This window comes from Desmodus rotundus, chromosome 7, assembly GCF_022682495.2.
Source record: "Desmodus rotundus isolate HL8 chromosome 7, HLdesRot8A.1, whole genome shotgun sequence".
Lineage (NCBI taxonomy): Eukaryota > Metazoa > Chordata > Mammalia > Chiroptera > Phyllostomidae > Desmodus > Desmodus rotundus.
In genome coordinates this window covers 26,295,307-26,439,485 of record NC_071393.1, presented here as the reverse complement: position 1 = coordinate 26,439,485, position 144,179 = coordinate 26,295,307, and positions in this window count along the sequence as shown.

Sequence of the window (144,179 nt, the reverse complement as noted above, 5' to 3'; positions counted from 1 at the left end):
GACATGAGTGGGAAAAAGAGAGGAGATGGACACAGAGCCACTTCGCTGAGCTTTTGCAAAATCAGAAAAGCTGGTGGAGAAACATGGAGTAGTACAAAAAGCAAAATCCGGCTATAGTACTTGGCTCTAATAGAAGATGTGATACAAAGATGAGAAACTGTCAGGGAGAATCTGAGAGGGTACCATTTAAGCACTAGGGAGATATTTTAGCCCTGGCATCATGAATCAGAATAATAACAGGCATACAATTGAGAGGCAAAAAGGAGACACCTGAAGGAGATTGGGCCCTTGGAGCAATGCCTGGGACTAGCTCTGCACGTGGAGCATCCCAGATGAATCATCTCCAAAGCTGGAGCCCAGCTGGATCATTGTATCTCGGGATTTATTCAAAGTTGCTGAATAAGGCGTTTCTCATGCCTGAGAAACATCCTGATTGTATTCTTGGCTGCAGTGAAAAAGTACCAGTCTTCTCCAGCCCTTCTATGCTATTCAGTAAATTGTTCTTTCTCCAGCAAAATGCGGGAGACTGGGAAAAAACATATTTTTATATGGGCCACCTATTTACAACTCTAAGTTCCAGGGGCCATAAAATTACTTGAGTTGCCTAAAAGCATTCTCAGATATAAAGGTAGACAGCATCTACCATAAATGCTTTCTTCTGCCAGCACCCAGTTTAGAGTTTAAGCTTCTTGGAGACAGGACTATTAGGCACTTCTTGTTGTGCTCCAGTTGCTAACATGGGACCTGGAATGCAGTCAGTGATTTTGGAACTGATCTGAACCACCTCTGCTTCTTTATTTATTTGGGTCCCCCAGCTTAGAATGGCCTCCTCCACAAAGTTATCACTGACACCAGTCAGCTGGCATGGGGCGTTTCACACCAATTTCTTCTCTTGTGGATTCTCTACGAACATGGTTGCCTGCATCAAACGTGTGGGAATGTGTTATATCAGTCCTTTGCTATTTCATGTGAAGTCTTGTGTTCCTTGCTAACTATGTGACCTGTATGGAGTCAATTATCCTTCCTGAGCCTATTTCCTCACCTGGAAAATGAAAAACAAAATACACATTTCGCAGGATTTTTGCTGAGAGTGAAGGAGATAACACACACACAAAAAAAATAGCCCAACAGAGTGCGTGGCCAAGAGTAGGAACTTGGAAGTATCAGCTGTTTTCCTTTGTGTGGACTAAGTCCCCAGTTCCAGAAACACATCTTAAAGCTGTCTGTAGCCCACAGTGCCACGCACAGTGCCGCACAGAGAGGAGAAGAATCATAGCATTGTGGAATTTTGGCTTTCCTGCTTTTATTGTAATCCACATTTTGAACTGGGATACATTTTATATGTGTGTGTATGGATGTATCCTGGAAATTTTATTCTAGTCTACACCATTCTTTGAAAAACTGCTGACCATGGCCCAATAAATTGATTTTTTGACCCATAATGTGGCAAAACTTGCAGTTAGAAAATAGTTATGTAGATGCTAGGTCAACCACTCAGGAGATGTATATATCCCCTTGGCATCATCCATTTTACAGTGACTATCCAGCATCCTCCTGCTGAGATAAATATTCTGTACTGGATAGTGTGTCAATTTTGAGGCTCTAAATATAAGATAATGTTGAGGACACAGGAGATGATGTCAGTGTGCCCACCGTGCCTTGCTTGTGGCTGAGGCAAACAGCATGTAGGCAGGGCCCCTCCTCTCTCAGACGAGGAGCTGGTTTACGTCTTTCAATTACGCATGCCTGTTGTGTGAGGGTTCAGGCTAAATGAAGTGGCTGCAGCAGAAATACTCATGAATTCTTCATAGGTGCAAGCAAGGAACTGCCTGGAGTCTTCACTCCATGATCCCTCCTAGGTGCATTCTTCATCATTCCCCTCGAGTTCATGCTCTCAAACTCATCTGAGATGTTTGTGGTAATTGGGGCATAATCATCACTGGTGAAGCTGCCTACAAAAAAGTGGGAGCTGCCTCATGCCAGACGACTGGGTGGAAAAGGTGGGCTTTAGTTTATCTACAGAAAAAGAACTCCCAGATGTTTTGGAGACATAGGTACCCATTTGCCCCAAGACCAGAAAGAAGATATATTTCCAGCAAGGATATTTAGCTTTCACAAAATGTAGTCTGGACTAATCTCCAAACACACCTGAGACCTTGCCTAAGGTGTAGAAGTTCACCGCCCTCCTGCTATGGTCACTTATGTATAAATATTATTCCTAAGAGTCCCTCCCACCTCTCATCCTATTAAAGATAGAGAGGAACCCACCTAAGGATGCAGAAGTCTGAGTGGGACAAAGTCACTGCCTTTCTCCTAGCAGAAGGCTTGTTCTCTAGCTGATTTAGGTGCAGGAACAAGTCCTTCCTCCCCTTCCTCATTCAGGGAAGAGTCTACGGTTGCAGCAACTGGAGAAGAGATTTATCCAAGGGAAGAAATGAACATCTTCTAAAGGGCATGAATAAGTTTTCTTGGGCTTCCATAACAAAATGCCATAGGCTAGATGGCTTAAAGAACAGAAATCTATTTCCTCACAGTTCTGGAGGCTGGAAGTCCAAGATCAAGTTGCTGGCATTCAATTTCTGATGAGAGTTGGCTTCCTGGCCTCTTGTTCACTGTGTTCTCACAAGGCCTTTCCTCTGCATGTTCACAGGTTGGAGCTTTGGGGTGAGGGGAGAGATCTGACATCTCCTCCTCTTCTAAAAGACACCAGTCTTTTTGGATTAGGGCCCCACTCTTATGACTGCATTTAATGTTAATTAACTCTTTTAAGGCCCTATCTATAGATACTATCATATGGAGAGTTAGGGATTCAGTTATATATTTTGGGAGACACAGTTCAGTCCATAACAGGGAGATTTACTTCTTCTTCTTCTTCTTTTTTTTTTTTTTTTTTTGGTGCCAGGGCCAAGAAATGCATTTCAGGTGGTTCTCTCATAATTACATGTGGATGTTGCTAATAATGTACCTGGGACAGAAGAGACCTATAAGTTTAAACCTTGACTGGCCAGGATGTGGTTTCAGGAGGAGAAGCTCATTGAATGTATGTACTGGCAGGTGTTAATGTAAACATTAAATAGGATTTTGATTGGACTTAATCATGATGACCTCTGATTTAATGAATTTTAGTCAATGTTCATGGAAAATAATGGGAAGAACTTCTAACGTTATAATTCCCTGAACCCTGGAACAGCTTAGCACAGGCTCATTAGAAAGAGACATGCAGCCAACATCATATGCTTCTGGAGGAGAAGGATGAGTTAATAAACACTTCACTCGCATTTTGAGAGCTCACATTTTCTAGTGTTTACATGCTTCCAGGATGGGCAGGTGGAGGACTGGGAATTAGGGCTCCTGGACCACTCTGGACTCATGTGTGAACGCTTCTGATTGACTTCATCTACCTGCTCTCCAGAATGTTGAGCATTAATTAAAGATGAAGACTTCAGCCCTGAGTGGTGTGGCTCTGTTGGTTGGGCATTGTCCCACAAAGAAAAAGGTTGCTGGTTTGGTCACTGGTCAGAACACATATCTAGGTTGTGGGTTCCATCCCTGGTTGGGGCATGTATGGGAGGAAGTCAATTGATCTTTCTCTCTCACATTGATATTTCTCTCCCTCTCTTTCTCCTTCCTTTCCCCTCTCCATAAATAAATAAATAAATAAATAAATAAATAAATAAATAAATGTTTTTTTAAAAAAGATGAAGACATCAAAAGGAGCAACCCCACTTTCCAGAAACAGATTAGGATCCACACACAAATCTAACAACCAGCTCACTCCAGTCTGGGAGGAAGTGATGAAGGAGAGAGTTGAAAGAGTAAGGAGATTTTTAAAAGGGAAAGGGTGTCATTCAACCAACTTCTTTCCTTTTTAAGTCCCAACTCCAAAGTACACCTTCACCCTAATCTATATCCCACCCACTTAGGTGCCCTCTTTGCTTCAGGGAGGAGCTCCTTCCTTCTTCTTCTGGGCCAACCACCTCCTCCCCTCCGCCTCTGTTCAACTTTTCCCCCACAATTAATCTGCCTGAGGAAGTAATTCCTGTCTTTGACGCAGGGTCCCAGAATTATTATTTCCAGACACTTGCCCCACTGTCCTCTGGCATGGAGTAGACGGTATATCACCCTTGTGTTTCTGCATATCCTGGGCTCCTTTTCATTGCAGCCCTTACCACTCACCACATTTTATTTCAACCGTCCGCTTACTGATCTCTCCAAATCAACTGTGAACATTTTGAAATCGGAGTTCATGTCTCATTTGTTCTTGTACAATGCGTGCCTAACATAGTACTTGGTGTATGATTAGTACATAATAAGTCCTGAATAAATGAATAAATTATATTTTTACTTGATCCCTATCATGCAATAAGAGACCAACCATATTATTTTGACCTAACAGAGAAGCTCTGGTATGTGTGTGTGTGCAGGGACACACATGCATGCACAAGCACACGTTGCTATTGTAGGAACAAGAGAAAGGTCGTTCTGCTTGGCAGTGAGAAGCATCACTGGAAATAAATTTTCCCGGTGAAATCTGGAGATATGCTCACCAGCCATTCTGGTTTCCCTGGGACTGAGTGGTTTTCTGGAATGTCGATATTTCACTGCAAAAATCAAGGTGATTCTGGCCAATCTGGGTTGATGTTCCTACCTGAATAGCACCCAATTATTTAACTATGATGTTTCTATGGTAATTACCCTGTTGTCTTTCTATCTTAGCTACATGGAACAGGCCACATCTGATTCAGCTTCAGCAGATGAGGGGCTAACCAGGCTTTGCTAAGAATTTTCCAAGTCATCTAGAAGCCTAAAATGGATGCCTTTGACATTTTTCCCACTCAAGTTTCCTTATCCAGGATCACCCTGTTCTTTCTTTTCTAGCCATTATCCATTCTCCTCTTCTAGCACTATAACTCCCATGAACTTTAGAGACTAGAGAACTAGAGCAGCTGCCTTGGATTCAGAGGCAGATCCACATGTCAGGGATGGCAGAGCTGCTCTGCAGACTAAAGTAACTCCAGTTACCCCTGGACCCATTAGGTGAGGAAAGACTAAACTTCTCTTTTCTTTAAAGCATGTAAATTGGAGTCATGTTATTATAGAAATTGCCACATACCCTAACTATTATATTAGCCAAACACTATTTTTTATCTACAGAGCTCATGATAATCTACCTCTTATTACAACTCAGAGATTTCTCCACCCCAGAACCCATGGAAACCAACAATAAGCACTATTGCCATTGAGTGAGCACTTACTTGGTGCCAGATGGGACTTCCATGATAGGCCTCCAGGATACATGGGCTAATTTTATCCTCACAATAGCCCTCTGTGGTAAGTTTTATTTTTTTCTCTTTTGCATATGAGAAAAATGAAGCTGAGAGATGACATAATTAGTCCAAGCCATACATCCAATAATGGAAGAGTCAGAATTTGAGTCTTGACCAGCCTTTCAAATACAAACTATAAAGAGTCGAAATCATTTTTCCTAATATCTAATTCCTTAGACTCATTAAAACTAATCCAAAATTAAATGACTCTTTCTATTCTCCCAGCCTTCTGCCAAAACAAGTGACTTGACCTCTATGTTACCCACCCTCTCTGCAAGGCCCTCAGTCCTTTCTACTCTCTATCTGTTCCTACACTACCAAAGAGCTGTGTGTACAAGTTGTGACCTATTATCTGTCCTCATAAAAACTTTTTGCACCACCTTATTGCCTCCTGTAGTTAGCAGGGTGGCAGTCTAGTTGAAGCGAATATTGAAATCATGCCTTATATCTCCTATTTCTTCTATACTCTGCCCACACCTACATTATTCTATACAAAAACCTCAAGCCTAAAAAAATAAGCAAACAAACAATGACAAAAAAACAGCAATATTAATTTGACACATTCTATACAGGCAATATGCAGTATCATATGTCATCTGATTTATTCTCTTAAATATACTAGTTGCATTTGCATATCTTATCTCATTCAATCCTCATAAATGTTCCATGAGAAAGATATTATTATTACCTCTAGTTTAAATGATAAAACAGACACCTAGAGAAAATAATTCACCAAATATCATATAGTAGTGAGTTTTAGAGTCCAAATTTAGCATAGGCCTTGATTCCAAATTCAGAGTTTTTCTCCAAAACAACTATCTCTAAATGGGGTATGTAAGACCCTTTTGCCATCTGGGATTAACCACATCTCTTGTTTAATCACCTCACTTACCTCCTTCTCACATAGGGCACGTATTGCATAACTCCATTCATTAGGATGCACGACTCACTGTGCCTGGAGTTTTCAACTTCATTATAATAGGTGCTGTTTCCTCCTCCTTGCCAACCCATCAGTTCCCTTTTGTTCTCATCCTTATCTCCATTCAGTCAAGACCCTGTGGCCTAACACTTCACTATACTCTTCAATTCCTCAAATGTTTTTGCTCCTTTCTTTCCATTTTATTGTCCTGGTAAAGCTTCAAACCTGTATCTACCCAATCAAATCCCTTCCTACATGAGAGCTACTAAGAACCTTTGGAGGAAATCATAATTGTCTCTCACTGCCACTGGGCCCTTAACATTGCACAGTGATCTTCCCAAACAACCATCTTTCCCACTGTCACACTCAGCAGATGGCCTGGCCTTCTATTTCACTGGAAAGCAAGTAAAAGTCATCATTTCTTCACCCATTCATTCAATAAGTATTTGGTGAGTCCCTTCTATGAGCCAAAGACACTTCTGGGTTCTAGGCATATAGTAGTAAACACAAAAGACAAAATCCCTGACCTTGTGGAGCTAACATTCTAGTGGGAAGTGACAGTAAACAAATGAACAATTTCACTAGTATAGAGTATATCTGGTAATGAAGTTGTCAAGGAGAAAAATAAAGAGATTAAAGGGAAGGGGCAAAGTGATATCTGAATAGAGACTCCAAAGGAACATCAACCAGAAAATTGCTCAAATTCTTATCCTTTGCCTACTGACATCCTTGTATCCACACCCACCTGTGCTGCCACAGTAGAAGCCATGGTTTCCTTCTGCTGTCATTCCTCTAGGATTGGGATTACGTCTTCTTCCCTCTTCTTCCTCAGAGGCTTCCTTCCATCAATTATGCCTCCTCTTTCCTTGATTTCCAACCTCTCTTTCCTTTGCTAGGCTTTTCTTACTGCCATTTAAACATGTCATGATGTCAGGTTTTTACAAATCACAAAGCAAAACCCCATCCTCATCCTTTGTATTAGTCTTCTAGGACAGCCACAACAAAGTAATTCAGATTGTGTGTGATAAACTACAGAATTTTATGGTCTCACAGTCTGAAGACCAGAAGTCCAAATTCAAGGCGAGCAGGGCCATGCTCCCTCATTAGGCCCTTTTCCTGGCTTCTGGAAGTTCTTGGGCTTGTGGTAGCACGACTCCAATCTTCACATGGTGTTCTGTGTGCATGTCTCTGTGTCCAAATTTCCCTTTTTCTAACAACACCAGTCCTATTGGATTAAGGTCCATCCAACTTCAGAATAACCTCATGTTGACTAATTACATTTGCAGTGACTCTACCTCCAAATAAGGATCCATGTAAATGGGGTACAGATTAGAACTTCAATATATGAATTTGGGGGTGACACAATTGAAACCAAAGCACTCTTATATCCTTCCAGGGACACACCTCTCTGTCTTGTGTACTGCTTCACTGCCATGCTCCCTGAAAGAAATAGTTTCTGCATTATTTCTACTTCATTTTTAACACTGTTTTCTTCTCTTTTGGTATACATTCACTCTAATGTGATCCCTAAGCTTCACCTACCATCTCTATCCTAATGATTTCCAAATCTCTCTCTAGCCAGATCTCTCTTCTTAGCTTAAAGCATTGTATCTTCATTTAGATACTTCAGAGGCATCTAATATCCTGTATGCCCCAAATTAAGCTCATCCTCTTCTCCCTATCACCCACCCCTAAGCCTAATTCTTGTACTGTTTCCCTGGTTGAGAAAATGGCATCACCATTCTTTATCCATTGCTCTTCCAGAGACCTTGAAACACTTGGATTTTCTATCTCCACTTTGCCCCTCATCAATTTCCGAGTCTTCTTGATGCCAGCCCCTGGCTATCTCCAGACTGCATCCTTTTTTCTGTGCTTACCTTATCTTCTGCACCTGTAAGGCCAAAGCTTCTCAACTGCCTCTTTTGTTTCAGGTTTTCTCTCTACTCAGTCAGTCCCCTAAATGAAATAATAATCACTTTCAAATTCCAACTTACTTTCCCTACCCCTCTTCTAATCCCTCAATGACTATAGTCCAAACTGCTGACATGCAGTCCTTCATGTCCTTCATGAGATGGTTTTTCTTACCTCTCCAGTCTTATATCCCACTAATCTTTCTCAACCTGCCCTCTACACTCTCCTTTATAGAGGCATAAGCTCATAATTAAGCTTCAACTATACTAATTTATTGCCAGATCCCCTTGAATATATCACACTAGCTCTTATATTTGAACTTTTATGTGAATGTTCCCACTTCCTGGGTTTTTCTTCTCCTTCCAACTTTTCTCCACCCAGGAGTCACCTTGGATGCACCTATTCTCCAGCCAGTCTTTGGTGACCATTGCTAGAAGCTGCATTTGAGCTTTTCAAATATTTCCTCACCCTGATCTCTGCTTACCTTTATTGCACCACTATAGCCATTAGACGTACTAGGTTACAGGGCACAGCAAGCATCCCCAGAGTCTCAATAACTTACAGCAACACTGAAAGGTATCTTTGTGGCTCATGTTGCATGTTGGCAGATGAGTCACTACTTCAGGCCTTGGGTCAGGTTCAGATCTGCTCCGGGGCCCATGAATGCTTAAGGACAGCCCCCTTCTAGAACATGCTATTCTCATGGTGTATGGCACAGGAACACCAAATGCTGAGTGGACCGATCCAATAGAATGTGGAGTTTCTGATAGGACAAGGTGTGTAGGCCACATACACTCACATTCAACCGGCCAGAGCAAGTGACATAGCCAAGCCCAATATCAACAAGGCAGGCAAGTATACTCCTCTTTCAGGGAGGCAGGGCAAGATGGGAATGTGTAATCCTCCTACAGAGGTGGAAACTGATCATTGTAAACAACATTACAGTCTAACATGAGCCCTTACACTCAAATGTCTTTTCATTTGTCTGTTTCTTCCAGGAAAGTGTAAGCTCTTTTAGGACTCAAATGATTTTGCATCATTTTATTTCCAATGTTTATACAACACATGGTACCTCACAGGGGCTCAGTAGATGTGGATTAAGTAAATACACATTCACACATCACATCTTATATGTTGTCCTGATGTTGTAGGCTAAGAGAGTCTATTCTTTCTTTGCAATTCCATAGAACAATAACATAAATCTATTCTAGCTTTAATGGCATCAAACTTCTTTTTATTAAGTGTGAGTTCCCCCTTCCAGACTAGAACATAATGGCAGAGGCATCTCTCATCTCTAGTGCCTAGCACAATATGTGGGAGAGAGGCATTCAATAAATGTTTGAGTAATTGAATCAAATCAATTCTCAGTTGAAATCAGCATATGTTTATTGATTACCTACAAGGTGTCAGGTATTTTCACTCTAACAGTTGGGGTTAGAAGCTAGGAAGTCTGAAAGGTCAGCGAGATTAAGAGAGAGGGAGAGGCAAGGGGTGAGAACATTCCTGTGGTCCTATCTGGAAGAGTTACACTTGCTTCCCAGCAGGCAGACTCAGTGCCACTTCACTAGTCTATACTCATTCGCACCCACCCCACCTTGAGCCTCTCACCCCAATAGCATGGCTGTGAGCTAATCTTCCCATCCAGTTTATTGCTTTGCACTGCTCAGCTCACCAAGCACATTTGTGTTTATTGCACGATTACTGCTGAGTACACGGAACAAAGTAATGACATGCAGCAAAGGCCAAGAGATGACGCCCTGGCTCTATGCATTGCTTAATACCCTAGTAGAAGGAGGTACGCTGCTCCCCCTGAAGCCCAGCTGTATGAAATTCACAAGACTGAACCAGAGGCTCCCAAGAAGGAGCCCAGTGGAATGCAGCCTAAGGAGTACTTCAGAGGCAAACCTGACGATTAGCAGCACTGATGATTTGGGGCAAAGAGCAGTGATTTCCATGGGAATGTAGCCATCACAAATTTAGCATTTGTGAAAAATCTGACATTATCTTCCAGATACTGAGTAGAGGTTAGACAGAGGGATGGATCCTGAGCGTGTCGGTCTTGAATTTAAAGAAAAGTGAGAATTTGGTACAATGTAAATGGGAAGGAGGGCCTGGAAAATCATGAGCAATGCTGAGTCATGCTTTCCCACTATGGATCAGGGTAAGACAACTTCTACCAAGTAGAAGAAAAGGTCTTCCTGTCATGAGACCATTAGGCAGGATTTTTGAGGACCCAGGTCACTACTGTCCTTTGCCTACCTAGATAAAGGGCAGTGTACAACCTCCATTTCCACCAGACGATAAACACCACTTACTCCCAAAATGGCCAGTCATGCTATCATCTTGTATATATCTGTATCAAGGAGGTAGGTTCAAACATCTCTCTCTCCCTACTCTTCCCCTAGCCAGTCCATCTACTTAGCTAATGCAAATTTCACTGCAGGAAACAAAAGGAACACCAATAAGCACTTATTCATGTATTAATTTCACAAATAACTCAGACGCATACTACCTACCAGCACTGAGTGTATACCTTTAAATAAAATAAACTGCCTGTGCTATTATAAAACTAACAATCTAGTGGGAAAGAGAAACATTAAATATATATAAGTAAACAAATAAATACATATATATGGATTGCATATGTATTAAGAACACTTCTTTCCTCTTTTAGAATGGGAGTTTTTTGACCTGAAGTCTTCAGGGGAATTATACATGGGCTTCAGAGGGGTCCATCAATACCTTAATGTTACATGCAAACTTTCCTACATATTGATGAAGAGGGGTTTTATTCTCTAAAAAATATCCATGGCTTTTGCCAAAAATCTCAAAGAGGTCTGTGATTTCATAAAAGTTGAGAACTGATGCTTTACAACCCATATCGTTTACAATAAACATATATTGCTTCTATCATCAGGAAAACTAACACATTTTAACTTCTTATTTTGGGGAAAAAATTATATATTTTACTCATTGTGCACATTTTTGTTGCCTAATAGATATAAATGTATTACCCAAAAAATGATATGCTGGCAGTGTGATTATAGAAAATATTTCTGTTACTAAAGTTAGCCTAGGTGAGCAGACAGATTGAAACAAGCCTGGCTGTATATCCATGGGCTGCAGTGATGGCAACCTGCTGCCCGTTGGGGACCTGGGGTCTTGGGCGTGGACAGCTCTATCACCTTTGACCTGAGTCTCTCCCATGTGTGATTTGCAAGTCACCTAGCAGGAGCGCATTTGGGAATAAGGCAGGAGTATTCAAAACAACTTTTCCATGGTCAGCAGTCATGACTGTGAATACAGTTCAGGATTTAGTCGAATGATGAGTTTAAGACAAGGCTCTTCAAATATCTAGGTATCTGATCTTAGTCAAGCCCTTTCTCTGGTCTGTCCCTAACCTACCTACAAAAAGTGGATGAACAATATCTCACAGTGCAATTGTGAGGCATAAATAAGCTAATGAGCACCAAGATCTCATAAAGATTAGAGAAAGTGGGATATGCTACATAAAATCATCTATCAACCAGAGACATTATTTTGTATCAAATATCACAATGTCTCAGAATAAAGTACATTCCTGAAATATATGATCTTCATAGGTAAAAATAACAATAAAGGTAGAGATATCACTTCAGAGGTAGCCCTTATACACTATTCTTTAATAAACCTGGAAACCCTGGGGGAGAAAATAGTATAATACGCTTCCAGGAGCTATGTTTTCCAACCGTATAAGTACAATCCCTGGCCCCATCCCATCCATCTTATCTGAAGACTCTTATCCCCAGAAAATGTTCGCCTGTCACATCCTATTGCACAGAATAGGAGAAAATGATAAAGAATGCATGTGCATGTGGTAGGTCACTGGTGGTGCGGGGGGGCTTTCTGGGCAGAAAGGAGGTCTAGGAAATGGCAGATCATTTGTCTGCAACCTTTGGACTGTGAGCTGTCCCACAAGGTAGAGCCAGGGGGTGATTATTGCTATTATTTATAGAGCAATTTTCCCCTCATTTAGACACAGTCTAGTAAGACGCCTAGACACAGATAAATAATAGCTAACAGTTCTGCCTAGACATTGTTCTCCAACTTTTATTTATTTATTTATTTATTTATTTATTTATTTACACCCTGAAACGAAGTGGATGGAGATGCTCAGAGGTAAAGGAAGATGATCCATTTCTGCAAGAACAAGGTGAATTATAACTAACAGTGAAAGCCCCACGTTCTGAACCATGGTATGAAGGGTGAGTCTCATTAACATCAGTAAACAGGGAGAGAGCATCTTTCCTTTCTCATGTTTGGCAACTTTGTTTATTATGAAGTGTGAAATGAGGACCTAACCCTGAACTGCTCCCACATCAGGGTCCAATCTCACCCTGCCTCTGGGTCACAATGGGCTGAAGGCTTAGCGGCTGGTCTATGGCTTAGTCTTCAAATAAGTGTGAGATTTAGACTAAATCAGCACTCCTCAGGTTGTGTTCAACAGAACATTAGTTCTACACAATGTTAATAGGCTTTAATGTGAAGTAAAAAAAAAACATAGCATTCTACGGTCAGTTAAATCTGGGGAATGCTGGGTTAAACAAAGTTGACATAGGTTTCTTCACTGTAAGGGTTCTCAGTGCTTTTAATATGCTAATGTGAGGTCTGAAAATGCAAAAAGTGACCATGAATAGGAGAAACTTTTCCCCAAAACTTATTTAATCACAGAATGTTGAGATTTTTATGTTGCTTTGTCATGTTTTGGTTAGCGTTGACAAAGATCTGGAGATATATCTGGAGACTACATACTTTTTAACGAAAAAACTTATAAGATTCTGAAAATGACCATTGAATTGCCTTTGTGCTCTTTTGTGCTTGGGGATGGGTGAGAGTGGCCAGCCTCGTGGTGACAGTCCGGGGTATGGCACCATGCGTATGTTTTCCCATTCAGCCTTCATAATAACCCAGCAGGGGTGTACCATCGTCCCAAACTTACAAGGAAATATATCGAAGCTTTGAGAAATTAAGCAAATTTCTTAAGATAACACAGGAAGCTATGAATCCCCTACTCAAATATAGGGACATATGGATGCAATTTTACATCAGATGACATTTGAGCAAAAACTTGAAGGAGGTGAGATAAAAACTTGAAGGTGACCATGCGTATATCTGGGGAAGAGTCTTCTAGGCAGAGGGATTCAGTCAGGTGTGTCCAACCTGCGGCCCGCGGGCCACATGCCACCCAGGATGGCTGTGAGTGTGGCCCAACACAAAATCATAAGTGTACTTAAAACATTATAAGATTTTTTTGTGATTACGTGTCACAATGTATTTCATGTGTAGCCCAAGACAACTCTTCTTCTTCCAGTGTGGCGCAGAGACACCAAAGGTTTGGACACCAAAAGTTTGGATCATGTAAAAAGCCCAAAGATGGGAGTGTGTCTGGCTTTTCTGAGAAAGAGGAAGGAGGTCACCGGCACTGGGATTGAGTGAACAAGGAGATGGGAAGTAGGACGACACATGAGGCCAGAGAAGTAATGAGCTTGAGATAATGTAGCACCTTGCAGTAATTATAGCAACTCTGTCTTTGACTCAAAGGGAAATGGAAAGCAAAAAAGTGACACCATATGGCTTATGTTTTTAAAAGCTCACTTAGCCTATTGGGTTGAGAACAGATCCTGGAGGGTGGCACGGTAGTCATTAGCGTTGTCTATGGATTATTTCTGCTTCTCCTGAGACACGGGTGGACTGTACACTCCCGACCCCTTGAAATTAAGAATGGCCGCATCACTGGCTTAGCCAATAAGATACAACCAGAAGTCATATGTTTCACTTCCAAGTGGAAGCCTTAAAGGTCTATAGGCAATTTTCTCTCTTCCACGTGGCTGTCAATTGTGGCTCTTTTGTCAGCATGGGTTTGGCAGAGACTATGATTAACAGAGTCCCTCTGCTAATTAACCTATATTGAATGTGAGAGGAAGTGAGAAGTACCTTTGTTGGTGAAGTCACTAAAAGACTGATGATATTCATTTCTGCACGACAGCCTACTTTTACTGATACAGAGGGCAAGGGCAGAGCAGCAGAACTGCTGGGCGGCCACTGCAATCATTCGGGTGAGAGATGATGTTGGTTGAACGTGGGTATTAGCAATGGAGGTGGTAGAAGTGCTTGGATGGTGAATGTGTTTGGAAGGTAGAGCCAACAGCATTCCTGATGGATTTGGTATAGGGAATGAGAGGGGAGTCAGCACGGACCCCAGGTGTTTTCACCCTGCACAATTAGAAAGATAGAATTGCCATTTATTGGGATAAGGAAGAATGGGTAAGAGACTTAGGGGAAAAACAGTTTATTGACTTTTTATATTTCAATTTCTATTTTATCCTTCTGATTTTTTTATAGTTTCTGTTTATCTGCTGAAATGTTTGAGTTTGGCTTTTATCTCCTCTAGTAGGGGAACTCATAAAAGGTTCTAAGAGGAGAGCGACAGGATACAATTTATGAATTCTTCACAAAACTCAGTGAAAGGGCATAGTGTTTTGTTTTGTTTTCTTCTGCTTTGGGGGGAAGTGAGCAAACTAAAGTGCCTGGGGAAGATATTAGCAACATTTTATGTGACTCCTTTTTGGAGCCAGGGTTCAAAACAAACCGTTTGGAACTCATTGATTTTAGTTTTCTCTTTATTGTTTTCCACCTTGATTGAGTACTTTGACTGTAAAGAGTGGATTGACTCAGACGCTTTTAATTTTCTGCCTGCTTGACGATTCTCACCTATCACGTTTGCTTCCTGTCTTCAGAGAAGCATCAGTCTCCTTCTTCCAGACCCCACTAACATAACACTACCTATCCAGGATGTCTTTCCCCTCCTGCCTCCAAATCCCTCTGCCCTTGGGTGGTTTGTTTTGTGAGGCTCCTCAGTTCTAACAACAAAGCCACCATCACTGAAACCCTTTCCGGGGCTGAGGTTGCAAACTGGCAGCCTCAAGGTCAAATCTCTCTCCCAGATTCCTGGTGTTTTGTCTAAGCCACACAGTCATTTTAAAAATGGGCCAACATTTTAAAATCACAAGGTGCTTTTTTAAATGACTAGAAATATTGGCAATGCTGGACACCTACTTTCTGAGTCTTTTGCAACAACAATCTGTGAGAACCGAGTAGCTCCTGCCTCTTTAAATGGGGCAGGTACTCCTTCATATGCCCCTGTCTCCACCTGGATAGCTAAACTTCTTTATGTTACCTGCCTGGCTCCTGGAAGCATTTGCACTTCTGCTCGCTGCTTTCAAGATTCCAGAGGTCTTCCATTTACATTATCGTATCTAACCCTCACGACCTTAAGACAGCAATAGTTTATAGACTGAAATTATTCCTTCCCAGAGCCGTATTAATTGCACTTTTTATTTAAGTGCTTTTATCAGCATTTAAGTGTTTCTATTTGGAGTCTCTTAAGGCCAAGATTAAAAATTCTTTTTCCCCTCTCTAAACAAAAAGAAAAAAATAGACTCCTCTCGGAAATAGCCATCCGGGGAGGTGTCCAGCAGGTGTCCTCTGGGCTGGCGCTGCCTCAGCGGTCTGCCAGTCTCCTCGAGCATGTCATGTAGCCATGCCATGGTTTGGTTGTCGCATATGTAAAACAAATACAGAAAAATAATATTCATTATGTTTCAGTGTGTTGTTTTCCTGTGAAATATAAACTGGAATGAGATTGGGAATGCCAAGTCTTGGAGAGCTTTCACCACATGGCAGAATCTTGTTACTCTACAAGCCAGTGATTTTCAAAGCCTAAGTCTTGGAGCCCTAAGGGATTGTCAGGGGGCAAGGGAGTGAGGGGTCTGAAGCCTCATATTCCCAACTATACTCATGTTGAAGGATATAAGGAAGTGCTGGAGGGTTTTAAGGGGAAATTGAGCTGGCCAGACTCAGAATTTACAGAGATTGCTCTGTATAGAGGGTGGATTTGAGGAGACAAACCTGATGACAGACAAGATATAACTAAGAGATGACACATTTAGTAGGACGGAGAGGAAAGGAAAGTTTATGACTGTTCGACATGTAAAAAATGACAGCTAATGAGTTGGATGACCACAGCATCAAGAGGAGAAGAGAATCAAGACCAACTTCTATATATTTTGGGCTTCACTGATATTTATGAGGAATTGAGGATGTGTTATTAAAGGAGGATAAGCAGTGTTACAAAAATGGTAATAAGCATGAGGATTATGATATATTTATGGCACATTTCAGTTATGGTGTTGATCTAGAAATTAAAGGATATATTAGGCAGTCAATATAAGAGGATTCCCCACATTAGCTATTTAAGAGCGTGGCTGGGCTTTGGAACTTTCACTGCATCTCTGGGCCCATTTCTTCATCCACCAAGTGAGCACATGAGGGTACAAAGAGAATCAACAGATCAATAGACATACAAGGATTTTAAAATTCCAATAAGTTACATGTAAATGTCACGTTTTACTTTCTAATTCCCTCCGTTCATAAAAGTCAGAGGCATGAGCAAAAGATTATGGTATGTTAAAGTTCAAAGTTTTCCAGAGATGGGACTAATCTGACTGGGACTTCCTGCAGGACCCACCCTAAAGTCTTCAGGGAAGCCTCTTCACAATTTCTCAGCACATCTTGCCAGGAGAAAATTTGGTCCCACTGTCTAACTTTACTTCCTGGTGGGAAAATTCCTAGAGGACCCTTGTTGTAAGGACTATGGGTAGAAATGATGCCCAGTGGTTGACTCCTGGGCTTCTGTACTGTCTAGGTAGGACTTACTTCTTCTTGGAAGTCTTCCTTTTGTCAATTGATCTTTCCTTGGGCAGCATCCTATTTTATCAAGTAAATATTATTTGGTTAATTTGAGCCTAACTGAGATCTCCGTTTAGGTATTCTCAAGAAGAGTAAGTAGGTAGAATATGTAACATGAAAGCGGGGACTCTTCAATTACTGAAAACAATAGTTCACCTTTTTTGTAACTTCTCCCCCAACTTCTTGATCTCTGCCTCATAGCTAGAGATTAGGTAGCATGATTGCAAAATAAGTCCTTTTTTGTTTTTGTTTCTGTTCTGGGCAAGTGATTGATTAAGGAAGTGCTCCCAGGCAGACCTGTCAGGGTTGATGGAGCAGGACAGAGGAGGGAGAGAGAAGCAAGAAAGTGATCCAAGACCAACTCTGTAGAAACCAGCTTCAGCCTGGTGCCTGGTGCCACCCCAGACACTCCTCAGAGCAGTGCCAACAGAAAAGTGGCTGCCCCACCCTCCCACAGTCAGTCATTCTCAAGTGGGTGAATGTATCTGAAATGGTGTCACTAGATGAATGGGAAGAGGAAGAGATGCGCTATCACCCTCCTCTTCAGTAAGACATTAGAACACCTGCCAGAGAACATCTGACTCATCTAAGCCAAGCAAGTGCCACTCTGGGGGCTGCGGGTGGCCACAGTGAGGCTGGGTCCTTCTTCCTTCTTCCAAGCACTAGCAGTAGGCATTAGTCATGATTGTATGAGAAGGTCAGTTTGCAAACAGCCAAGGGAGGTGACATGATTCCTGTGCACCACACTGCTCCCAAAGTCTGCCTTCCAGTCATCAGAAATTACCAGAGCATCTGGGGCATTTGCTCTACAACCTGCCACAAGAACCAGAAGATCGGATGCAGCCAGGAAGGAACCCAGAAGAACAAGGAGAGGGTTGGGATGGGATTTCCTTCTTCCTTTTTCTTCGTTGGTTGTTTCTGTTTGCACAATGTACGTTTCCTCCCTCCACCTCCTGCAGCTGTATTCTCAGGAAACTAAAAAAAAAAAAAAGAGAGGGGAGAAGCTATTTAAATTTATACTATTGAATTTTTGTAGGATGCCGAAATATTTTTGAAGTTAATGGGGAGCTCTAAATAGTCTGTTTCAAATAATTACAGGAAGAAAATACATTGAAATAATTAGTAGTTGCTACTAGAACATTCAGCAAAATGAAATGACATTTTTGCATGCCTATTAACCAGCACTTTATTTTCAGTTTAGGGTGTTTTGGATGAAATTAGATGGCAAACATACTGCATCATTGAGTGATTAGAAGAACTAGTATCATTTAGAGTTAGACTACTACTATCATTAGCTTTTTTCTCTTTCCTCTTTAAAAAAAAAAATACTGTGTGCTCCCGTCAGGGAGATTTTAATGGAAATGGGACTGACTGCAGCCCTGGAGACTTCAGTTGAGGGGCTTAGGTGTAATCCCTATGGATGTGAGGAGAAGCGCTAAACAGAGTCTGATTATTCCACATTTTCTAATTCTGGGATTCTCCTTCTTTCCACGCTGCTTAGAGAATATATAAAACCTCCCACTCCACCACCCTCTTTACTCTCAAAGCAGAATCTCATTTGCCAAAAACAGAAAACAGTCTTCATCTAATGAGAAAAACCAAATTTGTCTTTAGCTCCACCTTTGCTGGATTTCTCCTTTCTGCGTAAAAGGAAAAAAAATCACAGAAATATTGACAAGGAGTCTGATTTTCAACATTTTAGTTTATATTCAAAGGAGTTTCCAGAATCCTGCCCACAGCCTGATGCCCCTCCCATAGCTCCTCCCCTCTTTCTTCTTCTCTCTTCCTCTTCTCCCTCCTTTACCCCATTTCCATCCTTCCGTCTCTCTTTACCCCTTCTTCTTCCAATTCTTTCTCCTTCTCCTCCTCTTTTTCTCTTCCAGTATGAGAAGAGGCAACAGAAAGAATGAAGAGAGAAATGAGGAACACTTGTGACACCCAGTATCACAAATACTCAGGTGACAGTTGTATAATACAATACTGTTTATTTTTTAGTTTTACAATACACAACTTTGGAGGAATATTTTTGAGGCGAGAAAAAAATCTGTATGAGGCTGTTGGTTGTACTTCTGTCTGCTATTTTATTATTGTGGTCTAAGAAACTTATCAGAACAATGAATTACTTCCTCTTTGAAAAAAAAATGTTTAGGAGTTCTGAGATTCCATTCCAAGCAGAAGGAAAGAAGAGATGGGATCTAAATGGCCTTTGAGAGAGGTGGGGCCTCCAGAGCCATGAGTAGAGCTGACTCTGACCCACAGCCTGACTTGGGGCCGCCATGTTTAATGCCTGAGGTCCTGCCATATTTTCTTGTATTGCTGGGTCTCTCTACCAGCTCATGCCTAACACTTCCCTCACCCAGCACACCCATACTCTCTCCCTAGGCTGCATGTGTTCCAGGGTTCCCACTATATGCCTTGCCCCCCATCTCCAGGTTGTGTTTTGGAGAAGGGGACGTTATTAGACCCCCTGGCCTGGAAACTGCATGTAGCCTCCAATGAGTACCCCAAAAAGTGGGGTTATGATGCACTTGTAAGAGAAGACAACTAGGCTCACCAACTTTCATTTAGCTGTTCAGATAGCTTCGCCACAGCAATTCATGTGTGGTTTACCTCACAAGAGTGATGCCAGATTTGAATAGTTGAGTGAAAAACACAGGGACAAATGGAGAAGGCTATGGAGCTTATATGGGGGCAGGGAGGGGCTCCTCATGACTCCTAAACATGGTCATGCCTTCTGTGCCCCTTTGCTCAGAGGCGCCCTAGCTGGCACGCTGTTTGCCTTGCTCCTGACACACGAAGGCAGCCATCAGAGAGCTGAGGCTTTTGTCTGGACCAAGGCCTCCAGAGAGGAAAGCCTTTTTTGCAATATCACTCATTTCCATCAGTTCAGTGAGGCCACTTCTCCCTCCCCCATCCCTCCTGAGTCCCCTCGGTTCTCTCTGGCCAACCCTCTTTACCCCTGTCTGTCTGTCTCTCTCTCATCTCAGCACCTATTATTTTGGTTGTTTGTGTCTTCTCTTTCTTTCTATTAACAGAACCCCATCAAATTGCATACTTCTCTTTCTTCCCATGCTACATGAATGGACTCTCTCCTTCATATCTCCCCCATCCCTGGTCCCACCTGTGGTGACTTTCCCAGCCACGCCATTTGAACAGCATCTCTCTTGCTGAGGTGGATGTGGGCAAAGTGCAGAGCTTCAGTGGCAGCCTGCCCCCATGTCAAGGGCTCTCCTGCCACTTATTTCCCAGTGTTCTCCTGCTTCAAGCTTTGGACCCTGGGGCTGCAGATCCAGGGCTCTGTTTCCTCAACTGCAGCAGTGTCCCTTAACAGTGACACCCTGCCTCTACTGGGACAAAGGGGATATCAGTCCATGAAACAAAAAGAAGCCCAATCTGCCCTGACTGGTGTGGCAGTTGGTTGGGTGTTGTCCTGCAAAGCGAAAGGTCTCTAGTTCGATTCCCCATTACGGCACATGCTTGGGTTGTGGGTTTAGTCCTGGTTGGGGCACATACAAGAGGAAACTGATTAATGTTACTCTCTCACTTCAATGTTCTCTTCCTCTCTTTCTCCCTCCCTTCCCCCCACCCTAAAAATAAATAAATAAAACCATCTTAAAAAAAAAAGAAAGAAAGCAACCAAACCCTCCCAGTGAGTGCTGTTTAGGGATATCCCTGGAACGGTGGCTGCCACTCAACACTGACTGCCCAGCCCACCTGCTGACTGCCTCCCACTTCTGTCTTCACTTTGGAACATTCTTCTTGACTCTCAGATCTTAAGATGGTGTCCACACTGTGGCTGTCCTAGCCGCCTCCCCATCCTGTCATCCTGGGCTCTAAGGGAAGCCAGTGGGGCTCCACCAGGCTGCAGTCCCTGCAGAAAGGATCAGGAAGAAATTTTGTTTTATAGGGCAGCAGCTTTTATACTGAAAGCCCTCAGGGAAAAGCCACAACTTCAGTTCCTAAACCAGGTCGGGTTGGAACTTGATGTTCTGGATTTAGAGTGTCTGTACTGAGCCAATTTAAACAATTTCAATCAACAGGGGCTCGATGTGCTAAATTCCACATAACGCATTATTATAAAGTAGAGAATAGGTGTGGATTGAATTTGAACTCTGGTGGGGATGGTGATCCATGGAGTCTCAAAATTTCCCCTTAGTCATTAAAGTGAACAGCTTGGTAAGAACCCAGTCTGTAAGCTAAAGATAATACCTGCACATTGGAAACATGACTGAGCAGGTCAGCAGCTCCATAATGGGTGCCTTACAGTGGGTGCCAGGGTGGTTCTCTAGATTTGCACCTTTTGAGCAAGCTGGCTTCAGGAGAGTTAAGTAACATCTCCAAGCTTGATCAGAATAATCATATCTGCCTCACTGTGTGGTTTGTATATTAAAGGGGGTAAAATAAAGTAACTAATATTTATTATGCACTTAATATGTGCCAAGTACTATTCTAAGCACTTTACATACATTAGCCCACTCAGTGCAAGTTGAACAGTCAGCGCGGTTTCCAGCATATACTAAGTGCTTAATAATTGTTGGGTGTCATTGTTAATAACAACAGACATAACGAACACTTTTAAAGCACACATCAGGTGCCAAGCTCGGTTTAAATATCTTATATATTAGCATACTTAGTATTCATAACAACTTCATGAGTAGGTACTATTACCATCATTCCTATTTTACAGATGAAGAGACCAAGGCACAGAGAAGCTAAGTGAAGCATTGCCCAAGGTCAAGAGCTAGTGAGCAGTAGAGCTCAGGTCTGTGCTTTGGTGTTTCCTATAAAAACCAGGTTCTTAGCCATGGCCTCTCCTCCCACAGATGTTGACTAAGCTCTACTTCCGATGATAGGCACTGCTCCAGAAGCCTGGAATGCATCAGAGCCCCAAGTAGAAAAAAATCTCTGTGTTTCCCCCCTCCTTGAGAGGGCTACAGATGATCAACAAGTTAAATCAGTTAAATATCTGCGTCTTAGAAAGTACTCAGTGGTAAGTAGTACAAATGAAACAGAGAGTGGGATAAAATACTCAGCATCAGGGAAACGTTGAAATTTTGGACCAGGGAAAGCCTCACTGAGAAAGTGATGTTTGAATAAAGACCTATCGTTGCTGAGGGAGGTTGGTCAGGAAGATACAGGGTAAGAGTATTTCAAGCAGAGGAAACACCTGAGAAGACCCCAAGGCCCCTAATTATTGGAAATGTGCTAATTAGATTCATACTTCTTTCTTACCCCAAATTATTAAGGTTAGCAAACAATTCCATCACCAGGGATAAAGGAGCAAAGGTTTAGAAGTAGAAACCACTCCTACTTTTTTTTTTTTTTAACTCAGCTGTTAACCAGCACTGGAAATGGGCAAGACCATGACTGCCTTGGTCTAACGTACACAGGTGTCTGCATGACACCTGTCTCCCTCCTGAAGAACTAGTTCTCATCCTTCACTTGTGATTAGAGAGTGTGAGAGAGGGGCTTAAGCTGAAGACAACCTTATTTAAAATGACTTTGATCTGAGGATTGTAACCATTTAGCGTTTATTGATTTTTCTTTTCTATTTTTAGAAAGGAGGGGGCATGTTAATTAAACAGTTTTGAGTGAAGCTGGTGTCCAAGGAGAATGGCGTAAGAGTCCCTAGAATGAAATTCTTTGTTTACTTTTCAATAGAGGCTCCCAGGAAAGGAGGAGCAGGTGGGCATATTGGTTCCCTGTCTCCCCATCAGCCAGGCTATGGAGCCCAGCAGAGGACATCTGATTTCCTTGCCCTGCCTTCTATCCTTGGCCTCCTCTGTAGAGAGTCATCAAAGGATGGGGGAAGAGTCCATATTTTTAACAAAAAATAAGAACAAACCTGCTGAATTTCCTGGAACTCATAATTGTTATTATTATTATTATTAATCCTCACCCAAGGACATTTTTTTCATTGCTTTTGAGGAGAGAGAGAGAAACATTGACGTGAGAGAGAAACAATTGGTTGACTCTCATGAGCACTCCGACCAGGGATGGAACCCACAACCTAGGTATGTGTCCTGAGCAGGAATTGAACCCCAACATTTTGGTGTACGGGGCAATGCTCCAACCAACCAAGCCACACTATTGGGGCTCTATTGAATGTGAGACTGTCAAGACGAAACTGCTCTGGGATCTCGGTTGACTCCATATAACTCGAGTAGTGGCACCAGAGGATGGCCAATGTTGCCACCACCGGCTCTCAGAGAGGAGTGGGGGCTGGCTGCCAGTGCTCCACTTGCCGGGCTATCCCTCAAGTCTTAACAGCCAAGGCAAAGGGGAGAGGCAGAGGGGCCCTCAATGGAGGACTTGCAAACACACAGCAAACTGACTTACCTCTTTCCATATGTTTCCTTCTTTTCCAATTTTACATTTATCTTTTATTCAGTGTTAAGAGTCCAGTGTTATTTTATGATACTTTTAACAATAATAACTCACATTTGGCCCTACATTATTCTAATTATTCTGAATTATTTTCAAAACCTTCAGATTATATACTTTTCTTCCAATTTTCAGATGAGAAGGCCATTAAAGAGACATCATGTGCTTTACTGAAGATCGAAAGTTAGGAAATGGCAGAGTAGGGTTTGGCCCATATCTGAAGACTCTGTGACACATGCTCTTTGTCATCACATTACACTACTTTCCTTGTGCAACTATCTCCTCTCTGAAAACATGTACCTGCTCACACACATACATGCATACACACTGCATGCATATGAACATATCACCCAAACAACATATCTACTTACACGTACAGGCATGTGCACACATACACATTGTATATTCAGCTGCGGGAACAATTGGACAGAAGGAGGAAGACGGTGCCGTGCACTGTTGCATGAAGCGGGATGTAGAACGGGAAGATGAGGTGTGAAGTACACTTCGTAGGGGTGGGGAACAGTAGCCCTCAGCATTCCAGATCCCTCACAGGGTCCCTGGTGAGAGAGCGTGGGCTGTCTGTTCATGTGTTGTGGTCTTTTTCAGTGCATGCTGCCTAGAAATAAAGTATAAACTTTATAAGTTTGCACAGTATAAACTCACATAAAAATGCAGAGCACGTGCTGCCTGTATGTGCATCTGTGTGGGTGTTTGCACAACAGATTCATACCAGAAGCTTAAATAAAACCGAAAGTTTGTCCTCATGGTGAGCGGACGTCTGGCGAGTCTTGGGAAACAAGGATGCTGTGCCCACGACGGCCTGGTGGGCAGCGAGTCTGGGCTTTGAGAACTCCGTTTGCGCCGGCCTGGTCTGGGCACTGCAGCTTCATTCGTGACAGGAAAGTAAACCGCTCTTGGACAGAACACCAAAGAGTGGACATTCTGTTTTAAAAAGAAAAATGAACAATTCACTACTCTTGCTATTTGTCCCTGGTCCCCCTCATGCCTGGACATTCTTTCCCATGAATCCATATGCGTCCTTTCCTCTTACCTGGTTTCAAATCCAATCATTGCCCTAGCATGAGTACAATGATGGCCCAGTGTGGAGTGTTTTTGTTTCTCAATTTGTCATTGTGTTTAGTTAACTCTTCTTTTATAGATGTGTTGTACTCTGGAATCATCTACGGAAAGTCTGTGACTTAATGGGTTTTGACGGAACAATATCTACATCCCACTTCAGACCTCATGGCCACCCATTTCCCTCCTCTCCCATGCTCTTGGTCGCAACACCCTCCACACAGACACTTGTCTTTCTCCGTCCCCTTTCTTTCACCTGCCCATAGAATCAAAGCATTGCTTTACTTATTTATTCAACAGTAAGATTCATTGAATAGCCACTATATGCCAGGTACCATTCTAGGATTTAAGGATAGAGCTCATAAAAAACCCACCAACAGTGCCGTAGAATTTTCTGTAATTCCCACCACTATATCCCTAATTTATCCACCTATTACTTCTCATCCAGATTAGCGAAACAGACCTCTCCCTGATCCCTCTGTCTGTTTTACCCTGTTTTACATAGTGAGCTATGTGAAATAACTATCTGACATTAATCCCAGACTAAAATTACCATTCACTCTCTTCTCCACTCTGCCTACAGGGAAAATCCAAGATTTTTCATTTGGCTTACACAAACTTCATAATCAGGCCCCTCCTTATCGATTTACTCTCATTTCCCAGCATGCCCTTTAGAATTTCTGTGGCAGAAGCACCAAACAACAAGATCACCCTCCATTGAAACACAAACACAGCCGTCCCCGCCAAGTTTCCTCTCTGGGCCTCACTTCTCTGTGGCTTTAGCTGCAATGCCTGCAAAACCTGCTCTTCACCCAGCTACTCCTTCTGGCCTTTAAAAACACTTCTGAAGGCCCTGGCTGGTGTAGCTCAGTGAACTGAGCGTGGGCTGTGAACTAAAGGGTCGCTGATTCGATTCCCAGTCAGGGCACATGCCTGGGTTGCGGGCCAGGTTCCCAGCGGGGGTCACGTAAGAGGCAACCACACACTGATGTTTCCCTCCCTCTCTTTCTCCCTCCCTTCCCCTCTCTCTAAAAATAAAATAAATGAAACCTTTAAATAGTAAATAAATAACAAAAATAAAAACACATCCGAGGCATTGCTTTCTTCAAGAATTCTCTTTAAGCACCTATTCGCCCAAGACACTGGGTCGGTGTTCTGTGCTGTTGTAGTTCACTGCACAGCCCCTTTGTCAGCTCACCTTGTGCTTGGCAAGGAGCTCCCACAGATGACAACGGGGATCTTGAGGGTAGTGTCATGCCATAGCCATCTCTTAACCCAGAGCTCCCAGCCCAAGCCCAGTACTTTGTATAAAGTCAGGGATCCACAAATTATTGAGAAGTGAAGGAATCAAAAAAAAAATTGTCTGGACTGCAGTTTTTTGAGTTTTGAGAGGAAACTTACATATTTGATTCTTATCATTTTGCATTTTGCAATGATAAAATCAACATATAATTCAAGTTGAGAAAACCAAATGTCTATAAGAAATATATTTTAAGAATATCTTCTTGCTCACCTCCTTATCCAAGAAATTTCAATGAATATCCCAGTATACTTCAAAAGTGCACATTTATTTGAATTCTATTTTTATAGCTGCTTACATATAGGTCCCTACATGTTTCTGTGTTGTATGAAGGTGTATGCACTTGGGTGAGAGACAAAGAGAAAGAGGAAGAAGGTGAGGGGGAAGGACAGAGAAAGAGGGAGGGGAGATGAGAGTGAGAGAGAGACTAAGAGACAGGCAAACTTTCTTCCTAAAGTTCAAGTTCCTTAGGACAGGGACATTCAAATATTATCCTTACTGTATGCAGGCTAACTTAGAATCTACAAAGGGGAAACTTTCAACAAATATTGTAAACTGTTAGAGGAATATCTTTCTCCTGTAGAGGGGAATTTTAATGAAGCCATTGCTAAGTGAATTAAAGTAACTCAGGTGAAAGCCAGTTATCTCCAGAGAGCAAAAATCCTTGCCATCCAGGTCGGAAATTTCCTTAAAAATTATCTGCCCATTTAGTCAAAATGTACAAATATGCTTCCAGCCCAGGAGGGTGGTAGCCTCTTAAAACCAGATCACCACCTGTAAGTGTCTCCCTGGGTCAAAACCCTGTAGCAAACTCAATTTCTGACTTCATATAAAAGAACCAGGTAAACCTCTGTAACAGAAAAAGAAATCAAGAAAGTATTGGTAGACATACACACACTCACATGTCTTAGAAGAATTCTTCTTGATGGGTCAGTTCTATGCTTACCTTAGTTACACAAATCTGGGTAATGAGAGAAGCAAAAAAAAAAAAAGAAGAAAAAGCCAGAACGGTCTAGCCCAGGAATCATAAAAACCGAGGGTAATAGGCAATGAGAAAGAAAGAGAAATCATAGATCACAATGAAACACTACCCCTCTTAAGGGACTGAATAAAGATTTTAGAACTTCCAATTTTTTAATACTGAACTTTTTCTTGGAAAATAATAGAGGACTAAGACTGAACCATGAGGAGTTTAAGAATATAATCAGTTTATGCTCTACGATTAAGATGGCATAATAAGCAAAAGCTTCAAAGTTAGCATTCTTAAGGCTTTGTGCCATTTTCCCTCAGCTCCTCTCTTTTGTGTTTAAAAGACAACTTTTCTCTTTATCCCAAACAAGATTATAAGGCACGGAATTCTATGGGGTCATTCAGAAAGCTCCCTTTAGTGATGTTTAAGTGGAGATGCCCTTTACTGATGGCAAAGCAGGGGTACAAACCAGAAACAAACGTATCAGTAAGTAGTGAACGGCTCTTGTTCCCTGCAGTGGAGGCAGCCAGGTGAAAAATGGTGAATTCTGGGAGCCTTCTTCTTTGAGGCCCTAGTAGTTTTGTCACTGAAGTTAAACTCACAAGAGAGAGTTGGAACATGTCTAGGATTCCAGCCCACTTGGCAGAAAGAGTTAGAAGATGGTGTCTGACAATATGAAGATGAACTGTCTCCCTACCAGAAGGAACAAAAACCAGGACGCATGAATGGAGGTATGACCATGGATGAGGACACACTAGGGGAGGTGAAGATCCTGACTAAGAAAAAGAAGACATGATGAAACAAATAGACTGCAGAAGCAGTAGTTTATTCAGTAGCCTTAATAAAGGCTATCTGAAGCCTAGTAAAAGGGAGAGAGAGAAAGAGAGAGAGAGAGAGAGAGAGAGAGAGAAAGAGAGAGAGACCCTTGAGATTAAAAACAGTTTCTTAGAGACAGCTACTCAGGCAGGGCCTCAGATGAATGATTGAAGTGGATGTGACTACAGAATCCAGGGAGGGGAGCCACAGACTCAGGGTGTTAAGAAGTTCCCATTTCAAAGCAGGCTTGTACTTAAATTACAGATATAAGGCTTAGTCATAGACTCTGCTAGGTGTGGCTCAACTGCATATCCTGGCTCTTTTCATTTCCAAATTTTGGAGGTTTGGGGACATGGAAGTGTGATCTCCAGCTATGAGTAAAAATCCTAGTGGGGTGATGATGGTTTGACCTCAAGAACACAAGCTGTGCTCTTGAGGGGAGTCTGACCATTCAGCCATAGGCATGAACTCTATGGAAGAGGGTCAGCAAATCTCCATGGTGCCAACCACAAGACACCAATTGTGGGGTAAGTACAAAGAACCTATTGTTCCCCAGGTCTCTGTGAGGAGACTCAATCATTACTCACATTGTTCTGACTCAGGCAAAACACTTTCACTGCATTGGGACATCCAGTGAGCCTAGTTCTTGCTTCTGCCTACTGTTGGCTTTATCTGGAATAATGTTCTTGCTGCCTTCCCGCATTTTATTTTCTTCAATAAGCAGGGTGAGCACTATCCTTCCTTGAGTGAACAATTCAACCCCTAATTATAGTGTCTAAATCACATCCCACAGAGCCTGGTTATAGATCCCCCTTGTTCAAGTCTCTCACAAACAATAGATGATGCTTTGAGAAAGTTATACATAACCTCTCTCAAGCCCAATTGCTCATCTGCACAAAAGGGTATCAACAACGTGACACTTAATTAACATGCATTAGGCTGGCCATTCAGTTTAGAATGATTTTCTCAGTGGTCATGCCGGTCCTTTTCACGTATTCATTTAAGAAAACCCTCATTGCCCACACTTCCCAGTCTAATGTGTAATCTGAATGGGAAAACCCAATTTTAAATGATCTTTCTTTGCTAGTCATGGTGTTTAGTCTAAGAGTAGGCAGTTGATAGGAGTCAAGCCAATTATTTTTATTAAGAGATTTCTTAGAGCTGGGGGAGGAAATTTTTACTCTGATGATAAAGGGGTAAGGGTATAAGTCAAATGTTGCCAGGTTTCTTCCCCATTACCATGTGAACAAAGCTGGTGATAGTAGGTAAGAATGAGGCTGACTTGGAGACTAGAGTAGAGAAAAGGAGAGAAAGAGCAGAGAGGAGAGAGGGGTGGGGAAGAGGAGGGAGGTAGGGTGAAGGAGACAAGGGAGAGAGAAAGAGTCCTGACAATGTTTCTGTCTCTGGTTCTAGTCATCGTGGTCCTAGAACCTGCCCTGATTTGTTTGATGTTATGAGCTACTTGTGTTGAATTTTCTTTTTACTTAAGTCTTTCTCTTACAACCAAGAGTCCTGACTACCTGGCTGGGTAGTTCTAAGTATTAATTCCATAGCATGTGTTAAACGCTTGTCCCGTTGGTGAGCCTAGAGATCAAGCATGCCAGAATGGTAGTTATTTATCCTGTCGCCCATCTTTGTGGGAAGCTGTAGAGCATAGTGATTAGGTTCATGGAGTCTGGACACCAACTTCGTGGGTTCCAATCCCAGATCTACCACTTACTGTCTTTGTGTCCTGGGACAAGTTATTTCTCTGTGTCTTAGCATTCTTCTCTAGAAAAAAGATGTTGTGGTGAGGCTTGAGTAGCTCAATAGTCACCAAGACCTTAGAATGCTAGTTATTGTCTTCCTTATCTAAACTATTGGTGTGCATGGCCACCTCCCCTAGTAATTGGCAACAGAATTGTCTTATATGCAGGGTTTTTGTCTTTAAGCTGACACATTAGATATCATCTATAAAATACATAGCAGGTATTCATAAATGTTGAATAAATGACTAAGAGAGTATGTGCTATCCAATGTTCTCTAGCTGTTTAATATTGGTGACTTTTACCTGCCAGGTTGGATCCCTCACAAGCCCAGGGTGATAGACCCAGTAGTAAGAGGTGATAGCAACTGTATAAATATATTTTGCCTGATCCCTGGGCCATGTATGAAGAGCAAAAGGGATGCACCCAAGGCATTTCTGAGCCATTGCCCCTTTGTGTACCTAAAGTTTCTATAGCCATTTCTCAGGAGTACATGGGAAAAGCTGTGTGGCAATGACAGTTCCTTCATCCCATTTCCCAAAGCACCGGCCTTTGAATGCTAAGTGGAGCCGTTTTAGATTTGTCTCCAGCAAGCACTTTGTGAAATACTCAGGGATCCTTTGAGGTGACAGTCATGGGAGAACCCTAGGGTGATCTTACTCTGTAGGGTGTTATGAGATTATCTTCTCGTCCAACTGGGACTGGCGGTAATGGCAACGTAGAGCAGCTGCGGCATCTGAAGAAAGATGAGAAAGAAAAAAAAAAACAACTCTCACCAATGCACAGCGCCGTGATGCCCTCAGTGAATGCAGCATCTATCTCCAGCTGATTTCATCTAATGTGATAACACTCATGATAATAAATATTGTTCAAAATAAAAGTCACTCTGGGGATTGAGAATCACTGGGACAGGTGTTCAGAATTAAAAGAGTGCAATAATTGGGTGACTTATTCATTATTGGAAATGCCATTTAAAATCTATTGCATTTAAAAAAACAATACCTCAGCTGCTCTCTGGCCTTCCAAAGTCATTAGCTGGTGTTCTTTATCTGTTTGTTTTCTTCACCGAAGTGAGGCTTTTAATGTCACATAAGAACTAACTTGACTCTGTGCCAATGTTTCAGAGTGAAGGATGAAGCCTTCTGAGGCCCACACATCACTCCACACGATGCCTCTCCTCTTTTGAGCTCATTGTCTCTGCAGTCAGGGGACTAGGATGGCAGGGAGGGTGGGAACTATGACAATTCTTGCTTGACAGCAAAGCCCGTGGAGTCGTGGATCAGGCCAGGATGTTCTGTCCACGCTGTCAGGTCGTTAAAGAGCTTTGAGGAAGGGCCATGTGCCCCAACTCTGTTTACTCTCTGCCAGATGCAAGTAATAATAATACTGTTTCAAACAGTCCCCTCCTCAAGCACCTTTGAAGTCCCTCACCCATTTTTATCACAATCATGAAATGATTATCATGATGGCAGTTGTCCCACACTATGAACTGGGACAACCAAGTCCCCAACAGAAGAAATACGCCCCTGATGCCATACAGCAAGTTTCGATTTCTACTTGAAGTTGGTTTTATAACATGCATTCACATTCTTTTTGTAAACATTACTTCCAAATGCTACATGGAATTTTCACGATTTGCATCCCTAAGGCTCTGGTCCATTGGAAGGGTCCTCATGAGGTCATGATGCGTGTGGGAAATTTTGTCTGAGATCCTGCCTTGGCCTAGAAGCTGTGCCTGCTTATCTTCTGTAGGAGAGCCTATGGTGTTCCTTTAAATTTTACCTCTGAGGTGACCTCTTCAGGGTTTTTCTGAATGTCAAGGGAAGAATCAGTCCATGAGTTGGGAACCGTAAGGTATTTTACCCCTATTTTGACCCTGCATAAAGCTGTCTGAAGAAATCTTGTACCAAAGCTTCATTTTTCAACTTGTAAACATAAAGCTTTGGAAGTGAGGAGCAAAAAGAATAGGGGCTAAATGTCCCCCTAATCTTTCTGGAGATTGGAGAGTGGGTAGAGCAATTCACAACCACATACTGAGGATAGGCACCCAGGAAATGTTGAAAATAAAGTAAGCCCGATTCTATTGAGCTCTTGGAACAAGGCATCTTGCCGAAGGCTGGGGACCAAAAGATCAAAGAGGCAGTTTCTGCCCTCAGGGAACTCCTGAGCATTTGCCATTAGGCAGCTTAGGTCCTGGAGGTGCAGCAAAGTGGACCAACCCCAACATGATCGGATACCTGTCAGGAATGAGTTGTGGGGTGGAAGCCAGGGGGCGTTGGTTCCTCTCTCACCACAACCCTGAAATATTTGATTCCTTTTGGTTCCTAGTCATTCTTCAAAATACAATAAAAACCATGTCTCCTCAGGAAAAGTTTTCTTGAAGTTCCCCAGTCTGGATCAGTCTGCTCTGTGTTTCTCCTGTGACATTTACCAAAACTGTGTTTAGATCTCAGTGCAAGTGTTTGTGTACGATTGATCTCTCCTAACAGGCTAAGGTACTGGGGGTGCAGGGGTCATGTGTCTCTTGCATGGCGTGTGCCCCGAGACCTAGCATGGTGCCTAGCATAAAACTGATAGCATTGAGGAAAAAAAATTAAAAACAGAAGTTTTGCCTCTATTAGTCCTGAGCAATGTCAAAGCTGATACATAACATTAAAAGGCCCCAAATCATTCAAGCTCTAAAAAAACTACTGAGTCCCTTTAATTCATCCCACAGATGGAGAACTTCTCCTTTGTAGGAAGTGACTTCTTTACTGAGGAGAATGCTGTGAGAGGAGACGGTATGGGATGCTTAGAAAAGTGGGACAGACAGGGTTTTGTGTGTATGCTTGTTTCACCCTGTCCTTCAAGTCTTAAATTTTTTCTCAGCTATGACCACCTACAGAGAACAGGGTAGGGGTTTGAAAATGCAGGCCCACCCTGCTCCTTCCTGGGCTCAGCCAAACCCCTACAGAGCAACCGGCTGTAAACAGTTCATCATGGAGCAGCTCTTAGGGACAGGAGCTCCCAACGGCTGCCGCATAGCATCTCCGATATGCCGAAGAGGTAAATTAAATGCATTAATCTCAGTGAGAGTCACCATTGAGGCATTCGGGGCTGCAAAGAAATTCCCAACAATTGGCCTCATTTGCTTCAATAACAAACAAAAAAGGTGGAGGGAGGGAGCGCCTGGCTGGGCATGGGCGGCTTTCCCTGCTCTCCTTCTCTAGACAAGTAATCAAAATGAAGTTCTGCAGTGAGAACAGGCATTGCATTTCTTCCTCTATTTGAAAGCAAACACGTTTGGCCCTTTCTCCTGTAATAAGGCAAATCTTTTATCTGTTATTCATTTAAGAACATAAAGATGACGCTGGTGACACAAAACCCTGCAAGCTTCATTTCAGCCTCTTCTCCGCATAAAAAGGCAAATTTATTCTGCGTAAGAGTTTTGTTCTGGGAACATGACATCCATTCTTTTAAACCCATGGAGGCTGCAGCTGTATGGATCTATTTATTTTTATATTTATACTTTTAAATCATTTTATTTCTATTCCTAGGCCTGAAGAAAACCCCCTTTCTTAAGTTACGCACCAAGCTTGACTACATGTTTCGTAGGAATTGAGAGAGAATTCAGCACAAACCCAACTCCAAAAATGCCTGATTTGGGATCATTTCTCAGGATTTAACAAGAAACGTGGAATGGTGGGAAAGAAATAAGACTAACAGTGGAAAGAATTGGACACGTGTTTTTGCTGTGTTGGCAATTTTGACTGAGTCAGTCAATAGTAACAACTGGTCTTTACTTCTTTATCCCATGTAAGCCTCAAGACAATCCAATGAATTGTGCTGTTGCAAATTCCACTTTATAATGAGGAAATGGTCTTAGAGAGGTTCAGTAAGTCATCTCTGGGCACATAGCTGATACATGAAATAGCCAAGATTTGGACCAGGTCAACTGATTTAGAAGCCTGAGTTCTTAATAGCTTTTTCACACTGCCTCAGGGTCTAAATTACTCCCTTAGGGATTTGGTTTTCTTCTTGCTAATATCTAATGATGTCTCTCTCCCAGGAGGGCTTGTGTAGAATCAACTCAGAAAATGCAAGTGCATTGGCAGTTATAAAAATAATATAAATGTAAGGTATTATTATTATTATTGTAACAAGATAATAACGTATTGGACTTCCCAACCCAGATATTGCAACACATTCCACAGGCAGACAACTTTTTAATTGCCTTCTCAGGATACAGGGATCAAGTACAGTCCTGTGGCTATAGGTGTGCTCACACCGAAAGGAATGTAAGCAACACCCTGAGCGCCCCTCTGGGAAGAGACTCAATTCTGAGGACTTTGGGAGGAGGGGAAGACAATAAAATAAGGACTGGAGGGTGAAATTTCTCCCTCCAGGGCTAGTAATCCCTTTGTTTGGCAGCCAGAGCACAGACCAGATGGAAGCAATAAAACTGGGTTCACATGAGCTTCTTTAGGTCCTAGGGAGCCGGAAACCAAAAAGAAAGTTGACCTAGCAAAGACTGTTGGGTTACTCTAGCCTATCAGTGTCCGGTTCCTATCTCCTTGGCCTTCAATGTATCTGACCTTCAACATGTATGTCAGTCAGATAATGTGGCTGGTACCTGTGATTCTCCTTGAGGGCTTTCGCTCAGTCCACTCGAGAGGCAGCCTTCCCACAAAGGCCAAGAGGTTAATGACCATAGGATAAGCCTCAAGAAATGATGGATAAATTCACTCCTAGGGATAAAGTCACTTCTGGGTGGGACAATTGAGGATGCTCTAAGTGGTCTCCCAGATACTAACTTTAATCAGGATGGAGGCTCATGGCCCCCAGCCATGTTCTGCTTGACACATGCCCCTTAGCAGGATCCCTCTTCTTCCTGTCTTGCTTTCCTAGTCCTCTTTCAGTGCTTCTTGAGTGCATTTCCTACATAATGTATTTGCATTCAAATTCTTATGCCAGTTGTCCTTCTGGAGAAGCCCAAGCACAGAGTAAGTGAGAGGGCTATTTTCCTACATGTGCCTTAAAGTGGCAAAATGAAGTGTGATGATTTACTCCCCAAATCAGCAGTGAGAAGGACTTTGGGGACAATGAGGGTAGTTGCTTAGAGCAGACTTTTAGGAAGAAGCAATATTGAATCTTTGCTTGTTTCTGCTTGCCGCTGGCAAGATGCAACCTTTTACTGAAGAAAACAGTCTTCAAGGCCAAAGCTCTGGGGACCATAGGTGGTAAGAATGCATCTCCCCTCCTGATTGGAGATCTGATGTAATCAACAGTCATTCCAGGAGGAGGTACCTGGGGGTACAGGAGAAAATTCAAAACCTGGACTTCTTCTAAACTGGGAATGTGTGTTCTAAAAACTATTCTTTTGGGTGACACCAGTGCTATCGGTCAATATTTGCTTCCTAATATTATTCAGCAGGATATAAAGAATTATTAATATTTTTAGTAATGTAGCTATGTTTTCTTAAAAATCTTGTACTTACTCATTCATGAAATTGTTCTCTTGCCAAATGAAAAAGAAGAGAGTAAGTTTTAGGGAGGAAGAGATGGTAGATATGAAAAGTGAGATTTTTCCAATGCTTTGCTTTTCACTAATCCTGATAGTCAGTAGAAGAGCTGTAGCACTTGGATTTTAATTTAGTTTATTAGTTAATAAGTAAATTATAAAATCAGTTGATATACAAATAACTGGATTCATGGCACATGTAGAGCAAACTGGGTCAGGCGGCGCCTCTATGACTGTAATGTGCCTAAACAAATATCCCGTCGAAGAACATGCAGGGGAATGGTGAATCAGATTTCTCTGAGGCAGGGATTCATGCCTGCCAGCTGTCCAAAGTGCTGCAGATAAAGCCTTGGTCTGAGTTGGCAGGAGAAACAAAAGCAGCATAATGCAGGACCCCAAGTGGCACTCTCTCTGTTGTAGCAGCATTGTTCTTCCCAGATGAGCTTGGACAGAGATCAATAAATCCAAAATCCTTCTGAACAGAAAGGATGAACAATTGGATTTGAATTTGGATCTATCAATCAATCACTAGCCAAAAGTAGCTCTGGCAGTACAAGATGAAAACCTCTTAGCACAACACAACCATTCCCTGAGACCGGCAGTTTTGACCGACCCAGATGCAAAGTCAATCAAAATACTCAGTCCTGTGATATCTACTCCAGTTGGAAAATGTAAGCCAATAACATTCAGTTGTGGTTTGTGGCTGTGACTAATCCATCCATGTCCAGGAAGATGTCTTACAGTCAAGGTTTTTGGTGATCAAATTAAGGTTGATATCTGCAAGCTCGCTGAGATCTGGGACTACAGCTGGTGTGTGTGTGTGTGTGCATGTATGTATGTGCGTGCATGCACGTGCATTACTTTGTGGGTGTGTTTCATCTATAGGGAGAGAGAAACATTAAGGAAATGTCAAAATTAATTCTACTTAATTTCGTTTTTGAATTCTTCCAAAATGTTTTGGGATTTGCAAGACTTTCTAAATCAAAATCTGTACTTTCATCAGATCCCTACATGATTCACTTACATGTTCCAGTTCTGTCTGAAAAGCATGACTGTAAAGCACTCTACATTCACAGGAATACTCACTGTAATAAAATAGGACATTCAGAGGTCTTCTTGTGCGTGGAGGTCTTGTAAGAGATGATTGGTGTGAAGGCATTGACATCACCATCCTTAGCACCATCCCTCGACTGAGAACATAATGAGTGTGGCCTCTGGGCTGACATCACCATGGATTTACTGGATAAATCATCTCACTTCTCAGGGTCTTATTTGTACAATAAGAAGATCAGACCAGATTGCTAGGTCCCACCCTGCATTGCCTCCATCTGTAAATATGGTAAAGAAGGGAGGGAGAACAGTATGGTCCATGCTTGTTAAGAAGATGGGATTGCAGTCCAATGGTCCTTGGTTCACACCTAGAGTCAGCCATTTAAGAAGGGTATGGCATTTAGAAAGGTATTTAATCTGTCTAAGCTTCAATTTCTTCAACTGTAAATTGGATCCATATTAAGTGTTTAGTTGCATGGATTTTGACAAATGTATTTCATGTGCTCCAAAGCTCAGTCAAGACATAGAGCATCACCATCAACCGACCACTCACTCCTATCCACAATGCTGCACTGGCCTACCAACCCCATGACACAGTGGGTAAGCATGATAGATGGATGGTGGGAATGCTCTGTGTCTTAAATGAGGGGGTATTCACACAGGAATATATTGCTAAAAATCATACAACTGTATATTTCACAAGTCTGTTATACTGTAGATTAATTATACTTCAGTAAAGTTGAATTTAAAAATAAAACACCTTTGGAAATAAAGGAGTTCTTTAGCTCTCTCTCCATGAGTAGGTTTTTCAGTGTGATTCCCAGAGCACAAACCAAAAAAACAGAGGTGAATTGAACATTTAGCACATAGGATGAGTGTTTATGGCAAAGCCATTGAACCTACCTTTAGTGTTGACCTTCTGGGGCTAGTGAGTGCTTCATGAGTCATTGTGTTTGGCCTAAGGTACAAAGTCTCTTGTGACTCGTGAATGAGAGTCACTGTGACTTCTGTGTGGCAATCCCTCCTGGGATCAGAAGTCTCCATAAGAAATGGGCAAAGGCAGAATCTCAGCCTTCCTCACAGACATGTCCACCATCCTATAGCCATCTTGGAGGTGAAATGAGACAAGAGAGGCAAGAGACAGACTCCTCCATTACAGTCTCCCAGAGCTCAGGGAATTAGCTTTACAAAAAATGCTCATACACAAAAAACAGCTACAGATTTAACCCCAAATGTCAAATGTAAATAAGTGAGCAAATTGCTAAAATGCATTGAAATACAGCCTCAGGACTTCTTACCACAGGCTGTTATTCTCTGACCTGGGTTTATGATCAGATCCAATTAGCAGGTGCTACCTTAAAATTATAGAGTTAGAAGGGCACCTTAGGGATCATCTAGTCAAAGAAGTTTTATTTTTAGCCACCAAATATCCTCTCCAAACCAAATCTCATGCCGAGATATAAACCAATAAAAGAGATAAGTGCTTAGGTAATCTTGTGGAAGCAGAGGTGGGGATTCCAGGGTTCCACCCACCATCATTCCTATGATGACCTCTGAGGAATATTGTTCAACAGGCATGGGATCTGGTTCTAGTTTGGACCAGGCATTCTATCAATTCTGTCAGTTAGGAAACTGAGGTCCTGAGAGCCCACAGCTCTTCAGCTGGGCAGTGACAGAAGCAAGTCTGGAGAGCTCCTGACCACCAGTAAAACTGCTTTTTTCCTTTATGCCCTAGACTAATGGCACAGAAACCCATTACTCTGAGCCAAATGCTTTGTTCCATTCTGAGCCACTCCATGGAGAATCCTGAGAGCTCCATGCAGAAGTCATCCAGCTCAGCTTGGCAACCAGGGCCCATCCTTCACTAAGCATCCCTTCCCCATCAGCTCCCTGGTTCAGCAAATCCTGTATCACCCAAGCTGGAAGGGAAAAGTGACTTTGCAGCTCAGGAGGAAAGGGGCCTGGAACAAGAAAAGAAGGAGAACAAAGACCTCTCCTGGCTGGAAAATTTAACAGACTCAGAATGTGGCAGGAGCGCGGGTAAAAAGAACAGCAGTCAGGGAATGAGAGAAACCCTGCTGTGTCTGGTATGTCCCGGACACACCTGAAGGACTGTCAGCTTCTCACAATCCCTCACCCCATGCTTAATATTCAAATAAACCGCTAACATGTAGAATACAGGGGTCCTCAATGTTGGGTGAAAATGGCAGTTACAACTCCATTTCCCAGCAAGCTTCATTGTAAGGTTGTGCCAAGGGCGAGCTGTCAGTGGGAACTGAGCCAAGAGGAGGTACTTCAAGCAGGTGCCTCCCAGGGCAGCTCAGTCTAACTGGAAAATTCAGTGACTATAACACTTCCAACTAGGGGCTTCCCATCACCCAGGGACCACTGATCCACCAGACTTCCTTCCCTAAACCATGTGGACAGTCAAGAAGCTAAATCTACATTACGTTAGAGTTGGTCTAAGGACTCTGCCCATAGTCTATGCAATGCCAGAGGTCCTGGTACCGGATCTAACTCCTGCCATTCTGGATCCTTGTTCAACTGTAGGAGAGGCCCCAGGTGCTCCAGAGAATGGTTCATTCTAAATGAGTATCAATGAATTTCTATACTCCAGTTCCTGAAATACCTATTGATGTGCCCCCGTGCTTGAACCCTGGAAGATACTAAAGTGCTCCCAAGGAAATGCCTTTGGTCTGGGTGTTCTACTCTCTGTACTCTAATCTCTACCCAAAATCTCTACCAGCCTGCAGATGCCTGAGTTTGATCTGTCTGTGGCCAACTTCCTATGGTGTTGAGCTGGGAAGCAAAATGGACCCCAAACTGTCTTTTGAAGAGCTGAATAAGCACCCCTTACTGTCATAGAGATATTTGGGGCCTGTGGTGAGCCAAATCATTATAATTTTAAAAAATTTCTATTCTGGTGGCTGTCCTGGACCAATACCTAAGGAAAGTAGAGGAAGTTCCCAAAAGATGTTTCACATACTGAGTAGTGTGGCTAGATTCACCCAAGCATAGAATCAGCTGGGTCTCTTGACCCCACAGGTCTTCATGGTTAACGAACTGGCTGCACATGGCAACAGGGAAAGCAGAGAAAGCCCAGGTTTGCAGACATGTGCTGTCCATTGTGACGACCATAGCCATGTGTGGCCAGTGGCTGCTCTAATTGCGCAGCACAGGTGAAGGCCCACCTGTACCACTGCAGAGTTCCACTGGGCAGCACTGCTCTAGGCCTTTCGTCTAGTCACTGATTTGTCTGCCACCCACACTATGTAGCCATTGTGCTGGTTTATCATGTCAGGTCCTCGAATTACAAGGTCTAAGAGCAGAGGTTGGGAACAGCTTAACAAAAGGGATGATTTATCTGCCTCTCAAAGGTTGAGCCATCTTGGTGAAATGGGGCCTGGGAAATGGGCAGCGCCCTCCAGGGAGGAACTAGCAACTGCAGAGTGACAGCTCTCCCTTCCTTGGTTCCTCTGGACTCCACGCTTGCTCTACACTTGGGCTACATTCCTTTCCTTAGCTATCAACTCGAGTCTCCAATTCTCTACTTCAGAATAGGGGTAAGATCTTTGTCACGGGATTAAAGTAGCCAAGAAAAGACAGCATAGAAACATATGTAGGACAGTGTGTGACACATACTAAATGCCCAACAAATATTAGTTCATTTTTCTTCTTTATCAGGTCCAAGCCTGGAGGTCCTCAGGAACCACTCTCTTCTGGGTTTCTCTGTCCCAGCCCTGACTGTGCCTTGTGGTCCCCGCATGCTCTGCCTGTGTGCTTGGCTGGCACGATACTGTTCATTCCAGCTATTTCCAGCCCACAGTGAAGCCTTCTTTGCTTTGCTTTGTTTTGCAGCAGGTGGTTCTCATTATTGTGCAGTGAGGTGGTGGTGGCCACAATGGCATGTGTTGTCTGGTGCTCAGCCGTGTGTCTCATGCCCAGGGACTTTGGAAAAACTCTGCTACTTGTGCAGTCTGCAATCTTTCCTGGTTAAACTTCAGTCTCCTGGGATGCAGACTAAGGGATGCCAAGGGCTTTAGAAGCAGAGCCAGGATTCTTGAGTCCCAGATACATCATTTATCAGCAACTCAAACTTGGGCAAATTTCTTATTCTCACTGCACTTGAGTGTCCTCATTTGTTAAATGGAGGTAATTCTCTATAACTAGTGGGACCATTATAAGGTGTGGTATAATGATATGCAAGTAGGTATCTAGTATAGTCCCAAAGATGTATTCAGTGTTGTTGTTCTTTCCCTTCCGTTGTTAGGAATTCAAAAATTCTAGTGTTGTGAAGCAGCTCTTAAGACATCATCTTGTTTAGTCATCAGTCACATATTCCTCACATACTACTTGTGGGCACTTTCAGTGCATGGCCCTTTGGTTCTCACACAAGCTTAAGAGAGAGAAGTCATTACCCAGATGGGGAGATGAGGAGAATGGGTCTCACAGAGGTGAGATAATTCCTAAAGCTGGGAATCCCTTTCCAGCCCATGTGTAAACTCATCCCTCTAGCCCTGGCAGGTCCACAGCTGCGTCATTAGGAAGAAAAAGAGCCAATAAGGATGATGGGCTTCTCTGCTGCAGGCATATGCGTGCATTCCATAGTAACATCATGGGGAGCAGGCATGTGTGTGAATTCCACACTAAAGTCATAGGAAGCAAAAGAGGAGCCTTGGGTTCGGAGACAGACAGACACTCATGGAAAAATACCTATGCAGTGCCACTTTGAACTTTTTAGCCATGTATTCTTTACAGAGCCCAATAATTGGGCCAGTCTATTTGCCAGAAGGAGCTAACCCTTACGGAGCAGCCTGGGAATTGAGCATTGGACAAATTGACTTCACACAAATCCAATGACCCGATGTGAACAGTGATCAGGAGGTAGAGCCTCCTGTTCCTCTTGCCCAATTGTTTCCTTGAGTCTCCTCCGCTTCATCATCCGGAGTAAACTGTGATTTTAAAGACTTCCAGGGCCTACTGCTGATTCACCTGCCCTCCTGACTCAGCAGAACTGGAGGAAACATGCTCCCCTGAGAATCCTACCCACAGCTTGCCCCCAGAGAATGGCGATGCCACACCGTGTATTTAAAGCACGCGTCCCAAATGCCCCAGGCTCAGATTCTATACATAGCACTTACATCCAAATTCTACACATTAAGTGCCCATCTTTTACAACATACAACACCCCTAGACAAAGCACAATGGTCTGTGTTCTAATCTGGGGGTGCTGGGACCAAAAGATAACTTGTCTTTGGATAAAGGCATAGGGCTAATCTTCATGCATCAGGGGTTTAGAGCAGGTGGCGTTTTCAGCCGTGAGGTGGGAAACAAACACAGATCAATATGGTCTGTTCGCTGGTGATTACTTCTACAGTGTTTATGGCGATGGGTATCCCATGCAATGTAAATAGTGTGGACCTGTTACATTTATAATGCAGTTATTGTCTCTTTCTTTAGTAACTCTGCAAGATAATAAATAAGGATTATTTCCAGATAAGAAAACTGAGATGTGGGGCAGTTGTCATTCAGCTGGCTCACTGTGAGGCCAGGAGTAAAGCAGAGTGACCCGCCCCCCTTCCTTTCTTCATCCGACAAATATCTACTGAGTTCCTGCTCTATGCCTAACAGGGTACAACGATGAGCAAAACCCCTCTCCTACAGTAGAGCTGGGCAAGGCAGACATGCACACAGTGAAGAAGTAAATGGCATATTACGTAAGAAGGTGAGGGGAGCGGCAATGGGACAGGGAGAGAGCGGTCACCACAACCTTGTGAAATTACAAAGGCCAAGGACACAGAGGAGGTAAGTGATAGCCTGCTGCAACTCTGAAATTTTCCTGTTCGCATTTCCCCCCTGAGCCACAAGCTGGGGCAGGAATACTGTCCCTGAAGATGAATGGGCGGTGTGTCAGATGCTGAGACTTCTTGGCTGCCCCCGCCAGCAGCTGCTGTCACCTTGCCTGCCGGAGGGTTGCTTCTGATGAACACAGGCCAAAGATGAGCACAGGCGCTGCCCCTTGGACCCAGGAACTAGAAGGATGTCTGTGTCACCACAAGAAAATCTTAACGAGAACTAGGAACAGAAGCGGTAGGGGAGAGGTTTTAATTAGCAGAGGGGAGGTGGGGGTGAGAGGGGCTGCCCCTTTGCATTATGAGAGCAACAACCAAATCCAGGTCACCACTTCGGGAAGATTCCTTCAGCAATGGAAAGGTCTGTGCAGTTTCCCTCCTTTCACATCCATTCTCGCCTCCTGAGGGTCTGGTCCTCCTCTTGACACCCATGCTCAGATTTCACAACCTCTTGTTGATGACCTGGGGCCTCATTAATCCAAACTATAGTTGAGTCGTTTCTCTTTGTCTTTTTTGTCTCCAGTTCCCTCTCCACATGCCAACCCTTCTTCCCTGCTCTCCTTTCCTATGTGAGGCCAGGCCTGCAACCTGTCACCCATTTATCAATGCATTCGAACTATAACTCAGGTATTGATCTGTGTTTGTTGGTTTTTTTCCTGTAAACTCGGGCTGTAAAGGTTTCATTAGCCTGCCTCACAGTCATTACATCAAGTAATAGGAAACATCCATCTTCCTCCGGCTTCACTTCTGCACCCAATGGAGATTGGTTTGAAGAGCGTTAATCAAGCTATGAAAATCATTGGCAGCTCGTTCCTTTATGATGAAAAAGCCGGCTTGCAGCCTCACTGGGTAGCAGAGGCCTGACACCTTAGATACCTACAGCAATTATGGGCTGTGCTGTGTCCTGTTTAGGGAGACTATTCTTGACCTAATACCTGTATGCAAATCTCACTCTTCGCTTTAATGTGTAGTAAGAGCTAGGCATGGATACGGCTGGACTCCTTTGCAGGTTTGTGGGCAGAGGGAGGGTTTCCAGTCACTGCCATGTGTCTCTGCCAAGGCCAGACCTATAGAGGGGTGGGGATAGGTCCACCAAAATGGGGTCATGTGTGCGGTGAGAGCTCAGACATCACTGACTTGCCCCTCTGCAGGCTCCTGCCACCCAGCTTTTCAGGGGGAACCTAGTTCCTTAGAGATCATTCTGCTGCTCTGTGATTGGTGCAGGTAGAAGCAGGAAGTGCAGAGGCAACAGAAACAGGGACACCAGCTAGGAGGGTACCGTAGTATCTCAGGTCAGGGATAGAGGTCCGCCGAGGCCAGGGTCACAGGAATAGTGATGCTGGGAAAGGCTGGGAAACACACAGGATAACTCAGTGGCCTATGTGTAGTTCCACGGCAGCTCTCTGAGGTAAGAGTTACACATCCATTTTCCAGACGAAGAGGCTAGGGTGCAAAGAGTTTGAGAAACTTATCTCTGCTCACAAAGCTTCCAAGCTGGGCTTCCCTCCAGATTACAATTCGATCAGTGTTTCCTCTGCAGCCGTGACAGGAGCATTTGTTTGGTAGGAATAGCTGGACAGAGCTGATGAAGGAAACAGAGGTGAATGTGCATTGTGAACAGAGCCGAGAACAATCTAAATCTCCTTATTAACCATCCATAGCTAGCACATTGATCTGCTGCCCGCAGATAGGTTTCCTGTATTCTTCCCTTTCTGACTTAACTTTATTTTTTATTACTCAAGGCTCTGAAATAACTCAAACAGCAGAGAAGAGAGCTTCTCCCCAGGGGCTGTCAGAGGGGGGCCTGAAGCAGCACACCACAAGTGGGAAAGTTTTTGAAATTCACCTGTTTTATCTTCAAAAATGATGTGAATGTTGTTCTCTGCTTTTGCTTCACAATGCACCCATGTTTATTTTAATATTTAAAACTATGTTTCAAATTGCAGTCAAGTATTACTACTTGAAGGACAGGATTAAATTTTTTTTAAAAAAGGTTTACCTGCCTGAATCATGTATCATAATATTATGGGTGCTTTGTATTGTCACTTACCATGTGTGTCAGGCATGGTTCTGAGTATGTAACTCAAATGACCTTACTGTGCGGTTTTGTTATCGCCAACTGCAGACAAGGAGCGGGGTGCTCAGACGAGGAAGCGCCCAGTGACACAGTACGTGGCCGAGTCAGGATTCCAACCTGTATAAGTCTATTCCAACTTCTATGCACTAGGCCACCGCTGCACACCTTCAGCAGGGTCGGTAGCCAGTCTTGGAAAGCAAATCCAGATGGCATCTGAAACTTCATGTAGAAAAACATCATATTCGTGTTTCAGGAGGATTGGTCACAAAGCAAACTCAGTCTTCAGTTTTGGGGGCTTTGGCGAGAAGGACGACAGAAGGGAGGCTGAGAGGATGGAGCTAATATGATTCTGGGACTTGCCCCTGAGGACAGTAGCTGGTAGGTCAGTGGTCTTGTCCCAGGGTCTCATTAAGGCTCAAGTTGGTGTCTGGGCAGGGGATGGCAGCATCTGAGCTTTCTGGGCAGAGGGGACCAGCCACCTGCAGTAGGTCCCAGCTTGGTGCTGAGGAACTGAGGTTCGTTTTCAGCCTTTGCTGCAGGGGATTGAAGGGAAAGAGCAGGTGCAAGGCCTAGTTAAATAGATGATAGCTCAGAAAAGAACATCAGCTGCAAGAGAGAAATGGGAAATCCAATCCTCCACAATTTAACTGTGTACAGGAGTTGTTGGCATGAGGGAAAGGAGGCTGCATCCTGATGACCTTCTGAGGGCTACTGGCCCATCTCAAGCCCATCACCACAAGGGTTCTACAGGCCCCACCATCCAGCATGTCTGAGCTTACTGTCCTCTTGCTTTCTCTGGCCACATACAGCTTAGTTAGGACAATGGTCCCCAACCTTTTGGCACCAGAGACCAGTATTGTGGAAGACAATTTTTCCATGGACTGGGGAGGGGGAGGGATAGTTTTGTTACAGAACAGACCCGGGGAGGGGTGAATGATATGCTATTACTGAAAGGACCCCCTCTTTCTCTCTGGGGGTCCCCCCTACCTACTAGGTTCACCTTGCCGGCCACCAGGGAGAGATGTCTCTCAATGCCAGAGATTGGTGAAAGGAAAGGAATTATTTATTTAAAAGTTATACAGACTTAGAGTAATGACTTAATGTCTTCATTAAAATACTAAAGTCCTTTAGAACACCCACAAACGCACACAGTCCTTCCTTCTCCCTCTGCCCAGTCCGAGGTACCTTATCTCAGGAAAGAAGTACAAGTCCATGATTCAGGCTCCCAGCACCATCAGCTGTGTCGCCACCACGATCTCCAGTTAATCCAAAACCATGTGGCACCTTCTCATGGCCCACCAGCAAGAGTCCTTTCTCCCCTTTTCTTCCCAGCAAAGTCTCTCCTGCTTCCTAAGCCACATGGTAAAAGGAAGCACCCCAAAGCCACGTGGACCTAATTCTTGCCCAAGCCAAGTGGTCCTCTCCCTTCTCCACCAAAGCCGTGTGGTCCTGATTCTTGTCAAAGTCATGGGGTCCCCACTCTGCCAAAGCCATGTGGTCCTCTCCCTACAAAGCCATGGAGTTCTCCCCTCCTACTCTGCCAAAACCTCTCTCTCTCTGGTATGGCTGCCATGCCCGGGTTTAAATCCCAGTGCCAGTCTTCCTCTGCAGCCCCATTCTGACTCCTCCTACAATCAGTTACACCTGCCAGCATTCCTTATTTTTCCAGCTCTACTGGGCTGCCATAGTAAGTCTGGTCAGGCTTGGCCCCCTGGCATGGAGCCAATCTTCTCCAAGCTCTCACACAGGTGTTGTAACCAGGGGGAGTTGCTTCCCAGTTCCATCTTGGGTGGAAGTCACTCCCATCTCCCTGGCTCAAAGCCTGGCCACAGCTATTTAACATATCTATTAAACCAGTTAGAGGTTATAGGTATGTTAAATGACCATGCCAAAGGTTAGCTGCATAGCTGTTGCTACACAAAACAGCTCTGAATGGCCCTGCTCCGTGTGTCCCTTCCCCCAGCTCAGGCTTGTGGGGGTGAGGACATCCTATATATATTGTTCTAGTATTTCCTGGACACCTTGAGTTCTGGATCCTATGACAAATCCCTATTTGGGGTACCCCTCTTGGCGGCACCCTGTTACAGTTTCAGGATGATTCAAGTGCATTATATTCAAGCTCACCTCCTGTTATGCAGACCAGTTCCTAACAGGCCCAGACCAATACCAGTCCACAGCCCCAGAGGTTGGGGACACCTGGCTTAGGAGGTGGGGAGAGCAGAATGCACTAAGGATAGGCAGTGTGGTGGCTACAAGTGAGAGATGCTGAGAAAGACAACAACTGACATTACCTAAAAATTCTCTCCTGTTTTAGAGCAGAACAGGGGCCTATGTAGCCTTCTCTTTAACCTGTCAAGGGTTAAAACCCTTTATGTCCAGCCCTCCTGCAACTATAATTTAAATTATAGTATGTTATCTAGGTTTCATCTTTGTTTATATTCTTGACAAAACAAAACAGCCCCAGACTAGTCTCCACATAACAGCCTTCATGTGTTAAATACTTTTTTAAAACATAAATAGGCAGTTTGGCCACGTTCTTCCTCTTCTCCCAAAGTTCTGAACTGTACTCATGGGGTAAAACCACAGCTGCTCACAAATAGACGGAAGCATCTTTGAGGGGTCTCTCTTTTTCTGCAAAGTCTCTTAACACATAGTCATCTGTCATTCCCTGTCTTCCTCCAGGCCATGGGGGGAATCCAGTTTGGGTCATTTGCACTCAATGTAGCAAGAGGTGAAGCCCTGCAAAGGGAGGAGGAGTCCATTTGCAACCTCCAGGCTAGAAGCACAGTCTCATCTACATCTACAACCATTTAAGAGACAGGAAGTAAAGACTAAGGGTACTCTTTTTATTTTAATGCTGTTTTCTTTAGCCATGCAGAAGCTTTTTATTTTGATGAGGTCCCATTTGTTTATTCTCTCCTTTATGTCCCTTGCTTTAGGGGACATGTCTGTGAGGATTTTGCTGCATGGAATGTCTGAGATTTTCCCGCCAATGTTTTCCTCTAGGACTTTTATGGTGTTACAACTTATATTTAAGTCTTTTATCCACCTTGAATTTATTTTTGTGTATGGTGTAAGTTGGTGATCGAGTTTCATTTTTTTGCATGTAGCTGTCCAGATCTCCCAACACCATTTGTTGAAGAGGCTATTTTTGCTCCATTTTATGCTCCTGCCTCCTTTGTCGAATATTAATTGACCATAAAGACTTGGGTTTATTTCTGGGCTCTCTCTTCTGTTCCAACAGTATGGGAAAACATATTTGCCATTGATACCTCAGACAAGGGCCTGATCTCCAAAATATATAAAGAACTCACACGACTCCACTCCAGGAAGACAAACAACCCAATTAAAAAATGGGCAAAGGACTTGAACAGACACTTCTCCAAGGAAGACATACAGAGGGACCAGAGACATATGAAAAGATGCTCAGCATCACTAGCCATCAGAGAGATGCAAATTCAAACCACAATGAGGTACCATCTCACACTGGTCAGAGTGACCAACATAAACAAATCCACAAACAAATGTTGGAGAGGATGAGGACAAAAGGGAACCCTAGTACGTTGTTGGTGGGAATGCAGACTGGTGCAGCCACTGTGGAAAACAGTATGGAATTTCCACAGAAAACTAAAAATGGAACTGCCCTTTGACCCAGCAATTCCACTGCTGGGATTATACCCTAAGAACCCTGAAACATCAATCCAAAAGAACCTATGCACCCCAAAGTTCACAGCAGCACAATTTACAATAGCCAAGTGCTGGAAGCAACCTGGCCATACACATTTATGGTCAATTTGCCTATCAGCAAATGAGTGGATCCCAAAACTATGGTACATTTACACAATGGAATTCTACACAGCAGAGAGAAAGAAGGAGCTTATACCCTTTTCAACAGCATGAATGGAACTGGAGAGCATTATGCTAAGTGAAATAAGCCAGGAGGTGAGGGACAAATACCATACGATCTCACATTTAATGGAACATAATCAACAAAAGAAAAAAGCAAACAAAATATAACCAGAGACATTGAAGTTAAGAACAATCTAACAATGGCCAGAGGGGAGTGGGGAGGGGACAGTGGGGAGAGGGGTTTTCAGGAACTACTATAAAGGACACATGGACAAAATCAAGGGGGAGGGTGGAGGTGGGGGAGGGAGGTGGGTTTGGCTGGGGTGGGGTGGAGGGATGGGGAGAAAATGCAGACAACTGTAATTGAATAACAATAAAAATTTAAAAAAAAAGACTAAGGGTAACTTGTCAATAACCACCCTGGGGGAAAGGTTAATCTGGAGCCTCGGGGACCTTGTGTGAGGGATCATGGAGGACTTTTCAATGTGTTCAAAGGCATTTATTTCCCAGGAAAACAGGGCACCGGGTTCCAGAGAGAATGGAGAGAAGGTTGGAGGGGAAAGAAAATTCTAGTAAATTGCAAAACTATTCATTAATTAAACATTATTGAGTTCATTTCCTCTGCTTCTGTGCTAAGTATTTTGTGTCTATTTCATGTGGTTAACACTGCAAGAGCATTGTGAGGAAGGAATCGTTGTTGTTTTACAGACAAGAAAAGTAGGCTAAAATAGGAAGTGAATTGCCCAAGATCACACAACTGTGATGCGCTGGAATTGGGACTTCAGCTCAGGTATGTGTCACTACAAATCCCTGAGTCTTAACTGCTCCATTTTACTGTCTCTTTATACCACTTGTAATAACTTTGCTATTGTTGTCTTGAGCTGATAGTTAAACCTTACATTATTTCAAATTTTGCATATGAATAGCTTGGGTTTCCCATCTGGTTATGACTTCCATTAAGAAGAGACAGTTTTATGCTTCTCTAATATCCCCCCAAATGAAAAGGTACCCTAAACATAATTATTTGCTTTTTCATAGTACTATATAATCTTCAAAACATTTCTGCATGCATGTATTTCCTTACTCTATCTTTATGAAAGAAATAGATCATTACTGTATCTAATTTACAGGTACGGAAGCAGAAGAACAAAGGTTTTTACAATGTGCCCCAATTAGTAAATGGAAGAAAAAGGCCTGACTTTCTTGTTCATATCACTTCTACCCTAATGTCCTTTTGTGTCAGGTGCTGTTAACTGCCTTTCTAAAAGGTAGTTCTTTCTAATAGGCAGAAGCTCAACCCAAATTTGCTTGGGAATCTGAGGAGATCCTTTGATTTTAGGAAACATGAGACAGCTCCTAACCCAGGGGTGGACACCCATCTCATTTTAGTCAATGAGATGTAAGGGAGGAGGGTTTTCCTCCCTGATAAGAGAACCTCCCTGGGCTGCTCTGTTTCCTAACAAGAATGCAGGACCTGATTCCTGGCAATGCTGCAGCCACCTTGTGAGCATGAGGATAGAATAGCAGACATGCTAACTTGAGCCCTAACATCATTGTGTTGCTGAACCAACATAAACCACTGCCTGCTATCACATCTTTGTTATAATAACACATAAAATAAACCTCCATTACTTGTAACTGAAAGAGTTCCTACCAACTCTCCTTTCTACTGTACCAGGGAAATGGCACTCAGCTGATGCGTGTTTGGAAGAAGATGATCTAGAAAGATCTCTTGTACAACATGGCCAGTAAACTCACTTCATGAATGCACATGTCATCATTATCATTACTACTTTATTTTAAATACTTATTAGTGTGATTCTGTGCTAGCATATGGATTCCTAGAGCCCACCTCTCCACAATGGAGAGTGAATATACTTTGAGGATAAAGGCTTCTCTGAATTATTTGATACTGACCAGGTGCTGGGCCTGTGGTTGAAGCCCTTAGTGTAGGCAAGACTTTCTCTGCCTTAATTTTGCTTTCTGTATAATAACGTGACAATGTCTATTCTCCGGGCTCAGAGTTTAGTGTAAAGATGAAACAAAGACAGGAAAGAAAATTAAAGAAACAATGAAGCGTAGAAGTCAGCACTTATTAAGATAATTGCTATGTTTATGCATTGTGTTTAGCACTTCAACTGTCAAACACAATCTCATTAACTGACAACCTTAAATTTAAGTATTTTCCTCTCTGAACGCTAAGAGACATGTTGGTGTATGACAGAGTAAACTGAGATGTCTTGACTAATCTCACACCCACCAGGGAGCTGATGTAGGTTTTGGGGTCTGGCACCCTTCCTTGTCACCCACAAGAGTTTCAGAATAGAATGAAGACTAGGAGGGCCAGGGTACTAGGTCACAAGTAAAGTCAATAGAATTGAGTTCTTGGATGGACCAAATGGGAATCTCTTAATCCTATGGCAACAGTGTGCTAAATTATAGGCATAGGAGGAATTCTGGGGGAAAATGACCTCTGTCCCAGCCTCCACTCTGTACAGTCAACTGTCACATAAAAACCAGAATTCAGCTCTTTCCCCTCTAAGGACAACAATATTTGGCCAGAGAAAGGCGCAAAATTTACCAGGCACAAGCAAGAAAAGAATTTCTCAACCTGTAGAGAAAATAGAATTCAGAGAAATAGGATCAATGCTAAGCAATCTGGCAGAGACCGAGCAGTAAGGGAGGGTCTTATTTAGAGTTCCCACACCTAAGCATCCAAACTCATCACCTCTCAGTTTCTATGTGGCTTTGAATCAATTCCTGAACCACCTAGAGAAGAGCGCTTAAACCTTCCTCAGGGAGCATTACAGATTTGATTCATAGATAAACAACCTGCCCTCAAGGTGCTCAGTGTCTGTGTAGAAGCTTGAAAATGCAAACCCATCAACACCGAACGTGACAAACGTGGCATGAACCTCATGATTTGTGGCTGGAATCTCTGAGCTTTGCTTTCTCCTTCATTTTAATCAGTTAGTCTTCCTAAAACACTAAGATATAGTTTGTTTTGAATGAGGAATGGAAACGTGGGGTTCTTCAAATTAGTCATACTACTACTGAAATTCATGTAACGTATATAAAGTGTTTAATGCATTGCCCATTATATAGTAAGAAGCAAACTTGTGTAAAAAAAATATACAATGTTCCAGACCTTCAAAAAAAAGTTCAAACTCCAGAACCAGAGTGCCTCCTCTGCTTGCTAGCTGTATGATCACATTCAAGACATTGGGCCTCTCAGTGCCTTGATTTTCTCATCTGTAGAAGAGAATAATAAGTGAACCTCTGTAGCTACCTAAGAGTTGTCCAGAGGACCAAAGGAGTTAACATCAGATATTGTTAAAATGTGCCTTGCACATAGTAAGTACTCAATAAATGTTAGCCATTAATAGGAATTGTTCCTTACATGGCAACTATTCATAGTAGTTACAATAAGAGTAAGTTGGAGTTGGAAAAGCAGAAATAAATGCAACTGATAGATGACTGATTATCCTTTGAGAAGATCCAAAATCAGAATTAACATGGGCTGCGGCAACATTGTTACAGATGGAAATGGATATGATTTGACGTAGGCTTGATAAACTCTTAAATTCTCAATTCTTCTCAAATTTACTTCTTGCCAAGGCAGACCACTCTCTTCCCAAGAAACTCCGGGGCTGAGGGGGGAGAAGAAAGAAAGAAAACCTTGGTGGAGAATACAATTTACTGAATCTCTCCAACTTCAACATTAAGGTGAATTTGGATGGGGCAAGTGCTCTGATGTAATCTGAAGTGACTTTTTTGTTTGATATAAAGCTGTAGAAAATGCACAGGGATAGTTTAAAGAGCAAGCAAGGTGAGTGAGGAGCATTAAAATGGGAATGAAAAATAACCCAGAAAATGCTATTTATTGTAAAAATTGCTGGCATGCTTAGAGCTGCTTTGATCATCTTTGCCTCAAAGAAAGCAGAGCCAACAAAGTGAAGTTTCAGAAAAGGGCAGCAAAATGATCAGAAGCAAAATGGGTGAAAAGGTTTTTATCCCTAGAAGGAAAGAAACAATTGGAAAAAAATTCTTTGACTTAATAGAGATCTATTGGATAATGAATGGCAAGTAGCGGCCATTCAGGTGCTGCCCTCTTCCCCTGTCCCCAATCACAAGAATGAGAAGGAATTTGAAAGGACTTAAAATAGATAAATGGCCATCATATGTTTAAAGCTTCAACTGGGGAAACTGGCAGCCTCAGGGCATTTTTGAAGCAAACAATAGAATGGCTTTCTAAGAAGATCAAAAGTTTTGCTCGTACCCAAAAGCAACTCATCATCCAGGGGTGTTTGCTAAAAAACAGAGGGGCTATGGCCTTCACTAGACCCTCTGCAACAGAGGGAGCCCCCCCCTGTGGTTGTCCACAGGGGCAGTCTGTTGAAATGGAGGCAAAGGGGAAAAAAAAGGGAATTTATTTGCCCTTTGGGATTCAGATAATGCAATGGGATAAAGTTGAGGAGACACTTCCAAATTTCAGAAGGTGTGAGGTAAAATCTCCTGCCCTCCATGTCCCCCAGCCCCCTTCCTCAAGGAAGAAAAAATTCAGTCTTGACCTGAGTCCCTCAAAGTTGGTCCAGGCCCAGCTACATCACCTCCAGGGAGCCTGTTGAAAATGCAGATTTTAGCCCCACCGCAGGCCCCAGAATCAGAGTTTTTGCCTTGTAGCAAAGTTCCCTGGTGATTTGCAGGTACATCACAGTTTGAGAGTTTACAACAGGAAATTCTGAGACAAGACTAGGTGTGCCGCAATGCCAGCTGTGCCATTCACTCACTGTGGGAACAGCCAGTTCCTATCTTCATAAACCTCAGTGTCTCCATCTAGAAACTCAGAACTGAACTCTTCCGAGTCTTAAATTAAATAGTGCACTTCACACATTTGGGAACACATCTGATCTGTAACAGTAAGTATTCAAAAAGTTCATATAGGACACATGTAGGTTATTATTGATATTCATAATCCTATAACCATAAAGAAATGAGAAGACGGGTTCAAGAATGTGCTCTAGAATGTGCTTATAGAATTCTCCATGGCTCTATGAGAATGAAGAAACTGTACAAGTGATAAGAAAAAGAGACAAGGACACTGACTCAACATCTCCACTAGGAATGAGAGAAGTAAGAGATGGAACAGTGGACAATGAAAACTTGCCACACCGCTCTAGCATGTGTAAGTGGCCTTCTATGGAGCCTGGCTGTATTCGGGACCAACAGGGAGGCACACAGGCTGCAAGTTAATTAAGAAAGGCTCTTGGGTGTCATGTGTGTGTTTTTCCTTGTTCGTATATCAAACATTTTGGTATTATTTGTTTCTGAAGTTGTTAATTAGGGTAAATTAATCACTTTATATTCTTCTAAATAAGTATTATTTTACTTTAAAAAATTACTACATGACAATCACCCAGAATTTTTTAGTCATTTTACCAAAGCAAGATTCAACCTGAGACTCGAGTTATTCTTGTAGTAGTTATACTACCCCAATATTATCAGAAGGAAATAACTCAGTAATGATGATAGTAAAACAGAGAAAACATGGATTTTTATCAGACACCTAAAATAAAGTAAGGTTGTATCACAATAGTAGAAATGATATAAGTTGTTCCTAGCACTCACGTTAAGTAGAATCCTGAGATGGACGCAATTCAAGTGTGGAGGCAGAGTGACCCGAGGCTACTCTCTTGCTGTTCTTGTCCTGTACCCACCACCTGCACTGGGCTGCCGAGTATCCCTTCTATGATGGAGCCACTGCAATCACTTAACTCATGATCTCACCATTTAGACACTCTTTGATACTCCCTCCCATCCCTATTCTCTTCTAATTAATAGCATGAATAATAAACAGGCACCTGTTATTCACAGACCGGTGTATACCCTTGTCAAAGGTCTTGGCTAAATCATTTTGGATTGTCTCTAATAACAATGTTAATGACCCTCTGCATTAGCTTCAGGTTGTAAAACATCTTTCCCTGATGTTTGTTCACTATTTTTATGAGTACTAGAAACATCTATTACAGACTCTAAGAGACTAAAGGGCTCCTGGAACACATGCTGTAGTTCGTGCTAGAGGCTCAGCTGAAACCACAACTGCTTGGAGCCCTGCTCTGTCATCACCCAGAAAGGCAAACATAAAGTCCTGAGTTATCATTGAGAATGTCTGTATTACCAAGGAATGTATACAGACCACAATAGGAAATCATAGATTTCTAAAGAGATTTGTGCAGTGTGGCAACTTTCTGAACAGAATGGTCACCAGGCCACACAGGTAAATTTTCAGGCAACCTGTTTACTCTAGGACTGAATTATGCATTTTATCAACATGTATATATGCAGGAATACAAAGGCAAGAATAGTTTAACTGATCAGGAATGTGGGTTAACCAACGAAAGACCATAAAATAACCAGGAGTTTACAGAAGGAGTATTAAAGAACCAATCAAGGATATTTCTTTTATAAAAGAATATGTTCCCTATTATCTTGTTGAATAGTCCTAGGGTGAGGAGGGATCTAGGAAGGTGACTAGAAAGGATAGCCCCTTGAGAGTATCCCATCAGAAAAATAAATAAACATCTACTTGCCATTCAAAGTCTATTTGAATTTAGGAGAGAACTTAAAAGTCATACCTAGAGGCTGAACTTTTGAGTTCTAGTTCTTGTTTTCATTTGGTCTCAATATCTCTTGCTATATCCATAAATGCCGCTCTAAAGAGCTGTCAAATCGATATAATCACATGAAATTTGCACATTCTGTAACCCATCGGCTGGAAAGTAGCTTTCATAACCTTTCTCCTCCAGCCTAGACCTCTCAACCAATACACCATATTTTTAACTCTCTGCCATAAGTCCACACTTGGATTGTCTTCTATCACCCAATGTTTCCTAACGTAAGATAGAGTTCATAATCTGTCCTACCTTCTCCCTCCGTGGGTTTCTGTTGCCAATACCTCAAGCCTGTCCCAATGTCCCATCCTGCTATCAGCAGTACCACTACATGCAGTCTAGAGATACTTGCCAGTTTTTATCCTTCCTTGTCCTTGAATCTAACTTACTACACTGGCAAATATTTCTTTTTCTGAATTATTCATTACAGTTACTCTTTCCCTCTGTTCTCAGCATTCTTTCACTAATTCATCCATTTAATAAATATTTGGGGGGCATCTATTATGCCCCAGGTCTCAGCACATTTGAAGGGCTACACCCTAGGAGTAGGGAAGACCCAGAAAGTAGCTTTACAAGCTGAAATCTTGTCTTTTCCTAACTCATTCTTTGATTAGATTGATGCGATCTGTTTCTATTTTTGTTGGCTGCCAGAGAGTAAGATGAACTACTCTGCAGAAAGATAATACCATTCAGAGTCTCTCTAATTACTTATATGCAAAGTTTAGTATTAAACAAGAAAATTAGCAGATATATTAAAGGACAAAGCCAAAAGGAAATGAGATAGTAGAAAACAGTCACAGATGATACCGAATGGTGTCCATTGTACAACTGGACTTTAAATAGCTATAATTAATATGCTCAAGAAAATAGATTACAGAATTTCAGCAGAGAATGCAACCTATATAAACATATCAAAAAATTCTTGAACTGGAAAAAAACTTGAAATTACAAATCTAATAATAAATTTCATAGTACATTAGATCTAACTAGTTTCATGAGGCCAATATAACTTTTTACCAAAATGCAACAAAAATATTACAAAAAAAGGAAAAAAATGCAAGCCATCTTCCTCAAAATTACAATTTTAAAAATCAAAACAAATATTTAATATAATTTAGTACATATGTAGTCTAAATAATAAAAAATTCATTATCTCTTCATTAGATGCAGAATATTTGACGACATTCAGCAATCATTTCTGGTATAAAATTTTAGAAACACTCTTACCAAAATAGTAACAAATGGGAGTCTCCCTAGATTGATAACAATTATCAAAAACAAAAAAAAATTACAGCAATAACATTTAGTGAAATTTTGAAAACTTCTCTTTGAGACCAAGAACAAGACAAGGATAACCACTATCATCACCTTTATTCAACATTGTACTGTAGGTCATAGTCTATGCAATAAGGCACGAATAAGAGGGGGCATCGTGACTGGAAAGATCGTAAATAAATAAAACCATCACTCTTCACAGATGACATGATGGTAAACCTGAAAATTTTAAAATAATCTTCAGAAAATAACTATTAGAATTAATAGAAGATATAGCTAGGTCATTGGTATAAGGTTAATTATATAAAAATCAGTTCTATTTCTATATACTACCAACAAAGATTGAGGTTATAAAAATTACAAAAATTATATCACTTATACCTTTGTATAAAATCAAACACTGAGGAGTAATTTAACAAAAAAAAGTATACAACATTTTTACAAATAAAACTAAAAACCATTACTAATAAATATATGGGGAAACCTAAATAAATGAAAAATATACTGTTGTTTGTAGATTGGTGATTCAATGGTTCAATATTATGAAAGTACTTATTCTTTTCCAATTGATGCATAAATTCCAGGCACTCTGACTCAATACTCCAACAGTGTTTTTTATGGGAATTGACCGAATGATACTAACATTATCAAAATACAAAGGGCTCAAAATGACCATGACTGTCTACAAAAATAAGAAGAAAGTTGGGGGACTTAAGTTGCTAGACATCATGATTAAATTGCAAAGCTATAAAATGCATTAATTAGAAACATGTAATATTGTGCAGGAACTAGACTGAGAGGTCAGAAAAAAATTGCATAGTCATTTGGTTTATGACAAAGTCAACACTGTGGTGGTATAAAGAAAGGATAATCTTTTCAATAAATAATATTGGATACATTTAATATTAATGTTCAAAAAATAAAGTTTTACCCCCTACTTTACACCATTTACAAAAGTAAATTTCAGAGGGATTCTAGTTCCTACTGTAAAAGAAAAACAAGTCACCACCTTATAGAAGATAAAAAGAACACTATATTACTTTGTTTAAGACAGATTTCTTGAAAAGGACGTGCTACTAACCTAAAGAAAATGATTGAAAATATAGACTATGTTAAAATTAAGAATTTCTGTTTTTACATATAAGAAAGTAAAACTCAAGCCATAGAGTGGAAGGTGATAGACAAAGAACTCATTTTCCAGAATATATAAATAATACATTTAAATCAATAAGAAAAAGACAAAATCTCAAAAAATGTGCAAAAGATTTAAACAGGCATTTCAAAAAATGTGATATCTAAATGGCCAAAAATGAACTAAGAAAGTGTTTAATTTCATTAGCCTTCAGGAAAACATGAATTAAAAAAATACTGAAATATTACCACGTGGCTGACATTGAAACAACCAGTAATACCAAGCATTGTTGAAAAGACAGAATAACAGGAACTCACATTCATTACTTGTGGGAGTGTAAATTGGTATAAGCACTTTGGAAAATTGTTTTGCAGTATTTACTAAAGGTAAATATATGACCCAGAAATCTCAGTCCTAGGTAAATGCTCAATAGAAATGTACACATCTAAGCAACAAAAGACATGTATGATGGTTTTCATAGCAACACTATTCATTACAAACACAAACTGAAAGTAACTGAAATATTAATACTACAATATTTAAATCTATTGTAATATATCTATAGAATAAAATATTACACTGAAATGAGAATAAATAAAATATTGCTATATGCAAACATAGACGAATCCTACAGAGATACAATTAACCACTAGAATTCAGATGCAAAAGAATACACAATATATGATTCCACTTATGTAGAGCATCCAGACAGGCAAAACAAACTGATAGACTTCTTAACAGTGTTTAACTCAAGATCAGGTAGGTAAGAAGGGAAAGAAGGGAATCCTGTGATTCTGGTAATGTCCTATTTCTTTCTCTGTCTGGTGGTTTCATGAGAGTTTTTACTTTATAAAAACTAATGTATGTGTATATTTTTGATTCATGCACTTTTCCACATATATAGTCTACTTGAATTTTAAAATTAACTTTTTACATTTGTAAATTTACATTTTTTCTTTTCTATATATTCCTTTGCATTCCAGCTTCCAGAGTACCAGAAAAATCGTATGGAAACTAGTGCTTAAAAAATTCCATTGGTTCTTCTGTGCCTGCAAAATAGTATCAATGGCACCACCTGGCATCCCAAGTCTTACATGAACAATGCCAGACCACCTTGCTAGCCTTACTTTCCACCATGGCATTTTCTCTAATTGTAATCTTCCCCCAAATACACCTGAGTGCCTCCCTTGCCTTTGTTTATGCTGTCTTCTCTTCACGAGAATAAATATAATACTCGTACACTTATCCATTCCCTTTTATGTCTATGAAAGTTCTGGCCAGCCCTCAAGTCTTTATTAAAATTCTTCTCTCCAAAGTCTTCTCAGATTGGCAATTCATGTTCATGTAACTCTGCCCCCGCCCCTCATTTCCCTCTGATGGTGACTTTGAGTTTCTATCATAGTCTGGTGTATGTTTCAGGATGGATATGTGTCTGTCTCCCACTGTAGGGCATACAGCTCTAAAGTAAGGAAATGGTGCCTTCCTCACCTGCGTTCTCCCTCCTCCATCACCCTCTATCTGGCAGGTATCAATTGGCTTGTCTCTTATGGTAAAAGCCATAGCCATCATCTTCCCCAGCACATGGGTTTTCCTTGGATTACAACATTTAATTCTTGAAACAACAGAAGGATTGGATTATGATATAGAAAAAGCAAAGCAACCCCAGATTTAGATCACCTGAACTTGGAGCTCCAGCTCTGCCATTACTAATTTGCTGTGTGACTTTGAGCAAGTCATGTCCTGATTTCGGTCCTCATGCCCTGAGCTATAAAAAGAAGTGACTGGACTAGCTCAGTAAATCCAAAAGCATGTTCCTTGGGACACCAGTCCTGCAGGAGACTCTTTCCACCAGAAAGGATTCCATGATCAAATGAATTAGGGAAATAACAAATAATATGTCTCTTTTGTAAAATTTGTACTACATCAGTTTTTCAAATTGCATGTCATGAACAATTCAGTGGGCTGCAAATGAACATTTTTTAAAGATAAATTAGAATAAAACAAATCATAAGCCATTACATATAGTAAGGGTAAATATTGTGTCATGAAAATTATCAGTTGTGTATGTGTGTATGTGTCTTTTCTATTGAAGGTTTTGGGCAAACATGTTTTAGAAACACTGAACTATATGCTAGCATTTTAAAGGCTGTAAATTATCTTGCAGTAAACCACCTCTTTAACTCTTTTATCCCATCCTTTTCCAAATTTAAATATTACCCACCCACATGTACACAAACACACTTTTCTCGGCATAACATTTACCACCATGTTGCAAGACCCAATTGTTCAAAGAATCTCATATTAGGAAATAAATGTTGGTTTACATGGTCTCCGAAATTCCTTAATCTGGATGCTTATTTCTCTGTCCTGTTCTACTTTTAAAATACTTTCCTCTTGCTGGACCCTTGAACACCAGACTGCAGGAAGAGAAACTCCCTTGACAGGCTCACTAAGCAGGGCAAGGCAAACCCCTCAGCAGGTGCAGAGGTATGACCTGTCAGGGTATAACACTAGCCCTAGGGCACACAGCTATCACCTGTTACTCTGCCCTGCCCACCCCCCAAGATGCTCTCTTCAGTCCATGCTCCTGAAGCACTCCCGGGAGGCACCCAAGCAAAGCACTTGGCTTCCTTCCCCCTCCCATTACACAAGCAGTGCCCCAAAGTGCTTCTCAGACATACAGAGATGCTGTGGAGATGGAACCATGAGACAGCTTCAAGCCAAGCTCCTGACTGCAGTCAGCTCCCCATGTGGCATCTACCAGTAAGTTTTCCCCTTTCCTCACTTTCCCCTCCCCACTGCCCCCTGCCCATTGTTAGATTGTTCTTAATTTCAATGACTCTGGTTATATTTTGTTTGCTTTTTTCTTCTATTTATTATGTTTCAGTTAAAGGTGAGATCATATGGTATTTGTCCCTCACCGTCTGGCTTATTTCACTTAGCATAATGCTCTCCAGTTCCAACCATGCTGTTGCAAAGGGTATAAGCTCCTTCTTTCTCTCTGCTGCATAGTGAGGAAAGGGGATTACAGGAACTACTATAAAGGGCACATGGACAAAATCAAGGGGGAGGGTGGAGGTGGGGGAGGGAGGGGGGTTCAAGTGGGGTGGGGTGGAGGGATGGGGAGAAAAGGCACACAACTGTAATTGAATAACAATAAAAAATTAAAATAAAAAAATAAAAATAAATAAAAAATAAAGTTTTCCCGGTATCTCCACAGTGACCCCAAACATGTAACAGCTGAGAGATGGCTAGATGTGGGTGGAAAAGAAACAGAAAGGTCCAGCACAAAAAGCCCAGTTCCAAGAGAACTTAGCTCCCCTCACTATGCCCCCTGAAATCCCCAGTGTCCAGAAAGAGCAGCTGTCTCCTCCCAATCCTCTTGTCTTTAAAGACTCAAAGTGAAAGCACCTCTTGGCAAGTATGATATAAAAAGATCCTCAGCAGCCACTATTAGGACACGGCTTTTTAAAAATTTCTTCATTTGTTGATTTTGCCATGAGGGGAGAGAGAAACATCGATTTGTTGTTTCACTTACTTAAGTAATCATTGGTTGGTTCTTGTATGTGCCCTGACCAGAGACAAAACTCACAACCTTGATGTATCAGGACAACTCTCTAACCAATTGACCTACCTGGCCAGGACTAGGACACAGCTCTTAAAACGTGTGTGTGAATTCTGCAAAGCCAGCATGTCCCCCACACCCACAATCCACCCCACGGCTGTGGGTGTGGCTTTCCCCGCTTGACTCCCACCCAGTCATTTCTGACATAAACTATTGTACTAGAGTAGCAGAAAATCTTGGAGTAGAAATGTGTACAAATGAAAAACCACAGGGACGCAGATTCACAGTATTGAAGTCAGTTTGGCCTAGTTTTCCTTCTACATCTACCTTAGCTGCTCAGAACCTCCTTTCTATTCCACTATCCCCGCAGGCCCAGGAGCCTGGAGCTGTTTCCCTCTACCCCCTTAGCCCCTGAGAAGTACAACCTATCTTGCGCAAGACCACCCCCAACCACAGGCAAAACAGATTTTCTATTTTTAAATCAACCAAGGCACAACTCCGATGGCTGCTCTGAGTTTTCACTTCAGATTACCTTGAATTCAATTTCTTTCCCCCTAGAGCTCAACCCAGAATAAAGGGTCAAATTAAGTTTCCCCTCAGTAGGGCCCGGCCCAGTAGATCAGTTGGTCGGAGTGTCATCTTGATATGCCAAGATTGCAGGATCAATCTCTGGTCAGGGCACGCGTAGGTAACAACCAATAAATGCATGAATGAGTGGAGCAGCAGGCTGATGTTTCTCTCTCTCTCAAATCAATCAATGAAAAAAATTTGTAAGTTTCCCCTCAATAGTACATTTTTCTCACCACACCCCACGCACCTCTCTATACTACCACTTTCCACCCTTCACCTCAAAGCAGTTGTGTCTCTTTCACAGCTCCATCAATAGCTCATGAGACTGTGGTAGGCAGTTAGACAGACATGAGCAGAACAAGGACGATTGGCCAGGTACAGAAGGTCACCAGGGTGGAAAGCTCTGGGTGCCTAGCAACTGGCAACACTGGGAAAACAAGGACCTCACCTCAAGGGTAACCTTTCCTCCCCTAGCATATTGCTGGTCATGTGGTTTATACCCACTGACCTCCCCTGGCAATTTTCTAGCATGGACAAAAAGGGGCTGCATATTAATCTGAGAAACTCAGGAGAGGCCTGCAAGGCAGCCTTGCAAACTGAGACTTCAAGGAACCACTGCAAAGGATGGTTTGAAATTAAAACCTACTAACTAAAAGCAGTTCCTGGCAGGTAGTCATGTCCTAGGCCAGTAGTTTTTCCTAACAAAGGTCAATCTTTACCTTAACTGAGCCTGTCTATTGTCTTTTTGCATCTATGATAACCGAGCTTTGGAATGTCAAGGTAACTTCCTTTATTATCAAATCCCTTGGGCATGAGCTGAGACCACAAATCCTTTTGTCATTGTTGTTATCATATTAATTATTGACTGTAATTATCCTTCACCCACCTATATAAAAGAAGTATGTATCTATCATTTTACCTTTTATCCAATCCAAGAGGTTCTCCCCCCACCCCGCCTTGCTTTCTCCTGCCTCTCCTAATCTATCACCAATGGACTTCATGTAACCACCTCATGGCTCCTCCTTTGAGTCTAATGTACAAAATAAGGTGCCATTCTCTGGGGCATCTCTCAATCTGTTTGTATTGCTTCCTGGCAGTATTGTCATCAGTTTGGCTCAAATAAACCACCAAAAATTCTCTATAGGTTTGAATATTTCTTTCCTTGACACTAGTCATTCAGGTTCAACCCCCTTAGAAGGGAAATAAACAAGGGAGCTGGAGAGTAGCCCAGAAGCATGAAGCCTCCAGGGCAATGAGGTCCTGACCTACATGAAATACACCTAGGCTGTTAGGGTGGTCGTGAGGGTGACTGGGGGCTGTGAAAGAATTCACAAAGAGAAGAGAGTGCAGAGAGTAAAGTTTTTATTCCCTCTCCAACAGAGGAGAGGGGCATGGTGTGGAGAGACACACCAGCATTGAGGGCTGGGGCTTTGAGATTTTATTGAATTATAATTGGACTTTAAAAGGGTGGGGGGTGCTGTTGTGAGGACCCTGGACTGTTGGGGGCATCGTAGCACAAGGCTACAGTTTGTTCCAATGTTATCTTCTGCCAATGGCTGCAGGGAACAGTTGATCACATTCTTGCTTTCCAGTAATTTCCAGTCATGGCGACAGAAGCTCAGAAGCGTAAAATGTCAGTCATGTTTAACAAGGTCATAGGCCTGCTCAGCAAATGGCGCTGACTTTATCCTTTCATTGTCATCAGTTGTATTTCAGCCCCAGGCCCAGACAGGCAGCAAAACCAGACAAGCAATGCTGTGGCCAACCTCTGGATCAGCTGTATTGACTAATGACCCCCTGCCCTGGAGCCAAGCAATCAGTGGATCCTGGGATCCTGAAAACTGATGAATATTCTATTGAGATACTCCCCTGGGACTTCCCCTAAAATCTCCACCCTTAGGACAAGGACCCAGCACCATCTCCCTCCTGGAAGCAAGCCAGCACCTTTCTCTGCCCCCTCTCCTTCCCCGACAGACACATATTACCTTACCTTCTTCTCTCCTAAGCTCCAAGGACCCTTCGTTTGCCTCTGTAACTTGTTTCCTGGACCCATTTCTTCTGCTGCTCACTTCTACCTCTGTGACCTTCTAAGTAAACTTTCTCTTATAGTTTGAGTCTTGGCTTTGAATTCTTACCCAGCCAGAACTCAGGTACCAAGGTTGCTAAACAGAGGTCCATTCTGACTTCACTAGTCTAACACCTGGTGCCATTTTGTTCTTGCCAAAAAAAGGAGTGCCTATGTCCAGGTCAATGTCTTCTCAAGTCAAATTTCAGTAAAATGCACTTCTCTTAGGTCAGGAAAGGATTGAAGAATTTTAGAACATTAGTTGACAGTTTCTTCAAGAATAGTAATGATTTGAATGTGACTCAGATCATGTATAGGAAGCCTGACCATTTATATATGCTTTTTCTACAACTGTAAGAGGAGGGTCATTTTTTTAAAAGATTGTATTTATTTATATTTAGAGAGAGGAGAAGGGAGGGAGGACAAAGGAGAGAAACATCAATGTGTGAGAGAAACATGGATCGGTTGCCTCTTGCACACTCCCAACACAGTGCCTGGACCACAACCTAGGCAGGTCTCCTGAGAGGTAATTGAACCAATGACCTTTTGGTTCACAGGCTGGTGCTTAATCCACTGAGCCACACCAGCCAGGGCAGAAGGGTCATTTTTTAAAGAATACAAAAAATGAGAAAAGAGTCTTCTGTTTGCTCCTGAGTCAAACAGCTTCCTAAAAGATGTATTAGTCAGGGTTCTCCTGAGAAACAGAGCCAACAGAAAATGTGTGTGTGTGTGTAGAAAGAGATTTATTATAAGAAATTGGCTCGTGTGATTATGGAGACTGAGAAGTCCCAAGACCTGCAGTGTGCAAGCTGGAGACCCACGAGAGCCAATGCTATAAGTTCCAGCCTGAAGGCAGGAAAAAGCTAACATCTCAGCTCAGTGTCCTGCAGGAGGAGCTCCTGCCTATTTGCAGCAGGACCTGGCTTATTGTTCTATTCAGACATTAACTGATTGGAGGAGGCCCAACCACACTGGGGAGGGGCCATCTGCTTTATTCAGTCTGCAGATTCAAATGTTAACCTCATCCAAAAACACCCTCACAGACACACCTAGACTGTTTAATCAACTGTCTGGGCATCTCATGACCTAGTCAAGTTGACACAGAGAATTAACTATCCTAAAAGGGTTATTGAGACTATTACTGGCCTTCACAAACCAAGAGGACAAGAAACGCAGCTTGCCCAGTGGGCTAAGAGAAGAATGCAAAATTAATTGACCAGAGAGTCATGAATAATTGGAGAAATTATTGAATCTGAGAGAGACAAGGCAGAGGTGGTAGCCTTCAGTGTGTAGCTCATGCTGTTCCTAAAGTGTTCAAGTCCGCCAATTGTTGCTGTCGTCATGTGGCTAAGTTGGCCAACACAATCAGAACAACATATGGCCAAGGAAGTGGATGACCACATAGCCAGGTAGGCAAAACAGAGTCCCTTAAAGTTCCAGGAAGTCCAAAACTAAGTTTAGGGGACAAATTAGAGGCAGGATAGAGAACAGCTAGGAAAAAATCCCACAAGTGGAGGAAGGAAGTGGGAGCCAACATCCTCACATCAGAGCTCCCAACTCTGGGCAGGATCCAAGAGAAACAGTTCATGGCAGGAAACCCCTGTAGGGGTCAGAAGTCCTGGAAATCACCACAACGAGGCCCCTTCCCAACTACCAGGTGGAGTCAGAATTTGGCACCACAAAGCTTGGAGACAACCCCCACCCTTGGAAACACCTAAAATCCAGAGAATAACTGACCATGTGCTCAGCTCGCTCTAGAGTTGGCCTACATCCACTGGGACGCCTACTTTCGGGTTCTTTCCCAGTGGTGCCCACGCCATGCCCCCTTTTTTTTTCTCTATTCAGATAAAACTTGCCTTATTCTCACAAAGATTTGTCCTTGAAATCTTTCCTGAGCGAGTCAAGGACCTGGAGGTCGCCTGACACCCAAAAGTCCCTGGAGCATGTGAGGGCAGGGCCAACCCCTGGCATGGAAGCTGTCCGGCAACAACATGACTAAAAGGGGTGTTATGAGCAGCACGTTTGTGCCCCCACAAAATTCCTATGTTGAAACTCAAACCCCCAATGGGATGGTGTTAGGAGGCAGAGCTTTTTGGAGGTAATTTGGTTTAGATGAGGTCATGGGAGTAGAGTCCTGATGATGGATTTGTGCCATTATAAGAAGAGAAAGAGACTAGAGCTTGTTGTTTCCTCCATGTGACAATGCAAGGAAAATAACTACCTGCAAATCAGGACCAGAAATCTCACGATACACCAGATCTGCCAGTGCCTTGATCTTGGACTTCTCAGTCTCCAGAACTATGTAAGAAACATGTTTGTGGTTGTGGTATAAGCCACCTGTCTGTCGTATGTTTGTTACAGCAGCCCAAACTGACTAAGACAGAAGGAGTCCAGCACTGAGCAGTGGGTACAAATGTCCCACAAAAAATTCATGCAAATGAGTATGGCTCAGTTGTTAGTGAAGGTCAGGGAAACCACGGCCAGCACAGATCAACACTACACATCAAATACAAAGTACAGCAGTTTAAAATAGAATGACTTTTCCTAACAATGCTGAAGTAAATGTCATACCCACAGTGCCATGCCAGGTGCAGATGTGCACATGAAAATATAGAAGTAGCTGGAAAAAATTATCAATAACATAATAAGAACAGCTGCAGCTTTTAAGGAAAATGCTTGAAACAATTTAAATTAGACAAATAAATATAGAGCAATAGTGTGGCACATTCATAATCAACTTGCTCTAGCACCATACACAGAGAGCACATCAGATGAGGGCCAGCCTGCGAGGAGGGAAAATGTGAAGCCCCACGGGAAGGCTGGGAAGAATTGGACCAACTCTGAGACTGTGTCTACAGTTATCTATAGCTACAAGAATGTCCTAATCCCTTTGTGAGAGAGCATCACACCTGCATTATAAATATTTTAATTATTGATGTATGTAACTAGGTTAATGATTTGATAAACCTCTGTATAATTCAGCTGTCATCCTATGTGAGCATTTCTTAATTAACCCTTTAGTTTCCACATCTTCATTATCTAATCAATTTATCGGTGAGTTACGTGATGTTGGTGCCTAAGTCCTCCAGACAATATCCCCCCCCACTTACACAAACACAATTGTAGCTCACTATTAACTGGTGTATCAATCAGTTTTTGCTGCATAACAAGTCACCCCAAAACTGTGGCTTTAAACAACAAACTTGTTTGTCTTAATGGTTTCTGATGAGATGTCTAGGAAGTTCCTGTCTGGGATGCTTCGTCCAATGAATGTGATCAGCTGGTGTCTCACCTGGGGCTGTATGTTCTAGGTTGGCTTTCCCTACTTGTTAGTTGATCATAGCTGCCAGGGGCAATACGGAAGACTTGTTCACGTGTCTCCTGTTATGTCACAAGCTACCCTGGGCTCCTTCTCATGGTAGTGGTCACAGAATGCACCAGAGCAGCAAAGAGGGAAAGCTAGAAAACACAAGCAATTTTTACATCTCTGCTTATGCCATGTTTGTTATTGTCTCATTGACCAGCACAAGTTGCAAGGGCAAATCCAGAATTGGTGTGAGAGGGGACTAAACAAGGGAAATCATTCCTGCCCCTTTGTAAGTAGTAAACTGCAACTGGGTGTTGCCAGCCATCGCTGCTCTTCTGCTGGCATAGCTACCCCCACATTTGAGCTCGGTTCTAGCAGCTTCAACAATCAGTTCATAGGATTTGCTGCTGTAGATCATGTGCACCATGTCTCGGAACGTTGTCATCCCCACATGCATAAGGGTGACCACCACAAATGTATACAAATTGAACCCGCTTTAGAACAGTCCCTTAACCTGTTAACAAGGCTCTTCCTTTTGCTTAGATAATAATAACTATGTGGAAACTTATATCCAAAGTCTCACTTTCTGCTCTTTCCCTCGATGACTCAGCTGTATGTGGGTAATGTATGTATGTGAGGTAAGAAAAACTTAATACACACAATTCCAAACTTACAAAACTGATAATTTAGGGAGGAGAGGGTGATTCATCCATCACAATAGAATTTTTCAATCTTACATCAGAATTCTTTAAAATAGCCAGATCACCGAAGGCCTCTAAAATAAAACTTACCACCGAATTTTACATGTAAATTTTCAGGACTCTGCCCACTGCCTCTGGCAAGGTATTCCTGTAGTGGTCATTCACTGACTGGCCTCTGCTTGACTTACCTGCTGCCTGCTGGAAGGGTCAGTAAAGGACTCTGTCCTGCTCAGAAGAGTATGTGACTCAAACCAGCAACACTATGTTCAGAGGACATCTGTGAAGCTCTTATCATTACATGGTTTTAAATAAGTAAACATTTCACCCCATGTTATGTAGTAGTCCCTTCTTATCTGCAAGAGATATGGTCCAAGGTCCCCAGTGGATGCCCCAAACTGGACTGTACCAAATCCTCTACATACTATGATTTTTCCTATGCATACACACCCGTGATAAAGTTTAATTTATAAATTAGGCACAATTAGAGATTAAGAGCAATAAATAATGAAAAATAGAGCAATTATAACAACAAACTGTAATGAAAGTTTTGTGAGTAGCTTTGGGGTCATTACTGAGTGAAGTAAGGGTTTCTCAAACACAGCACTGTGAAGCCATGACGATCTGATAGTCAGGAGGGCTACGAGGTGACTAATGAGAGGGAAGCATCTGCAGTGTGGGGGGTGCTGGGAAAAGGGGTGATTAGAGTCCTGGGCAAGACAGGACTGTGTGGATTTCCTCATGCTGCTGCTGACTACGTGGGATTTCATCCTGCTCCTCAGAACAGTGCACCATTTAAACTGAAGAATTGTTTATTTCCGAGATTTTCCTTTCAATATTTTCATACTGTGGTTAACTACAGGTAACCGAAACTGCAGAAAGCAGAACTACAGATAAGGGGCGCTACTCTAGTCTCATGGAACTGAACGTACATCCCTTCCCAGAAGGGAAGGACCAAGTGCAGTGCTCAGTCTTCTGTTGGTGATTGGTGTCGGGGAGAGGGGGACGTCAATCACCCAGGTCAGGGACAGGACTGGGGATGAGCTCCCCACATTTCACAGGGCACTATCTCAAATGTCCAACCCCGGCAGACAACCTGCTTCATTCTGTCCTGCTCTGTTCCCAGCTTTGCCATGATTAATTTCCTTCTCTTGATTGACACAGCCCTTAAAGAGCAAGCGTCTCCATTCTCTGCCTGTGTTTAAGCATGGCAATGCAGGGGACATAGAATCCATGAAGGAAAAGAGAGTAGAGCCTCATCCTCCATCACACAGCCCCCTTCCACTCCATGCTGCCCTCCCCCCATTCTGTTCCACTGAGGCTGTTGTGAGCCAGCAGCTTATGTAGCAACCTATAGAACTCTGATGGGTGACAGCTCAGATGACAAAAAGGCTTCAGTCTGTCAAGCAAGCATCTCTAAAGCATCTGCATTTGCCTGGCTGCTGTTTTCTGCTTGGTGGTCCATCAGGGCTGCACTCAGCTACTCAGGCCCATCCAGGGGCTAGGCGCTGCTGTGCTCAGCAAGGGGCTGTCAGATTGTCCCACTTCTCCTGCCTAATTCAGGCAGGGTTATCCATATTTATATTGATCTAGGCACATGAATGACACACTCATGCCAGGCATTAGCTTCGCACAGATGGGCCAAAGTTACTTTGCACTCACTAAAAATTTCGATTCATATATGTATATATAAATATACTTGGACCGCACAGGGCCAAGTATATTTAGCCTGGTCACTAATGTGATGTGTTTCCCCACCACAAACAGAAATCACATCAGTCATTGAATATATGTGGGTGGTACACATTATATATGTAGACAGAGAGAGAGAATACATAGATATATACAGAATGTGTACATATTATTTACAGGCTGGGCAGGAGTAGGTGCCCTTCTGCAGACAGTGAATCTACACTAGCAAGGAGTGCATGTCCCCTCCCTTCTCCTCGTATGGAGCTTACCTGGGATATTCATCCATCATCCACTCACCGTTAGCACTGGAAGGGCAGGGCTCCTATGGAGTTAGGATCCTAACTTCAGCATTGTCTTGATGTCCTTTTTCACAACCTCTTCAGTCAAACATTTACACTATCGTGTATTTTCTATCCAATTATTGCTATAGAATACAATTTTATGCCCTGATACTTTTTGTCTCTCAGAAAGTCCAACATTTGCAAATCTAAAGTGTTTATTTTCCTGCTTTACACTTAATTATATATTTAATAACATAATGGACTTCTTTATTTTGATATTTGTCCACCCTCCCCCCAAAATTGTGCTTATAGGAAACTGTAGCCTAAAACAAGGCAATAAAGGTCATAGGCATGTGAAAACTCGATGTCTGAGGTAAGGAGAAAAAGAAAGAGTTTATATCTAAAAATTGTATCTACTACAGTCTTATGGGATGTCCACATTCATTTTCTTTTCGTACAAAAAAACCCCTTGATATCACATGGGTACTTAATTATTAACACTATTACTATGAGCTGTAATAACAATACTACTTTTTTAAATAGCATGCCTTTAGCTCTCTTACCACAAAGAGGTTTTTATACCCGGTTTAGTAACACGGGCTTCGCTATGTTGCATGTCAGCAGACTAAGTGTCTGTATGTAACTATCACTCACGGAGACAGCCAGGGCACAAGGACAGCGTCTGCCTTGTCGCAGAGTCTGTCCTGAGCCCAGCATAACCCCTGCCGGTGGTGGGTGCTCTGTGGAATAGTGTCCAAGAGGAGCAGGTTTAAGATATCTGGATTCGGGCTTTGTCTGCCCAGCAGACTCTCTAAAAAGAAGACATGAATCTGTAACAGGTGAGAATGTTAGTCTTTATTGACTCTGCTGACAGGACATACAAAGTGTTTGTCAAAATGAGCCAAGGGTAGAGCTCAGAATTGTCCGTGGTGCTGATTCTAATAGAACTTTTCTTTTCAAACTGACATGTCCACTTCGTCATCCATCACCTCTGAAATTATGAACATTATTTATTTCTTAGGTCTTCTTGTTCAGATTGCCTTTTGCTTTGGTTTCTCCAGAAATCCGTCTGCTGGTTAAAGAAACCAGGAAAGCCAACAAACAAAACCCAAATCCATCCTGAGGAAACAGAACAAACTTACGCATACTGGTCAGGAAAAGAAGTTTCTTGGAAGGAAAAGTCAAGACCAAACATACCTGTGTCTCTTGCTGGCCTTACTCTTTAAGAGCAAGACAAGAAGCCACTACGAATACAAATTTGCATTCACAGACCGTGCCAACACTGAGATAAAATAGTCAAGAAGTATATTTAAGTATCACCTCCTTCTTTCCCCTTTTTATTGAAGTTATTGGGGTGACACTGGTTGCCAAAGTTATACAGGTTTCAGGGCCACAATTCTACAACACATCATCTGTACACTGTACTATGTGGTCACCACCCCAAGTCAAGTCTGCATTGCCCATCACCATTTACCCCCTTCACACCCTCCTCCACATGCCCCCCACCCCCAGCAATCGCCACACTGTTGTCCATGACCATGAGTTTTTTCTTTCTTTTTCTTTTTTGTTCAATCCCTCCACCCCTCTTAATTGTCAGCTCTACAGGGTGTCCCTCTCACAAGAAAGACAGCCAGACCTTGAGCACCAGCTCTCCTTGGTATGTGCTGGAGTGCAGAGGGGAGTCCCTTTGGAGATGTAGGGAAGGATTTCAGGAAGGGGGGCAGGGCGAGGCATCTTTCAGAGCTCAGAGGCAGCTGCAGCAGGCTGACCACAAAGATGGCTCCTCAGTTTGCCTCCAGATACGTAGCATTCATAGAGTTCTCCATGCCCTGCTCATAGAACGGCCCCCTTAAATACAAACAGCGGGAGAGAGCCAGATCCCTATAAGCTCAGACATTGAACCTGTCCCTTTCAGGTTCAAAACAAGGTCCAAAGCTGGCAGTTTATTCTCCATACTTTTCTATGACTTATTCTTTCCATATAGCTCAAACTTCATCATCTTTTCAGTTTTAGTCAGTTCTATAGGTAATGGCTGACAATTTCTAAAATATTTTAAAAATCAACTCAATTTGTATTATTTAGATACTTGTATTTTTAAAATACATGTGTATTGATAGTAGTAATAACAGGTACCCATAGCTAAAGGGATTTTTATATACAGTACTTCCTAAGTACTTCAGGGAGTGGCTAATATCTCTTGCCTCAGACTGCCTGGGTTTTAATTCTGTCTGCTATTTTCTACCTGTCTGACCCCTGGATTCCGATTTTATCTTTCACAGAGTGGACATAATAGAATTCTATTTCATCAAGTTATTGTGAAGATTACATGAGGGAGTACAAGTAAGGTTCTCCCAGGCAATATGTGCTTAATAAATGTTAACTAATATTAATATTATTTATCTTTTCCACTCCTCTTTCGCCATCCCTTATACAACTGAAAAATGTTTCTGAGGTGCCGCACTGGACACTCTTGAAAAGCCAGATTTGGAAGGGAACCTGCTTGGTACCCTCTCCTGCTCAGGTCTCAGATGTCACTGGGCGCAGAGGCTCCCTCGGCCCCAGGCCCACAGTGCCGGCCCCTCCCCTGCCCATTCTCACCAGAGCCCTTGGGTTTATTTTACTTCCAGCACATACACAGTCTGTACCTGTTTCTCTTTTAATTATTTATTAAGTGTTTATACTTTATTTTTATCTAAATAAATACAAATGCACACATACATATGTGCAGGGGTGGGCAAAAGTAGGCTTATAATTGTTTACATGGAAACATAATACAATAATTAATACATAATAATACAAGAATAAACTGTGTTTTGTGTGCTCACAACTGCAAATCTACTTTGCTCACCCCAATTGTCTTGGTCGCCTCTTGACTATAAAATGAGTTTAAAGATTTTGTTCGCCTTTTCAAGGCTTTAGCTCAGTGCCTCTCTCAGATGGTATGTATAATGGTTAACAAGTACCTGCTGTATGAATGAATGAATTAATGAATTAATGAATGCTACTGCTCTGCAAACAAGGAACCTGGAGCCCAAGAGATAAAGCACTTTCCCCACAGTCACACAGATGCTCAGGAGCAGGAGGAGGAAGACCAGTGTCCGTCCTATTGCCTCATACCACTTCTGCAACACATGGGAATCCTGGTGCAAGAAGTGCGACGGCAGGCAGACCCTGGGAAGTGCTCTGCACCTCTCAGGGGTCTGTGAGGCTCTAAATGATTTTCATTCTTATGCTGAGAATGCTGTTTGGCTTTTCACTCTGTTGACACTTGCACTGGCGCTACAAAAGCAATGGCGGGTAAGCATCCTGGCCCCTTGGCAAAACTCAGGACAGAAGCACCAGACCTTGTCACAGTCTCAGCGTTCTTCCTCAGGGCCACAGGTCACAGTAAGAACAATAACAAAGCCAGTCCACTTAAGAATGCCCTTTAGTGAAACACTAGAAATCATTAATGTTATTAAAGCTCAGCCCTCAAATAAAGACCTTTTTTAATATTCTGTGATGGACACAAAGAGCTCGTATGCTGCAAAACCAAGTATGACGTGTATTTCAAGGAGAAGCTCGTGTGTGATTAAGTTGTGAGCTCAACTAGCCACTTTCTTCTTAGAACTCACTTTTTGCTTAGAGGAAAAAAATTCCAGAAAAACCATGTTTATTCAAAGTTGGGCATTTGGCAGACATTTTCTCAAAAATGAGCAAAGTGAGCCTGTCACTTAAAGAAAAACAACTGAGATTATTTGTTGCCAATGATAAAATGTGAGCTTCTGAGCAAAAATCAAAATATTAAAAAAATGTCTATCTGCCATCATGAACTTGACAACTTCCCAATACTCAAGGGCTTTCCTGATTGGATCAACAGGAGTGTTAATAAATGTGACATTTTGATATCGTACTATGAAATGAGCAAACTTTTGGATTATCTGAATAACTCAACAAGCCAGTATTTTCTGAATGGTCAACACCTGCTGTTATAAAATCATACATGTAAAAACCCATGGGCAGAGCAAGACAGGCCAATGGATTTGTACTTAACAGACCATGAGAAGTTTGCTAGTATGGTTTCAGAATCCACATTGCAATTAATGTTTTAGAAACTATTACCACCTCTCAAGTTTTGGTTTAGTAACAAAGAAGAATACTGATAGTTACTTGCAAAGCCTGTTAGAATACTTCTCCTTCTTTCTACGCATATGTGTGTGAGGTCAGATTGTCTTCAGATACTTCAACCAAAACAACCTATTCCAACAGAACGCAAAAGCAGATACGACAGTTCAGAGGGCTTCTATTCAATCAAACATTAAAGAAATTTTCAAAACAATAATGACACCTTTCTTATTAATATTTTTTTTATTTTGGAAGCTATGGTTATTTTTCATGAATACCTTTTTATAAAGGGTTGTTACTTCATATTAATTAATAAATATTATCTCTTTTAGTTTTTTCTTTCTAATATGGCAACAATTGACAATGAAACACACATAATAATACTTTTTAAGGATCTCAGCTATTTTGAAGTGCATAAAAGGGGATCCTGAGACCAAAAATTTTAGAACTGCTGCATTAGAACATACAAGGTGGCGTTCAAGCCCATAAAGATTTATTAGAAATATAAGGAGGTCTCCTGGATGGTGAATTCCAAGGTCATGAAGCTCATAACATCTTGTGACTTGTGATAGAACCCTGCACGGCCATTTTAGTGCCACTTTAGAATTAATGTATGATCCATAGAATGTAAAGATGAGTAAACAATACACATGTCTGTATTGATCAGGATATTGGTAGGAATGATCTTTGGGACTAAAAATAACGAGGTTTATCTTTCACTCATGCTAAACACATGGCAGGTTGTCTGAGGCTCTGCTGCCTCTCTCCTCACTCCAGGATCTGGCCGATGCAGTAGCCAGCATGGGGTGCTGTACGCATTGTCAAGGGAAGGGGATGTGGTGAATTGTCCCCATAAAAGAACTTATATTTCATTAGCCAAAGCACATCTCATGGTCCTGCGTGACTTCAGAGGGGCCAAGGAGTTGCCATCCTGCCATGAAAGCATGTTCTACAAAGCAGAGGGGTCGGGATTCGGGATTTGTGGGAGGTAGTATGCTTCAGCAGTTCTGATGAGGGTCACAATATGATGCTCCACTCAAAACATAACCCCCATTCACAAAAGTTACTGATACCTGCTTCTTAATTTGTTCATGAATAATTTTTCACAGGTAAATTTTTTCTTGTGTACTGTTTTGTGTTCTTTGTCATTTGACATTATTTTAAATGTCTCCATAGTTCTCCTATTTGTAATTTTAATGTCAATATTAAATTTTACTTTGTTGATAAATTATTATAATTGTTAGCATTTTTTAATTGTTCGTTATTTGAGTGGTGGCTAGTCTTTCACTATTACAGAAAGCATAGAAATGCACATCATTATAAGAAAAATATTTCTTAAATTGTTTCTTTTAGTCAGAAAGTAAGATAGGTTTTTGTGAGAACGTGTGTTACATAATGCTCCCCCTGCCCCATTTCATAAACTTTTAGAGAGAAGATCTGGCTTTATTCATTTTTCTTCCCCAGAGCTTAATAAAATATCTGGAATTTGGTAGGCACTCAATACGTGTCCACTGAATGAATGACTTTGCCAGATTGCTTTCCAGAATTATTACAGCAATTTACAATGCCACCAGTACAGAATTATATTATTCTAACAGATTCTTTAATGTTTGAACAGTGCTTTTTCTTCATTTATTTAATGATTAGTAAGGCTAAAAAGAATGCCAAGGTTTTCCTTTTACTATTTGTATTTTCGCTCATATGTGCTCTACTTAGAAAAATGAATCTGGCACTTCCTTTTAGGAATTTACATCCTGTTCTCATACGTTATGGTTTTCAAAGATTCGGGGTCATCAGTTATGAGCTCATTCAAAGAGAATGAACTAGGAATAAGTGAAAGTGGAGCCAGTGGGCTCACCTCTAAAAATAAAGCGTAGAATTTTATTTTTATTTTTATTTTTATTATTATTAGCAAGAGCTACTATTTATCAAACGCATTTTTGTAAATATTACCTCTCCAGTCCTCACATGATTGAAAGGTAGGTACAATTATAGCTCTATTTTCAGGTGTGGGAATTGAGGCTCAGAAAAGTTGTAACTGCCCAAGACCACACTGCTAGGAAGAAGCAAGTCAGGTGTTGAATTCCTGTTTGTCTGAGCTTGGAGCCCCAGCTTTCTCTCTCCCTCTGCTGCCTCCCTGGCCAACAACTCAGAGCAGAGGGGGGAAGGCCCAGGGGGTCAACCTGAGCACAGGCTCTGTGGGTTAGGTGTTTGCAAACTGAAGCACTTAAGACCCTGTCATGATATACACACAAGGACACCTGCCCCTGGGGTCACACAGCACAGGATCTAGTCCTCAAGAGCACAGGTGTGCCAGCAGAGCCCAGCCATCTCAAAACAGGCACCATTCAGTGGCCATACAGGCGCCCAGACCAGGGAACAAGGCTGTGGATCACCGAGGTGGGCACCCTGGGCTCATTCTGTGTCTTAGACTCAGGCAGCAGACAGGATCCAGACATCGCCTTCCACCAGTAGCGTGGAAGCTTCCACCCAAGCCCACTGACAGAGACCTCTTCCTTAGCTCTCCAGTGGGCAGCTTCTAGTCACAAAGGACCATTTACATTTAAACTAATTATAATGGAATAAAGTTAAAACATCACACTAGCTACACCACAAGGGCTAGTAGCTGCCTGTGGTTGGCTGCTACTGTACTGGACATCACAGATGCGGAACATGTCAGTCAGCACAAAAATTCCTACTGGACAGTGTGGCTAGAGTCCTGCCTTTCAAGGTGGACTAGCATCTGCAGCGGAGTCACCTGGGAGCTTGTGAGCAATGCAGACTCTCAGGTCCCACCCCAACTCTATGGCACTGGAAGCTTCAAGATACAGGATTGCCAGGTGATGCGTGAATTCATTCAAGTTCCACACCACCTGTCTGGACCGCAATCAGAAGCTGTGTGCTGCCTGCTGAACACCTGTACTACCTGAGAGGCGTGGGGCTGAGGAAAAGAAAACACTAACCATTAATTTGTCATCTTTACTGCAAACAGTTTCCCTGTCTATTGCTTTTCCTTTTATTTTTGTATTGTTCATTTTTTATGAACATATTTTTGGATTCCATTAATATTTAAAAGATTGTGATGGCAGAAGCCGGCCTTGGCTCTCATTTAGAAACAGCCCGATTCCCCCGCACCCGCCCCTCTCGTCCTGCTTTGGCTCCGTAGCCGACAGCTCTGCAGCATCCCTCCCCTGAAGGAGTGATTTCACCAGCTCAGAGACTTGCGGTTTTTGTTTTAGCAGCATCACAGAGAGGTGAGTGGGAAGACTCTGCTCCCCTTTCTCCGTTCTGTGGAGCAGCCCTCTGCCATGCAGTGAGCACAGCGCCTATGTATTCCCAGGCAGTGATAGGGGCCCATATTGCAAGGCCTCATAAATATTTAACAACAAGCGCTCTGTAAAGAAGAGTGTTATGAAGGGTGGTGCTGTGGGCTTCAAAGGTGCCTGTATGTCAGGAGCTGCTAGTGCTATGTGGATGCAGCCCTCCTGCAGTAGCCCCAGGCAGATGAGCTCCTCATCTTTTCGGGGCAATTGGGAAAGCATTTAGAGGAATTTGCAAATATTCCTGCCCCTCCAAGGAAACAAGCCGGCTCCTGTAAGAGAGAATTGCTTTCTGACAAATCATGTATCTGAGAGAAGAGAAGAAAAAATGTGTGTGTGGTATATGTATTTACACATACACACACACACACACACACACCCCTGAATGCCCACAGTTAAGAGGCCTGCCCACCCCATTTTTTGCAGAGCCTCTTTTATTCAGGTGCAATCAGATGAATCTTTCATCCTCACAGAAGCCAGGCCCAGGCCACTTATTTCAACACTTCAAGCTTTAATGATACTGGTTCAGTTTGCTTTGCTCTGTGGATTGGATACACCACATTGCAATTCAAATTGCCCCAAACACCACTGTAAGCCGTGAGGTGATCACATTTCTTCCTAAGTGTAAATGGCTCTCCGCAGGGGACTCATTTTGGGAGCATGGGGGGGTGGGGCTGGCTCAGCATTGCCCTGGCGACTTCATTTTCCCCAGCTGATCATCACTGGAGGTAAACGCTTGGAAGATTAAAGTCCCCAATCTGGGAAACAAACTCCTGTTAGGTTCCGAAAATATCCTCCATTGGCCATCCTAGTACAAGCAATAAATCACAAAGGATTAGAAAAAAAAAAGGGTGGTGTGTGTGCATGTGTGTGTTGTGTCTCTCTGTGTGAGATGCTTATTGCATTTTTTTCCCCAAGATAATCTTGTGAAGGGGTCTGAAAATCTAAGTTGACTAGCTCAAGGTGACCCACAGAAGCCATGGAGAGAACACTTGTATTTCCTTCCATAAAACAAGCTGCCTCTCAAAGTCTGAGCCCTCGCCTGGTTATGTTCCTTATGAGTAAATAAAGTTCCTGGGGAACCCACCTTTCACATAAATAAAGTTCCTGGCAAAGTGGTCTGCAGAAACAAAGTCCTAGGACTACCTATGTGAATGGGAGCCCCTTAGGTAGAGTAGGGATCCATCTGCCTTTTTCAGGTGCTTCTGCAGTTTAGCCAGTAAATTCTCCAGTTTATGACCAGTAGCCGTGAGTTTGCTAACAGGTAAGAGAACCATAAGAGAACCACATGAGCTAACTGAACCATGCACTAATTAGCTATCACAAACCTATCTTACATATTCCCGAGTAAGCAGTTTCCAATGTGTAAGCTTTGTGTCACATTATAATCAAAAAGTTCATGTTTAAGGTAATTGCTTGGGACCTGGAATAAACTTCCCCACAGAAACGAGGTTATAAATAGTGCTCTAGCCTAGCCCACAAATGCTTCTCTAAGAACCCGTAATGGTTTCAGTATTTCACAGTTGCTAGACACAGTATCTGCTCAATACTGGTGATGAAACCAAAGAGCAGAACAATAAAATCATTTTTTTACATGGAATTTCATTCTTGAGAAAAGGAAGATTAACTGGAGAAAGATAAGGAGGTGGATGGAGGGTACACGGAGCTCCTGAAGGAGGTGTCCGCATCACCTCAAGGGCTGTCGACATGGATGGCACAGGCTCTTTAACATTTCTCATTTCACTTCAAATCTTATGACTTGCCCTTTGCTTGATACAGGTATGTAGCTAGCCCTACTTGAACTTGTCCCCCATAATTAGAGTCAGGTTTTTTGTTCCTCACCAGCTGAAAAAAGAGAGCAAGAGAAAGTGGGAGGTGCAGGGGAGAAAATGGAAAGGAGAGAGACTGGAGGGAAAGAAGAGGGAGTATTTTCTTGAGGTGACTAAGCAAGAGTTAAAAATGAAAAGAATGAATTGGGAGAGTAAAGAAAATCTGTGAGTGAAAGATTGCTTCCTTGGGGCTGTCAAACGAATCTGTCAAAAGAAGGGAGAAAGGGGGAGAGATGGAAGGAGAGAGAGAAGGAGAGAATGTGTTTATTCCCATGGAGAAGAAATACTGTTTTAGGCAGTTTCTTTGCAGGTCATTTGAGGATGCTCTCTTTGTTGCTGACTTAAGTGAAGGAGACAGGGAACAGCCTTGGGGGTCAATGGGGGGAGGCGAGAATAATGAACAATGGCCCCTTCTCACTGAGGGGGTCTGACCTGCCTTGAGCTACTCCAGAACCTAAAGACAACTCTTGTGTTACTGGAGGTGAGTTACCATATTTTTCGGACTGTAAGACGCAATACCCCTCCCCCCCGATTGGGAGGAAAATGGGAGTGCATCTTACAGTCCCGAATGTAGCTTAAGTGGCTCGCTGCAGGGGGGATATTGGGGTGGGCAGGCATGGAGAGTGGCAGAGGTGGAGTGGGGTTTTTTTTCCTATTTTCCTCCTCTAAAACCTAGGTGTGTCTTATAGTCTGAAAAATACGGTATCTACTCTGTGGCTCAGCGTTATTATTGTTATTTTTCACATAACTTAAGTATTGCCAAGTCTTCCAGTCTCTCCAATTCTCCCTTTCTTTTGTTAGAAAGCCCAGTCTCCCTGATTCTGTTCCTTTCTACTTCTGGCATCTTCCCTCTGCTGCCCTTCTTCATCTCAACCTTGGATAGGGCTCCTCTTCCTGATTTCCCAAAGAACCACCACCTCCAATTATTAAATGTAACAGACTTTTACCAACGATTTTGAGATAAGAAAGGGAAAGTTTAGGCCCTAGTAGAAGACCAAATTCACTGTCAGATACCATTGTTTCCCAAAAGGCATCAGCTCTTCCCCTAGCACAGGAATTCTCCTTCAGGCCCTGCCTTTGAGTACTGCCTGGTAGCCATCTTGTTACAGAGCAGGCGGGGGGGGGGGGGGGGGGGTGGTTCACGATAAATTATTACAGAAAGGATTCCCCCTTTCTGTCTCTGGAGGTTCCTCCCCCCGCACACCCACCTGCTAGGTTCGAAATGCCCGCCAGAGGAAAGACGTCTCTCAATGCCAGAGACTGGTGAAAAGGAAAGGAATTATTTATTTAAAAGTTACACAGACTTAGAGTAATGGCTTAATGTCTTCAATAAGATACTAAAGTCCTTTAGAATAGCCACAGATGCACAGTCCTTCCCTCTCCCTGTGCCCAGTCTGGGGTACCGTATCTCAGGAAAAGAAGTAGAAGTCCGTGGTTCAGGCTCCCGGCACCATCAGCTGTGTGGCTGCTGCGATCTCCAGTTAATCCAAAGCCATGTGGCACCTTCTCACGGCCCACCAGCAAGAGTCCTTTCTCCCCTTTTCTTCACGGCAAAGTCTCTCTCGCTGCCTAAGCCGTATGGTCCTTCCTATTCACTCCAAAACCATGTGGCCCCCCCTATTTACTTCAGAACCTCCTGGCCCTCTTCCTCTCCCTCAGAACCACATGGTCCTCCTTTCTTTCTCCTTCAGGACCACGTGATCCTCTTCTTTCCCTATTCACTTCATCAGAACCACATGGATCTCTACCTATCTACTTGCTTCAGAACTGCGTGGTCTCTCTCTTTATGGCTGCCACGCCTAGGTTTTAAACCCCAGCACCCATCTTCCTTTGCAGCCCCATTTCCGACTCCTCCTACAGTCAGTTACACCTGCCAGCATCCCCGTAATCTTCCAGCTTTACTGGGCTGCCATAGTAAGTCTGGGCAGGTGTGGCCCCATAGCATGGAGCCAATCATCTCCAAGCTCTCACACAGGCCCTGTAACCAGGGGGAGTTGCTTCCCAGTCCCATCTTAGGTGGAAGTCACTCCCATCCCCCTGGCTCAAAGCATGGGCCACAGCTATTTAACATATCCATGAAACCAGTTAAAGGTTATAGATGTGTTAAATGACCATGCCAGGGGTTAGCTGCAAAGCTGTTGCTACCCCAAACAGCTCTGAATGGCCCTGTTTCATGTGTCCCATCCCCCCTGGCTCAGGCTTGTGGGGGTGAGGACATCCTATATATATATATATATATATATATATCTAATATTTCCTGGACACCTTGAGTTCTGGACCCCATTACAAAATCCCTTCTTGGGGCCCTCCTCTTGGCTGCACCCTGCTTCAATCTGGCTGGGTGTCCTTCTCTATCTCCAAGACACCCTACCATTGTCTTCCTCCCTAGGCTCCTGGGGTGGCAAAACCCCTGTCCTTTCCAGGTAACTCACAGTAACTTTCAGGACATGAAAAATCTTTTCCATCACCTCCATCTGAGATAAAGCAGGTGAATGTTACTCCCCAGGCTTTTTCTCCTTCCTCTCCTCACTGGGAGAAAAAAAAAGCCAATAGCCCTGTGAGAGAATTCCCAGAACCCGGGTCACGCTGAGAACACACTGTACCCTCCAGGGATGGCTGCTCCATGGGGCCCTATTAGGAGTAAATTCTCCTGAAGGCAGGAAAGGAGAGAAAGGGTGAAGAAGGTTGCAAGATGAAGGGTTTATATTTAAAAAAAGAGGTTTTGGAAGAAGGAACCTGAGAGGCTCCCAAGAGTCACTGAGTTCTCGAGAACCATGGGCTCTGTTTTAACTCTGGTAAAGAAAGACCCAAGAGATGCAAACCTGGAACTCCAGTTTGGACCCTTCTGCTTTAAATGCGACACAGCTCCTGGACTTGGGTCACGTGGGTCATGGCTTCTGCCTTATTATGCGGAGAGATTGAATTCACTTTTGTCTCAGTCCTTCACTGCAGACTAGGCTTGGAGCCTAACCCAAAGGCCTATTAATTGGCTTTCCGAAACAAAAGAGCCATCTTCCCCGAGATAAAACCTGCATTCCCTTCTAATGCACAAGTGGATAAAGTCATTTATTTTTTTTAAATAGCAATCTTCTCCCCTCAGGTTATATGTCTAACAGGTTTTCCTTTACAGTCCACAAAGAGTTCTCACATAATCCCCATCCCCCAAACCAAACTCTCATCATTCGGGTAGTATCTTTAATAGTAAAAATAGTTTTATCACCACCAAAAGAAGTAAAAATAGAAAGATATTGCCACCTGGAAGGCTGGATCAAAGCCAACTAATAATTATCTTTCCATTACTGACTGAAAGTCCCAGGGGAGGGAAGGAGTAAGCAGTAAGCAGGGAGACCAAGGTAGCATCAGCCAGAGCCAGGCTGAGGGGCCTAGGAGCCTGACCACACCAGCAGTAGCCTGAATGCAAAAGGTCTTGACCCTATTTGGATGTCTGTGGACCACCCCTGCCCCATGCCCCTCACCTCTGCCTCCCCAGCCAGCCCTGTTCTCTACATCTGAAGCCTATAAGCCATCATATGCCCATTATTCTTCTGACTCAGTTCCCTGAATCCATAGCTAAACTTGGCTATCCATCCTCTTCCTCCCCTTACTTTATAGTTTGGTGTGGTGGGTGGGGTATACAGGGTGACTTGGGATGGGGAGTTTACCTTGAACTTCCTTAACCCTCCAAGCACTGCCACGGTAACTGAAGAGAAAGGCACCGTATCTTTTCTTCATGGAACACCTGCTTTTACATCCCATTTGTGAAGACAAAAAGGAGTGGAGTCCAGATTTTGTTTTGGTGTGATTTTAGTAGTGAATCCTAAATATAAAAGGATTACTCAGAGAGTAGATTTGCATTAATTTTGAAAAGAACAAATCTATTGTAAAGTAAGACATAATTAAAAGCTGTAGTCCTTATGCTTAGTTTCTCTTCCCAAGTTTGAGTTAGCCATGGTCAGCCACGGTCCAAAAATATTAAATGGAAAATTCCTGAAGTAAACAATTAGTAAGTTTAAACGGTGCACCATTCTGAGCAGTGTGATGGAATCTCACACCATCTCTCCCCACCTCACTTGGGGCAGGAATTGTCCCTTTGTCCAGTCTCTCCTTAACAAATAAGCCCCACCCCACCCCGCCCCCCACTAGTCTCTTAGTAGCTCTCTGGTTATCAGATCAATTGTTACTTCATTGCGGTGCTTGTGTTTAGGTAACCCTTATTTTCCTCAGTAATGGCTCCAAAGCCATTCATTCACACAACTTTTATTGCAGAGTTTTCCTATAATTGTTTCTATTTTATTGTTATGTATTTTTGTCAATCTGTTACCGTGCCTAATTTATAAATTAGATGTTATGATTTGTACAGGAAAAAACATAGTATAAATAGCGCTTGTTATTATCCATGGTTTTAGGCATCTACTGGAGGGTCTTAGAACGTCTGCCCTGAAGATAAGGGAGAACAGCTGACCGTTTAATTCAAAATTGACCGATTTGACCTGGCTTACAATAATACAAAGAGTTGTGATATAAAAACAATGTTACCTTTTCTTTACAATCTCAAGTCATTTTAAATATCTTTCATAAAGCAACAGGATATAAAAATTTAAGTCTTAGCAGAGGTACGAAGATACAGTAGGTAGAAAATGTCAGAGTGAGTGGTCAGCGCAGTGTGGGTTACCAAAGGAAATGAATGAAAACGCACTACACAGCTCTGAGCACTTCAACTGATCTCAAGACAGAAAAGGGTCAAGGGAGGAATTTGATGTGTTTTTCTTTAGAAAAAGCTGTCACCATGCTTCCAGATCCAAGCCCTGGGGGGGGGGGGGGGGTTGGCAGTGGGGGAAAAGCATGCTTCCTTCTGTTTCCAAGAGAACGACTAGGTTTCTGGTGGTCAGTGTATGAAGGACAGCAGCCTTGTGCAAACCCCAGGTGACCGCCCCCAAATCAGCCTGCACTCCTGCTTCCTATGGTCAGACACAGGCCATGCCAGAGACTGAGAGGTGGGCCAGAATCCGTTCAAATCCTCCCGAGAGGGCCTGCTCCCAGAGCGTGAAGGGAGAATAATGATGAGGGTCCATGATGATTCCTGACACTTGGAACTGTTGCCAGTGGAAATGAGGTCCTTTCACAGAGTCACAAGAAAAGCATTTCTGGGGACAAATGCATGAGAGGATGTGTCCCCATAAGAGGATGAAATGTAGTGGTAAGACTTATTGGAATAGAAATAAAGGATGATAGTAAGTTCCCAGTGCCTCTTCTCTGTCCATCCGGCTCTGGAAGAAGTCCAGCTTTGTCCACATCAAGACCAGAAGAAGGTCAGGGTCCAGAAATTCTGTGCCATTAGTTCAGTCCATGCCAAAGCTTAGTTCAGTTCAGCCTCTGCCCCACCTGGCTAGCTCAGTCTCTGTTCCTGGCTGCAGTCCACCGCGCTGCGTTGCTGTGCCTAGGCTCGCACTTGGAGCCTGTGCATGGAGCCCACGTGGCTGCTTCAGAGAGAGAATGCACCAATGAACAGGCGAACACGTGTTACCAAGCCAGAGGCCTTTGTTAGGCTCTGATCATATTGTTCTGGGCTTGGGAAGGCCCAGGCACTCTTTCAAATTAACCAATCAATTTCCCAATTCTTTGCAAGTTTGTGCTGGGCTCTCACCCTAACCAATCCGTTTCCTGGACCTTCCAGGTTTCTCTTTCTCTTAGGCAATCCGATTCTACTTCCTGCCTAGGCTCCGCCCCTTACGGTCACCACCTTGGCTCCTACTGCACTTGTCTCAGAGAAGAAACACCTTCCCCTGCACCGTCTTGGCTCCTACTGGGCCTGCGCCTAGCAGAGGAAGTTCCCCTTCTGTTCAGTAATCCCGGCTAATGGCCAGTAACAGATAATTCCTGCCCACTTTGAGGATTAGGTTCTGAGAGTGGAGAATGCAGCAGGAGCCTTATGAATGCTGCAGCTTCCCAGTGAAGCAGGCTTATTGTCTGACTCAGCTCCCTAGTTTATTATGTTTAATGTCTGATTCCCTTTGTGCCCTTCCTTTATTTATAACTAACTAGCTGCCTACACTAACAAGACCTCCGGCGTTTTTCACTTGTAGCTATACACCTTTTCCTCAGCTGGCAGGTCTCAGTCCTCACCATGGGCAGCATGGCCCAGCTGCCGTGGACACTTCTCTCTCCCCACTCCCACTGCCCATCCCCGTCAGAGGCTGTCTGCAAGCTAGATGTGGAGAGAGGAGAAAGTTACTGTCCTACTGGCACGGGGTTGATTTGATGTTACATCAAGTTCAGGTTGTGATGAAAATCCTAGACTGCAGATTCTCATTTCCTAACTCAGATCACATTTGTAACGTAAGTAAAAGATGGGTTACTTTCTTAAGTAATCTGATATTAAGCCAGCTAGTCTCAGTACACTCATAAGGATTACTTATTGCCATGTTTATTCTGATTGGCCACTGTGCACACTTGTTTAATAGGGAGCAAAACAAGTCATGGGCCTTCCAGGATTTTCACCCAGGTACAGGTAGGGGTTATAATATAAGGGGGGACCCCCCAAAAACCACAGTTTATTTATTAAAAAATTGTCTATTTATTTTTGCAAGTTTAAACTTCAGTCACCTTCAGAGTATTCTCCATTGGATGCAATACATCTATCGAGACGTTTTTTCCACTGTTCAAAACAGTTTTTGAACTCATCGATTCTGATGGCTTTTAGTGCTTCTGCTGTGTTTTGCTTCACCTTTTCCTCATCAGCAAAACTTTTCCCTTTGAAGACTTTTTCATCTGGGGAAACAAAAACAAAACTCTCTTGGGGTGAGATCAGGCGAATAGGGCAGACAGGGCATGGGGTTCATGCTTTCTTTAGTCAAAAACTGCTGAACACTCAGCACAGCGTGGGCAGGTGCACTCGTAACTCACCCATTGTGAAATGAGCGAACACATTGAAAGAGTCTTAAAAAAAAATTCCCTGAAGCCAAACACAGTCTCCTCACAACAACACCAGCTGGTACGCTGATACAGATGGGTTCCTAGAACACTGCCCTAGCAGGGGAAGCCTGTACTACAAGGCACCTGCCCTCCAGAAGATAATTCCACTTTTTTTGGATCTCCCCTCATGGCATAGAAAAAAAGTAAAACATTTCAATATTCAAAAAATATGAAATCTCAAGTATTAAATTAATTTCCTGTGGCTGCTTCTACAAAATCATTAAAAACTTGTTTACATGCTCTTCAATACATATTACTGGACTCATCATTTTAGGCTGTAGATTCGAGGAAACAATCTAGTAAAGAATATTCTGGAATCAGGTAAAAAGAAAAGACAACTCAGAGATGGGACTAATTCAAAAGTCAATAATCACTTAAAACAGAGTTTTCAAATGACCAATTATGACCCATTAATTAGTTATGAAATCAATCTAGCAGGTTATGATCCAGTGAATTATTTTTTAAATGAAATTGAATCGATGGAATAAAATAGATGAGAACAGAATAGAATATAAAACGTCAGAGTGCATCACCCATAGAAAGGTTAAATATTGTTTAATGATTATCTTATCTATGTGTATGTGTGTGTATATTTATCCATGTGGGCTGGGTTAAGGATATAAAATATATTTCATACCCTATTTCACAGACAAAAAAAATGTTTAAAAGACTTCAGAAAACCCCATATAAAAATCCACAGAGAAAAACCAAGTCAGGACTCAAAGGTAGCATCAAAAATAAAATGCAGGAAGGAGAAGGGACAAGTGGCCCATAGAGCAGGAGAGAGCAGGAGAATTCTAGATGTGCCTTCCTCCAGCTGTCCCTTTTTAATTAATTTTTAAAAGATTTTATTCATTTATTTCCAAATAGGTGTGAAGGAAGGGAGAAAGAGAGGGATAAAGAGATCAAAGCTCAAGAGATAGATAGATGGGTTGCCTCTCACATGCCCCAAACCAGGGACCCGACCTGAAACCCAGGCGTGTGCCCTGACTGGGAATTGAACTGGCAACCTTTTAGTTCTCAGGCCAGTGCTCAATTCACTGAGCCACACCAGCCAGAAATAATTTTTTTTTCTATAGAGAAGGTATTTATCTCACCCAGAGCTCCTTAAAGTCATCTTACACCATACACCTTTGCCAACAGAAAAAGGAAGAAAGGGATGGGGAAGGAAAATGTAGGAGAAGAAGGAAGAAGAGAAAGAATGCATTAAAAAGTGAACAAGTTTGTGAAGATGGTTGGGAAACCTTTCATCCCCAACCCCGTTTTTAAAACAATCTCAACCAACACAACCTTCGGCAGACATGTGCCTATAAAAAACCACTTTAAAATAAAGGAATTTGAAGTTACAATCAATACATAATGCACTTTTTAGTGTTGTCGTATGAAAGGTATAAAAGGTTGTGGTAGTAACAAAATTAGTGTACTATGTGTAATGCTCTGGTAATGAACCTTGTAAATTTATCTCCTCTGATGAAGGGGAGGATGTGGGACTATTTCACTGCACATAGCATCTTCTGGGGGTATGTGTTGACTGGAGAAGACACTAACACACAGTGGGGGACTACGTATGGTGCTGCCCCCTTATATTAACTTCACACAGCAGCGGTCCCAATGTGTTCTTCCTAAATGGTGCCCCCTGCAGGTATAAAATGCACTGGCCCTGACTCTGCACCTCTTGGACTCCTGGACACCTGCCATAGTGCCCCCTGCTGGCCAGGACCCCATCTGCAGCACACTCTACAGCTCTGCTCTCTGGACGAAAAGCACCTGCTGAGTCCTGGGCCTCCTTTGAGTATTGCCCACTACAGGGGTCACTGCTCAGACTTCATTTGCTTTCATCATGGACTTCTCCTGGGCTGGTGAGGTCTCCTAACTGCCAGGTAGTATCTGTAGCCTTAGATTTACACTAACCATAAGAATCCTGGCAGGCCTAATTCAGAAAAATCTCCTATTCTTACAATATATGAGAGAGACCTCCAAAATAGAATTTATAAAATATGGTGTATTTATTCTTACATGTTTAAACTTCAATTGCCTTCAGAGTACTCTCCATTTGATGCAATGTATCTATTGAAGCGTTTTCTCCACTGCTCAAAACAGTTTTTGAACTTGTCGATTTTGATGTCTTCTGGTGCTTTTGCTGGTCTTTGTTCCACATCTTCCACATCAGCAAAACATTTCCCTTTGGAGATTTTTCACATCCAGAGAAACAAAAAAATATTCACTGGGAGTGAGATTGGGTGAATAGGGAGGGTGGGGCATGGGGTCATGCCAGTTTTAGTCAAAAGCTGCTGAACACTCAAAAGTGTAGTGTGGGCAGGTGTGCTTGTAAATCACCCCTTATGAAATGGGTGTTGAAAGAATCTTCAAAAAAAAATATCACTGAAGCCAAACGCACCCTCTCACAACAACGCCAGCTGGCACACTGACACAGATGGGTTCTTAGAACACTCACCTAGTGGCGGAAGCCTGTGCTACAAGAGGTCCACCCCCCAGAACATAATTCCGGGTTTTCTGGGGTCCCCCCTCGTACTGACAGTAAAAGCCTCACTTTGTCTCCCACCCTCCCATCACCCCCCATCCCCGCCCCCAACGCACACATACCCACAAGATCACTCTTCAAGGACCAGTAAAGCTACCAGGGCATCTTCACCGAAGATCGTCCCAACTCACTAGCCCTCATTGACCTTCTTCTCCTCTGCGCTAAGATTGGTCCATAGCACTGAGCTCTTGCACCACCTAATTAAACTCTTACTAAATTCTATCTTGTGCTGCTTGTTGCAGTCTTATACGTTAGTGTTAGTCTTGACTCTTAGTTAGTCTGTGAACTTCTCAGTCTTTGATATCCTCTGTAGCACCCAGTACCCTGCAGTGTCTGAAAGTACAGGCCACATGCAGAGCTACTTAAGAAGCTGGTTCTTTAAGCACCATTCTCTTTATGTAGGAAGGGATTTCCAGACCAATGGATTGCTTTTGGAGAACTAAGGAGTGGTTGGACATGGTTGCTGGAGACAAGACACAAAAAATAAAAGTAACTTACATGCCAGGCTGAATACACTGCTTTATACACATTATTTTTCATAACACTGACCACAACCCTATTAGGTGGGTATTTTTAACCACAATTTATTGAAGAAGAAATGGAAAATCAAAGAGATTAATTTCTGCAAAACTGTACAACTAGAAAATGGCAGAGCCTGGAACCCAAGCCTGTATTCTCTTTATAAAGATAGTGTCTCTAATGTAAATTAATCCTACTCTGAATTTCAGAAAATTCAGGAGGATGGAAAAAATGTTTCATATCTGCCAGGAAGTCATTCCAATTCCCCAGAGACCTGTCTTCCCAGGGACGATAAGCTAGTTATCCAGGAGCCAGTTAGTAGGATTTCAGATGGTAACCCATGGGCATTGGTCATTCATAAGAAAATTATCTGCAATGAATGTGAGATAGAGGCTGCAAAAGAAAAAGATGCAATAAATGAGTCATATAATCTGGAGAAAATCACAAAGAAAACGAGATCTAGAATGACTGGAGTTGACAAATGATAAATTAGCAAAGTTAAGTGAGTGCAGAAATGCATGGAGCAGGTCAGGCTGTATGTACAGCCTTCTACAGACCTGATATTCTTTTACCAAGGCTGCCATTTCACTGGTACAAAAAAACAGAATTCAAGCCTACCTGGCCAGAAGGCTCAGTACTCCTAACCCCAGGTGAAATGATAACAACAATCATAAAAGTTCACTCAACACTTATTATGCCAAATAGCCTGTTCAATTTTTAATGTACACATGTTACCTAAGCTAATAAAAATCTGGTTTGCTCAACTATTTTTGGCAAATATTTTTTGATCTTTTACTATTCACTAGGTACTTTTTTAGCCAAAGGGATACAGTAGTGAACAAAACAGATTTAAAAAAACTCTATTTTATCTGCATTCTGGGAAATATTATTATCCCTACATTACAGATGGGTAAACCAAGGTTTACACAGGTCAAGTAAGGTATCTAAATCCCAAAGCCACTCATTGGCAGAAGGCTCGTTTGAATCCGGACCTGTCTGACTGCGAAGCCACAGTGGAGCCCCGCCCCCCACTGCCCCAGCAGTCCTCCGAGCTCCCTGCCAGGCGTGCTTGGCTGTACAGTCCTGCTCTTACCCATCTCACTTGCTGGAACATTGTACAGATGATCTTTATGGTCTGGCATGGCCCTTGGTCATCTTGTTGTTTACTGCTGTCTATAATTTTTATAGATACATGATTTATTTTGCCCACCTGAATTAGAAATCCCTAGAAGTTTGGGTAAGATAATCTGTGCTGCAGCATTTCCCAGAAGGCTAGGTGCATTGCACTAGGCTTTAAGCACCTTTCAGTCTTTCAGGGCGGTGTCTCAGCACCATGGGGAATGAAAGGAAAAAAACAAATATAATATTGCTGCTGCCATCCAGGGTCTTAAAACTTAGTGGACACTATCATTAAAAATTGACTGATGGAATTTTAGTTTCAACAAATTCTATTTTTTTAGAGTGCATGAAGGATTGCATAAGGTTTACAGGGAATAGAAACAGATCTACATAATGCATGTTTTTTAAAAAGGCAGAAAGATCAGAAATCAGAAAGGCAGAAATTAGTAACGACACCTAATTTGCCTATGACAAAGGCTCTCACAACAAACCATGAGAAAATTAATGGGGAGAAAGATCATTAGGTGTTGAGTAATAACCAATGTGGCTTTGAAAGGAATACATTCTGTCCAACCCAATCAGTTTACTTCTATCCCAAAGAGGAAGATAAGCCATGTAGAAATTGTAAAGCAATTAGCGTATTATGGCTTGACTACAGCATGGTTGTTGATTTTCCCTGTGTGATATGCTCTTGCAAATGCTAATAAACTATAGCCGCAGTGACTCTGCCACATGGTTGGGTACACTCAGAAGAAACCGCAAAAGAGGGTTTAGCTAGGGATTGATCTTGAGTCCCAAAGTGTTTCCAGTTTCCATGGACCACATGGGTGGTAGAAGCAAGGATGGGTGTATAAGTCATGGCTAGGCCCAAAGGTGCCATGCAAGCTCTCTCTGTTGGTCAGGCCTACAATTCTCTTTAGCTCAGACGGATGGCTGGGGAAACAGTTGAAAATCAGAACAGGTTGGATTTTAATAGAGAAGGCATGGAGGGGAAACAACTTCTGATCTTTCTTTCTTGACTTTACTCTTGGGAGTCAAGTGTGGAGGAAGACTTTTCCTAAGGCCAGAGGTGCTGTGATAGAAGGATTACCTGACTTTGGGCTGTGAGTTGGTCCACTGGGACCTCAGTTTTCTCATCTGTGCAGTGGGGTAACAGCTGGCCTGCTGTATAAGCATTATCTTCTGTGGATTAGCTAATTAATGATCATTTAGGGTTTTAAAAATGCAAAGTGTTGCATGAATGCTGAGTGTTACTATGCTTCACATGAAGGGCAGAGATCTTGACTTGGAACGAAAATGGGAGGACAAATTAGAGGAGACAGAATGAGAAAACACAGGAGAGAAGCAATTACCCAGTTTGGGGAGTACGATGGCAAGGGCTTGGGCATCATAAAACATCTGTGGTGTTTTCCACTCGCCTCTGCCCCTCTCGTCACGAGAGGGAGAAAGCAGTCTGCTGTCTGTAAGTAACGAATCAGAGAAAGCAATGAAGTGTGTGCCCTTGACAAGGTTGAGGAAATCTCTCAAATGTCATACAGTGCGGGAGGTTCTAAATGAAGAAATTACTTAATCTACCTGGGGGATTGTAGTTATTACATAAACTAACATAAACAAGACTCCAAAATCCAGCTACTGAAGATTCTTTGGACACACAGCAGACTGCTTCAAATTGACTGGCCTCCTGGGCTGCCCTTGAAACTCGATTTGTTGACACTCAGTTCATCCCAAATTAATGGAGTTGCCTGTTCAACAGCTAAAGCCGCCCTTTTGGGTTGGCCTCAAGAGTCCTTCCTGGGGTACACTGAAGGCCACAGAGACTAATTTTAGATGTTCTAGCACCATGGTGTGAGATTAATTAAATAAAAGGCATTGGTCTCAGAGGAGGGCTAGAGGCCCCATGACTGAGTCTTTTCCTACTGGTGGAGCTCAGTTGAGCCTCAGAAGGGTCAAAGAGATTGGGGGTGAGAGTTGTTTCCAAAGTCAAGGCCACAAACAAAAAGAAATATATTAGCACATTTCTTTCCTTTCTGGCTCCAACTACCTGCCATTGGAAGAATCCCTCTAATAAATTAAAAGTGCCTTGTTAAATGGCTGATTCTATTATTAACCAGACATGTGTCTCTCCTGGGTTTCCTGGCAGAACAAGAGGACTGTCGGCCTCTCCACAGGGTCCCAGGGTATTTAACTCTGCTCCTCAGCTTCTACAAGGGAAAGATGAGGAAGATAATGCTCTTAATTTGTCCAAATGGCCCAGTGCAGCCTAGTGATGACTGTGTCATCATGGGTGGAGTCTTCTTGGTTCTCTCTCTCTAGGTTCCTCCAGGGTGTTGTCCATGAAAGTGGAGTAGAGATGGCATAATCTTGGCCTTAAACATCCTATTTGAAGATCCATTGGCCTTCTCCCCTGATTGTATCGTTCTGGAGACTTCAGAAGTACAGAATTAACTTTCTGTCCTTGGAACTCCATTGTCACTGTGATAATGCAGCACAAATTATCACATGGCCAGAGCTCAACAATAGTCAGGACAGACAAAAATGAGACAGGCAGGGTTCTAAACTACTCTTTTTGAAATTTGACCTTTTCTAGAATAGTTTTATAAGTCATAGGTATGGGTACTTTTGTTTAGAAGTAAACATATATTTTCTTTTGTTGGCAGCAACCAAAAGAAAAAAAAAGTAGTCCAGATGTCAGGAGGCAGAAATGAATATGGGTGGAAACATTATTCATATTAAATCAGCAGCACTTCTTGGGAAGCCCCATCTCTTTTCAGTTCCAGCTACTCAGCTCAAGGAGCCAAAAATAACAAATATAGAAAGAAAAGTCTCCTACTATTTAAATTTTTGAGAATGTTGACATCCCTCACTAAACTGGGAGCTCCTCCAAAGCAGAGACCATTTTAAAAACCTTTTTTTTGGAAGCTTCCAGCACAATGCCTAGCACATAGTAGGTCATCAACAGACTTTTGTGGAAAAGCAAATGGTTAAAGAGTAAATTATAAAGTGCCTGGAAAGGTAGTAGAGTTACCCAATATTTGCTTAAAAATTCAAAGGATCATGTTCTAATTTTACAAATGCAACTTAACTGCACTTTTAACAAAATGTAATCTACATTAGGTCCTTGAGAGCCCTCTCCTTTTAAGTAAATTCCTACTGTCTCCCCTCAGTTTGGTGAGAACGCAGTGCGGAGCTAAGAATGGCTGTCATGCTCTCCCCCTACTCATGTCAGCTGCTCTGCTCAGGAAATCAAAGATCTGTGCAGCTGTTCAGGCCGTCCCCAGCATAATTCATGTTGGTTTAGGATTTAGGCTTATAGGATTAGGCTGACGATCATAAACCTTGCCCATTATAAAATCCTAAAATCATTATTAATTTTAAAAGGAGTATAAAACCTTGGGCAAAACTAATAACAAATGTATGCCAAGTCTAAAACCAAGATGAGGCCTAAATCCTGTCTAATTTCGAGAGCTCAGGCTGGAGCGGATTACAGAGGAGGCGGAAACTTCACCCTCCCTGGGAGCTCAAGGATGGGGAGGACAAGATCCCTGCTTCTGCCCAAAGTCTGGGGACCTACAAGGATCACCCTGCACTTCTCTAATCTGCAGTTTGGGCAGAGAAAGATGGAGAAGACTAGAATCAATGCTCCTAGGCTGAGGAGTGTCCAGGCAGAAAAAGAAAAGAAAAGAAAAGGAAAAAAAGGAGCTGGGACCAAAGACAGCATCCAGGGAGGTAAGGGCTCTGTCATAAGACCCAGAACCTTACAAGTGCTGCCTATCTTTCATAGGTGTGAAAGAAAGAAAGGATGGAAGGAAGGAAGGAAGGAAGGAAGGAAGGAAGGAAGGAAGGAAGGAAGGAAGGAAAAGAATAGCGTTGGCATTGGCATTCTGAGGAGTGAGTAGACTCATAATCAAATAGAAAAACTTGCTTCCAGCAAGATTTAAAGTGAATTTGCCCATGCAAACAGTCCACCGCAGAGCATGCAGAACAAGATGCAGAAATGAAGGGGAGGAGAGACCAGTCTCAACTAGGGGTATGTGATTTACACCCCAAGTTCAAAATAGCGATAATACCATGTTTTTACTTTTTAAATGGTTTTATCCTATTTTTCCAGCCCATAAAGAATTCACCTTGGTGTCAACAGAACCCCTTTGTCTTTGTAAGCTATTTTGAAGCAAAATATCAGTAAATTACTTCCCAAACCACCACACAACTAGATCATGCTGAGAAAATGGGCTTTGCAGGGATGCAGTAAATTGTTTCTGTCACAGAAGAAAATACAACCAGTAGAAATCGTTATGGATGAGTCATTATGAGAAGGGGCCAAAAAAATTAACCTTCATCCGTTTTCCTTGTCTTTGTGCAAGCATGGGAGGGTGTTGTATGTGTTTGTATGTGTTTATTTAAATTCACCTGCAGCGTTTAAGTGTTTGCACCTAGGAAGGGTTTCAGAGAGAGGCAAGGCCAGCCCTTTCATTGATGTGTGTGGAGGAGGGGAAAAAAAGAGAAAAGGCCAACTTTTGGGGTGTTTAACATGATTGAAGGACAAGGGATTGAAGAAGAGGGGAGAAAATACTTTTATTTTACAACATTTATTTAGTGCTACAGACTGAATGTGTCACCCCCAAACTCGTGTAATAAAACCTAAGGACTCAGGTCATGGTATTTGGAGGTGGGGTCTTTGGGAGGTAATTAGGTCATGCCATTAGGTCAGGAATGGGATTAGTGTCCTTATAAGAGACTCCAGAAAGCCCCCTCCCTCCTTCCACCACAGGGCGACGCAGGGTCTATGAACCAAGAAGGAGGTCCTCACCAGACACAGACTGCCAGCATTTGCTCCTGGACGTCCAGCCTCCAGCTTGTGAGAAATAATTTCTTTTGTCTATAAGCTACCCGGTCTGTGGCATTTTGTTACTGCAGCCCGAATGCACTAAGACGTTAAGGTGTACCAAATAATACCAGGCACAGGAGTAAATGTTTTACACACATTGCCTCCTGTAAGTCTCCCAACTATTCTGTTTGGTAGGTGCTGTTATTATCCCCATTCACAGATAGAGAAGTGGAGGGTTAGAGAGTTTGAGTGCCGTGTCTGAAGGCTCACAGCAATGGAGTGCCGGCGTTCCTATCAAGGTAGTCTGCGGGCAAGCGCATGCTCTGCGGCATGCTCTGTACCTCCTTGGCTGGAGGGGCTGCTGTATGAGGATCATTGCTCTCGAGTCGGTGCATGCCTGAAAGAATCAGAGGAAATTACCATCATCCTCCAGGTTTGAACAAATAGTTTCATAATTGCCTGGTGGATCCTCAGCCAGCATGCTCCTCACTGAGCGACCCCTTCCTCCCAGCACTGGGAGCCTGGGACCTCATGGAGTTAGTTCCCGCAGACCCTCTGAAATCGCTTAGCTCCAGCCTCTCCTCCCTTTGTGCCCATATAAAATCCATTTCCAATCACTTGATAATGATTCTTCCTGCCTCCTCTATGCAAACAATGATAGAGAAAAACGCTCCATTAAAGTGTCAAACATGGCCTAAATTGATTTCACGTATGGCATCAGGGACAGGGTAACACTGTGTGACAACGGATTTGATACAGGCGATGTCTGACTTGATGAACACGGCTGCCAGGAGCTGGTTGTCTGTGCTGCTGCTAATTGCCCAGTAGACTTGGCCAACAGGCCTGCTTCCATGAAGTAGTGCCCTAGGTAGACAAGACAGGACTCAGAGGGTCACCTTAGTCCCTGTCAGGGACCATATCATCTCCGACCCAGTGGCAAGTCAAATCAATTTACAAGTGACATGAATCTGAGGACTCTGTCCTGCCACATGGATCTATGGTGCAAAGCCACCTCTGAAGTCAGACAGGCTCTGGAGACAGCCTGAGGCAGGTGCTGGTCAACACGGTCCCCGGGGAAGTGCAGGGGAGAAAAGAAGAGTGCAAACAGCATGGAGACGGGGGCGGTTAGGAGGGCACAGGCAGAGCTGTGTTTACTGCTCACTGACTGAGTCACACCTGGAATCCAACTTGCGGATCTTCTGTCTAAAAGTCGAAGGTGACAAGTAACATGTGCATGCATGCTGTGTCTTATGAAGAATTTCCACATATATGATCACATTTTCTCATCAGCCTGGCAAAGCTGAGATTCTTACCAACATGTAGTGAAAGCTGGATTACAAATTCTCATCTTGGGTTACATAGGGCCCTGGGAAGCTTTCAAAAAACTAGTACCCAAGGACCCTCCTCCCCACGCCTAACCCAGATCCCTTTTTAATTGATCTGACATGGGACTCAGGTGCCAATAATGTTTTTGTATGTGTATGATAATAAAAATTTTAATGGATACTGAAATTTGGATTTTATATAATTTCCATGTGTCACAGTATTTTCTTTTGATTTCTTCAACCATTCAAAAATGTAGAAACATTCTTAGCTATCTAGTATAAAGACAGATAGAAGGCTAGATTTGGCCCATGTTGGCTAGTCTACTGGGCAATTATTATTTGGGCCATAGTTGGCTAACCTTGCTTGAAAATAACTGATGTTTAAGTTCAATTTGCCCAAATCTCTCCCTGCCCCCCATTCTACCTCCTTCACATGCTCTGCACCACTCCCACTTTGTTCTAAATCTCTTTCACAGCCTCGCTGTAGGAAGACTTACCCCAAGTATCCAACACGCTGCTGTTACTAACTTTTCCTTCCTTCCTTCCTTCCTTCCTTCCTTCCTTCCTTCCTTCCTTCCTTCCTTCCTTCCTTCCTTCCCATTTCTTAGGTATAGCTTCCCTGCTAAGTCTTATTTTTATGACAAATAAAAATGTAGATATTTAAAGTGCACAGCATGATGCTGTAATATAATATACACTGTGAAATGATTATGACAATCAAGCTAAATTAACATGTCCAGCATCTCACGTAGTTTTCTTTTTGTGTGTAGTAAGAACACTTTGGATCTATTCTCTTAGCGAATTTTGAATCACAATGCTATTATTAACTATAGTCATGGTGCTGTATATTAGGTCTCCGGAACTTATTCATCTCATAACTGAAAGGTTGTACCCTTCAATCAATATCTGCCCTTTCCCCTACCCCTCAGCCTCCAGGTGCCAGTATATTTTCAAAGATCCCCCAAGTGATTCTAACCTATAACCGGGTTGAGAGCCATTGAATTAGACAAACATTTGTAGATGAATTGATTGAAGCAAAATGTGTTAGAACTGGAGAAGGGCCTAAAATTGAAATAAATAAATTTAGGAGACAGGAGAGGAAAGACTAAAAACCCGAGAACCCTTAGATTTGATCTAGTCTCAAAGGCCAAAAAACAGAGGTAAAGCCCTGATGCCCAGTGCAAGGTGGGCACATCCGTATTCTTACTAGCAGGATGCTTCCTTGGGTGACACGCCAGCACTCCAGAGCCATACTTCCCTTCCATGTGATTTAGAAATGAAAGAAGAGAGATATCCTCTCAGATGGAGGATAGAGGATGTTCTCAGTCCACAGTGAGCTCGAAAGAGGCCCGAGGAAAAATCCATTCTCTGTCCTTGCTTTGTACTCCACAGATTTACTTACAACAATTTTTAGAAATGTCCCCCACTCCTAGGGGACTAATTTAGCAGCATGCAGCCTCCTCTAACGAACTATGAGTTGCGCTGACACACCAATCTCCAGGCAAGGAATATACTCTTTGCAGCCTGAGTTCCCACAGGAGCTTGGGAAAATTCCTACCCAATCTGATGGATTAACAATATAATAATGATAATACTAATGATAACAATAATAATAATGTCAATAATATCTGCATTTGTTGGGCACCCCTCTGTGTCTCAGTGAAGATCTTCCCATTGTGCAAATGAGGAACATGGGTCTCAGAGAAAATGAGCATCATGCCTGGTGTCACAAGCCTGACAGGCCTCAGACCCAGATGGGATCTAGGCAGGCCTGGCTGAGTCCCCTAAGGCTTATGGGTACAGATGTGCCCCACAAACTGCAGGTTTTTCTATCTTCCACTTGGAGGAGCAAAAAATAATAATACTCTTTCTTGAGCAAATCTTTAAGCCTGGTGCTCTATTTAGCCACTGAAATGTATTCTTTCATTTAATGCTCACAAAACCCTGAGAGGTGATTTTTTTTATCCTCAATTTGCCAATGAACCATGCAGACTCACAGGTGATGTAAGTGAGCCACAGACAGCGAGGAGCAGAGGCATGAAGGAAACATTTGTTGCTGGGCTCCAAAACCTGCATTCTTCACCCCATGCCCGGCTGTGCACAAGCAAGTTTGGGAGCCTTCTCTTCACCCCTTTCAAGGGTATCCCTGCTTGGCATCCCCTCCACTCAGAGAGGGAGTGGATTCTATCCTCCAGCGGCTTGGGTTCATGGAGAAATCCCATGTTCTGGAGGAAAGAAGAAGCCCCCCACACCCCGACTATCTTCCCCATCAGGGCTGTCCTAGCGCTGCAGTCCTCTGGGCATGAGATCACAGCTGGCAGTGCCCCCAGGACCCGGATGACAGGCTGCATGACATGGGTGGGGCTCAGATCATGGCTTCTATAATCAAGCTGACTGGGGCTCAAGTCCAGGCTGCGTTGTGTGAACCAAGTGAGCCATGCTGCCTCAGTTTCTTTACCGGTAAAAACCCGTGATTAAAATTGCAACTTCTTGGGGGTGTCAAAAAGATTGTAAGAAATAATGTATGCAAACACATGAAGTGCTTAGCCTAGTGCCTGATTGCTTGATTAATGGAAGCTATTATAACTCTTAATGGCTAAGGGAACTAGGGCACTGACCCCATATTTTACCTCTATTTTCAGGACTGGAGAAAGCTCCATCACAGATTTCCCATCAATAATGGTCAATTCCATCCCCCAGAGAGAGCCCGAGCTTACCTGAGCTAAAACAATGAGACGCAGAAGTAGGCCTGCAGATAACCTAAGGCAGATAGGCCCCCAGGGCACCGGAGTGCCCCACTGCACATACCTCTATGCTCAGAGCAGGCACACTGGCCCATAGGAGGTCAGCGACCATGCTCCCAGTCTCCCTGTGGATGCAGAGATCCTGCTATCCCCCCATCCACCAGCACTTGCACACACGTGTGCAGATGCACACGTGTACACATACACAGGCATGTGCACACACGCACACAACATACTGCGCATATACAAACACAACCACGCACACGCACACGCCCATGTGTGCTCGGACATGCGCTTGCACATGCACACACAAATCACACCATGCTCAATTGTGCACACCCCAACCACGTGCACATGCACGCACACTTATGCACACGCATGTCCTGTATGCACACACGTGCACACACAGCTCCATGCCGTGCGCCCCACAGTAGTAAGCGTGGCAGAGAGAGGCGTGTTAATCCGGCACCCGCTTCCTTCGCGGGAGTGGCGGAGGAGGCGGTCCGCTGAGGCATCGGAGCCCCTTCAGTGGCAGCCCAAATCCGATTTCCCTTCAGCCTTCTTTCTGACAGTCACCTTCTGTCAAGGAGCGATTATGCTCCTTTCTGTCAGGAACGCTGAGTGATTGTGGCAAGAAAATTGCCTTCAGCGATAGGGATTTAAGAAACGCTTTTCCTGAAAATAGTGCTCAAATTAATTAACTTGGAGGAAAGGGTTGCTGGGGGGCAGGGGGGTTGGTCTGCATTTAATTTATATTTTCCCGGACAGGTTTTTAGTGTGATAAATGGTGAGAAGAGATCACCTCCTTGAACATCAGCGGAGTCGGGGAGACCCCGGGAGGGTCTGCAGCTGGAAGCGTGCGGAGGGCAAAAGCGTGGCGTGGTGTCCGCTGGCGAAAAGTGCAGCTTGCCAGGGGGACAGGACGCGAGCAGAGGCGGCGGTGGGTGTCGATCAAGAAAAACCCGCAGTAACAATGTCAGATCACAGTAGCAGTGGGACGTGCACAAGGACAGGCCCACGACGGCCTGGATGGCAGCCCTGTCTGACACGCACTGGCTAATTTCAGTTCCTTTCTCTAAGCGGCTGTTCCTTATTTATACAATGGGATGATAACAGCTTGGTTCTGCCAGCCGGGCTGGCTGTCACGAGGCTCGGGGGAGGCCCCTCTGGGCAGCAGCATTTTGTTTTCAGCTCTGTGATTCCTAGGCAGCAGCCAGCAGAAGGGTGACTCAGGCAACAGGGCCGAGGTCAAAGGGCAGAGATCACTGGATTTGCTTTCAGGAAGATCCAAAATCAAGGCCAGTACCTCTGTCACTAGCTGTGTGACCTTGGGTCAGTAAGTTAACCTCTCTGAGCCTTTGTTTCCTTATTGCAAAATGGGATAAAAAGAAATATAGCATCATTGTGAAAAATACTGTTATTAGGCACTCAAAAACTATAGGCATATAATATACATTGGAATGAATGCAAAAAATTAAATGTTATACATGCACTTAAAACTGTTGTTTACTTTTTGCTCAGGAACACTTTGATTCCAGACAGATTAGAATGAAGACCGTTAAAATATCATGTCAAACAACTCCCAGTTCCTGGGGGACTTTCCGTTTAAGGCCCTCCATATCAGCCCTGTAATCCCCATTGGGTTGTTCACCTTCCCATAAACATCTTTGCTAAGTCTTGTCCCTGCCTTGTACCCAAGACATGCAAAGGTCTTTCTTATCCATCCCAACCAGCATTTTTAAAGCCAGAGTACGTGGATGGACTTGTCAGGGTCAATAACCCATTGAAACTTAAACAAAATATTGTGCTAAATTCATGTGAGTGTTCTATCTACAGCTTTCATTAGGACAGAAATGGGGCTGATTTGTGATACTCCACAAAAAATTAAGACAATTTTGACTTATACCAAATAGAATATTGATGGCAAATCAATTTAAAAGATGTAAAGCTTCAAAAATTCTTTCAATACTCCTTTTATATAATTTTAAAAAGCTGATTTTAAGAAACTCCTTCAGAAATCACTCTTCTTAAAATGAAGGTCTACTCCACTTCAGATTTCACACACACACTTACACACTCACTCATACACACACATACTCACTGTCTCTGTCCTAGTATTCCACATGGCAGCTGCACACCACAGAGAACCAGAGCAATGAACAGTTTGTGTTCCTCAGCCTCCCTCCTCACAGGCATGTGAGAGAATTTCGGAGCATCTCCCCGACCTTGGCATTGCTCACAGTCTGCAGGTGAAGCAGGAGCTGAGATGTCTCGCACTGTGACATGCACCAAGGATGGTTCCACTGATATCTGACTACTAGACCATAATTAAGAGAGGAAGGTAAGAAGTAAAACCTATGCAAAGGAGATTTAAAGTGGAAGAAGACAACTCTCCTAGTGGAAGCTGTGCTTGGATAATAGGGTTACACCCCACTCTCTGGGATGCAGTCCTAAGGTCCCAGCCATGGTCAGAAGCAATATGGGAGGAATAGAAACAGCATTCAGATCAAGGGTGAGAATGAGACATGATAGCTCTCCTATTCCAAAACACATTAGAAGAAAGGCCATGCGATGAAATGTGCTTAGCATCATTTCCATATCAACATCCCTGGCTGAATATAGCCCTAGACCTTCGATCAGCTATTACTACTACAACTACTAAAATATTTATTGTCTTATTCTCTTGACTTGATTGTATGTTTATATAGTAGTTAAACACGCAGCATATGAGGCTGAGGGAAGCAAATGCAGAAGAGAGTACCCAATCATACTGTGACACGGAGAAATGACCCCAAGTTCAAAACTTGGAGGAGCAATTAAAGGAAGCGAAGAACAGCTGATGTGGACATGGGCTTCTGTTTCCTTGCCTCCCACTCAGTGCCCCACACTGGCCTTTACATAAAGTGAGGACTCAGATACTTGGGTAATAATACCAAGGAGTACTGACAATTTTTGCCTTACCCTCCCTTTAAGAAAAACAACAGTCTTTATTCATTTAAGCAGCATTTTTTAGAGTGTAGTCCGTGAATGACCTGCTTTAGAATCACCTAAGAAGCTTGTTTAAAATGCTGCGTCTTGGACCCCTTGATAGACACACTGAGCCAGGATCTTTAGAGAAGAGCCTCATGTTTTTTGAAGTTTGGGAACCACTGACTTAGACAAATGATTATTTGTCCAGTGGAACCTTTAAGTCCTCTCCAAAAGCCTTTAGTAAATTGATTAAGCCCTGTATTGAGGCATCTCTAAAATAGCACTCTACAAAGTCTTTCCCCTGACTGATTTAAAATTGAGCATTGTAAGGTTTAAACAAATTAACTTTGTGGGTAAATTTTACTTGTACTTCTAGTTGCTTGATTAAGACTATCTGCCTGCAAGTCAGAGATGAGAATCCCAGGATGTTCTTCTTGTCTCCAGAATTCATCTTCCTATCTAACTGGATAGCTACATAAGCTCAAGAGATATCCAGTCACCTTTGCCACAGAATTTCCCTCAGCTTGTGACACTATACTGACACCACAAGTCACTGCTATTTTCTTGATAAAACTATTATTATGGGAAGGATCAGATGAGATGGGGAAATTAGAGGAGATGAGGTGGATGAAAAGGAGAAAAGAGAAGAGATGATAGGGAGGCAATAAAGGAGAAGAGGAAGGGAAGAAACAGGACAGGAGGGGAGGGGAAAGGAGAGGGAAAGAGAGGGGAAGAGAAGAGAGCCAATTCTCTGGCTAGAATAAACCACTGTTGTCTGGAAACTAATCTGTACCAGCAAATCCTTTCATGCAATGGAAGTTAAAGGGCTGGCCCAGAGGAACAAAAGGGAGAAATAAAGAAAGGTGACCAATAGGAGAAAAGAGGAAAGCAAAATGAGGGCTGGTCAAGATGACATGTAGGTAAATGCAGTACTCGTCTCCTCCCACAAACACATCAAAATTACAACTAAACTACAAAATAACCATCATTCAGAACTGCCTGAGATATGGCTGAATTGAAGGCCTACAAGTAGGGAATTAAAGAAGCCACATCAGGACTAATGGGAGGGGCAGAGACTCAGAACTGGCTGGTCCCACACCCACATGGGGCAGATTAAATCTGAGGGGATATCTGAGCTGCAAAGGTCTTCCCTGAGGAGCAAGGAGTCCCAGCTCCACACCAGCCCTCCAAGCCCAGGGATCCAGTACCAGGAAGAGAAGTCGCTGTAACTTCTGGCTGTAAAAACCAACAAGGATGGAGGCTGAGGGAGATGGAGGTTTCTGGAGTCTCAGGCATTTCTTATAAAGGGCCTGTGCACAGACTTACTCAGACTCACTTGCTCTGAGATTTAGCACTAGGGCAGCAGCTTGAAAGGCACCAGAGACATATAGGGAGGAACTAAAGTGCCTGACATCAGGGTGACAGAAGTGCTGGCAAAGGTTATTGTTTCTTTTCTGAGACCCTCCCACAACAGAGCCTCCGGGCTGGCAGGCGGGCACCAATCTGAGACTCCATCAAGCTGGCTTACATTGTTCACCCTACCCTGGAGATTCCCTGAGGCCCCACCCAACCCATCTTGGGGGCCTACCCAAGCTGTTTCCAGTGGGTTTTCCATACAAATGGACTGTCTTGGCTCATGCTTCAGATTTTCCTAAAATCTCTCAGACAAGCAGCATTTTGCCTCTGCATGCCCCATGCCTATTGCTAAGTGATCCCAGGTCTAGCACTAGCAGCAGCCAGCCTTTGTTCACAGCTTGGCCTCTCTTGGGTACCTCCAAGCACAGCACAAGTAGCAGCTATCAGCACATTGCTTTGTAGCTTATGCTGGATGGCCCTGGACCGAACACAAGGAGCCGCTGACCTTAGCCTGTACCTCCCAGTAGGCATCAGAGTCAGCACACCCAGTGGACAGCTTCAGACCATGTTGAAGCACCACCACCCAACCACTACCACAAACAATACACTCAAGGGGTGGACTCAGTGGGCACCAGAAACCTGCTGAAGTAAGTCCTGCTCTGTGCAATGGACCCCTGCACAGCTGATCCTCCACAGTGGTCAGTGGTTACAGTCAGTCCTTGAAGCTAAGTGGGCTGAAGGTAAATCCCTTCCAATGATGAGCCAACAGCAATCAAGGCTCAACTAGAAGAGGAATGTGTACACAGCCCACACAAGGAGGGGGAGAGCACCTCCAGTGCCCAGCTTGGGTGATTGGGCAGCTGTGCTACTGGATCCTACAGAGCACCTACTTCATTAGGCCACTCTATTATGGCTAGGAGATGTAGCAGCTCTACCCAGTACACAGAAACAAACACAGGGAGGTTGCCAAAATGAGGAAACAAAGAAACATGTCCCAAGTGAAAGAACAGAACAAAACTCCAGGAAAATAACTAAAGAAAATGGAGACAAGCAATCTACCAGATGCAGAGTTTAAAACACTGGCTATAAGGATGTTCAATGAATTTAGTGAGAACCTCAAGAGTGTAAAAAAGACCAGTCAGAAATGAAGGATACACTAACTGAAATGAGAATAATTTTCAGGGAATCAATAGAAGAGTAGGTGAGGTCAAGAAGCAAATCAATGAGTTAAATATAAAGAAGCAAAAAAAAAAAAAAAACAATTAGAACAGCAAAAAGAAAAAAGAATCCCCCCCCCCAAAAAAAATAAAGATAGTGTAAGGAGCTTCTGGGACAACTTCATGCATACCAACATTTACATCATTGGGTGCCAGAAAGAGAAAAGAGAGAGAAAGAAATTTAATACCTATTTGAAAAAATAATTACAGAAAACTGCCCTAACTTGGTGAAGGAAGCAGTCATACAAGTCCAGGAAGTGCAGAGTCCCAAACAATATGAACCCAAAGAGGCCCACACCAAGATACATCATAATTAAAATGTAAATGGATAAATACAATCAATCTTAAAAGCAGCAAGAGAAAAGAAATTAGTTACCAACAAGGGAGCTCTCATAAGACTTTCAGCTGATTTCTCAACAGAAGTTTAGCAGGCCAGAGGGAGTGGCAAGAAATATTCAAAGTGGTGCAAAGAAAGGACCTACAACCAAGATTACTCAACCCAATTAAGCTATCATTTAGAATCAAAGGATGGATAAAGAGTTGCCCAGACAAGAAAAAGCTAAAAGAGTTTATCACCACCAAACCAGTATTACATGAAATGTTAAAAAGTCTTCTTTAAAAAGAAGATCAAAAACCATGAACAATAAAGTGGCAATAAATACATATCTATCAATAATTGAATCTAAAAAACAAAATCAGCAAACAAGCAGAACAGAAACAGACTCATAGATACAGAGGACATGTTGATGGTTGTCAGATGAGAGGGGGTTGAGGGGATGGGTGAAAAAGGTGAAGGGATTAAGAAGTACAAATTGGTAGTTACAGAATAGTCATGGGGCTATAAAGTACAGCATGGGGAATATAGTCAATAATATTCTAATTAGCATGTATAGTGTCAGATGGGTACGAGATTTATCAGGATGACTTAGTAAGTTATATAATGTCTAATCACGGGGGTGTACAACTGAAACTAATATAATAATGTATGTCAACTGTAACTGAAAAATTAAGAAATAATTTTTAAAAAGCAATAAGGACTGGTAAGATATAAAAAGAAAAAGGAAGTGCAAAGACTCCAGAGAAGTGGGTTTTTTTTAACTTTGCAAATACTTCATTTTACTACACTTAATTAATCATAACACAGGAACATAAATGTTTGAAGGGTGAAATAAAATGTGCAGAAATATAGTCATACTGAACTAAAATAAGAACACATAAATTCAACATAAGGCTGTGGTCCCAAGACTCTCCTAGTGCACGGTATTACAGCATCTCCATGCCAGTTTCTCCCAGTCATTACCAAGTTCAGTTATTAAGCTGAACTTATTTGTAGCTCTGGCTAAAATCAATGAGTGAAAAGCAGGAGGAAAGAGGAATGAAAATGTTCCTAAGAGAAGAGAAAAGGGGAGAAAAATGGAGCATATATGATAGTGACAGAAATAACTTCATCTTCTGTTACCAGTGCCATTCAGACGAGGAAGTTCTCTGACGTGTCTAATTCAAATCTCTCCTGTAACTCCAGCCAATTTCATATTCTTTTGGACCTGCCCAATAAGGGACTGTGAAAATTTACTGATTCAAAATGCTACAACATAGAAGATAACAATTTAAATAGAGTCCAGCAGGCTCTGTTTCTGAAATTTGGATTTCTACGAAAGCAGGGCCTCTCTGATGAACAAGCAAAGGCAGGGAAGACACTCAAGGCTAATAAAATCTCTCCCCCTTGCCTACTGTTAAAACCATCTGGATCTCCTGTCTCCCTAACCTTGGCTACAAGAGACATTTTGTCAATCCAAGTCTGTGGATTCAGCCCTGTGGGGTGGGGGACAGGGAGGTGGGATCAATAGAGTCCTGTCTTCCACTTGGGGCAGCTAAGGAGAACTCAGGTGGCATCCTCAAGTTGCCCTGTCCTCAGGTTGTCCCCTCAGTCTGTGGAACTGGTAATGGATGATATGGGGGGCTGAGGAATGGGTGTGTCATATATTTGGCCCCTGTTGTGCCTTTGTCTTGGTAGTGCTGATGCTCTCTGCCTTAGCATGGGTGACTTCACCTGTTCTCCAAGACCTGAGCCCTGCCATGTGCCCCTACTCCCTGGCAGGGCCTGCTCACACATGTCTGGTCACTCCAGGTTGACTACAAGTAAACTTCTATTACCATTTACATCTCCACAATCTTTTTCCCCTCCCCTTCCTGCTCTGGTCCAACTCCCTCTCACTAGACTGTGCAGTAGGCAACTCTTCATCTCTGAAGCTCCAAGGGACCTGCACGTGTCCCAATTCCACTGCTGAAGATTTCTCATGCATCTGAGCCCTGAAGTCTGATCCTTTCCTAGTTTGTTTGCTATTGCAGCTTGGTTTTTGTTGGGCTGAGTCCCACTTGGCCAACCAAAGCATCCTGGGGAGGTCACTGGGGGTCTATTGTGTCTTTGGGGAGCTCTGCAGGGAAGTGGCTCAGATCCATGCTATGCCTACGGTCTAGCTATGGCTGCTTCAGTCTTCTCTGGTATCCAAAGTGGTCATCCCATCATTGACCCTTATCCTTAACCCTGGAACAAATCAGGCTAACCCCTACCTTTTTCCAAAGCTTTCAAATCCTTGAGATGTCACAGAGTATAGTGGTCAAGAATATAGGCATTAATGCCATGTATCTGAGTTGAATATTGACTCTGTAACTGATTCCCCATGGAACCGTGAGCAAATTACTTAACCATTCTCAGCTGCCTGTAAAATAAGGCTATAATCACATGATTGTGTGAAGTTTTTAGCACAGTGTGTTTTAGCACAGAGATACCTCTGAAGAAGAGCCAATGAACATTATCTGCCTCTCTTAAATCCCTAGGGTTCCACAATTGTTCTATGGAAGCTTTCTCACTGTTGTGGACACAGACTTTAGTAAATGACAAGCTGAAAGGGAGACCTTTTACCTTGGCAGGAATTCTGCCCATGCTTCCTGCCCACCACCATGGCTCAGCAGTGCTGGCTGGTGAGGATACCGTTCCTGCAGCAAGAAAGTCCTCATCCTCCCTTGCAGCTCCCAGTTCCCTTCACTTCTCCTATTTCCAGGGCTACAGGAGAACGTCTCAAAAATAATTTTATCTATGCCCTAAATTCCAACCCAAGAGGTTACCCAATGTGTTCAGGTGTGGTTGGTGCCATTCCTGAGAATTTCTAGTGTAACCACAACTATTATCCTTGATAATTTCAAAACTAGCACAACAACACTGTATCTTAGCCCAGAGAAGCTCCAAGGACCACATGTGCAGCCTGTCATTACCTGCCCTATGTGGGAGAACAGGAGCTTTCCTTGACAAAGCCCTAGCTGTTCTGCTTTTCAGATGTGTGGATAGCTGCTCATGGGCCTTGTAATTGGGCTACAATGACCCACCAGGATCCAGATTGATGCTTGAGGGGTGGAGTCACTTATTACTAACCAGGGCACACATACCACCCTGAGTGTCAGTGGCTCCTGAGCCATTTCTGACTGTTCGGAATTGCTGTGTTGAGCGATAGATTTCAATTTGTAAGTCCAGTTCCAAAAGATTCTAAAGTCACTTCCAAGTTCATCATCAGACTGTAATAATCAATTAATTGTGTTTGTTTTGGTCACTTTAGGGAGAGGGGAAGTATTTCATTAATAGCCCTTAGGCCTGGGAAGTCAGGCAGAGCATCTGAAATCTGAGATCACTCTGATATCCTGGAAAATGTAGAAGCTCCTACAATTGTCCAGACCTGCTGAGTAGATTGCAAAATAGCCCCAATTCTTCTTTTTTTATCCGGTACCCTATCAAGTGGAGTCCATTTCTCCACTTCTGAAATCTGTCCTGGCCTCCTGACTTGTCCACAGAATGCATTAAAAGTAGCACTGCCATTCTGAGCCTAGGCCTGCCAGGCCCTGCCCCTCCTCCTGTGTGCTCTCTTAGAACCCTGTAACTGTCATGAGAACATGTACAAGCTGGTCTGCTGCAGCCTGCGAGACCACATGGCCCAGAGCTGGGACATCCCATCCAAGGCCATTCTGAGCAAGCCATTCCCCAGCTGAGCCCCCAGCTAACTGCAGACACATGGCTAAGTGCAGCCCAGAAAAGCTGCCAGTCAGCCGAATCAATGTTCGAAATTTTATGCCACTGGGTTTTATGTGTGTTTATTTAGTTTTCTTACCCAGCATTATTGTATAATAGTAATAGATAATGGATTTTTTAAAAGTAGCAGTAGATAACATTCTGATGAGTCTCCCCACATCTACCGACCAGAAATTTAGGGTTATTTTTAAGTTACTCTTTCCACGTGTAGCTAGCTGGTTTAATCTGAAGCTAGAGCTTTAAGGACTGGTGCTTCTCTCTCTGTAGTGAAGGGCCAGCTAATGTTTTACATGTTCTTCTTTTTTTTATTACTTTTTTATTTGTAATAATTATAGAGCCATTATAGATCCAGAGGTGAAAAAAACATTGAAATACTACAAGGAGGGCCAGGTTATTTTTTTCCAATCTGTTGTTGATCAAATTCTTTCATAAAATATGACAGAAATAAATTACTAGGGCAATTAAAAAATAAAGATATGTAAAATATGAGCCAAAATTCTTTATTATTAGATTCAGCGGAACAGATGATTACAGAAAACTTTATGAGAATGTCTAGATGATAATTTTCAGTTGGTATATGTGTCTCATCAGACCAGTGACAAATGTCTCATAGCTTGGGACCGTCTCACAGACAACACTAAGTGGCATTGCTTCAAACTCTTCTGGAGATCTTCTGAGAAGAGAAATGGAAACTAAGCCTGAGTACAGCAGGGATAATTTTAGTCTCAAATGATCTTATCACAGAGAAGGTCTCCGTAGAGGATATTTTAAAAATATCTTTTACCCTAAGTGCTATAAAAGAGTGTTTTTGTGGTTATCTAGCCCTGGATGATGGGAAGAAAAATCATGAAGCATGCTTCAGCCTCTATACAGGAATTTTCCTCTACTGAAAATTTTCCTCTACAAAAAAATAAGCAAACACAAAACACACACATACAAAAGGCCTTATCAGTCCTGAAGTATAGATACTCACTCAATATGCTTGGTTCTAAATGATGTGAATCAAAAGAACTTATTACTGGCTAATGTGCCGCTGACAGAAGATTGAGGTTTTGATGGTGTTGATGTTTGGTGGCTTGATGTTTTGGTTGTTGTTGTTGTTGTTGTTGTTTTTAATCTACTAAGTGTGTCTCCCTAAGGAAGAGAGATATGTTGAGCCAATGAGAGTTAGACCTTCATGTCTTCCCACCCCTCTTTCCTGGAAAGGGAAGTAAGTCCTGAGAGAAAAGTCCTCTGTTTCTCAGGATGAGATGCATGAAAACCCAGCTTTGTTCCAAAAGGCAGAAGTGGGAGAGAAATTATAAAAGATCAGGCCACAGACCAGGGCTGCTGAGGCTTGTATAATATCCAAATTCATTAAGATGATACGCTGACATCTGTGTCTACTCTCCTGGATCTCCCCAGGGTGATAAAAGTAGGGCCGTGCTCCCAAGGAATCATGAACTCTGTGAGCCCGGTAAGTCCTCGCCCTGCTGAGGGAGAGTCTGTTAGATACTTGACATAATGACAGTGGGGGAGCAGGCAATTGTGCCATTTTTCTGTTTTCCTCTTTGTCCACTTACCTAATAAATGGACTTCTGTTCCCTGTTACAAAAGAGTGCTAAATTTGCTTGGAGAACTCAAAAGAACTAAAGAATGGCAGAAACCATCTGTAAATTATTAAAATCACATTCACCTTTCAGCAACACCTTTCTGCATCCATTCATATCTCTTTCTAGTCCATTCTCTTTTGCAAAGGCAGATATGATCGTGTCACGAAAAAGATTCAATGGTTTTCCATTGATCTTAGAATCAAATTCAGGTCTAGAGTGGTTTCTATGGTCCAGAGTGATTGAGCTCCTAATCAGCACCTCATCACCATAAAATCTTTCTCTCTCTCACTTTGGCCCTTCACATTGGCTTTTTCTCTTTCCTCAGATTTATCAAGGTCTTTTCCACTTCTGGATTTTCACCTCCACTTGTGCCTTTTCTCTCAACTTCTCTTCTCTCACTTCTCAGCCTTCAACTCTACACTAAGGCAAACCCCCAACACTAGTTCTGACCACTTTAGGCTTTTTCAACTTGCCCCTCTGAGAAAAACTTTCAAAACCATACTCAAATAATTATATGTGATTTCTTTTCAATACCTTTCTCCATCACTAGATTACATGAGCTCCAAGAAGGCAGGAAGGCAGTTTTATTTTACTGGTTCATTTAATATATTTCTTGGATAAATGCAAAGCTATTCCAGTGCCAGTCCTACCACCAGGACTGAAAGCCCACCTCCTACACACTGTCAAATCCTGCATTCTAATGACAAGAAAAAGCAGCACAAGACTATTTTCCTCTAGAATTTGAGCTCAGATGAACCCAAAACAGGAACACATATTTTTCTCCAGGATAAGAAAAAGTTGCAAATAAAAAACAAGCTTTCTTGGAAAGTGCAACTAGACAAAGGCATTCTTTAAAGTTGAACAACTGAACTAGAACTCTACAGACTCTTGACAGACTCCTATTTTCTAGAAATGGTGATGACAGTTCAACATGGTGGAATTCCTCCAATTCCTGCTGTGAATCAGGGTTGTCTCTCTGTGACTGTGGCCTTACCTAAACTAAGGAAGATGATTACCCTCAGACCGTGGCCAACGGTTGCCAATGTGGTCTCCAACAGCAGCATCTTTTGAGATAGAGAGCCTCCGTATCTGGTTGAGTGGGAAAGAATGGGAGTGTATATATGTGCCAACCCAGATGATCCCTTTAGAATTACATAATCAAATAAAGCCTTATTCAACTCTCAATTTCTAGGTTACTTAATTTCTAAGTAGTCCAAGATATTCCCATAGCAATAGTAATAATCATTTTTTAAAAATCTGTGTAAAAGTAGCTACTAATTACATAGGTCCTTCAATAATCTCCAAGAACAATTTAGAAACCATGTCTCTAGGTTTTATACCCCGTGGTTATTTTGGCTTTTCTGCTTGGCATCACTGGTCTTGACCTTTTAACAAAATTGTTCATGTATCATTTGTCAATACAATGCCTGTCTACAAAATTGCTGAAATATACCTCACAGGGAAAGCCCAATGACTGTGTGAGCCATTTTAGAGATAATCCAACAGGAATCCAGGTTGCTTGTCCGAAAGGAGACCTTCTAAAATGCCTTCAATGTTTTGCCCTTTCCTGTACCATCAAACCCACGAGTATTAACTTCACATCTTGACAATTATTGGTCCTATCTGTTTTCCAACCTGGAGAAAGTAAAAGACAAAGTTGAACAGATACTTATTTATTCCATCTACAACTTGAATGGCTGCTCAACATCTTTGTCAATGGAGGAATCCCTGTTCTTATGTGTCAAGCTTCAATTCCTAGGCTTTGGTTAGAATCCTTGCATATACACACTACAGCCTCACCCAGAAGCACGCCTCCTTTGTCCTTCAGAGTGCCAGGACTTCCAGGATATACACCACAAGTGTTTTTAAATTGATGAATGTGGAAATAAATCAGTAGGAGATTGAATTCATACCTACAACAGTCATTTTTTCATTTTTAGAAAAATTATTTCGTTCAATAATATACCTTCCATGTAATACAACAAATGGCTGGTAGTATGCAAAAGGATGTTTTTGTCCAAATTATTATACTTAACATTAATAATTCCTCATTAAAAAGCAAATTTTAGATGATAACTACTATTTCTGCACAACCTGATTATGTCAAACATTATTGAACCCAGACTTGTGTCACTCTGTAAAGCAGGCCAGAGATCACTACACCTACCAGCATCCTTTTATTCATTATTTATTTACTGGTCGGGGACTAAATAATTGGATATTTTGTCACAAGATACGCTGTTATAATGAACAGGCTGCATGTAAATGTATGACAGAGATCCCCTTGTGACCCTTTCAAAGAGCTGACAAGACTGCTGCTTCCGGCTGGAATGCAGTAACAAATACGGAACTTATGTAACTCCAGTAAACAACCAGGAAGCTCAACAAAATATATTAATCAACCATTTTTAGTTGTTGAACAACAGATAGAAGAAAATAGCAATTCCTGAAAGAAGGGGAACAAATTAGGCTGGCTGAGTAATTGCTCCAGATTTCTGCCTGGAAGCCATTTCTGGACTGTGCATTCAGGAAGAGCCCCCCAACAGAGTGCAGCAACCACTATAAACTCAAGGGAGGAAGAATGGAGTTCAAGGAACCTGTGGCAGCTGGAATTTGTAGGACAGAGATCCAGAAAGGAAGTAGCTATATAGAAAATGAGCTTTAGAAATCTGCTTATGGGTCCCCTTGAGTCTTGATTGAATACCAGGCTATAGAAAAGAGATTATATGACCTGAAAAGCCAGAAATATTTATTATCTGGCTGTTTACAGAAAAAGCTTGGTAATCATTGTCCTAGAAAAATACAGTATTTGAAGTGAATTTTTCACTGCTTGAAGTTAACAATGGATTGGATGATGCAGAAGAAAAGATCGGTAAATGTGAAGACAGTGATAGAACCTATCCAGAATGAACCCAACAGAGAAAAAATACTGAAAATAAAATGAAGAGACTCTCAGGGACTAGGGAACAATATCAAATAGTCTAATATAAATGTGATAGGGGTAGCAGAAAGAAAGGGAAAAGAGAATCAGGTATAACAATATTTGACAACTATAGTGGCTCCAGTTTTTCCAAAGTTGATGAAACTGTAAATTCATATAAAATAAAGTTAATGATTTCTACACAGGTTACAAAAACACACACAAATGTACATCATAATCAAATTGCTTAAAACCAGTGATAAAGGCAAAATATTAAAAATTCCTGGAGAAAAAAGTCACATTATGTACAGATACAGATAATAATGAGAGAAGAAATCTATGCTGTGACATCTTTGTGATGTCACAGTGACATCTTTTAAAAACTGATGTCACAGTGACATCTTTTAAAAACTGAAAGAAAGAGAAAATAAAACACTGTAACTTAGTATTCTATATTCAGTAAAAATAGCTTTTAAAAATAAAACCTTTTTCAGAAAAAAAGAACTGAAAGAATTTATCACCAGTAAATCAGTCCCACAAGAGATATTGAAAGACAATTTCTGGGCAGAAGAAAATGATGACAGATGAAAACTTTGATCTACACAAAGAAACAAAGAACACTTTAAAATGTCAGTATTTTTTATTCCTTATGTTTTGATTTCTTTGAAAAAATAAATAAATATTTAAAGCAAACAGTAATGTATTATGTGATTTTATAATATATGTAGAAGTAAAATATACTACAATTGTACAAAGAATGGGTAGGATAATGGAAGTATTCTGTTTTAAGAATCTTACATTATACAAGAAATGACACAATATTGTTTCAAGACAGTTTATGATAAATAAAGTGCTTATTATAAACCCTAAGACAACCACTAAAAAATGAAATAAAACAAGAGATATAGCTTGTAAACCAATAGTGTATATAAAATAGCATAATAGGAAATTGTTAGTTAATCCACAGGTGAATGATAAAAAAGGACAAAGAGCACATAAGACAAATAGGAAACAAGTACCAAAAGGTGAATTCAAATTTAATCATATCAATAATTACATTAAATATAAATGGTTTAAATGTACCATCTAAATGACAGAAATTCTCAGATTGTATACAAAAGCAAAATCTACATTTATTGACCACAAGATATCTTCTTTAAATATGAAGATACAGATATGGTTTTCCAAATGTATGCGATACAAACATTAACAATAAGAAAGCTGGAGAGGCTATATTAACATCTGATAACATACACTTCAGAACAAGTGATATCACTAGGAATAAAGAGAGGCATTTCAAAATAAAGGGCTAAGGAATTGCAGATTTTCAAATACAGCCCATTTAAAGTGAACTGCCTCGTAGGATTGCCAAAAGATTAGAAAGGGATCAAGCATCCCAATTGATTGGAGGTAAACCCTATTTAAACTGGTTTGTACTCTGATTGAAAAAAAAAAAAAATCCTAGAAAGTAGACTACATACTTCTTCTCGGTTCTAATTCCACCTTTTAGTATACACATCTAAGTTTGACCCTCTTTATCCAACTCTGAGATGACTACCCTTTTACCTAGCTCAGGTTACTTTTTCTCCTCTTTTTCGTTTCACTCAGTACTTCACGTTGTCTTCCTTCCATGTGTGCACCTGTGGAGGAGCCTGCCAACAGTCCACCAATATAACTTTACTTCTCTTCCTTTAATAACAGAATTCCTGTCTTTACCTTGGAGCATCAGTACCCAGCTGAGAGTTGCTTTCCCAGCCTCGCCTGACAGTGTGGACACATGAATAAGGGCTGTCACATCCCTGATTGTGCCTTAAAAGAAATAGTGTTCAAGCCCCAGGCTTCTGACCAAATTTCCACTGACTGATAAGCACTTTTGAGAAGGGGTCTGAGATTTTTATTCTTGTTTAAGAACTTCTTTGTAATAGCAGCTTAGAATAAATCCTGACTAATAGCGTATGTCTTAAATTTCCTTTGCCCAAAAGAACATTACATAGTACTTCAAGTTTCTCATGCATTTGCTGTCTTATCTCTATGTAAAGAACAAAATAAAAAATGCTCACTTAAAATTTTTTTTTCTTTTGTCTGCATTTTTCCCCACCACTTCCCCCCACCCCAACCAAACCCACCTCCCTCCCTTGCTTCCATGCTCCCCCTTGGTTTTGTCCATGTGTCCTTTATAGTAGTTCCTGAAAACCCTTCTCCCCATTGTCCCCTCCCTCATCCCCTCTGGCTATTGTTAGATTGTTCTTAATTTCAATGTCTCTGCTTATATTTTGTGTGCTTTTTTCTTTCGTTGATTATGTTCCAGTTAAAGGTGAGATCATATGGTATTTGTCCCTCACTGCCTGACTTATTTCACTTAGCATAATCCTCTCCAGTTCCATCCATCCACACTGTCGCAGAGGGTAGGAGCTCCTTCTTTCTCTCTGCTGTGTAGAATTCCATTGTGTAAATGTACCATAGTTTTTTTGATTCAGTCATTTACTGATGGGCACTTAGGTTGCTTCCAGCACTTGGCTATTGTAAATTTTGCTGCTATGAACATTGGGTGCATAGGTTCTTTTGGATTGGTGTTGCAGGACTCTTAAGGTATAATCTCAGCAGTGGAATTGCTGGGTCAAAAGGCAGTTCTATTTTTAGTTTTCTGTGGAAATTCCATACTGTTTTCCACAGTGGCTGTACCAGTCTGCGTTCCCACAAACCGTGCACTAGTTTAAAGATTTTATTTATTTATTTTTTCAGAGAGGGGAAGGGAGAGAGAAAGAGAGGGAGAGAAACATCAATGTGTGGTTGCCTTTCACATGCTCTCTCCCACTGGGGGACTGGCCCACAAGGCAGGCATGTGCCCTAGACTGGGAATCGAACTGGCAACCCTTTGATCTTCAGGCCAGCACCCAATCCACTGAACCACACCAGCCAGGGCAAAAAAAAATGCTATCACTTTTTAACTGGAGACAGGGACTCTGAAAAGAAAACCCAACCCTTACATCCCTACCCAAGTTAGTACATGCTAACTTTATCCATGATAGAATTAATTTATTTCTCTAAAATACAGCAGTTTATTGCTAGTCTTTAAGAAATGGAAGATCCTCTAGAAATAGGTATTAAATGAAGTTTTGCAGAATAATACAAGAATATATTATTAATATATTATTAATATATTATTAATAATACAAGAATATATATTCTTGTGTGTATATATATATATATATATATATATATATATATAGAGAGAGAGAGAGAGAGAGAGAGAGAGAGACACACACACACACATACCCCACAAGGTCTGTCCAGAAAAAGTCCAGCCATTGTTAACATAATGAGAACAGTTTGTGTGACATCGATGTAACCTGGCAGCAGAGGCAAGTGGACGGGAATGTGCCTGTGTGCACAATGATGCCTCTACTGTGCTAGTCAGTGGGGGCAGCAGATGCTGTTGAGTGAGCATGTGTACTGTGTGGCCATCACATTCAAAATGGCTGAGCAAGTACAGCAATGAATCCTCATCAAATTTTGTGTTAAGCATGACCATGCCCCTGTGGAAACTATTCAGATGATTCAGAAGGCTTTGGGGGATGATGCAATGAGTGCAGCACAAATAAAAGTGTGGCACAAACACTTCAAAGATAGTTGAGAATCTGTTGAAAGTGATCCATGTTCTGGAAGGCCTGCAACAAGCAGAACACCTGAGAATGTTGAACTTGTGCAAGCTGCAATCAACAATGACTGACAGAGCAAGAACTAGAAGCTGATTTGGGGAATTCCAGAAACTACTGTGTTTGAGAATTTGATGCAAGATCTTGGCATGAACGTGTTGTGGCAAAATTCATTCCATGGCTTCTGCTACCAGAGCAGAAGGAACATCGTGCTGCAGTTGCTAATGACTTGACTCAAACTGCTACCAATGAAAAAGATTTCCTCAAGACAGTCATAACTTTGAAGGGGACTGAGGCGTCATTGCCTTATGTACAATGCATCTTGTATCTTCTTCAATAAATATCTCTATTTTTCATAGTACATGGCTGGATACTTTCTGGACAGACCACCTATAAATTAAAGTGTCGATTTGCATGAAATAGAATGAGCCCATCACCCTTCTACCCTCTGTTGGCTGCTTAATCCATGAAAGAAGAATGAGTATGCCTGCTCTCCATACTGCACAGAATTTCCTAGTCACCCAGTCATTTGTCAGGTCCCAAACTCAGCTTTTGTTTTAGGCTGCAGTCTTTCTGGTCTCCCCGGGTGAGCTGCTCCTGTTTCCAGCACTTACCTGCAGTCTGAGGCTTTTTTTCTCCCAGTGGAGACACTGCTGCCGTCCAGTCTCTGTACATTGGGATTAGAATAATACAAGAATTGGACTTTGAAACATTCAGAGAATCTGGTAGGGGTTCCTGCTATAGGGTTATTTGAGTTCTTCCAAATAGCCAGTAGAGTGTTCTGTTGAGCCTTCTAGCCCCTCTGTAAGCTAGGGTCTACCTAACCAATGGAAAATCTCTTCTCAAGATAAACATTGTCTCAGATGAAAACTAGGATCCTCAGGAGAAGCTGCTTAGCACTACCATGTTGCCTTTCTTAAGTTAAGACATCCCCGGTCTGGTTCTTGGATAGAGAATAAGAGCCAGGATTGTGAGGAGACCTATCACTTTGCTTTCTCAAAAGCTGCTTTATTAGGAACTTAATCTATAGCAGAGATACAGAGAGAAAGAGAGAGAGAGATATCACAATAAACTGATTGATTCATCTGATTTACTATGAGCAAGACTAGTGGAAATCTTCTAATCTTATCAAGCAACCACACAGATTGATTCTGAGTTCATTAATAGTTGCTGGGGTGGAGGACAGACACAAGGGGAAAATTAATACATCCTTGGGATCTACACCCTGAAGAGAGATCAAGAAGCTCTTTTAAAGCTGCTCAGGGACCTGTAAGAGCACTGGGCTGAGGGCTGCTCTCTGGCCTAGAGCCTAGGAAGAGAGAGCAAAGGACCTCCTGATAGAAAACCATGCACTCAAAACTCCAAATGGAAAAGGAGAAATCCGAGTTATTTGTCCAGAAGCTTTGTTCACTTCATATCAAATAGCTTTCCATCCCAGTATCTGGCACCGTATAGACTTACAGAGGTGTTTTTAGCAAACCCAAAGCTATCTATCAGTCTTACCTGCCAAAGAGGAAAACTGGAAACATTCCCAAAAAAGACATTACATAACAATAAGTAAATTTTATTTTGGGTGTAGGTGTTTTTAACTGAATTCAGCATTGATAGAGTCAAGCACATCTAGCTAACCAGACTGGATAGACTGTCCCCTTAATCTCTTTTTGTTTCCGCACATGTTAACCGATGTGCTACTTGTCTGGAAGAGCTAGTGACTCACCCAAAAGGTACATAGTTTTGATACCAGTGTCTTGTTGTTTTCTAGAACAGTTATATTCTTTGAAGGTCATATATAAACTAATTTAATAGTAAAATACAACTAAATGGGCAGGTTTGCATAGAAGAATAGCAGTCTTCAAAATAGATATATTATGCTTCCTTTAAACCAGCACAACTACTTTCTATCCATGTGAAGTTTAATCAAAGGCAAGCAAGACACTTTTTAGATAGGAACAGGTAGGTTTCGCAGTAGCATCTACAAGGCACTTTTCCTGGGGCTCTGTTTCCTTCTCAGTGGTCCAAGGTAACAGGAGATTCCTATGTTAACTGCACAAGTATTTATTATCTTTTATGGTCTAGATATTGAACTATTATTAGTGATATAATCCATGCTCATATAAGCATGGGCCTTTAATTCAAATGGCTCAAGACTTCTCATGGAATTGGGACACATGTTCTGGGACAACCCAAGAAGTGGCAAAGACCTAACTTAAAAAGTATGTATGGGCTGATGGACTTAGGCGAGTAGGGCTTGCCCTGGGAAACAGAGGGACATTATTCTGGCACGACCAACAGGTCTGGCATGACCATAGGGGAAAAGGCATGGTGTGTCTGAGGAATTCAGAGAAGCATGGGAGGAGTTTAGAGATGAAGGCAAAGCAACAGGAGCTGAGCCCATGGGCATGCAGTCACATAAGCTGCTACAAAATGCCTAAGAAATGCACATGTGGATTTAGGTGACCCTTCAAGAACAAGGATGGCCCTGAAAACTTCTTGTTATAGCGAATTGACATTTGGGTCTAGAAAAGACCCCTTTGAGCCTTGGATGGTGTGGCTCAGTGGACTGAACACCAGCCTGCAAACCAAAGGGTTGCCAGATTGATTCCCCATCAGGGCACATTCCTGGGTTTCGGGTCAAGTCCCCAGTATGAGACACACTAGAGGCAACCACACATTAATGTTTCTCTCCCTCTCTTTCTTTCTATCCCCTCTGTCTAAAAATAATAAAAACAAATACATAAAAAGGAACTTATTTTTTTAAAAAAAGAAAAGATCTTTTTTCTTTTTTTAAAAAGAAAAAACAAAAGACCCTCTATGAATTCTGCAAAACAGATTGCAGAATTCATAGAGGGTGAGAGACAACAAAGCAGGTTAGGAAACTTGTTAGCAAGCTATTGCAGTTGTCATGAAAGTGGACAGGGACAAGGAACACACAGCCTGGGTCCTCTCTTTCTGCCCAACACCAGTACCTCCTACAGCCTGGTGCCCAGCCAGGCTTCACCTCCCCCCACCCCCGCTGCCCAGGGCAGTGAACGAACCCTGTCATCAGACCCTTCCACGTTCCCATTCTCTAGTGTGCGAGGAAGCAACGTTGCTCAGTCACAAAAAGGTGAAGATAGTAATAACAGCCATGAAAACTAAACCAGGTATGTTTTAAAACTTCTGTGAAATAGACACATTTTTCCCTGGTGGAGAGAAAAGTTTAAGATAAATAGAGAATCAGTGAGTAATTCAGCCTATGACCTTGATGCTTATTGATTTCTGCAGCTGTTTATCTTTCTCTAGGCTATCCAGGAAAAAAAAAAAAACCTCCAAAAAACAATTATCACTTAATTATAAAATTGCTTGGCTTGGGAGAGCCTTCCGGTTGGTTGCTGAACACTCCAAGGGAATAAGTTAATCTCTAAAAACCACTGCTGCTGTTTAAAATTCTTAGCCACAGCTTCATTATTCTCTGGTATGGATTAAAAAAGAAGGAGAAGGAGGAGGAAGAGGAGGAGGGGAAGGAGAAGAGGAAGAAATAAAGAAAGAAAGAAACATCCACATTTTCTTCTTATTTTCAGATGCTTAGAATGATTAACCAACCAAACGGCTTGGCTGGCTGCCTATTTGCCACCTGTGGGATCTGAATCCTAATGGATTCCAGCCATGGGGGCACCAGACGCAGAGCACAGAGAGCACTTAGCCGCTGCTGGCAGTAGCAGTGGTGGCGGTTGGGGCTGGGGGTGGTTATAGCTGTGGGTGTTGCTGTAGTAACAATACTCCATGTTGGGCTGCAAAAGAGAAAAAGGAAAGAACAAGATTTTTTAAAATACAAATAATTTTTTTCTTCGACCTCACTGTGGATGACATGCAGGGCCCTAAAGCCAGGAGTGGTTCTCACCAGTCATTGCCTGGTGGGCGGGAATTCCTCACCATTAGCACCAACAGTTTGGCTGAGCAGTAGGCTTGAGCGTGGTGGTGGGGTAGGTGAAGAGACAGCCAACTGGATTTTGGAATTAGAGTTGATAAACTCTTAGGCCAATGTGTCCTGCTCATTTGTATTTATTACCTTATCTCAGAGATAATTAAAAATGCTTGGCTCACAAAGAACCCTATTAAAAATGGGCAAAAGATTTGAATAGACATTTCTTTAAAGAAGATATATAAACAGCCAAAAAATCACATGAAAAGATGTTCAACATCCCTAAATGTTGGGGACATGCAAATCAAAACCATAGTGAGACAGATCTGACACCTGTTAGGATGTCTACTAAAAAAAAAAAAAAAAAAAAAAAGGAAAAACAGAAAACAGCAAGTGTTGAATAGGATGTGGAGAAGTTTGAAATTTTGTGCAAACTTGCTGGGAATATAAAATGGTGCAGCCACTATGTAAAATAGTATGATGGTTCCTTAAAATATTAAAAAGAACATTACTGATTACCATTCATCAATTACAATTCTAGAAAATAGTTAATAACACAGTCTCAAAGAGTTGCCTGGACACTTATGTTCAAAGCAGCTTTGTTCACAATAGACAAAAGGTGGAAGCAACCCAGCTGCCCACTGATAGATACTTTTTATCTACATCCAGGTCTGTCAGTATCCATATCTATAACGGAATATTATTATGGAGAGTGACAACTACGGGACTAGGTAGGGCAGGGGCTGGCGGGGGCAGGGGAGATAAGGAGTTGTTGTTTAATGGGCAGAGTGTTTCAGTTTTGTAACATGAAAAGACTTCTGGATATTGGATGCACACCACTGAGAATGTACTTAACACCACTGAACTGTATATCTAAACATGGTTAGAAGTTATTTTATGTGTATTTGACCACAATGAAAATTGTTTATGGAATGCTTATCTTGCTTTTGGAAATGAGCCATGTTCAGCAGAAGAATGGATGGAACTGTGAAGCCCTGTCTTCTCCCTTTTCCAAACATTTACTTACTGGAAAACCTCAAACAAAACACACCAATGCTTTCACAGCTTCCCCATTTCTAAAACTTGAAGTACAATAGTATTTGATTCTTATTTCACTGAGGGGTTGGGGTTAGGAGAAGGTGTTTAGAGAAAAAAAAAAGTGTCCAATCCATTATAGAGTCCACCTCATGCCTCTACCTGAACTAAGATGGTAAATAGCAGTTCACACATTCATCTCTGGCAAAGTGAATTTGCAAGGCGCCTTGAGTATCTGTTTCTGTGGCATTGTTGATTGTATCTCCCTCGCCTAATAATGGAAGCTTACCTTTTCTTAACACTAGCTACACTGACACACGTATCACTGCACAACATCATGGAGAGCACCATGCCCCTCTCCTCCCTACAAGTGTAGAGACTGAGGTCCAGATGTGGGACTTGAATCCACGTGACTTCAAATCCAGAGCTCATTTCAACTCTCCATCTTCCCCCATGATTGCTTTCCACATATAGAACACCCTAATTTCTCTCTTCTGAGTATCCACATTCTACCCATCCTCCAGACCCAATTCAAACCTTCGCTTCATTCGTGATCCCCCTGGCCTCCCCTTTCTCCGAGTCTGTCCAATACCATTTCAACACTCCCACTCCGAACCTTCCCTCCTCCTATCCCCTGATACTCTGCACCCTCATCCTTCAGCAAGTTCTTTGGTTTTCTTGCAGCTCTTCACTCCAGCAGGCACATTCTAACCTCTAGCACCAGGTCCTTGATGTCTCATCCTGGGATACTCTTCTGTGGTGGCCACATACATGGCTTATCTCCTTCCCTTACTTCCCTGGCTACTCTACTTGAAATACTGGTCCATCCCTGTACCTTTGACAGAGATTATTGCTCACCATACTCATAATTACCATTTGATGTACAAAATGTTTTACATATTTACTTACTGTCTTTCTCTGCCCGTGGGAAGGTAAGCTCCATGAGGGTGAGAATTTATTCTCTTTGCTGCTGCATGAGGATGTGGTACACAGCAGGTGCTCAAAAGTGTTTTTGAGTGAATAAATAAACCCCTCAGTTTTGCACAGAATCTAGCATGTAGCTGTATATAACTTTGTATTGTTTTTGATATGTTTTCAGAAACAACAGCTCTATAAACTGTTAATAGTTGTTATGAAGAAAAAAAGCATTGTCTTCTCAATCTAATTTGGCAAAAACTCACCAAATAAAATCAAATACATTTTTTTTTACCTTGAGGACTTCCCAGATCCTTTTGTCCTGTCCTGTGTTGCCTTGCATTGCCCAGCTCTAGGGGATGAGGCATTGTATGCGGCATTCTCCCAGGAACATGCCCCCAGAGTCGCCTTTGGACAGACATCTGCACAATGCACTTGGGATGCTGTGCTGCATTAGTGATTCTGCCTGTTGGTGAATTCCTCCTTCTCCTGTGGTCTCAAGTTCTTGATTTCTCCGTGGTTCAGAATGGGCTTCTAACTGTCCCTAAGGCTTGCTTTGATGGTAAGATTTCAGTCACAAAGAGCTAATCTGGGTTTTATTTTATGCCCATTCACACAAAGGTGCTCTACTTCATAAGCACATGAGTAACATCACCATCAACACATCCTTTCATTGGGGCAATCTGAACAATTGCTGAAAAATGGCAGGGGGAAAGGAAGTGGTCCTGAGCTTAGTGAAAATAAAAATCTCTATCCCCACCATAGCCCTTCTGCCCTGGTTGCCACCTATGGTGGGAAGCAGGATTTGGTAGGAAGAGTGACCAAGAGACTAGTGGGGGTCAGATTCAGATTTCTGCTCTGCCATTAGAAGGGAAGCCCTTAGAGACCCATGTCTGGAGACTGGGCTAGGGAACCTCACTAGCAAGACAGGCAAACGCTCGCTCCTACCTCAGAGCCCAAGCAGAATCCAAGCTTCCTCCTTGGGGATGCGGTCTGCACACCAGCCCTGCTTAGCCCCTCACAGCTGCCTGCAGGTTGCAAGTCCACTAGATGGCAGCCTCATGTCAGCCGTGATGAAACAGAGGCTGTGTCCGAGAGAGACAGGGAGAGGGTGACAGTTAACATTTATTGAGTGCTTACTATGTGCCCAGCACAGTCAGAGCTTTTCCATGCCTTACTCATTTGGTCTAAATAATAACTGTGATATACACAAGATATCCTTAGTTTATGAATTTGAAGAACTGAGACTCAGAGAGGTGAAATAATTTGCTCAAGATCATACAGTTAGCAGTCTTGACTCTAAGGCCAAGCTCACGGTACCACACAGTAGTGTCTGAGAGAGTGTGTAAAAATAGAGGAGCTCTAGGAGACACAGGATGGTGAGGAGTGCAGGAGGGGTGGAGAACACAGAAAACAGCAGTTGGTTATTCTGCCATAGACCTCTTCAGGTGAGTTAAGAGCATGGGACTTGTCTCCAGAAGACACAAGTAACTAGGAACAATTGGAGGGATTGAATACGAATTCCTGGGGAGGAAATGTTAATTTTCAGGAAAGAGACAGGAAAAGAGAAAGGGAAAGAAGGTGAGGATAAAGCATGTCAAGAGTCTTTAAGTTTCTAACTCCTTCAGATGACCTTGGACACTCTTTAGGGTCAAACAAAACCCTAAGTCTCAACATCCATCAGGCAGACTTGTTGAGGAAGAAGCCAGCTCTTTGCAATAAGGCTGAAATGTAGGAAGAGTGACATTTAAACAATCAATCATGATGCATTAGATTCTCACTATATGCTAAGGTCTTAATGGAACCACCAGAAACATGCAAAATGGTCTCTATCCTCGAGTGACCTACAATAAGACTGGAGGCATGGAGGGAGAAGTCTCATGTGAATTTCTAACCATGTGGGACAATATATAGGAAGTGTCAGGAATGATAAATATCAATCATTGGGTTGCAGAAAAGTGAGCCCAGGTATTGAAGGAAGGTGTCAAATTGGAGGTAATATCAACTATGCTTTGGAAGATGAAAATAACACACACAGAAAAGCGGGGAAGGCAGGACTCAGCAGCAGGTAGCCCCACTGGGCCAGGGAAAGAGCTTGCAAGGAGACACCATGGGAAAGATCAGATGAGGCCAGTCTGTGGTTGTTGTCCATGTTAGTCTAAAAAGTTTGAACTTCAACCTCTAAGTACCAAAGACTTACACATAGGAGAGTAACAGATCATTTGTGAGCTCAAAGGATAGCCTGGGTGGGGGAAGAGAGAGCAGCAATGGGGAAACATTTTCAGGGGCCAGTGAATACAGATTCTTTTCACCTTCCTGGTATCCATTCTCTCTTCTCCTGGTAACCACCTGAATTTCCCTTTGGGAACTATTTATCATCAGTCTCAAGCTCTACACTTTGTGTGGGGCTGATTCCACCCTCACTTTCTTTCCAGGCAGAAGAGTTCTTTCCCCTGACCACACAGTAGTTAAGATACAAGGTACATCCCAAGCTGGTCCAGTGAGAGTCAGCCATTGTATTTTTCTTAATCATTGAAAATGAATCATGCACTTCCAGCCAAGAAGGAGGTGTAGGTAGATACACTTTGCTTCCTCACACAAACAAAAAAGGACAACAACAAATTTAAAAACAAACAAAAAAAACCCAGAACTGCGAGGAAATTGAACTGTATGGAAGTCTGACAACAAAAGAGTTAAAAAAGAAACATTCATCCAGACTCGTAGGAGGGGCAAAGATGGGCAGCTGGGATGGAGAGGATGTAAGACAAGGCAGTGGCTGGCAGACCATGCGGTCCCACATTTGCATGCAGATAAACTGAGAGGAACAACTGGGGAGCAAGACAGACCACACAACCCAGGGTTCCAGCATGGGAAACTACAGCCTCAAAACCTCTGGTTATAAAAACCTGTGCCGGGGTTGGCAGCCGGAGAAACTCCCAGCTTTACAGGAGAGTCTGTTGGATGGATCCATGGGTCCTAGAACATACACAAGTCCAACCACCCAAGAATCAGTACTAGAAGGGCCCAATTTGCTTGTGGGTAGTGGGGGAAGTGAGTGAAAGTGGGGCAAGAGCTCAGCAAGTGGCATTGTTCCCTCTCAGACCACCCCGCTTATACACAGCACCACAGTGCAGCAAAGTGGGTTACTCTGCCCTGGCAAATACCTACGGCTCCACCCCTTACAACATAACAGGTGTACCCAGTCAAAGAAATGCTTCCCAAATGAAAGAACAAATCAAAACTCCAGAAAAAGAACTAAGCAACGAGGAGACAGACAACCTATCAGATGCAGAGTTCAAAATACCAGTAATCAGGATGCTCACAGAAATGACTGAGTATGGTCACAAAAATAGAGGAAGAATTGCAGGCTATGAAAAGTGAAATAAAGAAAACTATACAGGGAACCAACAGTGAAGGGAAGGAAACCTGGACTCAAATCAACAGTTTGAACCAGAAAGAAGAAATAAACACTCAACCAGAACAGCATAAAGAAACAATAATTCAAAAAAAAAAAAATGAGGAGAGGCTTAAGAACCTCCAGGACAACTTTAAGTGTTCCAAAATCCAAATCATAGGGGTACCAGAAGGAGAATAAGAAGAGCAAGAAATTGAAAACTTATTTGAAAAAATAATGAAGATAAACACTCCCAATCTGGCAAAGGAAATATACTTCCAGGAAGTCCAGGAAGCTCAAAGAATCCCAAAGATATAGGACCCAAGGAGGAACACACCAAGACACATCATAATTAAATTACCCAAAATTAAAGATAAGGAGAGAGTCTTAAAAGCAGCTAGAGAAAAGAAGAAAGTCCCACAAGGGAGTTCCCATAGGACTATCAGCTGATTCTCAAAAGAAACCTTGCAAGTAAGAAGGGGCTGGAAAGAAGTATTCTCACTCATGAAAGGCAAGGACCTACATCCAAGATTACTCTATCCAGCAAAGCTATCATTTAGAATGGAAGGGCAGATAAAGTGCTTCCCAGATAAGGTCAAATTAAAGGAGTTCATCATCACCAAGCCCTTATTATATGAAATGTTTTAAGGGATTTATCTAAGACAAAAAAAGATCAAAACTATGAACAATAAAATGACAGCAAACTCACAAGAATCAAAAACTGAACCTAAAAAACAAAAACAAAACAAACTAAGCAAACAACTAGAACAGGAAGAGAATCACAGAAATGGAGATCACATGGAGGTTTATCAGTGGAGAGGGGGTGGGAGAAGAATAGGGGAGAAGGTACAGGGGATGAGAAGCTTAATTGGTAGGTAAAAAATAGACAGGGGGAGGTTAAGAATAGTATAGGAAATGGAGAAGCCAAAGAACTTATATGTACAACCCAGGGACATGAACTAAGGTGGAGGAATGATGGTGGGGGTGGGGTGAAGTGTGGAGGGGGATAAAGGGGAGAAAAAGTGGGACAACTATAATAGTATAATCAATAAAATATACTTAAAAAAGGAAAATGAATCATGATTTTCACACTGAGTTTAGCAATTGGAGGCTAAATCCCTGACGGGCTGGTCATCCTTTTGGCCAACACTGTGGAAAGGGGGAGGAACTGAAACAGGGGGGAAAAGAGTAAAGAGATGGGAGGAGAGATTTCTAACAGAACCCCTGGATTCAGCCATGCCTGATATGTGCTCAGGAGAAAAACAAAATCAAAGGGATAAGAAAAGGCTTTACATTGCCAGAAGACTGAGGGGTGGTCAGGGATGGCCTCTCTGACAAGGTGACTTTGGACGTCTTTCTCATCTTATCACCTTGAAAACTCTCTACTCGGCCTGGCTGGTCTACACCGAAGGATGCAGAGGAGTGAGCAATGTGGTATCCAGGAAAGGAGAGAGAGGGAAGAGAAAGAGCAAAAGCCTTGGCCGGGGTGTGCTGGCATGTTGGAGGGGCAGCAAGAAAGCCAGCGTGGCTGCAGACAAGTGAACACGAGGGAGAGTGATAGGCTAAGGGGTCAGGTCATGTAAAGCTTTGTTGTCCCTTGAAGGGAGCTTGGCTTCTACTCTCAGAATGAATGGCAGCCATTAGGGAGTTCTGAGTTAGGAATGACATGATGTAAGTGATGTTTAAAAGGGTCAGTCTAGTCACCCCGTGTCTGAGAATAGACGGAAGCACAAGGGTAGCAAACAAGGAGACAAGTTAGAGGGCAATCCACATGGCCTTCTTGCTGCAGCCAACATGATTTGAGACTCTGTCCTCAGACCAGGCACCAGGTAGTTAGAAACAAGGGTCTGGCGTAAGATGGTGGCTAAGTAAGGGGGTGGAAGAGAGGGCTGAGCAGGCACAATCACAAAGGAGCAGGCATGCAGAAAAGGCAGGACAAAGGGTTAGCAAGCTCAGGGCTGGACCAAGCAGGAGGGGAGCACAGGAACCAGCAGCTGTCACATTTCCATTGGCAGGACAGGCACTGGGGCTCCCTTGCCTGTGCAGAAGCTGTAGCAGGGGGGCACCTGGTGGAGATGAGGCCTGGCCCAGGACAAGCAGCCAAGCTGACCTGGCACTCAGCTGAGGACTGCAGCAGCCTTGTCCTCTGGCTGCTCCTGAGCTGTTAGGGGGGAGGCTCCAGGGCCATGGGCACAAGGCCATACAGAGTTTGTAAAAGACTTCTAGAGAACAGCCATGCTCGTGCTCCCCCTCCCCACTTGCTGGGCTCTGTCTGCAGGCTGGGGACAGTCTGGTCCTCTCAATAGTCATGACCCAGTGACTCTCTCCTGCAACCTGAAGCCAGCCTCTTCCTCCCTCTCCTACTATCCTTCCAACCTTTTTCTGGCTCTCCTTCCCCCAGGGAGTGTTGAAAATCAGACTGAGCTCAGATGTGCATTTGAAGGGGACCTTGGCTGCTGAGGGGGCTGGAAGGGCAGAGCTGAGTGTAAATTCCAGCTGTAAATATGAAGCCACAGTTGGTTCTATAGCTAGGGGCACCTCCACCCAGGTCAGGATGCTTCCCCTACACAGAGAAAAAAGTCAGAAATTGATCTTACTCTTAGCATTTACCAGGCATCCTCTGAGGAGGCCACTTCATCAGCCACAGGGTTTGTCTCTGCAAAAAGCAATATCTTGCTCTGTCTCCTCCCTCCCATCCTGAGAAGGCTTGGCTGCTGCTCCTAACTCCGTCTCAGTCTCCTGGCTCTAGCTTTGAATTTGCAAATCTTGTTCTATCTTAGTTCAGCTTTTTGTGCATCTGGGCCCCAGTCCCGTCACAGTGCTTGGCATACGGTGGGTGCTCAGTAAATATCTGTTGGATGTTGTTGAATGAATGACTGATTGCTCCTGACTGCCAGCCACCTTGTTCTTTGTCACCACCTCACAGCTGCGACTTGTCCTCAGAAGAAGCCAAATCATAGTCCAGGGAGGCACGTAAAAGAAGGTCTTGTCTTCCAAACCTTTCCTCACTCCCTAGGGGAGGAAATTTGACCAATGCCTCTGCTTTCTACCCCACTTGGGAAGTATAGATTTACACCTGTCTTTTTCATCAAATGAAAAATATCCAAGGGTGGGGAAAAGTAGGTTTACAGTTGTGAGTACACGAAACACAGAGTTACCCTTGTATTATTATGTATTTATTTGTATTTTTCCATATGGACAACTGTAAACCCACTTTTGCCCACCCCTGCATATTAAGCACCTTCTATTTCAAAGACTGTGCTGACTGCTATGGGCGTCCAAGAGTGTGCCACACCCTTGAACCCTAAAACTCAGGGCCTGCCCAAGGCTTGCCAGGCTGCCAGGGACGGGGTGGGGGCTTCCAGTTTCTGTTTTGCCAATAACTTTGCTTCTGTGACTGCAGGCAAGTTACTCATGTTTTGAAACCTTGGTTTTCTCATCTTCAAAATGAGAGTGTGGGGAGAGATGATGTGCAGGCCTGTTTCAATGAGGACATCTTATAACTTAAAGTGAAGTAAATCCTGAGGCAGGGACGCAGAGTCATCACAGAGCCAATGACAGGCGGGGGGTGGGCAGGGGGTGAAGAGCAGAGCCCTGATCCGGGACACTTGGCTCCAGTCTGGGCCCTGCCACTAACTGTGGGACTTTTGATGTTTCACTTAAGCTTTCAGATCTTCCGTTTTTCCCTTTGTTAAAGGAGAGTAATAATAGTACCGCTCTCACCGGGCTGTTAATAGAACTGAATTACTTAACGTATATTAATTTGGCAAGGTATCTAACTGTAGCAGAGCCTCCACACATTGGCACGTGCAGGGACCAAAGCAGTCGTCTGGGATGGTGCTGTCTGAAGGAACTTCCTGTGGTGACCGCAAAGGTTGCATATCTGGGCTGCCTGGTAGTGAGGCCACTACCCACATGTGGCTATGGAGCAATAGGAATGCAGCTAAGGTGACTGAAGCACTACATTTTTAATTTTACTTAATTTTAATTGCTTGAAATGTAAATAGCCATACCATTTAAATTGTATCTACCTAGTAGCTCATGCATCAGACAGAGCAGGTCTAGACATTAAGAGCTACCAGAATTTTAAAAAGAGCAGAAGGTATGGCACATCCAGACAATGGACTGTTACTCAGTACTAAACAGAAACGACCCATCGGGTCATGAAAAGACATAGAGGAACCTTAATGCATATTGCAAAGTGAGAGAAGCCCATTTGAAAAGGCTACAGACTGTGTGACTCCAACTATGACATTCTGGAAAAGGCAAAACTGTGGAGACAGTAAAAAGGCCAGTGGTTTCAAGGGGTGGGAAGGGAGGGGTGGGTCACAGAGGATTTTCAGGGCAGTGAAACTACTTTGTATGACACTATAATGGTAGATAGGTTATTATATATTTGTCCAACAAAATGAACAACACTAAGAGTGAGTCCTAACATGTAAAAGCCATGGATATGGGTGATAACAATGTGTTATTGAAGGTTCTTCAACCGTAACCAATGTACCCTCTGGTGAGGATGTCAATAGCAGGGGAGGCTGTGAGTATAGGAAGGCAGGGAGGATATGGGGACTCTCTGTAAAACTGCTCTAAAATATAGTCATTTAAAAAAATGAGCAACAAGGTACATCCATAAAAGAAGTGGGATTTGAGGTTCTCAAGAATGAGCTGGGCATAAATAGCAGGGGCTGTGTTTGGAAAGCCCAGCAGTGTGTCGGAAGAGAGGGTTTTATGGGAGAGAAGTTGGAGATGGACTGCAAAGCCCCTGGGGGAGGCTGAGAATTCCAGATTAAAGACCCTAAAATGTATTCAGCAACCAATTGAGTCCCTGAAGTCCCTTCCATATAATGCTAGGAGATACCCAAAAGTGTTCTAGAAATATTAATATCCTAAATGAGCTTGCTATTTGGGACTTTAAGATTTTTAAATGTCAGGTCCATGTCTTGAAGTGAAATCATGTGAGATTCCTGCTATCACATCAGAAACTATAAAGTGCTTAAAACAATTTAAATCAAACAAATAGATAGCTTAGCTCAAGATCATGTGGCTTTACAAGAATCTTCCATTACCAATGTAATATGTCCCATATTGTCCAGAAAATTATAGGCTTTTAGGGGCTTGTGCTTGATGGATTTGTCTAAAAGTGTTTAAAAGGAAGTGCACAATGTAGACCCCATCAGACTGGGGACTGGGCATTCAGATTGCTTAAGTATCAAGGGAAGATTTTCATTTGTGCTCTCCTACAGTGCACCATCTTCAAAGGTCCCCAGATTTATTATTTCATCAACAAACCAGAGAGGGGAGTTTGTATGAGATCAAACAAGCACGAGCACTGTGGGAAGGCCGGCAGGTGATAGTGTATAAATTGCCCGATGGAAAATGTCAGAGTTGACATCAGAGCGGTGGGAGGGTGGAGAGCAACAGAACTGAGAACAAATGGCCATGCCTTTCTGGGAGCCAATTCCTTGCACAGTCCAGCTAATGCACTGCAAGCAACTGGGGGCTCAGAAATCCACTGAGAATCCACTGGAACCCATTACCGTATTTTTCTGACTATAAGACGCACTTCCCCCCCAAAATTAGGGAGGAAAATGGGGGTGTGCCTTATAGTCCGAATGTAGCTTATAGTCCTGGCTCTTATAGTCCTGACTTGCTGGGGTGGGGTGGGCGGCCTTGAAGCGGGGTCACAGGAAGCAGGAGCAAGGTTGCTCCTGCAGGAAGCCAGCGGCAGCAGGAATGGTGCAATGCTGCGGGCCCTGGGCTGGGAGGAGGGGGTGTCCCGGCAGCGGTGCGAAGCAAGGGAGGCGGGAGCAGAGTCCCCGCTGCGTATACTTTAGTGCTAGGGAGGAGGGTACAGGCAGTGCGTTAGGAGAAGAAAGCCTGCCGCGCCCACACGTGCCTCCATCACGTGACTGGTGTGTTCCCCCATTAACATTAGCATAGGCAAATTCCACTGCAGGGTCACCGGTCAATGTGGCCCTGCAGCTGTTGCAAAACTACAACTCCCATCATGCTTGGGCAGGTTGGGATGATGGGAGCTGTCATTTGGCAACAGCTGCAAAGCCACACAGGTTGTGCAAAACTGCTGTGCCCATGCAAGAATGTTGCACAACCTGTGGCCCTCCAGCAGCAGATCCCCCCATAACAGTGTGAGCAGCAGATCTCCCCATAACAGTGTGTCACCCACGGATGTTCTCAGCTACAGCGCCCCCATGATTATGAAGGACACAGTGCTGATAGTTCTGTCATTACTGTATTTTGTTGTAGAAAGATCCGATACCGTAGTCTCCTGCTGAATCTACCATAATTGTGGAAAGATGTCAAAGCAGAAAAGGATTTCTGCTTTAAAGGATGTTATTAAATATTTTACCACATTTTTTGCTTCTAATTTTTTTTTCCTATTTTCCTCCTCTAAAACTTAGGTGCGTCTTATGGTCCAGTGCATCTTATAGTCCACAAATATGGTGATTCAAAATACATCCTGCATTTTAAAAAAACTTAAAAAGCATCTCTCATTTCTACACGTGTACTCATTTATGTCGTTAGGTCGCCTTCTGTCTCTCTCTCCCCCTCCGTCTCCCTTTCTCTCCACATCCCCCCTTACCCCCACATGCTCTACACCCGCCCTGCATGTACCCCTTTGTTTCTTCTGCATCTCATCCTTTACGTCCACCTGGCCAGCCTTTCTAGGGCAGTGTCTGGACAGTTAACTTCTTCCAAGGTAGAAAATTCATACATGTCGTCACTGTCAGAGCCTTGCAGGCTCAGAGACTCAGGCACAAGAAAGAGAGTTGATGTCTCTGCCTACCAACCTCGGTGCTCTTGAGTGGAAACTTTGTCCTGAACCAGTCTCTGGATATCTAAATGACAGAGCAACAAAGTTATGGAAGGTTTTGTTCAGATCTGAAAGATAGTGTGCTTTTGTACATCAGTTCACTCCCTCCTCCTGCCCCCACCCAATCTCTGGTCAAACACCATCTTTCTTGGCCAACCCACCTAAAATAACCACCATCCTGTGGGCAAATATCCCCTTGCCCTGCCTTTATTTCACAGCACCTTTTATTACTTGACAGCAGAATAAATATTTATTTCTTTGTAGATAGCCTGTCTCTTCTGATAAGATGGAAATTCCACCACATCTTAATCAACAGCACCATGAGGTAGGTGCTGCTCAGAACTGCATTCTCACATGGAGACACTGTAAGATTATAGGTCTAAGGGACTTCTCCAAGGTCATGCAACCACCAGTCACAGAGCACAGACTAAAACCCAAGTCTGTCCTCCAGCCCAGGGCAGGCATTTTTAGCTACAGCAGTAGGCTATGGATTTGAAAATCAGACATTTACATTCAATACAGTCATGCTTAAATGTGGCTTCAGAGCAAAAAAAAAATAAAATGGACTGAAAATATGCTCATTCCCAACTTACCTTCTCCACTCTCTTCTTTCCCAATGGGGGTACTAGAAAGCACCAACTAATCCTAAACTCCTATGAGACCACAGACCACCAGAATTTCTCAGAGTGCAAGTTTTTTGAGGACAGAAATGAATGGCTGGTACAGCATGGAGCTTAATCACCAATTTGGTTATTTTTATTCCCAAGTGTCTATAAAGTTCCTAGCCTCTCCAAAAATGTGTTGCTGATATGCTACCAGAGTCCAATAAATGTCTCTTTATTTTTCAAAATCAGACTTAATTTGCTGCAAGCTGCCAGCTATGAGTCTCAGTAATTTTCTGCATTCTCCCTTTTATCCTCCATGGAATCAAATGATGGTCCAATCTCTATTTTTCCTATTGCTTCAGCCATCTGTGGACACCACTGCCCAGCACTGGCCCTTGTCCTTGTCATCTGCCATCCATCTCTTGAGCATTCTGCTGTGGGCAGGCTTAACTATGTTGTTTTCTGCAGTCTGCTTGGAGAGCACAGGTCTCACACCTGGGGCGTGCTGGGGAATGGGCTCTCCTCTCGCCTCTCTCTGGGAAAGCGTCAGTTCTATCTCAGAATACACAGCCTTACCTCCGTAATACAAACACATCATCTATGACTTCCTCTCAGAGAGAATTCCACCTTCCTCCACAGCATTGGGTAAAATTCACCCTGCCCTTTCTCTCCTAGGGTGGGGTGGGAAAGGAGATACTAAATTCAGTTACTGTTGTTGTTGTTTTTTAATCCTCACCAGAGGATATGTTTTTATTGATTTTATAGAGAGAGTAAGGGAGAGACAGAGAGAGAAATATTGATGTGAAAGAAAAACATCAATCAGTTGTCTCCCATATTCTACCCAACCAGAGATTGAACCCTCAACCTAGGTATTTGCCTCAGCTGGGAATCAAACCCTGAACCTTTTGGTGTACAGGACGATGTTCCAACCAACTGAGCCACCCAGCCAGGGCCAGTTACTTGCTTGTTTGTTTTTTTTAACTAACTCAACTCCTTACCAATAGTCTGCATGCTGGGCCAATAGAGTCAGGCTTAAATGTGGCTTCAGAGCAAAAAAATAAAATGGCCTGATGTGAGGAAAAATAAAATTCGCAAAAATAAAATTTGCAGATGTGAGGAAACATGGGTGGGTGGGGTAAATAAATTAATAAATAAAGAGTTTCTGTGTAGAACACTCAGCTCAGCACAGGTTGAAATTTTACCATGTCCCATCTTGAAGGAAGACAACCTAAGTGGGTTTCTCTGTCTTTCTAGCTCTCAAACTGGAGAGTACGTTGCTAATGAAAGTCAGGTAGTAGACCCAGCTACAGAGCCCTTACTGCATAGAACGGACCATCTTGGTGTTGTCGAGGAGAAAAGTGGCTGACGAGGGCCATGAAGGCCACTTGGGATGGTCCAGACCCAATAGCAATGATTCTTAAACATTCTGAACCTGTAAAGTGCACTGTGAATGATGAACAATAAGCATATCAGAGGGGAATTTCCAGTCCACCAAAGGAAGAAGAAACTCCCTCGGCTTTGATCCTGACATTTGCTTTGTTTTCCAACTTCACTGCCTCTGGCTTTTAAACATTTGAGTGATGGAAGAGATTGAACATGGAGGGTTCAATCACTCAATACTGCATAGAGGAAGAATAAAAACTGACTGATCTACCCTCCCCCCTAAATGGTTTACTACCTTCTGAAGATCTGGTTGATAGGGTTTCTGATAGATTTTAAGGCTTGAATATTATCTAAGTTAGAGTGTCAAAAAGAGAAGGTGAATGATTGAGCTGAAACACCAGTGATTAATGGATACAGCCAGCCAGCCATCTTACAAACATTTATTGAGTATTTCTTCCATCTCCACTATGTGAGGCATTGTGCTAGTCACTGAGGATGAAATGACGACAAAGATATATTCCCTGCCCTTGAGATACTCATGAGCTAGTGACGGAGACAGAGAAATAACCAGGCAACTTCCATACGGTGTGATATACAGTATCATCATGGAGTGCATGGGACACTGTGGGATGCAAACAGAGTGGACAGTGGAGGAAGGAGTTAAGCAGGATTTCTAGAAAGAAGGGATCCTTGGGATACGTCTTCAAGGACAAGAAGTTAGTCAGCTGGATAAAAATGGGAAGGATAGTTCAGGCAAAATGTATAGTAGGTGCAAAGGTTTATAGAGGAATGAGAAAACCAATAGCATTTGGAGACTTTCCACTAGTTCTGTGTGATTGAAATATAAGCTTAGTGTGGGAGTGTCACAGAACAGGTCTAACTCATATTAAGAAAAGTCTTGTGAGTCATACCAAGGAATTTAAAATCTATCCTGAGGTTTGAGAAGGAGCATTGAAAGAGGAGAGGCATGGACAGATTTTTAATATTGCAATATCAGTTACACATAACTATAGAGGGTAGAGACCAAATACATGAGCAGAGTGAAGACTGAAGACAGGGAGACCTCTTTACGGACCACTAGAAAAATTCAGGCAAGAATAAATAAGGTCCTAAGTAGAAAAAAAATAGCAACGAATGTTAAAGATAAACATTTAGAAGTATTTTCATTTTGAAGTCCTTTGATTCCCATGGGTGGTTTCCTCAGCTGAGAATGAGCCACACAGCATATCACTAGTAATGGTAATTATACCATAATAACAGTATTACTGCAAGCATTAAAATAGTGAACTGATCTGGAAATCTAACCAATGCATGCAGTCTTTTTGATAACATGTCTAATATCAGGAGGAAGGGATATTCCTTTGCTTTTGCCTACAAAGTCCCCTACTTCAGTTCTATTCTAATTGAAATGGGAGCTGGTAGAGAAAGGTACTTCCTATCTAGTGAATTTGAGTCTGGCGAATTTATTGATACTGAGATATGATTTGGCTTAATATATTATTCCTTCTCTGTCCTTTTTCCTCTTCCACTGCCTAAGTTTCTCCCAGCAAACTAAGGTATAACTTAAGCTACAGGATAGAATCTTAATCGTGGAATCTCTGTGGTGGCTGAAGTTAGGAAGAGTAGAGAGAGAAAAGAAGGCTTCCAAGAAGTTTTTGCAACGTCACACTGAAGGTCAAGCTGGACCACAGAAGGCATTACTGTCAGGCCTCTCCAAGCTTCACCACACTCAGTGACTGTCCCTCTGTCAAGAGTGTGGAATAGACGCCATACCAGTGGGAGCCTCGTGTGACAAAGGGGCTCCAGGCCTTGCAGTCAGATAGATTTGGGACCTTGTTCCAGCCGGGTTTCTTGTCCATCAAATGAAGGGGGAAAGTCCTGTCTGTGGGTAGAATTACTCGAGATGACATGTGTGAGGCGCCAGCACAGTCTAGCTCAGGGCTTCTCAACCAGGGGGAGCTTTTTGTCCCCACAGGATATTTGGAGATGTTTGTAGACACTTTGAGGGAGCACAACTGGTGTGGGGGAGGGGCTACTGGCATCTAGTGGGTAGAGACCAGGGATGCTGCTAAACATGCTAAAATGCACAGGACAGCCTTCTACAGCATTACTGGACCAAAATGTTGATAGTGCCAGAGTTGAAAAACCCTTGACCAGCTCAATAAACATTCCTTTGAGCTCCTCTCTCTCACTATCCTATGACTCCTCCCCAACCCCAGTACAGATTAAAAGGAATTCCCCCAAGCAAAGATAACCATCCACAGGATGAAGCCTCTGGCTGCTGACTGCAGAGAGATTAACCCCTAATAATTCTCTCAGCTTCTTTCCCCTCATGATTAAAGTGACCTGTTTGTAAGAAGTTGGCTCACTCATGCTCCCAGGCTACTTTTCTCTATTATATCTTTGAGTGAATTTTATTCCCCACAAAATTAAGCAAGAAACCCTGACACCAGGCTGGCTCGCCCCTTCGCCTCCCTGTGCCTTTTTTGATCTGCCCCAGGCATTTCCTCCCTCCATTCTCTCACTTCCTCCCACCCCCAGCCCACAGATGACTGTTTACTGACCCACAGCAGGTGGTTGTTCTCAGGAAGTATTCCCAGGGACCTTTCAGGGGTGGCTTTTTCACATTTATAAACCAGCTGTATAAAGGGCTGCCCTGATTGAGAGTCAGCATTGCAGATTGAGCAGGCGCCCCTCCCAGTCCCTTCTCCCTCTCTGTGTACACAGGTGGTACCGGAAGCTCCGCACTGTCTGAGCAGGCATCGTCCAGGTGATGCTCACTCACATCCAGCCCAAACAGCTGCAAACCTGGGTGAGGGAACAAAGGAAACAGCCGTCTCCTGTTTTCATGATTCTGTCTCCACATATGTGCATGCATGTGTATATATGAACGTGTCATGTTACCCAAAAACACAGAGATCCATGCACATACAAAAGTAAAGAGAAAGATGTCTGAGCAAGATGCTTAGAAAAAATGTCAGTGCAAGGGAAGCCTGGCTTCAGGCTGTGGGGTTGCAAGGGCTGATTATTTGCTGATTCTGCCTGTGGACTTGACTTTGGGAGCTTGAAAAGCTGATTTCACTTCCCTCTGGGGCATTGGTCCCAATTGAGGCCCCTTCATCTCTCTTCTGTGCTGTCAGGGCTTAGCTCCCATTTCTAACCAGTCATAACCTATCCCTCAAAATAAAGCAAATGTGGTGAGGAACAAAAGGTGATGGGCACAGTCCCTAACTATTCTCAGATCAAGATTTTCCAAGTAAAGACCTCCCACCTACATGTCTAAGTGCCGGTGACAACGCAAGAGTTAAGGGAGAGAACAGGGACAATGTTGATGGAGCCAGGACAATTCTAATCCTGGATGGAAGTCTGCATATTCCTCCCTCTCCTTTCTCTGGACCTTGTTGCCCTTTTAGGGTGCAGAGGTAGTGGGGAAGCTTGTCTCTCTATCTCCTGAGTTCTAGAAGCTTGGCCTAATTAGGCTTCAGTGAAAAGAAGCACCTAGAAGGCTCAAATAAATAAAGTTTTATTCTGACCTTTTGCATCAGAAGTCACTTTGGTTAAAATATTACTTCCTCATCTTCCCTTTAACACAATATTTTAAGCTACCGGTATTTATTTTCAGTGCTGAAAGCCTTGTGGATACCAGCTAACCCACAAAGGGCCTCAAATTCGAGTCCACTCCCCCTCTGTCTTCCCTGAGATAGAAATCTAAGAAAGCAGGCAGGTTTCTCCTGAAAGCTGCTCTTCCACCTGAGGAATACCTCTCCAGTCCAGCAACCTTGACCTTGACCTTGCTTATGTGAGCCAAGTCCTCTCACAGAGTTGGGAATTCGAAGATGGCTGTCGTGGTGTAAGAAGCGAACTCAGAAAGTGCACCCACAGGGCACCAGCCCAGGGAGTCAGGAAAGGCTTTCTGGAGAAAGTGATGTCTGAGGAGAATAATTTTAGGGTTTGGTGGAAGTTATCCAGGTGCCAAGGTGACTGGTGGAGGAGATATGTTGCCTGAGAGAACCACACAACTGAAGGTGCTCAGATATGAAGCATCATGCTGATGTTTGTAAGCACTTAGCATGACTGGAATATAACTTCAGAGGCAGGTGGTGGGGAGGGCGGAGCCCAAAGAGATGGGTGGAGGGGGTGGAGATTACAGAGGACCCTACTAAGACATTTAGACCTGATCATACAGGGATGCAAAAGCCCCCTGAGTTTTAAATTCAGGAATAAAACAATTGAATGCACATTACAGCTAGATCATTCTGGCAGGTGGGATGGAGGGAACATTGTAGGGAAAAACATGAACATTGTTTTTTTTTAACGAGACTTTTGAAAGTCTCTCAAATTTATCGACAATACATGGGGCTAGAGCCTGTGAATCACAGTCTACAAACTTAGGCATGTAAGAAATACATTGTTTTGTAACTCACCTTAATTTCTCCTTTAAGCTCCTTCTGTGACCAGGTTGCTAGAAAACTTTAACTGTTGTCTTTTTGAGGGGGTTCCTTCCAACAGACTGTGACAAGGTGTGGGGAATGCTTCACCAATTCCAGGTAAGTGGACAGGCTATTTCTCCATGCTGGTTACTTCTGCTATTCATCGTCCTGGCCAGGGCTTGTGACCTATCTGTTTAGGAGGCAAAAGATGTGAAGACACACCGAGGGAAAATCACTGTTAATACAGAAAGTGACATCCTCCACCATAAAAATATTTTAAAATAAAAAATATATAATATCTGAAGAGGGGATACCAATACTTTATGTGTGATGTTATAAGACTCTGAACTAGGAGGTAGGTAGGAGGAAGAAAAGAAGGGGGTTCAAGAAAGTTGTAAGAAGTGAAGTAAAGAGGAGTCGGTGACTGATGAGAGGTGGAGGGGAAGGGAGAGGAGCTTGGGGCTCCCAGATCTGGCAAATGGCAATGGCACCAGCTGAGCAAGAAATGACCACAGGAGCAGGGTTACCAGGTGCAGGGCTATGGGAGAGAGGTCTCCCAGGAGCAGTTGAGTTCAAGGGGCCCAGAAGTCTCTGTGAAGGTGGTTCCCCCAAACCTGCTCAGTGGCAGAAATCCTGAAGCTGATGTCCCCTTGGGGACTCCACCTCCTAGGCCCAGAAGGACCCCAACTCCCACTTTCAGGATGTGCCTTTTTCTTCTAGATTTTTCCACATCAGTTTTTCCCAAATTTGTGTTTATTCTTCTACACTGACTCAATTGCACTACTTTGTTAAATGTTGTATGAACATGTCTAGACCTTTTTCTATGCATAAAGACTATTCTCCTTTAGCCTATGGGCTTCATAACTACAGCTTCTTTGTCCCCTGGACACTGGAGGAGCCTTGCTAGTGTAGGAGACTCAGGGTAGGGCGGGGAGTGGGGCAAAGAGCTGGGTGTAATGCTGGTTGTGTTAGCACCAGCTATATGATCTTAAGCAAGTCACAGCTTTCTTAGTATCAGCTCTCTCATTTGTAAACTGAGGACCGTGATACATATTCCAACCAACTCCCACAGGTCTTATGGTGCTCAAATGACATAATGTATGGGACAGTATTCTTTACGTGGACTACATCGTTCAAATGTAACTTACTGTCACCTTTATATCACACCTGTGTGCTGATCTCTGTCCTGCTCCCATCGTTCTTTTACTTAACAAACCCTCATCTGTCAATCTAAGCCTAGAAAACCATCTCAGGAAAGGGAGGTGATGTGTGGGAAAGGTTGGGGCTACAAGGAAGCAGTGGAAGCAAAGGGACAGGACACCGTGCTCAGGAATCGTGCTGTGGATGCCCGGATCAGAGCCAGCATCGGAACCCACAGCCAGAGGCCCCAGGCTCTGTGCTGAGCCCGCTGCAGAATGAATGTGCTTTTTTCCTTCCTCACTCATGGCAACCTGGTAGAAATGATACCTGCTTATTCCTATTCAAGCCCAACAAAATACAGCTTTCATCACTTTATAGTGTACATGTACAGCCCATGCAGAGGCACAAAAATCAATGGCCATTGATTCCCAAGCTAGAAATTCATAAACTTCTTTAAGGTCATGGATTGATTTTTTACTTTCAGTGAAAAAAAAGAGAGAGAGAGAGAGAGAGACTCCAGACCTTCCCTTCATTTCTGCTACCTTTCTCTCCTACAGGGGCACACACTCTTGCACACATGCTCCCCTCACCTGCATGTGTCCTGTCCTCCCTTCCCCGGTACCAGCAGGAGGGAGAAGCACTTAGATACAGCGAGAGGGGGAGAGAGAGACTTAAACACTCCTTCCGCTACATCAAAGGCGCCGTGCAAGACCTAATCCCAGGATTAATCTAATAATGGAACAAGTGGATTTGAAGGATGACACCACAAAAAGCAGCACACAGGTTGAAACAGACTCATTAGCATTTGCCAAATCACAGCTGGGGGGCCGGGGGGGGGGTTAATTTCAGAGCCAGGGCCAGGATCGAATCAGTGTTCTATCCCCACATTGATTCTGCCAATGGGCCCAGGTGGGGGATGGATGGGCACCTGAGCTAGTGTCCAAAGGTGGGCACCAGTCACCAGGGGAGCCTCCTCATTGTCTGGACCTCGATTTACACACATATCTAAAAAAGTGGAGCCCTGACTGGTGTGGCTCAGGGGGTTGGGCACCATCACCCCAAGGACCAGAGGTTGCCAGTTGGATTCCTGGTCAAGGCACATGCGTGGGTTGCAGGCCCCATCCCCGGTTGGGGATGTGCGAGAGGCAACCAATCAACATTTTTCTCGCACATCAACGTTTCTCTCTCTGTCTTTCTCCATCCCTTCCCCTCTCTCTAAAAATAAATAAATAAAATCTTTTAAAAAATGGGGAAAATATCTGTCCCACAAGATGGTTATGAAAACCAAACAGATGTGAAAGCACCGTCTAGACTGTAAACTGCCAGGGGAGCACCAGATGACTGTTACTACAGTGCTCCAAATCTTCCTTACTTGTCTTCAAAATAAGGAAGTTTGAAAGAAATTCATGAACAACATGACGGATGGAGTCATTGCACATCTCTTCTTTTACTGTGGTAAGAACATTTGACAGGAGACCTTGAGAGATTTTTAAATGCCCAACACAGTATTGGTGTCTATAGGCACGATGTTCTACAGCAGGTCACTGGAGCTCATTCATCTCGCACAACTGAAATTTCGCCCCGCTTCTCCCCTCTTCTACCTGGCAACCCCCATTCTATCCTGTGCTTCTACGAGTTTGACAATACCTCATTAAGGTATAGTCAAATAGAACTACCCTATGGAACCAACAATCTCACCTTCGAATATTTATCAAAAAAAAAATTGAAATGGGGACCTCAAACAGATATCTGCACTAGCACGTCCACTGTAGCATAATTCAATGTAACCAAGATATGGAAACAACTTAAATTGCAACTGATGAGTGAATAAAGGAAAAAAAATGCACACATATATATGGGAATATTATTCAGTCTTGGAAAAGAAGAAAATCCTGCCATATCCAACAGCAGGGATGCACCTGGAGAACGTTATGCTAAGTGAAAATAAACCAATCACCGAAACACAAATTCCTTTCTTTTTCCTCAGATTATACTATTTTTAAGGCTGCCAGGCATAAACTCTGGAGCCCAATACCACTAGAGTCACACCCAGCCTTACTACTTGTTAGCTGTTGCCTGGTTACTGAACCTCGCTGGGACTTCAGTCTCATCATTCCTAAGATGATGCACCTGGAGTTGTAGCAGCAGGTACGGAGCCACCCTCGGGGCTGGTCCGGTTTTCACTGTCCTGACTCAGAAGACCCCTGGCGCTGCCAGCTGGAGCGATTGTGCTGTGGAGAGGGGCCTCGGTGCCAGGGCTTTGGGTCAGCTGCCAGACCTCTTCGATGTACCTGGCTCCAAGGCCTTGCCCTGACCGCTCTCTCTGGCACAGTGAGCTTTCTGGGCAGCACGAGGCAGCTGATTATTCCTGCTCCGCAGTGAGCCAGGGGAACTGGAGTCTCTGGTCTCGGCTGCATGGGGGTCACGTGGCTTCGCGGGTGCCAGGCTGCTCAATTAGCAACAAATCAAGATGTTCAGATGGTGCAGCCACCAGCACCGGTCAAGCCAGAGCCCCCACCTCTTCGCTGAGGCCGGCAGATTGCGCCTGTGTTGGCTACCAACTTCCTGTTGGCCCCGCAGGCTTCTTTATTGTGCGCCAGTCTCTGCTCTGAATTCTCAAAGTCCTTTTTACCCTCTGGCTCCGGTCCTGCAGGCTGTCAGGGAGGCGCTGCCAGAGCCAGTCTGCGGGAGCTGGAGCTCAGCGGTGCCTACCAACAGGTTCCCTCCCATTAGCAGAGCCCCCCTGCTGGCGGGTGGATGCAAAGCGGGTCAGGATCCCCAGGTGGTGGGGAACGGGGGTGCTGCCTGCACACCAGAGCCCCAGGTCCTGTCCCCAGAGTCCCCAGCATGCCGCCTCTCTGGCCTGGGGCTCAGCCATGTGACCCCTTCCCCTGCCCAGCCTGTGTCACAGCCAAGGCTGGAGGGGGTGGGGGGCTTTGGCAGCTCTGCTTTCCCCTGCTGGCATGCGAGGTGATGTACCAACTGAGGCAAGACCTTAGCCCAGAGTCATCTTTTGATTATGGCTGTGGCAGAGCATGTACCCCAGGTGAACTGGCAGTGACCCAGGGAGGAGGTAAGCACTCCTCCAGCCAACCAGCTGATACCACCTGAAACACAGTGACACTTGGTGGTCCTGAATATGCAATGAGCGCCTCCATCTTTAAAACAGAGAAACAAGATTACTCTTCCTTTCCACAAATCCAGTGGGTATCCTTTTATCATCTCTTCGACCCATATAGGAATTCTAGGGATTGTGGGAGAAGGGGAGCAAGTAGGGAAGGGAAGGACCAAGAAATTACTTACCCCTGTTCCTGTGCTACCTGACTGTTGACCCCTCAGGGCCCTGCCCTAGGCAACATGGGGGGATAAAGCACGAGGAGGCACCCAGGAGGCTGGGGGAGGGGGAGGGGGAGCGGCATGGCTCCTGCATGGTGCAGGGAGGATGCTTCTGGGGGGATGCGTCTAAGTACTGTGGGGGGAACGAGCTGGACCCAAGGCAAAAGGGCCCCGCCTCTGTTAGGCTCGGAGGAAACAAATTTAATCTCAAACTGCCTTTTCCTGGGGTTGCCTTCCAAAAGGTTAGTGTTCTGGAAATACCAGCTTTTTAAATGTGAGTCCTTGGAAATCATAAGTGGGAAGGTACAGAAATCAACACCCATCCATGATGGGGAGATGGCATTGCCTACCCATTTACCACTCTCTCTGGGAGTCAGAAATATGGGGTCAGTTGCTGCTTCCTATGGAGGTCAGAGTAAGGTGAAACAAAGTCATTCCTCTTCTTTCCCCACTACTCCTTCCACATCCAATCTCGAAAGACTGGAGAGCTCTCAGAAATGCCAAACATCCACAATGAGCTGTGCACTGGGGGCTGGAGTCTCCCTCTGCCAGGCCTCCTCAGCTCCCAGCCTGTCCTCCCAGAGATGGGGAGAGTAGCAGGGAAATCTGTTCCTCTTTAGTGGTTGGAGCAGGGACTCCTATGAAGCGCTTTGGGGTGAACCATCCAAACCCCTCTATGATGTTCTGTAATCTCTTCTTACAATCAGCATCTAGCACAGAGCTTGCTGGGGTTCCTTCCCATGGACCATTGCTGGGGTCGGGGTCTTTCCTCTCTGTTACTTCCATATAGTCCCAGCAAATGTCCACAGAGATGTGATTCCTCAAAAGGTAATTTAAGTTCAAAGTCAGGCTAGTAAAATGCTAACCCATCCTGAAGATCCAATCACAAGATCCCTAGGAAAGGACAGTGTGAATTACATGTCTTCTTAGCTTGGAGCAAGGGCATCAAGGTGCCAGCCCTGGCTGTGGGTCGTGCCTGAGCAGTACCTCTGTTTTGGGAGGTGGCTGTCAGCAGTGTGGTGTGGGAAGTCAACCAGGAGCTAGAATGGTCAGTGCACACAAGACAGATTGGGAAGTTATTTTTTCAATGTACAAAAGACATCCTTGCTTGGGGAGTCCCACATTTACACTTGACTTTGCTCATCTCCATACCCTGTTCATCTCAGCTTTCCCTTCCTGTGCTCATTTCTGCAGGCAGGTGGAACACTCCCTCCTAATCAGCTCTTCCTGTGTTCAATGCAGTGATGCAAGCTAAAGAAAACACACACCTCTGTGCCTCTTCGCTTCACAGGGTTGGAAG